General features: G+C 49.0%; 7 protein-coding genes and 1 long non-coding RNA gene across 14 annotated transcripts; 5 read left to right on the top strand and 3 right to left on the bottom strand.

Annotated features, from left to right (window-relative positions):
• The first annotated feature begins 357 nt into the window (after window positions 1-357).
• On the top strand, window positions 358-19,157 carry GALR3 (galanin receptor 3). 2 transcript variants are annotated; one of them, XM_075937150.1, is made up of 3 exons: window positions 358-511; window positions 7,402-7,771; window positions 8,618-19,157. In XM_075937150.1, the coding sequence occupies exons 2-3, from the start codon at window positions 7,422-7,424 to the stop codon at window positions 9,513-9,515; spliced, it is 1,248 nt and encodes a 415-aa protein (XP_075793265.1). In that variant the 5' UTR covers window positions 358-511; window positions 7,402-7,421; the 3' UTR covers window positions 9,516-19,157. The 2 variants fall into 2 exon arrangements, with proteins under 2 accessions (XP_075793265.1, XP_075793266.1); XM_075937151.1 differs by lacking the exon at window positions 358-511 and adding an exon at window positions 592-731.
• Window positions 19,158-20,377: 1,220 nt separating this feature from the next.
• LOC142830708 (uncharacterized) lies at window positions 20,378-29,910 on the top strand. Its single transcript, XR_012906151.1, has 3 exons — window positions 20,378-20,497; window positions 26,127-26,270; window positions 28,648-29,910. It is a non-coding gene; the product is annotated as an uncharacterized LOC142830708 (long non-coding RNA).
• Window positions 29,911-31,178: 1,268 nt separating this feature from the next.
• Window positions 31,179-39,296, bottom strand: ANKRD54 (ankyrin repeat domain 54). Its single transcript, XM_075937149.1, has 8 exons — window positions 38,954-39,296; window positions 36,725-36,772; window positions 35,582-35,680; window positions 34,944-35,015; window positions 34,479-34,526; window positions 34,242-34,366; window positions 33,278-33,385; window positions 31,179-32,915 (listed from the first exon to the last, which is right to left on the bottom strand). The coding sequence occupies exons 1-8, from the start codon at window positions 39,276-39,278 to the stop codon at window positions 32,841-32,843; spliced, it is 900 nt and encodes a 299-aa protein (XP_075793264.1). The 5' UTR covers window positions 39,279-39,296; the 3' UTR covers window positions 31,179-32,840.
• A 1,135-nt stretch (window positions 39,297-40,431) lies between these two features.
• On the top strand, window positions 40,432-59,329 carry EIF3L (eukaryotic translation initiation factor 3 subunit L). 2 transcript variants are annotated; one of them, XM_075937140.1, is made up of 13 exons: window positions 40,432-40,580; window positions 40,742-40,790; window positions 44,009-44,219; window positions 46,896-46,975; window positions 47,914-47,975; window positions 50,814-50,883; window positions 51,739-51,812; window positions 52,831-53,002; window positions 53,921-54,075; window positions 55,179-55,349; window positions 56,107-56,604; window positions 58,100-58,180; window positions 59,102-59,329. In XM_075937140.1, the coding sequence occupies exons 1-13, from the start codon at window positions 40,548-40,550 to the stop codon at window positions 59,138-59,140; spliced, it is 1,695 nt and encodes a 564-aa protein (XP_075793255.1). In that variant the 5' UTR covers window positions 40,432-40,547; the 3' UTR covers window positions 59,141-59,329. The 2 variants fall into 2 exon arrangements, with proteins under 2 accessions (XP_075793255.1, XP_075793260.1); XM_075937145.1 differs by lacking the exons at window positions 40,432-40,580; window positions 40,742-40,790; window positions 46,896-46,975.
• Window positions 59,330-67,667: 8,338 nt separating this feature from the next.
• On the top strand, window positions 67,668-97,625 carry MICALL1 (MICAL like 1). The gene is made up of 16 exons (XM_025182550.2): window positions 67,668-68,311; window positions 76,463-76,511; window positions 79,206-79,347; window positions 80,476-80,579; window positions 80,788-80,924; window positions 82,491-83,074; window positions 83,858-83,921; window positions 84,531-84,901; window positions 86,048-86,523; window positions 89,200-89,334; window positions 90,133-90,259; window positions 93,013-93,103; window positions 93,615-93,688; window positions 94,086-94,200; window positions 95,103-95,149; window positions 95,779-97,625. The coding sequence occupies exons 1-16, from the start codon at window positions 68,166-68,168 to the stop codon at window positions 95,892-95,894; spliced, it is 2,778 nt and encodes a 925-aa protein (XP_025038335.2). The 5' UTR covers window positions 67,668-68,165; the 3' UTR covers window positions 95,895-97,625.
• A 1,033-nt stretch (window positions 97,626-98,658) lies between these two features.
• Window positions 98,659-110,103, bottom strand: C1H22orf23 (chromosome 1 C22orf23 homolog). 4 transcript variants are annotated; one of them, XM_075937125.1, is made up of 7 exons: window positions 109,965-110,103; window positions 106,798-106,918; window positions 105,223-105,285; window positions 104,224-104,412; window positions 100,390-100,593; window positions 99,269-99,369; window positions 98,659-98,953 (listed from the first exon to the last, which is right to left on the bottom strand). In XM_075937125.1, exons 2-7 carry the CDS (start codon window positions 106,907-106,909, stop codon window positions 98,846-98,848), a joined length of 777 nt encoding a protein of 258 aa, XP_075793240.1. In that variant the 5' UTR covers window positions 106,910-106,918; window positions 109,965-110,103; the 3' UTR covers window positions 98,659-98,845. The 4 variants fall into 4 exon arrangements, with proteins under 4 accessions (XP_075793240.1, XP_025038348.2, XP_075793241.1 ...); XM_025182563.2 differs by lacking the exon at window positions 109,965-110,103 and adding an exon at window positions 109,805-109,913 and having other exon boundaries at window positions 100,459-100,593; XM_075937126.1 differs by lacking the exon at window positions 109,965-110,103 and adding an exon at window positions 109,590-109,775.
• On the top strand, window positions 110,033-118,171 carry POLR2F (RNA polymerase II, I and III subunit F). Of its 2 annotated transcripts, none has more exons than XM_075937131.1 (5): window positions 110,033-110,166; window positions 111,710-111,779; window positions 112,710-112,840; window positions 115,858-115,929; window positions 117,994-118,171. In XM_075937131.1, exons 1-5 carry the CDS (start codon window positions 110,147-110,149, stop codon window positions 118,082-118,084), a joined length of 384 nt encoding a protein of 127 aa, XP_075793246.1. In that variant the 5' UTR covers window positions 110,033-110,146; the 3' UTR covers window positions 118,085-118,171. The 2 variants fall into 2 exon arrangements, with proteins under 2 accessions (XP_075793246.1, XP_075793247.1); XM_075937132.1 differs by lacking the exon at window positions 117,994-118,171 and adding an exon at window positions 116,086-117,983.
• A 2,967-nt stretch (window positions 118,172-121,138) lies between these two features.
• SOX10 (SRY-box transcription factor 10) lies at window positions 121,139-134,203 on the bottom strand. The gene is made up of 4 exons (XM_006118939.4): window positions 134,015-134,203; window positions 132,570-133,029; window positions 124,076-124,341; window positions 121,139-123,598 (listed from the first exon to the last, which is right to left on the bottom strand). The coding sequence occupies exons 2-4, from the start codon at window positions 132,977-132,979 to the stop codon at window positions 122,883-122,885; spliced, it is 1,392 nt and encodes a 463-aa protein (XP_006119001.1). The 5' UTR covers window positions 132,980-133,029; window positions 134,015-134,203; the 3' UTR covers window positions 121,139-122,882.
• Between the last annotated feature and the right edge of the window lie 4,527 nt (window positions 134,204-138,730).

Raw genomic sequence — 138,730 nt, 5'->3', positions numbered from 1 at the left:
CCCATGCCCACAGGGGCTACCAGGCACCGGTTCTGTGAGCTGTAGCCCAGGTGAGAGATGCTGCAGAGGGAGCACGGGGAGGGCCCTGCGGCTCTCTCCTGCCCAGGAGCCCTGGGGCCGCAGGGGTGGGAAGCTGGCCAGGTTAATACTGCACGTGGGCGCTCAGTCCCCGTACGCCGGCTGTGGGGCCGATGGGCTGGGCCGGGCCGGGCCCCCCTTATTCCCCACGCGGGCTGCTGGGCTCGCCAGGTCCCTGGGCCTGCGCAGAGCTGCGGGCACGTTGTGCCCTGGGCCGAGGCCGCCTCCGGCCTTTGCACACGGCGGGGAAGAGGGTGGGGGGCGCTGGCGAGGCCGGGCGCGGAGGGGTTAACGCCGGAGCCAGCCTCCCGGAGCGGGGCGAAGCGCGGCGGGCGGGAGTCACAGGGTCCCGGCGCCACGTGCGAGAGGCGCTGCTCGGGCAAAGTCCGGCTCCCAGCGCCCGGCCGGCGGGCGCCCCCGGAGCGCGGCGCAGGTGAGCGGGCCGGGCCGGGCGGGGCGCAGAGGGAGGCAGCGGGGCGCTCGCTCTCCCGGACCCTGGCTCCTGCCTGCCCCGTCCGCGGGGCCCGGGGCCGGGACCCGCCAGCGAGAGAGCGAGCGCCCCGCTGCCACAGCCAGGGGACTCGACGGGGAGAGCTGCAGCGCCCGGCCGCTGCGCCGTGCGACTCCCCTCCCAGAGAGCCGGCGGGACAGGGGTCCGTGTGGGGCACAGCAGATGCTGGGGGAAGGAATGTGGGGACAGGTGTCCGTGTGGGGCAGAGGGGATGATGTGGGGGGGAGGGAGGGATGTGGGGACAGGTGTCCGTGTGGGGCAGAGGGGATGATGTGAGGGGGGAGGGAGGGATGTGGGGACAGGTGTCCGTGTGGGGCAGAGGGGATGATGTGAGGGGGGAGGGAGGGATGTGGGGACAGGTGTCCGTGTGGGGCAGAGGGGATGATGTGAGGGGGGAGGGAGGGATGTGGGGACAGGTGTCCGTGTGGGGCAGAGGGGATGATGTGAGGGGGGAGGGAGGGATGTGGGGACAGGTGTCCGTGTGGGGCAGAGGGGATGATGTGGGGGGGGAGGGAGGGATGTGGGGACAGGTGTCCGTGTGGGGCAGAGGAGATGCTGGGGAAGAGGGATGTAGGGACAGGTGTCCATGTGGGGCAGAGGAGATGCTGGGGAAGAGGGATGTAGGGACAGGTGTCCGTGTGGGGCAGAGGAGATGCTGGGGAAGAGGGATGTAGGGACAGGTGTCCGTGTGGGGCAGAGGAGATGCTGTGGTGAGGATTGTGGGGACAGGTGTCTGGGGCAGAGGAGATGCTGGGGAAGAGGGATGTAGGGACAGGTGTCCGTGTGGGGCAGAGGAGATGCTGGGGAAGAGGGATGTAGGGACAGGTGTCCGTGTGGGGCAGAGGAGATGCTGTGGTGAGGATTGTGGGGACAGGTGTCTGGGGCAGAGGAGATGCCACCAGGGAGAGCTGTGTGGATAGATGTCCGTGTGAGGCAGAGGGAATGCTGGGGGGAGGGCAATGGGGACAGGTGTCTGGGGCAGAGGAGATGCCGCCAGGGAGAGCTGTGTGGATAGATGTCCGTGTGAGGCAGAGGGAATGCTGGGGGGAAGGCAGTGGGGACAGGTGTCTGGGGCAGAGGAGATGCCGCCAGGGTGGGTTGTGTGGATAGGCGTCTATGTGGGGCAGAGGGAATGCTGGGGGAGGGCAATGGGGACAGGTGTCCATGTGGGGCAAAGAAAATGTGCGGGGGACAGGATTCTGTGTGGGACAAGGGCCAGATGAAATTAAGCAACAGATTATATTCAGTGCCCAGGCAGAAGGTTCCCTACCCCTGATCTATAAGGACAGTTCTCACTGTATAGGCCAGAGGGGACTCTGGGAGCAAAAGCTGACAGATGGCACCATGTGGGGCAGAGGGGATTCTAGAGAGGAAGACTTATGGGGACAGGGCTCTCTATGTGGAGTAGAGGGGACACTATGGGGAGAGCTATGAGGACAGCATTCTCTGTGCGGGGCTGAGGGCACTCAGAGCGGGGGGAGATCTGTGGGCATAGGAGATAAGAGGGGATTCTGAAGTGCTATGCAGACAGTCCTTTCTAAGTGGGGCAGAGAAGATGCTTTGGAGAGTGATGTGTGGGGACAGGTCTCTCCATGTAGGGCAAAGTTTACTCAGAAGTGAGAGCTAAGCAGAGGGGCAGAAGAGATTCTGGGGAGGAAGACCTACAGGGACTGGTCTCTCCATGTGGGGAAGAGAGGATGTGCTGTGGGAGAGCTATGGGAATAGGCATCCATGTGGGGCAGAGGGTATTGTGGTGGGGGAGAATTGTGAGGACTAGCTTTCCCCCATGTGAGCCAGAGGTACAGAGCTAGTCACTCAATAGCCAGGAGTGCAGCGATAACCTGCTGGAGAGAGAGGGTTTTACGAAAGAAAGGGAAAGCCCGAGTCACTGTAGGAGTAAGACAAAAGAGGCTCTCGGGGACTCTGGCACCCGTAAAAAGTTGATCAGCTATTACTAGGTAACAGTGTCCTTCCCTCATGATTACTGATCCACCAATGACAATTTGTTCTGTTGCGGTAATAATAAGATCATCTAATATGGGATATGATGCTTGTGCCTCACGGGTTACATGCGCTGTCACTCAATACTCTGCTTGAGGCTGTTGAGCATGCAAAGTCCTGGAATTAATCAGAATACAGGCAGTCCCCGAGTTACGCGGATCCGACTTATGTCGGAACCGCAGTTACGAACGGGGCCCTCTCCCTGGTCTCCAGCAGACCAGGGAGAGGAAGCAAAGCGGAGGAGCACGGGGGCAGCGGACAGCCCAGACGCGTCTGGGCTGTCCGCTGCCCGCGTGTTCCGCCGCTTTGCTCTGCTTTGCTCCCCGTCCCCCTGGTCTGCAGACCAGAAGGACGGGGAGCAAAGCGGCGGAACACGCGGGCAGCAGACAGCCCAGACGCGTCTGGGCTGTCAGCTCCCCGCGTGTTCAGCCGCTTTGCTCTGCTTTGCTCCCCGTCCTCCTGGTCTGCAGACTAGGGGGACGGGGAGCAAAGCAGAGCAAAGCCGCGGAGTCCGAGGGCAGCAGGACAGCCACGGCGCATCTGGGCTGTCCCGCTGCCCCCTTGCTCCGCGGCTTTGCTCCAGACGCCTGTGGTACAGCAGCTGGGGCGCTGCCGGTTGGTCCTGTAGCGCCGCTCTGGGCGCTACTGGACCAACCCGGCAGCACCCCAGCTGCCCTGCCTCAGGCGTCCTGATTCAGCCGCTGCTGGTCAGTTTCAGCAGCAGCTGAATCAGAACGCCTGGGGCAGAGCAGCTTGGGTGCTGCTGGGTTGGTCCAGTAGCGCCGAGGAGCGGCGGTGCTACTGGACCAACCCAGCAGCACCCCAACTGCTCTGCCCCAGGCATCCCCAAGTCAGCCGCTGCTGAAACTGACCAGTGGCTGACTACAGGAAGCCCCTGCCCCGGGCTTCCTGGAATCAGCCGCTGATCAGTTTCAGCAGCAGCTGACTTGGGGATGCCTGGGGTTCTTAAGTTGAATCTGTATGTAAGTCAGAACTGGCATCCAGATTCAGCCGCTGTTGAAACTGATCAGTTTCAGCAGCGGCTGAATCTGGACGCCAGTTCCGACTTACATACAGATTCAACTTAAGAACAAACCTACAGTCCCTATCTTGTACGTAACCTGGGGACTGCCTGTACTTCAGTTCCCTGCTTGTGTATAGTTAAACTGAGCTTCTTTATTATTATTACTTTAATTTATGGTAGTGCTTGAGTAGGGATGCAAAATCCCAATTAATCAGTTAACCGGTTAAATGTTAGGATAACCTAATGTTTAACTGGTTAACCGACTAAGTGGGATCTCAGGTGGGGGACAGCTCCAGCCATGCAGGGTGGGTTGCCAGCTGGCAACCCTGTGCGGGGGCCTGGTGGGGCTGGAGCAGTCCTCTGTCTGCAACAGGCCGTGCGTGGGGGGCTGCTCTCACAGAGCCTATTAACTATTACTCAGTAAGCATCACCTGGTAAGCTAAGGGGGCTATAAGGGTGTGGAAGTGTAACTGTGTAAACAATTAAACAGTGAGGCTAGGCTCATTGGTTAACATTGACAGTTACATGCAGGTTCCCAGTACGCATGGGGAGCTGTCTTAAAAGTCGTCTTTAGGCATGCACTGGCTTCCAGGGATCTGCCTGCTGCCCTGCATGTAACTGCTTGAAATTTTCAATGGTTACACCATTCCTTAATTACACACATTTTCACATCCTTGCTATATAAACACACAGAGAGACAGTCTCTGCTCCAGAGAGCTCACAATCTAGATTGACAAGCCAGACAAAGGGTGGAAGGATGGGAAATGGGCACAGAGAGGGCACTGATTTGCTCAAGGTCAAGAGACAAGAATATGCTGAGGTCTGGGCTTTGTCCATGGGACAAAACTAGTAGTTTTACTGATTCATCCCTGGACCTCTTATTTCTTCAAACATTGGCAAGAGGCAGCCATTCCCTGGTGTGGGACATTGAGTGATTGCTAAGAGCTGGCCCCTCTCCTGTATGGAACAACTGGGACACTGGGTTGAAAGACAGAGCGCTAGCCCCTTTCTGGTGTGGGACAGAGTAGAGGGAGTGGGCTGGAGAACACCGGGGCCATGTATGCTGGTTTACTCTTGTAAGGCAGGGCTGACTCTGTCCCTCCTAACTTAGATGGTAGAATCAATCCTTCAGCCTAGGAGATCTACATAAACATAAGAATATAAGAACGGCCGTACTGGGTCAGACCAAAGGTCCATCTAGCCCAGTATCCTGTCTGCCGACAGTGGCCAGCACCAGGTGCCCCAGAGAGGGTGGACCGAAGACAATGATCAAGCGATTTGTCTCCTGCCATCCCTCTCCAGCCTCTGAAAAACAGAGTCCAAGGACACCATTTTATCCCCTGGCTAATAGCCTTTTATGGGCCTAACCTCCATGAAATTATCTAGTTTCTCTTTTAAACTCTATTATAGTCCCAGCCTTCACAGCCTCCTCTGGCAAGGAGTTCCACAGGTTGACTACACGCTGTGTGAAGAACTTTCTTTTATTAGTTTTAAACCTGCTACCCATTAATTTCATTTGGTGTCCTCTAGTTCTTCTATTTAGGGAACTAATAAATAACTTTTCTTTATAGGCCCTCTCCACACCACTCATGATTTTATATACCTCTATCATATCCCCCCTCAGTCTCCTCTTTTCTAAATTGAAAAGTCCCAGTCGCTTTAACCTCTCCTCATATGGGACCCGTTTCAAACCCCTAATCATTTTAGTTGCCCTTTTCGGAACCCTTTCCAAGGCCAAAATATCTTTTCTGGGGTGAGGAGATCACATCTGTACCCTGCTATCAGACCTGGTTAGGTGATGCTGTGGAGATAGAAGGTGCAGAGTTCCTCCCTCTACTCCTAAGGGTTGCCTCCTCCCTCATTGGGGGCCTCTGCTGAGCCCTGTCAAAGGAAAGCTGAGATTAAAACTTCAAGAAATCCCAAGAGGTTTAGCAGCTTTGGGAATGTAATGGAGTAAAGAGAGTCAAGTGGTGCCTGGCAGAGGGGAGTGCCAACGCTGGTACTTGCACCCATGCAGCGTTGGCTGGTGGAGTAGGATGTGTTGGATTCAGTACAGCTAAGGTCCCTGTGGGGACCAAAAGCCAAGCAAATCCTGACAGGCTGATCCTAATAGAGGTTCAGCCAATTACATCACAGTGGATGAAGGGACTTTACATCTCTTGATTTCATCATTAAATCAGCTTATTGCATGCTGACGTATCGCAGGAGATCGGATATCAGGGCCTACAAGGGCATCAGCAAAAGATCTTGTTCGTAGTTGAGCATGGAGTCAAAGGTTATGACCCACTGCGTTGTTCTGATGTGATAGCAGGGCTGGAGTTCGATTCTTAGTGGCCAGCAAATGTACTGCAGCCTCACTTCAAACACTATTGCACCCCAGACACCTCACTGGGGTTTCACTGGACAAGTGTTCGTTCACACCAGAGCTGGCCCTTGGTTTTGGGGAGCTCTGTGTGAAGTGACAGCTTTTGCCCCACTCAGGTTCAAGCCCCCAGCTCCCTGTACCCACAGCACCCCACCAGACACCTCTTCCTGCTTATGACCCCTCAGGCTGTGGCAAATCCCTCTCACCTCTGAGTGAGGTTTCTGGGGACTCTCACTTGTAGGGCCCAGGAGATGGAGCCAAAATGCAGTTTTCCGAGCTCTGGTAGGAAGACTGTTAGGAAGTTCACCCCCTGCGAGAGCCTTTGGGTGCCAGACTCAAACAGGACCACGGACAGGGGACCATGGATGCAGCCTGGGATGATGGGTCAGTGCGAGTGAGAAGTGGGACCCCCTGGAAGGGCAGGAATCTATGCTGTTGCATAGACCTAAAGCCACCATGGCTCCTTTACACACCAGCACACGGAACCTCTCACTGACACACCCATGGGTTCACCTTGCTGGCACATCACAAGGGGCGTTCTCTCCAGGTAGGCCGGGGTGGGCAAAAGGGCCTCTGCAGGCCAGATCTGGTACGCCAAGCAAGTTGATCCAGCCCATGGAGGCCCTGCTGCTCCCCTGCCCCCAGGCCAATTGGCCTGGAGGCAGGGGTTGGTGTGCAAAGTCCCCTCCCACCCTGTGAAGGGTGCAGCACTTCTAAGCACCGCATGCTCCTTGCAGGATGGGGACAGGGTGGGAGAAGACTTCGCACGCTCCCCCTGTTCCCAGGGCCAATCAGGGCTTGGGGCGAGGGGAGCACATGAAGTCTCCTCCCACCTTGCCAAGGGGTTCGGCACTTAAAGTCAACCGCCAGCAGCTGCTGAGCTGGCAGTTGACTCTAAGCGGGGCGCTTCCTTGCAGGGTAGGAGCAGGGAGCGAGAGACTTCACGTGCTCCCCCTCCCCAGGTCCTGACTGACCTCGGGGCACCAGTGGGGAGCAGGCAAAGTCTCCTCCCATTGCCAGGGGCACAGGTATGTAGAAGGAACTGCCAGCTGTTCAGAACAGCTGGCAATTCTCTGGGGGTGGGGGACGACAAAGACTTTGCGCACTCCCCCACCCCCAGACCAATCAGGATCTGAGAGTGGGGAAGCACAGAAATGTCCTGGCCCCGCCCCCTTCTGCCTGAGGCCCCGTCTCTTCGGGGTAGCCTGGGGTCATTTCAAAAATTTCTGAAGTGGCCCCTGGTCAAACATTATCTAACTCCCCCCCCCCCCCCCCCCCCCAACTAGGCAGAGTGAATAGGAGCTGTATGGACAGCAGTTGCTGTAGTCTCCACTGAGAGGTGCTCTTGGGCCTCTTGACCCAAGGAACACACTGGAGATGCACAGAGGACCTACTGTTCTTCTCTCTTCCCTCCCTTTCCAGGCCCACTGTCGGATGGAGAGATGCCAGAGAGCTGGAACGCCTCCTCCAACAGCCTGGAGGTGCGTGCTGCAGGCATCATCGTGCCCGTCGTCTTCTCTCTCATCTTCCTCCTGGGCACAGTGGGGAATGGGCTGGTGCTGGCCGTGCTGCTGCGCAACGGACAGGTGAAGTACAACACCACCAACCTGTTCATCCTCAACCTGGCCATGGCAGACCTGTGCTTCATCATTTGCTGCGTCCCCTTCCAGGCCACCATCTACACGCTGGACGGGTGGCTCTTCGGCCGCTTCGCCTGCAAGGCCGTGCACTTCCTCATCTATCTCACCATGTACGCCAGCAGCTTCACCCTGGCAGCTGTCTCTGTCGACAGGTGAGCCTCCCCCACCCCTTTCACGCTCACGCTTTGGGGCTCTCGCCTCAGGTCAAGAGACTTGATTGGCGTGGTGAGGTAAGGGTAGGAGAGAGGTAGACCCCGGGCACAACTCACACAGGACTGGATCACTCACTGTCTGGGGTTTGATCCTCCAGGGCCACTTGTCTCTGCTGTCCATTTTTGACCCACTGGCCGGTTGTTGCACAGGGCCATGCATGTGCTTTTACCCTCAACCACATCCACCCCAGATCCATCCTGTCCCATTCCATGGGGATCCCTCACCTTCCTTCTCCATCTCCTCTCTTGACTTGTTCTTCAAGACTCTCTGCCAACCCACTGAACTCCCCTCCCAGCTCTCCCTTCCCCCCATAGACCTCTCTTGTTAACCCTCATCCCCATTTCCCTGGCCTCTCTCCCTCCCTTCTCTGTTGCTCCTCACTTCCTACTCCTCTGTCAGCATCCGAAACAAGCTCCCCCACAAGCTGTGTACCCAACCTTTGCTCTTCCATCAGTCCCCCAGAGCAGCAGGGTGCTAGTGAGGAAACCAGACGCTCTGCAGTAGCTGGCTGAGGAGTTTCACAGTGTCCATTGCATGGAGGCGGGCCTGGGAAGAACAGTGTTTGGGTTGGGTAGCGGAAGAAAAAAGGATCAAGTTGCCTAGGTGGGTTCTGCTTAACACTCCCTCCCAAGAGGTGGAGGAGGGAAGGTGAGAGGCCTTACTGGTGACAACACCTGGGAGGGGGCTGCCTGGAACAGCAGGACAGTGACAGTGAGTTCCTTTGCTGACTCATTTGTTTTGCCTTTTGATTTTTCTTTAAACTCTGCCCTACCCCCACCCTGCAGGTACCTGGCCATTCGCTACCCGCTGAAATCTCGGGATCTCCGGACCTCCCGGAACGCAGCTGTCGCCATCATAGTGATCTGGACCCTATCACTGCTCTTTGCAGGGCCCTACCTCAGCTACTACCAGATTGTCCACTACCACGGGGTGCCCATCTGCATCCCCATTTGGGAGGACCAACGCCGGAAGATCCTGGACATCCTCACTTTTGTGTTTGGATACCTCCTGCCCGTGGTTGTTGTGAGCTTGGCTTATGCCAGGACCATCAAGTTCCTGTGGACCTCCGTAGACCCCATCGAGAGAATCTCAGAGTCCCGTAAAGCCAAGCGCAAGGTCACCAAGATGATTGTGGCTGTGGCTATACTCTTTTGCCTCTGCTGGTTGCCTCACCACTTGGTCATCCTATGTTTCTGGTTTGGTCACTTCCCATTCAACCGAGCCACCTATGCCTGTCGCCTGGCCTCCCATTGCCTGTCGTATGCCAATTCCTGCCTCAACCCCATCGTCTATGCCCTCATTTCTAAGCATTTCCGCAAGAAGTTCAAGCAGGTCTTCACTTGCCTCCTCTTCCAGAACAGGAGCAGGAAGAAGAGAGCGGGCAATAAAATCCATGTGACCAATGTGGCCAGCGGCTTAATCAACAATGCTGCAGGTGTGTATGGAGGGAACACTGAGGTCACCCAGGTCCAGGAAGAGAATGCCAAGTGCGGCCAGGTCCCACTGCGGAAAGATGCTGACGACACCCATCTTCCCGAGGTATGGGCACATCAGCTACAGGACGCCACTATCTCTGCTCAGACAGGACTGCTGGCTGAAGAAAGTTCTGTAACAACTGGCAACCCACTGGCTATGACCTCACCAGGAAGATCTCAGGGCCTGCTGACTGTCCACTGCAGATAATATAAACCAAGAGGAGAAACTCTTAATGAGGGAGCCACCCTTCCGCCCCTGCATCTGCGAGCTGATGGAACGCTGTAGCCACTAGGAAACTGCACTGCAGCGATGGCTCACCTTAACAGTGTCAGCCGTGGCTTCTTTCTGATCATTCCCTTCTCAGGCACTTACCTGAGTCATTCTTGTGGGAGCAGCGGAATCCACCAATGGAAATTCAGAAAGTAGGAGCATGCAAATGTAAAAATAAGAGAAATAGGAGAACCAGATGCTGCATTATCACTGGGAAAAGGACTGGATTCCCACTGCTCTGGGCACTGTATTGAAAGGATGTGGCAAGGAAAAGAGGAAGGAGTTTTATCACCGTGTACAGTATGATACCACACCATTCACTATGTGATCTAGTGTAAGGCACTGCCCACATATTGGGGTGCAAGGATCTGAACTTCCCTCTTGAGATTAACCAGAGTGTCAGGTCACCCTACCCTTTGATAAGCTCTCTGCATATGTCTGTGGTTTGCAATCTGCCAGGAAATATTTCCCCTCACATGTAAGCCTACATTTTCAACTCTAGGCTTAATTGTGTAGGGGGAGTACCCTCTGGGTGACTATGTGGGTGGCAATTCATTTTGCATCGCTGCTTCTACTGGAAAATTGAGATAAACAACATTAACATACCCCATTTGAAAACACAGGCTGTAGCCTAGGTACAGACTCCGTGGGTGCTCCAGGGCCGGAGCACTCACAGGGAAAAATTAGCAGGTGCTCATCACCCACTGGCAGCCTAACACCCCCTCCCTCCAGTGCATCTCACTGGCCAGCAGCCTCACTGACCAACTCTTCCTGCTCCCAGCGCCTCCTGAACAGCTGTTTTGCCGTGTTCTTGGTGTTCTGGGGAGGGAGAGGGGGGAGGAGCAGGGACACAGCTAACTGAGGGAAGGAGGAAGGATGGGGGTGGGAAGAGGTGGGACATGGGGTTGGGGGAAGAGGTGGAATTGGAGCAGGGGTGGGAAGAGGTGCGGTGAGAGCTTGGGAGAAAGGGTAGAGTGAGGGCGGAGAGGGGGTTGAGTACCCCCTGGCTAGAGGGGAAGTCGGCACCTATGGGAAGGGCATTATCTCAGTCTCCACACTCCCCTAGGGGCAGCCCTGGCTGTGTGCAAAGAGAGTTAGTGATTTAATTTGGGCTAGGTATGGGAATACTTTGTGTGTGTGTGTGTGCACACACAAACCCTCCATCCCTGGAAAAACTGGGGCAATGTGTCTGATGTTACAAGCAGTGAAATTTCTTCCCTGCCTGTGTATCTTCTCTATTCTAGTGATAGAAATGTAGCCGTGTTAGTCTGGTGTAGCTGAAACAAAATACAGGACTATGTAGCACTTTAAAGACTAATAAACCATCCTGTTAGTCTTTAAAGTGCTACATAGTCCTGTATTTTGTTTCTCTATTCTAGTAATTCCCAGCAGGTGTTGTAGGCCATGCTCCAGTGCTAATCCTCCTTCCCCAGCAATGGCATTCTGTAACAGAGAGGCCTTGTTTGCAGTTCCAGCCCAAAACCCCAACTGCAAGGAAGCCAGCAGTGCACATCAGTAATTTATTTATATTAATTCTATCACAGTCACTATTATTAAAATGATTTATTTTATATCCAGTAAAAAAATGGAAAACTAGGTTTTATTACGTCTCAGTGTCCCCTCCCACACATGCTGCTAGACTTATAGAAGTTTGAGATGGAAAAGCTCTGTTGATTTATTAAATCATTCTCTTCCCTCCACAAGGACCAAACACGGTTATTACCCACAGGACACTTCCTAAGGCTTTGTCCAGTCGAATTTTACACATCCCAAGCAATGGAGCTTCCACCTCTTCTCCTGGGACTCTTACTAAGGCTAGTACATCTTACCATCAGTGTTTCCTGATATGCGTCCTTGGTTCCTTTCTAAATTCATCCCATCATTCCTAGCAACAACTCTTTGTTCCACCCTAAATAATTCCTCTGATTCTTTGGTGTTTACACCATACAAATAGCTAAGAGTCTATTGAGTTTTCCTTCCCTTGATTGCTGTTTAGCTAGATGTAATTCCCTCCAGGCCTTCTCTGACCTGCATCCAATTTGTCAGTATTTCAGGGGCACTTTGATTCCCAGAATTCAGTGCAGTGTTCCTCGTTTGATCTTGCCACTGTGAGCCACAAAAGCCATTGTCTCATCCCTCCCTCATGATCTGATGCTGAAAGATCTATTGAGGGGTGGTGTCCACTCCCCACAGCCAGCCAGAGCAAAGGGCTGCATGGGTCCTACTTCCTACCTTGCCCTGTTGTGTGCTTACACTGCTCTCTTTGCAAGCACATTAGATGCTCTGTGGAGTGACTTCTGGCATAAAGGTGAAGCACCTGTCACTCAGTGATGTTATAGACTTGTCTGGGGGGGGGGGGTCTTGTTTTTCCAGAGGCTCTACTGGTCAGCCATTCTAACATATCCCAAGCTGCTCCTTGCCCCTTGTGCACAATGGGAGGAGTAGTCAACACTGGAGGACTGAAGGAGGCTGCAAAGTTTGCTGGCAAGATGAGGCTATAGGCAAGAAAGGGTGACTTGGTCCTGATCAGGCTGTGGGGAGAAGACAGCAAGCAACTGCACCCGTGCCAGCAAAGCAGGCTTAGTTTAATCATTACTCCCTGTTACTGTCCTAATCCTCCTTTGTCTTCGTGGAAATCTCGAGTGGCTGCAAGGTGCGTGTGGGAACTAGACTGGCTAGTGGGATGGAATGATGAGGGAGATCTGCCTTAAGAAATGGGCCTCTCTGATACCGTATTTTCCGGCGTATAAGACGACTGGGTGTATAAGACGACCCCCTAATTTTCCAGTTAAAACATAGGTTTTGGCCTATACTCGCCGGATAAGACTACCCCCCCTTCTGAGGCAACACCATTTAATAAGATCAGATTTGATTTAAATAATTTTAATTAAAATGGTTTTGACTTGCAGGTGCTTAAAATCCTTCAAAATCCTCATCATGTTCATCCTCTGACATCATAAGTTCATCAATGACATCTTGTGGTACATTTGTAAGACAGTCATCATATGGATCTAATTCCGAATCAGATGGTGTGGCTTCAGCTTTGGCTTCCCCTTCATCTTGCCACAAGAAGTCGTCCTCCATACCATCCAAAGAATTTGATATGCCACGCTTCTTGAAAGACTTGATTACTGTTTCTGCACCAATATCATTCCAGGCTTTTATGACAAAGTTACACAAAACATCCAATTGTGGCGCATGCATGTTTCCTCCTTTTGTGAATGACTTTTCGCCGCTAACCTTCCACTCATTCCACTGTTCTCGAATGCGATCTTTAAATGACTTGTTTAGGCACACATCCAGTGGCTGTACCAATGATGTCAATCCTGCAGGAATAACTGCCGCATCTGTGTTTATTCTTGCCAGCCTTTTCTTTGTGCTGGTAGTTAAATGAGCCCTGAACATATCCCACACCAGTAGGCTACGTTCTTGACGAAGTCCACCTGGTCGCCTACTCCATACATTATCAAGCCATAGCTTTACCCCTTCTTCATCCATCCAGCCTTTTTCATTCACATGTACAAAAACTCCAACAGGGAACTTGATTTTCGGCATTGTTTTTCTTTTAAAAATAATCATTGGCCGTAGTTTGGCGCCATCAGCTGTACATGCTAGTACCACTGTAAAACTGGACTTCTCATGTCCTGTTGTTTTAATTAACACTGTTTTTGCACCTTTTGGATTAACAGTTTTATTTCCAACCATATCAAAATTCATAGGAGTTTCATCCATATTTCCGATCTGACTTAATGCATAGCCATGTTTCTTGCGCTGTTGTATTACATGTCGATGGAAAAGACTTACTTTTCCGTCGAGATCTGCAGGTAATTTTTGTGCAATTTTGGTCTTTTGCCTCAGTACCAGATTATGCCTTTCCATGAACCTAGTACACCAGGATACAGTGGCCTTAAATCCTTTGCTGAGATCTGGGTTAGATTTGCCCCACTGAAGTGCAAACATATGTATTTTGTTTCGTGTCACTACATAACCATTTTGACGATGCTCATGCACCATGTCTGCTACGTGCTTTTCAAGTTCTGACCAATGTGGGGTGCCTCTTCTTAATGCACACTTACTACTTGGCATACTCTTTAATGCATCTTCATTTGCTTTCCAGTCTCGGACCATCTTTTCTGTTACTCCATATTGACTTGCAGCAGCACAGTTATTATGTTCCTTGGCAAACTTTACAACTTTCAGCTTGAAACTGGCTTCAAATTTCCTTCTTCTTGTTGGAGCCATGATGGGGTCTTTTCTACCACCCACTTACAGAACGTGGCTGTCCCCCTGCCGGGCGCCAGGGGGCGTGGCCGTTCGCCCGCCAGGCGCCAGGGGGCGGGGACACTTGCACGCCCGGGGGCGGCCCCCCCCATAGCCACGCGCCTAGGGCCGGTGCCCCCTCCAAGGGCTGCGCACCCGGGGCCGGCGCTCCCCAGCCAAGCGCCGCGCGCCCGGGGCCGGCGCTCCCCCCCGCTAGCGCTCACTGTGCGCCATGTGCCCGGGGCCAGCCCCAAGCACCGTGTTGGGGACCAGTATCAGCACAGGTACGTTCTATGCCCGGCGTATAAGACGACCCCCGATTTTTGGGGGATGTTTTTTAGTGTAAAAAGTCGTGTTATACGCCAGAAAATACGGTAACTACTGGCACCGTATCCATTGTTAAGGTGCTGTTCTGTCGCCCGCGCCCCCTGGCCGCCGTGCAGTCACATTGCAGCCTTCCCTTGTTCCTGCAGCTGCACCTACTCCCACCCAGCTGCCATCCCAAGGGCATGTTTCACTGCCTACCCCCTGACGAGAGAGTGGCTGAACATCCCCTAGTGCTGGCCCCAGGCGGGAGCACACTGGGGACGAGATGTAACCTGCAGGGTTTGGGTCAAAGGGGATTATTGCCTATGAGGAGCTGCTGGGATTTCTCTCCTTGTGAGGTTAATAAACCTTGGAGAGTTTGCCTGGTCTGTGTTCTTCCTTATTCTCCATGCTGCACAGTCACTGAACACAGTGGGGGTTATCCCCTGTTTGAGACAGGGGAGGGAGCAATCAGGGATTGTATGAACACTCTGACCTTTTTTCTGATGAGACTGGATTGATTACTAATTGGGGTGAAAAATTGACCCAACACATGCTGCATAATATTATGTAGGGGGTAAGTCTGAATGTTTCAGGAAGGGGAAATTCCCCGCGATATTTATTGACTGACATCTAGTCACCCCTTAACTTTCTCTTTGTTACGATAAATAGATGGACTAATGGAGCTCGGTCAAAAGTTTTCTAATCCTTTAATCATTTTCCTGGCTCTTTCCTGAGCCCTCTCCAGTGATCAACATCCTTGAATGGTGGACCCAGATCTGGACACAGTATTCCAGCAGCAGTCACATCTGTGCCAAATATAGAGGTAAAAAAACCTTTCTATTCTAGCTTGATATTCCCCTGTTGATACCTCCCAGGATGGCATTAGCTCTCTTGGCCACAACATCAAACTGAGAGCTCACATTCAGCTGATTATCTACCACAACTCCCAAATCTTGTTCAGTCACTGCTTCCTATGATAAAGCCCCCCATACTCTCTCAGTATGGCCTGCATTCTTTGTTCCTAGTTTTATGCATGTGCATTTAACTGTATTAAAACATATTGTTTGCTTGCACCCAGATTCAAGAGGAGAAAACGAGAGGCAAGGGCTTGATGGAGGGGGGAGGAAGGATGAAATAAATAATGTGATGCAGTTCCTGGGCAAAACAACAAAGAGACTAGAGGATGTGGGAAGTTTGCTTTATTCACACTGACAGGCGAGGAGATGCACTGAGAGAGAGGAAGCAGAGCCAGCGAGGGAGCGGAGGAGAAAGTCAGAGTTAGGAAAAACCCTGTACGCAGAATGCTGTACATTCTGACAGAAGTCTTTAGCCCACCCACTCCCCTTCATATGGTGTTATGCTCTTGCAAAGATCCTTTGAATGACTAAGGCCCCAGGATGTCCTACTTTAGCTTGCTCTGGTTTCAGGCCCCACATCAGCACAACGGGCATTCTTGATCAGTACAGACCTTGCAAACTTCCCAAAGCAAGAGAGCCTTTGAACAGAGGCCTGAGAGTGAGATCAGTGAACACTTGCATCTAACAGCAGAGAACACCTGCCCCTGGGTTGCAGCTGGAAGGCACAGGGAAGGAATTGCAACAAAGATTACACTCAACCCTCATACCACAGCCATGCCTGATTTCTACAGGGTCTGACCTCCAAGGATCCCAAAGCACTCTCCTGGCTTGATAGGCTACTGATCCACTTTGTAACTCAGAAAGGCAGCCATTTCTGGGGCAAAGGCTGTTCCAGAGCCTACAGGAACATTACCCAACAGTGCAGGAAGAGGGGGAAGCCAACACACAATTGAAAATGAAATGTTATGGGCAGAATGTAATGAACAGAATCAAAACTTGGCAAAAGACCCTAGGGCCAGAGAGATATGGGGGTATGTTTAGGGTTGCCAGGTGTCCGGTTTTGAACTGGACAGTCCAATATTTGAGCTTCCTGTTCGGGAAACAAATTGAGAAAATATAAATGTCCGGTATTTTCTAAATAAGATGGAACGTAGATTGTGATGTAATGTCAAGCGTGTCCGGTATTTTTGTTGAAACCATCTGGCAAACCTAGGCATGTTGGCAAGGAATGCTAGGAAGTGGGCCAGCTAAGCTCCTTAGCTATCCTTGGCACCTCCCTGGGGCTAATGCCTTGAAGCTCCCCTGATTCTAAGGCTATGTCTACACTGCAGTTAAAAACCTATGGCTGGCCTATGCCAATGAGAGCCGGAGGAGGGCGTGGGGGGTGGAGTAAGGGGCTGTTTAACTGAAGTGTAGAAGGCTGGGCTTGGCCTGCAGCCTGGGCCCTGAGTGGGAAAGTCTGCACTTCCGTGAAACAGTATTGCAGCCTGAACCTCTTGAGTCTGAGTCAGCTGGCATGGGCAAAGCACAGCAACAGGTATCTACTGCAATGCAGCCAGGCTCTCATAGGAGCACTTAGAACCAGGGAAATGTCTGGGTTAAGGTTTTTGTCTGGACCTCTTGTTTGGCCTTCTGTTTGTCCAGATGGGTGTGTGCATTCTGGCTTTGCTGCGGGCTACACACACCAACAACAGGGAAATGGCAGCAACAGCTGCATTCTCACAGCATAAGGTAAGCCAATTGTTAAGAGTATGCAAAGCATCGGGCTGCAGGAACTTAGCTGGGCGTTAGCACTGCTCCCCAATCCCCTCCACACTGCTGTCTTCCCCAACAAAATGCTCATTTACAAGTAAGTATTCCATGGCTGCTTTAGAGGGGAACAAAGCCCTAAGAAAGGAACTCTGAGGACTCCGTGTGGATGAAATCTCTTTGACTTCAGTGGGGTTGCACCAGAAATGAATTTGGCCCAGGCAGAGAGCATGAAGAAGTAAAGAATATTGTAGAAAGAAGGAGAAGTGGAGTCTGTATAATAATAAAGCTGCAGAACTCCAAGAAAGCATTAATGTTAAATCTGGGTTCAGGTGCAGCTCTCCCACACGTTTTCTGTGTGATCTTGAGTAAGGTACATTCCCCCCTCCCCCCCCCCCCCCCCCCCGTGTGTCTATTCCCCACCTCCTTTCCCACTCTCCTTCTTGTCCATTTAGAGCCCAATCCTGTGAACACTAAAGCCAGTGCTCAGTTTTGCGAACTCAGTGGGATTACTTAAGCATGTGAAGACAAGCACATGTTTGCAGGATTGGGATCATAAATGCTAAACTCTTAATATGTATTTAGCTAGGTCCTGGTACAATGGGCTTGAGCTCAATTGGAGCCTCTGGGCTTTATTGTAATAAAAATCCTTTTAAAAAAAACCAACACACCCAGCAGTCCCTTCAGAGATCGAGGGGAGCTGTGCGCACAGAAACGTGCTCAGGCCCCAGAGTTATTTTTCAAACTCGCTCAACTTGTCCCCCAACAACTCTAGAGAGAGCTCTCTGTTCACACCTCTCCTGTGGGAAATAACCCACGGTCTGAGCCAGCACTAGACCCAAGCTTGTATGCTCTGTAACCAATGTGTCCTAGATTCTGTAGCCAGCCCCCTGCATTCTGTGGCAATCCCATGCAACAGAGTGGTAGGGTTTGCCAGATACTTTCACAAAAAATACCAAACATGGTGGGGAAAAAATTGGTCAAGTAACGGCACCTTTAAAACTCCTCGCAGCCCCTGCCCCCAGCAGACCCGGCAGGGGAGGAATGTCCCAAGCGGCCTTCCATCTGAGAAAAACAGGAAATACTGGATATTTTATATATCCGGTATCTTCTGGGTTTTTTTTACCGGACAGAGGCCACAAATACAGGACTGCCCAGGACAATACCAGACACCTGGCAATCCTACAGATTGGAGAGATTCTGTTGCAGCTTGATACGTGTTTATATTGAAGTGAATGTAAAAATGATAATTACTCACAGCACGGAAGTCTCTCCCTTGTTTAATTAGCTATTAAACTTAATTAACTTTACACTGCCCTGAAATGTTTAATTTTCAGCATGCTGCAGATTTTTGTACTGGTAAAGTATAAAGCAATCCTAGATGTTCTCAGGTTGGAAGCAGGAAGTTCTGGCCTCTTGGCAGGGGGCATTTAGGACTGCAGGCTCCCAGGAAGACCTGGGGAGCGGTTGGATCATGCAGGATAAAGATCTCACCTAGGTGTTTTTGCTGATCCATTGATTGCTTTTGTCTCGGACTGTCTGCAGCAAATGCTGCCCTGCTTTACACGCAGTACATGTTTGGCTGACTTTCTTTCCTCCCATAAGGCCTGGAGATTGAATCTGTTTGAAACAAAGGCCTAAATCCTGGAGTAAGGAGTGGATTCCACAGCTGCAGAATTGCAGAATATAGAGAGCCTTGCAGAGAGTACACAGTGTCTTCTCTCATTCAGTCAACATGACCCCAGAGCACAGGAGAGCACACAGGTAAACAAACAGGCCAGGTCTGTCATGCAAAGCAGTGTGGGATAGCTGGCCATCTAGTGCGGAAAGGGCAGTGTGTTCACATGAGCCCAGTATGTGATGAGCTTAATATGCTGTCATTGTCAAAGTGGTTATAGATTAGGTGGGACCTGGCCAGTTAGCACACACTCCGAAGTGAGGCGTGATGCATCAGGTGGATGAAGGTCATTTGATTGCTTACTGAGTCAAGTTAATGTGGATGAAACCTTCTATTTAGACATTTAAATAAAACACTAATGGGTTAGTTCATTAGTGCTGATGAGCACCTTTCCAGGGAGAAAAGCATTAGCATCAGGCACATAGGGATAGATGCTGGAGAGGCAGATATCTGTGGTCTAGGAAACAGAATGCTGGACTAGGAGACAGGGGAGAGACCTCTTATTCCAAGCCCTGCATTGGATCCCCTTGAGCTTTCTGTGCCTCTGATTCCCCATCTATAAAAGGGGACTTCCCCGTGTAGCCAAAATGTAGAATGTGAGTGTTAGTATAAGAATAATAAGTATCATAATGGCAATAAGCCATATATAATGATTTACTAATGAATTCTGTATGCTTTTGTTTGACTCTGCCAGCTACTCTTCATGATTAAACAGTGTTTGCTGTACGTACTTGCGTCTTGTTAGTGTTGCAAATTAAATTGTTCCTCTTGTCTGCATTGCAAATTAAGCTATATCTGCTTCTTTTGGTCATGTCTCTAGTAACTATATAATCCTTTCTAGAATGTAAGCCTGTCTGAAATGCTCTGCAAAATTGTTCTCTGTAAATTGTTTGCTGTGAGTGGAGGATGTGTGTGTAGTTAAGGATAAGTGTGAAAGCCATCACAAATGCCCAGGTGGTCAAAAAGAAGTGAGAATCTTGAAGACAACCAGGAAGCAGCATCCTTTGTGCTCCAGGCTAGAATTAAATTAGCAGAACTGAAGAACCTTGGAGACAGGCAGCCCCCTTCCCCCTCCAGAGTGAGAATACAAACAAAAGATAATGAGGGGAAGCCTAAGAATGACCCTCAGAGGATAACTGTGGAAAACTCTGAGATTAACACCATTTAAGGGTTAATGATTGCAGCATGTCATTGCAAAACCTATAGACTCAAATGGAAAACTTACAAGGATAAAAAAGTGCTTTTGCCCAGGCTCTCTAGGTTCAGTCCTATAAGTCTGGGAGCATCAAATTGCAATGGACAAGCCCAGCTCCTCACTTATGTTCAATATAACCAACCATTAGATTGACTTGAGCCACCACAGACAAGTTTATAAGAACATCTGCAGAACCTGTGTGTGTGTGTTGTGAATGCATATGCTGCCTTTCATGTTGCATTTTCAATAAACGTGGCATACCACCTTTGCCCCTGAAAACACCCACCTGTGTGAAGCCCTTTAAGGAAGAGAAGCAATTGTCAAATGCCGAATATTATTAGTATTAACCGTGGCTGGGAGCGAGCAAGAGGCAGACGGACACAGAGATGAATGATGTCAGAAAGAAAAGAGCAAGAAAAGCAAATGAGACAAACTGGATGCCACCAGCTTGGGGATTGTTCCACCTCATGCCATCCTTGTGGGTCTGTGTGTACAAGCAAAGAAGGGAGATAAAAAGAGGTTCCCTGGAGCAGGGCTGGGGAGAGTGGTTCTCTGGGCAGAATGTTACCAACAGCAGCTGTATGAGAGAATCATCAGCTGCAGGCCAAAGAGGAATCAGGGTGGGGCTGGAATGAGCCTTCCCAGGCTGGGTGTCACTCTCCTGCTGTCCCACCCCCCCACCTCACTGAGCCAGGTGCAGGATCTTAAGTGTGAGGAGTGGCATGCAAGTAAATGCTGAGGTGTGCACTGTCTTTGAGTTACCAACAGCCAGCCACATCCTAGATGGGGTGTGTTTAGGTGCTAGCTCTGGTAAGGCTGGGCTGCAGGCTAAGCCTGTTCACGGTGAGCATGGAATCCCCAGAGGTTGCAGGTAGGGTTACCAGGTAGACCCCACAAAAAAAAGGACACAATTGATCGTGGGTGGGGAGGGACTGGCTGGGCAGGGTAGGAAGCAGAGCTGGCGGGGGGTCCAGGGGCTGTGGGGCTAGCTGGGAAGAAGGGGGGGATGGAAAGCAGGGGGGGCTGCAAGGAAGGGGGGCCGGGAAACAAAGCTGGCGGCAGGGGGAGGGTTGCAGCCACTGACCGCAGCTGGAGTCCAAGGGGCCATGCCCACAGCAGGCACTATCTTGAGTTGCTACTGGAAGCTGGGTGGGAGGAGGGGCCACTCCCCCCGCCTGGCTTCTGCAAAAACGGCTTTGCAGGGTGCTAAGTATAAAAGGTAGGTACCATTATGCTGTAATAAGTTGGAATGTTATAATTTGATCCCCCACGTGGTCATCTAGCTACTCAGCCTGGATCTTACACAGAATTCATTCAATGTACTTTGAAGATCATTGTGACCTCATGCACTGATGACTGGTGAAGGAGTCCTGAATGAAGGATAATGGAAATAAATAGCAAACTGGAGGTGATTTGAAACTGGGTCCCATCTCTGTTAGTGAGCTGAGGGAGGGTAGAAGCAGTGCATCAAGGACATTTACAGATGCTACATTCAGATGAAAGGCAGACACCAGTGAGTACAGAGGAATGATAGCAAAGGGGCATTGAGAGAACTGAAACAGAGGCATTAATTCACAGGGACTCAACTTGGAAGGGTGCAAGATAAAACATCTGTGTGAAAAAAATAATCCCAGACACAGACATTTAGTTGTCTGAAAGCAAGGGGAAGAGCTTCCTAAGACAGTTCTACTAGGCTGTGGAAGGGCCTGCAAGGGGTTACAAATGCCTCCTCATTTGGGAGTTTAAGATCAGGCAGACATGCTGTCAGAACAAGGATGCACATGTCTGAGGTGATGGGTGGACTGCATTGCCCAGGGCTCTCCTTTTTAGCTTTGCCCTGACAGCTCTGTTTGTTAATAGAGACTGGGCTAGTCCTTCTCCCCCTGGGTAACTACAGGACTGACCATATGCTCTTCAAATCCCCCTCCATCAACTTAGGTGTGAGCAGCAGGAATGCCGGCAGCTGTGCCAAGTCATCAATTCTCCTCCTTTCTCCTGGAAGCAGAGCCATCCCTAAGAGATGCAGGGCTCAGGGCAACCCCCCACGCTGCAGGTGCCACCCCCGCTCTATTCCTGTACTCCTGCCCCCTTGCCCAAAGCCCCTCCCCTGAGTGATGCAAACTAGTGGATTATCTGGGGGCCTGGTGTGAGGTGGTAACAGGGGGCAGTCTCCCTTTCCTCCTGCACCCACTGTGGCAGTAGAAGCTGGAGCAACACCTGCTGCCATCCACCACCAGGCCCCCAAGTAATGCCCAGGGCCTCCCTAGGCCCCATCCAGAAGACCGTTGAGATGGCCACTGCAGGGCTCCCCAAAGCATGGGGTCTGAGGTGGCTGCCCCAAACCATCCTATGGGTGGTACCTAAATGGTACCCCAGTATATTCCACCCGCAATGACTTCCCACCACTCCCTCCTGACTTTAATGGAGTTTTAGCTTGACAGGGGAGAACCATAGAACAGCTCTGTTCTCAGCTCCGTTGGGACTGGCGAGGCAGCAGGAAAAGATTCCCTGCTCTCTGCTAGCTGGTGAGCTCTTCCCTGTGTGCGAAGCTGTGTCCAGGGAGAGTACAGTGGAGGTGGCTGCAGTGGGAGGGAGCCTTTCACACAGCCCAGGTGTGACGTAGTGGGGGTACCTGGCTGGTTTCTATGCTGCTGGCTCTGGGGTAACCCCCACTGGCTGCCGTGGGTACCACGACCCAGCAAAACAGGATGAGTCACTATGCAAACCAGTGGCCAGACACCCCCCATGGAGAGGAACAAAGGAAGGTGGAATGCTGCCCTGGCTGGGGGGCAGGGCTGGAAGAGAGTTAGTGAGTTCCTGTCTGGAAAGCAGGGGAGAAGGAGCTGGGGAGGGAGGCTGGGACTCCCCTATCTCAAGGGGAGCACTGAGGCCTCTTAGCCCCAGTTCCTGTAACCAGATTACATCTGTGCTATGCTGTATCCTGGAGGAGCAATAAACCACCCTCAATTCCACTGGCTGGTGGAGTCTGTTTGTGCCATTTCGGGGTGCAGGAGACGGGGGACCCCCAACGCGCCGTCACAGCAGGTCATTTAGGAACTGTATGGGACCTCTCTCACACAGATGGTGGAACTGTACAGTCTAGTGATCACAGCAAGTAACTGGGAATGGTTTTGTAGATTTTATTCCCAACTCTGCCACATTATTATCTTCATTATGGTAACACCTACAACAGTGGTTTTCAACCAGGGGTATGTGTATCCCTGGGGTATGCAGAGGACTTCCAGGGTACATCAACTCATCTAGATATTTGCCTAATTGTACAACTGGCTAGCTAAATAGCACTAGCAATGTCAGTACAAACTAAAATTTCATACAATGACTTATTTTTACTGCTCTATAAACCATACTCTGAAATGTTAGTGCAATATTTATATTCCATTTGATTATAATTAGATGGTAAAAATGAGGAAGCAAGCAATAGCATACTGTAACCCTTTGGTATTAGGGTCTGATTTTCTAAGCAAGTAGTTTGTAAGTGGTATGAGACATAGGGGTGCACAAGACAAATCAGGCTCCTGAAAGGGAAACAATAGTCTGGAAAGGCTGAGCAGAACCCCAGATGAGATCTGCACCCCATTAATTTCTACAGCAGGGCCTGTGTAAGTGGCTTGAGGTCAGTGCTCTTACACTCTAAAGTAGACAAGATGAAAGAGAGAGACCCATTTTTACTGCTGGGGAGCTAAGACACAGAATAGCAGTACCTTGTTCTGGGTTACACAAGAAGGCTGTGTCTACACTGGCCGCTTATTCCGGAAAAGCGGCCGTTTTTCTGGAATAACTTGCCAGCTGTCTACACTGGCCGCTTGCTTTTCCGGAAAAGCAATGACGATCTAATGTAAAATCGTCTTTGTTTTTCCGGAAAAACTATGCTGCTCCCGTTCGGGCAAAAGTCCTTTTCTGGAAAAACTGTTCCGGAAAAGGGCCAGTGTAGACAGCCCAGTAGTCTTTTCCGCAAAAAAGCCCCAATTGCAAAAATGACGATCGGGGCTTTTTTGCGGAAAAGCGCGTCTACATTGGCACGGACGCTTTTCCGGGAAAAGTGCTTTTCCGGAAAAGCATCCTGCCAATGTAGATGCTCTTTTTCCGGAAATACTTATAACGGAAAACTGTTCCGTTTTAAGCATTTCTGGAAAAGGGTGCCAATGTAGACGTAGCCGATGTGGGTGAGCTGAACTCAGATCTTCTATGATTTAGCTCAGCATTTTAATCACACCACCAACCTTTCTAATAGCAATTCCTTTTGACTACTACTGATTTACTGTGACTGGAGGCAAGCCATGCTCTGTCTATACCTCAACATAATGTCTATCAATGGGGGTAGCACTGCCCTGCGGGGTGTGGCGCTTATTTCAGTAGGGACTGTAAAGTGCTTTGCTGTTCCTGGCGGGAAAGCACTATAGAAATTCAGTATTGCCAGTTTGGCAGAAGGGGAGCCTCATCTGCAGGCAAAAGTTGTACCACACTAGAAAAGGGGTGGATTGAAACCAGTGCAGTACTGGTATCACTTCCACTGGGAACACTCAGGCCAACGTGTGCCTTTTATGGCTTTCTGCCAAGAATGTATGGCGTTCCCCTGCCTCTTGACAGAGCAAAGGTGAGATTTCTTGTGGGGCTGTAATTAAGATGGTTGGCCTGTTAATAAATAGATAAGAGCAACACAGCTGCTGCCCACTAACTGGGAGGGAGACAGTGACCTATCTCCAGGTTCCCATTGTTGTGCTCAGCTGCAGTTGATCACAAGAACACACTAGTTGTTGTCAGGTACAGTTTAATTCTGCACACTGCAGAACTACATGGTGCTAGCCCCTTCTTGTCGTTGTACAAGTGCTCAGGCCTTTGCATAAATTGCAGGCCTTGAAAACTGTCCAAGATGGGGGGGCTAGCATAAATATCTGCAGCTAGTCAAAAAGAACAAGCAAAGGAGAAGTTTAAGAGTGATCTGGCCTCTGCAAGGTAAAGGCCATCTCAAAGGTTTGTCTGAGGTGGACTGTAATGTTCATGAAAGGAAAGGAAAGGACAATAGTTATGGGCTAGAACCAGTCGTAAGGCAAGTTTAACTCTGCTCATGCCCCTCAGTTCTGTTCTGTACCTCCCTGTGCACTCCCCTCCCCAATTTAATGTAGCTATTCACAACCCTAGTTCTATTTCCCTGCTAGCTTCCCGTTAATTTAGACCCTGGCAATGTGTGTGAATAGGCCCAATTGCTTTATGCTGAGTAGCATGCCTTTGCACTTGTTTACACTATGCATAATCTGCTGTCACATAGCTCTGTTGGGACCTTGAGCTTGAGGTCCTCAGTATTCTCTAGCCTTGCCTAACCTAATTAACTTTGTGTCCTCTGCAAATGTTGCCCCTTCACCTTTTCTGAGCAACAAGTAGACCTGTCACACCTTAGAGACTAACAAAAATATACATATAGGCTACATCTACACTGCAGGCTTCTTGCACAAGAACTGTTTTGCACAGAGTCCTTGTGCAAAAGGTCTTCCACAAGAGTGCATCCACACTGTCATGTGCTTTTGTGCAAGAGATGAGCTTTTATGCAAGAGCATCCATGTCAGTGTGGACGCTCTCTTGCGCAAGAAAGCTCTGATGGCCATTTTAGCCATAGGGCTTTCTTGCACAAGAAATTCATGTTATCTGTCTACACTCCCTTCTTGTGGAAGAGCTCTAGCGCAAGAGGGCTTATTCCTCGTGGGGAGAGGAATAACTCTTCTGGAAGAAGCCCTGTTTTCTGACGCTGTACTATAAATTTACTTGCACAAGAACACGCGTGCAGTGTAGAGGCTCTGGAAGTTTTTGCTCAAGAACAAGTGTTCTTGCGCAAAAAGCCTGCAGTGTAGACATAGCCATATAGTGTCATGAGCGTTCCTCATCTGAGGTACTACTCGTTTTTTAAAGTTACAGACTAACACACCAACCCCCCTGAGACCTTTTCTGAGATAAATATATTTAAAAAACTTAAACAACAATGGTCATGTAGCACCTTAGAGACTAATTGTTGGTTAGTCTCTAAGGCAGTGGTCCCCAACCTTTCAAGGTTGTCGGGCGCCAGGGGGCGGGGACACTTGCGCCCCGGGGGCAGCCTCCCCCCATAGCCGCGCGCCCGGGGCCGGCGCTCCCCCTGCCAAGCGCCGCGCGCCCGGGGCCGGCGCTCCCCCTGCCAAGCGCCGCGCGCCCGGGGCCGGCGCTCCCCCTGCCAAGCGCCGCGCGCCCGGGGCCGGCGCTCCCCCTGCCAAGCGCCGCGCGCCCGGGGCCGGCGCTCCCCCCGCCATGCGCCCGGTGCCAGGCCAGCCCCGAGCACCTGGCGGGCGCATGGAAATGCCCCCGCGGGCGCCATGGCACCCGTGGGCACCGTGTTGGGGACCATGGCTCTAAGGTGCTACAGGACCATTGTTGTTTTTTAATTTTTTTTTTTTTAGTTCCAGACTTACACAGCTACTCCTCTGAGACTGATAAATATATTGTTATGCTTATAGGTGAGAATTGCTGTCAGCAGGGATCCCAAGACCCATTCATAGGCTTCATTAAAACAATGCCAAGCATTTAGTCAGATTCCACAGAAGCAGCAGCAAAGTCCTTTCATGTATGTGATGGATAGGAGGAGAGCTGGCCAGCACTTGGTAAGTAAAGGGTTAAACTCAGGTCACTAGCAGGGGGGTTGGCAGGAGGCCAGAAGAACCAATGGGATACAGTGCTGAAATTTGAATTGTATACAGATACCTGGTCTGCTCTTTTTTGTGTGTGTCTTCTCATTAAGGGCTGGAGGGAGCAACAGACAGTAATCAGAATTACCGTCCCTACAAGGAATATTGGGCATAGGAGTAGACTGGCCTGAGAAGGAATTGTGAATAAATAAGGGGAGAAAAAGTATATTTAGTCACGATCAAGATATTTGTCTTTGTTTTGGTTGTTTGGTTACATTTCTCTGTGCAAAATCTATGTGCTGTCTTCCTCCCTCCCCCATTTACTAGCTCAGCTGTACCTAGAAAGACTACATACTCTGTGTTTTTAATTTGTTTTTCTCAGTTCTGTAACACCTAGCAACCAAGTCTGCTTTATTAAGTATATCTTTTTGTTAACACCCTTTTTAAAGCAATGACTTGACTCGTGTCCTGGAAGGTAACCAGTCTGTGTGTATATGCCTGCTAGCCTGAAAGGTCAGCTGTCAGAGAAACAGTTTGTTTTTATGGGTTTTTTTCCCCAAGCTCTCTTATGGCAAAAGAGCTTGGGGTTCCCCTGGTGAAGGAATTCAACTGTTTCTTCCTGTTTTTCGGGGTTTAAATCCCTTGATGTTGGCAGCTACCTCCCAAAGTCATTGAATCTATGACTCTGGGGAGTTTTCGTAAGCAGAATCTATAGAGGCAAGGTATTTAAAGTCTCTTGTGAGCCCCCATTTTCTGCACTTGGAGTGCTCAAGTGGAGAATAGCCCTGACAATGTATTAAATACAACTGGAGGCTTTGGGGGTACCACTTTGGGCCCTAGACTGCATGGCAAGTCAGAGCTAAGTTCATGGCCTGAGGGATGGCCCTGGTAGAAAATGCAGGGACTAGAATATTGGTTGCAGGCTGCGAGCCTTGAGGGCCAAATGTTGGGAGAAGCTGATATGAACATGTATCTGAGAGGAAGCAGGAAGACAAGGCTTCTTGGGCACAGAGCTAGTTGGAGTGTTAGATTTGGGGATTTCTGAGCAATGAAATTGTCTGTTGTTGCTGTTTGATTCCACTTAGTTCAGGGAAACAGGACTTTGTGTATCTATTTTTGTAACTGAGAATATAACTGAGGGCTACGTCTAGACTGGCATAATTTTCCGCAAATGCTTTTAATGGAAAAATTTTTCCGTTAAAAGCATTTGTGGAAAAGAGCGTCTAGATTGGCACAGATGCTTTTCTGCAAAAGCACTTTTTGCGGAAAAGCATCCGTGCCAATCTAGACGCAGTTTTGCGCAAGAAAGCCCCGATCGCCATTTTCGCCATCAGGGCTTTTTTGCACAAAATAGTTTTTAGCTGTCTACGCTGGCCCTCTTGCGCAAATACATTTCTGGAAAAGGGCTTTTCCCTGAATGGGAACGTCAAAGCATTTGCGCAAGAAGCACTGATTTGAGACAATAGAACGTCAGCGCTTTTGCGCAAAATCAAGCGGCCAGTGTAGACAGCTGGCAAGTTTTTGCGCAAAAGCACCTGCTTTTGCGGAAAAACTCGCCAGTCTAGACGCAGCCAAGGGGTCTATTGGCCCCTTACTAAAACTCAGTGAGGGGGTGGGGTTTGGTTGGTTAGCTCAGAGTGTCAGAAGGAAGGGGAAGGGTTTTTGAGAAATTACGATCCTGAGACTGACAGGCCCCAGCAACAATGGGAAGAGGCTAATGCTCCAGGACAGCCTGATTGACAGAGTGGGCAGGCCAATGAGAGAGTGAGGAGACTGGGGGAGAGTCCTGTAATCCGTGCTCTGTGGTTGAGTTGGGTTTTCCTGGGTCACAGAGTGGCTCTATTGCTAAGGAGAGAGCAGGGCCCTAAGCTGAGTTGGGGAGGAATCATGGCAGCCAGAGACCCAGCCCAGCAGCTAATCCATGCTGAGAGCAGGGCTGCTGCCATGGAGCCAGAGGAGCAGCCCAGGAGCTGGAGGCAGCGCAGCAGAAAGTGGAGCTGGGACTGGAGCTGGGTGTGGTGAGCAGCAGGGAGGACCCTGGGTTGGGGTCCAGCACAGGGGGGACTCTACCAGCCATGCTTTACTTCTATAAGAATTAGGAACACTATTCCTGTCTGTTAATTTCTAAATTATTAAATGCAAAAAACCCAGGAGTTTTCAGGTGCCTAAGTAATCTCTGGAATGGAATCATGGTTAAAACTGCCCCTCGCCCCATCTGAAATGGCATCCCTGTCGCTTGGGCCAGCAATATTTAAATACTGAAGCTTTGTGACACCCTATTATTAAATGTTAGCCACAAAATTGGCCATAAATTCCTACCCTTTATTTTCAATCTCTTATTTTCCTCATCCAGGATCATCTCAACTGTCTACTGTATCATCTTAATAACTACGCGTTATGAACTCTCTCAGAAGCTTTCAGACAAATCTAAGTCAACTCTATCTGCCAGTTCTCCTTTAGCTGCTTGCTAATCAAATTCTGGCTACGCACACTTGATTCATCAGTGGGCTCAGAGCTCCCAGGGGCTGCTCTCCCAGGCTGCCCCAGCTCTATGAAGGAAAAATACTTGTTGTGCATGGATCTTCTGGTAGAAAAAAAATCAGACACACGTACTGAGTGACCAGACAGAGGCAGATGAAAGGTCAGAGACGGACTACTGAACATGCTTCATGGAGATTTTTGGAAACAAAGATAATTACTTGGATTTGGAGATCAGTAGGAAGGTAGTGAAGGGAGATGGAGGATGGGAGTAATGTAGTTTTCTCTCCTGAAGAGATAGTTGTATTAAAGCCCTAGAGTTTAATTATTTCAGCAGCTGAAGAGGGAGAGGTATTACTGCGTGGGCATGTACCAGCACATGCTGGAGTGTGTTTCACATTCATTTGTAATCATACATGGGGAATAGCTGCTTTGGAGTAAATCCTTTTGTTCGTTGGCATCTTTATAATTTCTCCATAGTATCTGTACGTAGTCACAGATGGGCTCCTGCATCTTGGTGAAATGCAGCCATATGTTGCATCTGTACACCAGATGTGCTTTGATAAACCCATCCCTCAAACTGAGTGGCACTGGCTGAGAGGTCATATGGCTTGTCCTATACACATGGGCCTGGCTTTAAGTGCTCAGGTCAGTCCCAAAGGCTGGGCGCTGCATGTTCAGTTAATGTGGAATTCGCTCCTTACTGCTGAATTCCAGCTGACATGTAAAAGTGTCTCAGATCTCTTGCTTGTGAGAAAAGCTTAAAAATGGGAATTGTGTGGAACATGGGGCCTCAGGCAGCCTAGTCCAGTAGCTCTGAATGGTGCCAATTGTGCTATTCGTTTGAGTTAATTCTGAAATCTGATGAACATTTGTGTGAGAACATTGTAAAGCTGAATTCCGTAACAAACAACACGGGAGCAGTTGTATTGACAGGGTTATTCATGTTCAGCTCTTATTCAGGAAAAACTTATATTTGTAAGATGTGCCTGAAGCTGCCACTGAAGAGTTCTACGAAAACTAGGGATGCACACTAGGGCTACAGCTACATTGTAGCCTTCTTCTGGAAAAACTTATGTAAATGAAGCGTGGCATGGAATATCGCGTGCTTCATTTGCATAATTAATTAGCAGCTGCTTTTGTGCAAAAGGAGCTGTGCAAAACCCCCCTCTTGCGCACAAGCTGTTCTTCCTAATTTTTTCAGGAAGAACGGCTATTGCGCAAGAGGGGTTTTTTGCGCAAAAAGAGCTGTCTACACAGCTCCTTTTTGCGCAAAAGCGGCCCCTAATTAATTATGCAAATGAAACATGCAGTATTCAACGCCGCATTTCATTTGCATAAGCTTTTCCGGAAGAAGGCTACAGTGTAGCCGTAGCCTAAGGTTTTCCACCAAGGGAAAGCACTGGGATCCTATTAAGTGATTCATAAAAGGCAACGTAGGCAGGACAGCTAAAGGAAATGAGGTCCTGCTGACACAGTAAAGCATGATAAAGATATAATTTCTACATTCATAGCCACTCCTTCTAATTGTTCTAGCTTACTATAAAGGATCTGCGTCAGATGAGGACTGACAGACTGAGCAGGATGATAGGTTGACTCTTTCCAGCCCTGGACTGTGCATGGTTGGATGACAGAAATGTAAGTGTTGCTCTCAGGCCAGGGAAACAGCCATGAAGAATGTCACTTGTGAGCTCTGGTGCCAGCTTGGCCTTTGGGGATCTGTCATCTGCTTGGACTGTAGTAGAAAAGCAGACTGTGAAGGGCAACTTGTACCACGTGACTGGTCTGCTCCCCATTTAAAAGGGTTTAATTCCTCTAAAACATTTTATCAGCAAGAGCACTTGATTGCAAACCAATCTAGTGGCAAGCCCCTCCCCCCCAACATCCCATCTAGCTGCACCTCCCTTGATTCCCTACTTCACTCTTCAGCTTTTTCCCCTGTGATCTTTAGTATGTGGCCATCAATGTCAGTCTTCACTGCAGCATGGGGTATCATTTTTCATTTGGCACAGTTTGGTGACTTAACCATGTTTTCTCCCTTCCTTCTGCATGCCAGTGCTAACTCAAATCAGGAGTGACCCAAGAGCAGTGTTTTTCTCTCTCCAGAGTGCAAGATAGCCTCGGCATGGAGCCCTACAACACACTGGAATTTTTGTAGGACCTACAGCAAATCCCTATATTTGGACTCCCCAGCAATGGGATTTAAGACCAGGTGAATCAGCAGCAGGGTCCAGTGGTCAGCAAATAGGCCCACATTTGTGCTCACGGCAACTCCACACTGTCATCTTTAATTCCAACACAGCTTTTTAAGAGAAGTTGTTACTGAGTCCAGTGTCAGGCCCCAGGCACAGGAGATGGAGGGAGGCAGGGATGGGAATCCTTGAGAAGAGAGAACTGGTGACAGACTCCAAAAAAGCTGACAGTTTTTTATTGAATGTAAAATGTAAGAGTTCAGTTTGTCGTCCACCCCCTGTGTGTCTCTTCTAGCCAGCATGTGGGAACAATGTTTTAACATTCACAGTGACAGCTCCAGCAAAATCAGAACACAGTCAATCCCAAACTTCCCTCCCCAGCAGGGGCATACAGACTGCTCTAAGTTTCATGTGTCGGGACGAAAGCCACGCTTTGGATATACACATCTAGTTAATCTCATCTCAGACTGAGAAGCACCTGTTACTAAATAGGATCTGATCCTGTTGTCCTCCAGATCTAAACCACATCTTGGAATGTTCATGATTCAGGGAAAGAACTAGCTGCACAGAATCCATGCAGCTCTTATAAATGACCACACCCCAACAAGTGTCAAAGAACATGCTATCCTGTGGCTACTCCCTGCGTCCTTTTCATGCTCCCCATTTTGGGCCTTTTGTGGGCATCACAGTTCATCCAGCACATTAAACTCAGTTAAGATCCCTTCCCCTCAAATGAACTGAGCCCTGATGAAATGTGTCTGTTTGGTAGACCTTCACACTAGCATCTAATTTAGTCCAAGGCTTAGAGAAACAACATGGGCAGCAACAACGTACATTTGTCCTTGTCTTAGCAATCTGGCTTAGGTCTCAGATACTCGTCAGCTGTTTGAGGTGGAAAGGTGCGTTATGCTAATGGCTCAAATCAAGGCCTGATCTCCTCCTGGCTCAGACTGCTGATAAAAGGGAAGCCTGAAGCCAGCCATGGTGCTGTTTTGTAGGGTATAAATATTTTCCGCCTAGAACTGAACTAGGAGTGTTCTTCTTGACCTCTCCTCCCCAAACTCTGTAAACTGGACAGTAATAATCTGGTGGTAATTTTTTTTTTAACAAACCCATTGGTGTGATCTCTGGTCAGAAATTTTCAGTAATTTGAGCAGGGATCAGACAGGAAGCCGCAATCTAGCGGCGGATAGCTTTATATCCCTGTCTCACATCGAAAAACTCCTTTTTTGATAGACACCTGTGGGAGTTGAAGATGAAGACCCCAGATGATTTTTTTTTCCTGATTCCACCTATTCCAACCAAATGCTCAGTGAACTCTGCTGAATTTCCTCATTTCTGGTGAGTACAGGAAGTCATAGTCTCCCAACGTATGAACAAACCTACTCAGCTTATGCAACTAATTATGGTAATTATGTCCCATGGTGCCTAGTAAAGTCAGATCTGTGCGCAAAGGCACATCTGAAAGATGGAACTGCCTGAATGCACCTTGGTGTGGCTGGTGACCAGGGGCACTCTGAGTGCCAACCACTCTGAGCTTGGGATGCTGTGAGGAAGGCAGAATGCACAAAAGAGGGACATGCCACGCAAACCAGCATGTTCATTAAATCATCTGATCGAGAACAGGATGATAGGAAAGAGGGGCCCATTGCTCCAAAAGTCAGGAGCTCCAGCATTCAACTGTCCTTCTAGGAACCTCAGGAGGTGGTGATGTTGGCAGCACTGGAGGGGATAGTCTGAGAGTTGAGTGCTACACCGGGGAAGGATCCAGCAGGAGCAAGGTATCCGGCAGCAATGTCCATAATCTTGGCAATGAGCTCCAGCTGCCCATCCCCAGGTCATCTCCTGTTGACCAGGGGAACGATCTGAAAGCCCATTACCTCTTCTCCATCTTCTGCATCTGTAGACTGAGTGAGGTGAAGTTGGCCAGGAGGTCAGTGACCTCATCCACCTGCGGGAGATACAGTGCAAATTGTTATCACAGGACAAGCAGGGACTGAAAAGGAAGACTGAGAATAATGCTGGCTGTATTGCTTCCTTGCCTGGAAGTACCCATCTGCGTAGATGAGTGGTGAAATTTAGTCTTCTCAGCCCATCTGATCTCTGACCTCTCTGTTGAGGCTGCCGTTAAGGGTACCATGGATCTTTCTATCATTACTTCTGGGCTCTAATATGGACCAGTGGCATGGAGAGGAATGTGCCTGTATCCTGTTCCCAGTCTTGGATGTTACCCTACTGAAGCTGTCTATTTCCTCTTAGATGTATATGTGAAGCCAACAATGCAATATGGGAGTCACTGTTGCTGCCTCTCACCTGCTCCTTAGTACTGGTCATCTGTAACCTGGAGCAAAGATCATCCAGCTGCTCCCGCTGCTCATGCTGCCCAAGGTGCTCTAGGTATTCCCGCAACATCTGGATAATCTGAAAGAGGCAGCACAGTGAGATGCATGCACAGGAGAGCTGTAATCAGGGCAGGACACTGGTGGCACAAGGGACAGAGGGGCACCTGCAGCAGACAGGCAGGCTATTAGCTGTCCTGCCACAAGCAGTTCTGAGGTCTAGGGGTAGGCATCCCCAAAGGAGATCAGAGCTAAGCTCCAAGCTAAGCTGCACAGTGCCATTTCTATAAGCACAGTCCAGTGCGTCACCAGAAGGTAAGCTGCATATTACCCAGATGCTGAGCTTTTCTAAACAGGCTGGTCATTCAATCCATGGCTATTACAACATAATGGTGCGACAGAACCAAAATCCCTAGGAGGTTCGCTGGGTAAGAAATTTTTGCTGCTTTCTCCCAGATCTCCTCCTTTTCCTCTCCTCTGATGACCGAGTTGTGAACTTGGACAAATGGGGGTTCAGGGTCTGCCTTCCAATGCTCCAGGAAAGTGCACTATTGTTCCTATTAACCAGCTAGCCTCATATGGGAGAACATAAGGGATTTCTAAGAGGTCCCTCCTACAGCCAGATATCTCCATTTCTTAGTTTTCACTAGCTGCCATTTAGTGCATTCTAGGGCCCACAAGCCATGGAGAGATCCTGCAACAATTCTAAGTGGTATTGAGGTAGATGCTCTCCAGAGGCAAGGAGAGGTGGATTGTCAGAGCATGGGAGGGAGAAGATCAGAAGCCCTGGAATTATCAGCATGCTGGAGTGGCTAAGGTACTCAAGCGATGCACTTGAGGCAGTTACTAAAACCCACTTGTCCCACAGAGCGCACCGAAGAAAGTCAGTGCTTGGAGTGCTAATGCACATGGTATCAGAGAGCACAAATGCTTCTCACCTGCTTCACTTCAAGGCGCACGGCCTCCAGGCTCTGAGAGAGCCCTTCTTGCAGGATGTTCAGCTTGGACTTGGCGAGGTGCAGCGGGGTCCGCCCAGCTCGATCCAGGGCATCAACTCTGGCTCCTGAAAGGTGCACATGTATGGGGGGAGAGAGGGTGCTTTAAAAGAGTGGTATCCCTGGGAGAAGGTCAAAGAGGTGGAGGTAGCTTTATAAATTGTAAAGAGGAAGCATTACCTCCACGCAGCAGCAGGGTGATGACGGGAACATGGTTTGTGCAGGCAGCTGGGAAGGGAAAACACGAGACACGCTACTCAGAGCAGAGCTACAGTTCAGGGAAGGGGATCCTATCAAATACTAAGCCTGCTGGGCACAACAGCACAGGCAATTCTCTGTTAGGGGGTAAGGCAGCACTCCCCCTTTGAAGCCTGCTCAATGATCAGGCTTTACAGAGTCTGCCAGCATGCTGGATAGTCTCTGAAACAGGCCTGCAGGAGGAAGGAGATGCACTTCCCTCAGCTCTGCCCCTTAAGCTTTCAATTAAAGAACAAAGCTGATGGAAGCCAAAGAATCCAGCACAGGGATTTGTTGCCACAATATAGAGGAGGAAAGAAAGGAAGAAAACTAACAGGGTTCTTTACAACTCTGGGCACAAAGATCATCAGGTTACAGAAGCCCCCATTTCAAGCTCCTGACACTTACCCAAGTGCAATGCAGTGTTCCCCAGTCCATCTCTCTGGTTTGGGTCTGCCCCATGATCCAAAAGCAACTGCACTAGAAACAAAGAAACGGACCCATTTCAGTCTCTTCCCTGTGCCCAGCAGGTCTGAGGCTAAGTCTACACTATGAGCCTCTTGCGGAAGAGCAAATGCAAATGGGGTGCTCATTTGCATATGTCCTGCTCTCATTTGCATTTCCTCTTTCCCTTTTGCACAAGAGGCTTTTGCGCAAAAAAGAGCTGTGTAGATGGCTCCTTTTTGTGCAAAAATCCCCTTTTGTGCAAAAAGGAGCTGTCTACACAGTGTTTTTTGTGTGTGCAAAAACCTCTTGCACAAAAGGGATCTGAGAAGAAAATGCAAATGAGTGTGACATATGCAAATGAGTGCTCCATTTTCATTTCCTCTTGTGGAAGAGGCTCGTAGCGTAGACATAGTTTAAGAAGGAAGAGTCAGCCTTCCTCACACTAAGCAGTAAAGGTGATCTTCAGAGGCAGCACATGCCTATGTAAGAGACTAAAGGGGAAACACTGCTTTTAGGCAGGTACACAAAGAAATGCATAGATTCCTTCAAAACCCCTCCCACAAGGAAGTCAGGTCATGGAACGGTTCCTTCCCACTCACCGATGCGATCATTGCCATTGCAGGAGGCAAAGTGCAGGGCTGTACGGCCTTTGTCATCTGCAGCACAGGGGTCAACCCCGTCTTCTAAGAGTTGCTGCACTGACATCGCCGAAAAGGAGAAAAGGAGAGAGAGTGTTAATTGGGAGGGAAAGCTGATCAGTAGGGTAGCTATGAGACATGCAACCAGATGAGTGCTAGAGCATAGATATGGGAATAAGACTGATGATGGAAAAGGATCCCCTTTTCCTATCCATCCAATTATCTCTTCAATGCTAATGGAAGGGTGACCCTTGTGCAACTTAGACTGCCTCTGTTCCTCAGCTGAGAAGGGAATATTTCTTTATGTGGAGGAGTAATGAGTACAACGTGCAGCCATGGGATATTATTGAAGCAATCAGAATCTTAGATTGCAAGGTCCAAAGGGATCACTGTGGTCATTTATTCTGATCTCCTGTATAGCACAGGCTATAGGGTATATTTAAAAAAAAATCAACCCTCAATTTAAAAATAGTTAGTGATGGAAAATCCACCATGAGCCTTGGTAAATTGTTCCAGTGGTTAAACTGTTTTTGGGCAAGGATCATCTTTTTGTTCTCTGTTTGTATAGCACCTAGCACCATGGGATCCTAGTCTGTTACTGGAATAGTTAGGTGATAAGGTCATACAAATAACCGTAGCAGAGGCAGGAACAGAATCTGTGTTGTCTGAGTTTTGGTCCCCTCTCTGTATGCCATTTTGGTTCATAACAGACTGTTTGTGCAACGCAACATCACTTGTCTTTCTTCCAAGAAGAACTTTGCTCTCCTGTCACTCTCCATAGGACATGCTACTATTGTTGATACCGTCTCAGAAGTCTCTATCAAATATATTTTTTAAAAGTTGGAATAAAAAAAGCTAGTCTAGCTTAAGACACTCTGCAACAACTGGCACTATGACCTGAAGAGGGTAGAAATGCTAGATGGGGCATACTGTGAATTTTACACCCAGCCTGGCTCTACCAGGAGAATGAAACATGGGAGTTAAACTAATTATGCATGTGCAAGGTCAGAACTGCAGGTTCGACAAACTAATTCCATTTATCTTCTACAAAGCCTATTGCTTCCAGGAAAAAGTTCTGAGTAGACCTGGCTGGTGCAGTCTCACCTGTTTCTAAATCGTTAGCATTGGCAGATTTTCTCAGTCTTTTCAGAGCTGCAGAAAAGAGAAAGGGTTATGGCAAAGAGCACGGAGAACAAGGGTAGTTCCATTATTAGAACACTCTAAAAAAGTCAAGTCCCAAATTCAGGAGTTAAATCACACTGGAAGGATTGACTTATTCCTAGAGGAAAGGATGTATAAGATCAAAGCCCCACAAAGAAGGACACCTCATATTTTTCTTCTAAAAGGCAGTTGCTTGCCTCTCCTGCCAGACAGCACACCCCAAGGAAGCCTCTTTGTAGCTTAAATCTGAAAGTAAACAAGAGCCTTTTCCCATGTACCCTGTGTAGCTAATCTTAGATTCAATCTCCTCCTCTCTATTCCACCAACAAAGGATGTATGCATGGCAACAAAACATCTTTACTGGCATGGTACTGATGGTAGGTTCTACAAGGACTTCTGACTAACTTGGCTATGTGTCTGTACTCGGTTATTCATCTCATATCCCATTACCAGTATTATTTCCATGGCAGGTTGTTGCACAGTGTCATACTATTCCTGCCATTCTTTTTCCTTCCCAAAGCTTTTCAGTGTTTCTTCCTCCCATATTAATGGAAAGTATTGCACTCCTTTGCATTCTTAGCACAGTGGGAAATGTCTCTGCATGGGGTTGACTGGCAGCAACTGAGCAACCTGTATTTCTCTTTGATGGTTGCCGTCTTGTGCACCAATATGTCTCTTATCCAGCGGTCTCCATCCTTTTCAAATTAAGTGCAATCCAGGAGCTACCTCAAACCCAAACACGCTTGCCCCGCCTCCTTTGTGCCCCTTCTCCATTGCCCGACCCCCACTCACTCCATCCTCCCTCCCTCCTCTAGCCTCACTCATATTTATCAGGCTGGGGGCAAAGGGTTGGGGTGGGGATGCAGACACTGATCTTGGGCTAAAGGATTTGGAGTGGGAGAGGCTCTTGAGTTAAGCTTGGGGCAAGGAGTTGAAGTGCAGGAGAAGGTTTATGGTGCAGGCTCTGAGAGGGAGTTTGGATGCAGAGGGACTCAGGGCTAGGGCAGGTGTTTGGGATGCAGGAGGGGATTCGGGACTGGGGCCAGGGTTGGGAATGCTGGCTCTAGCTGGGCACCGCTTACCACAGCTGGCTTCTGGGCGTTGGTGCAGGAAGCTAAGGCAGGCTCACCCCTACCTTGGCCCTGCACCACTCCTGAAAGCAGCCAGCAAACTCTCTCCATCCCTGCCCCACCTCTGCTCTGTGGGGATGGGGTACTGGGTGAGCGGAGGGGTACCCCTACATTAGCACCCTCCTCCTCTTCTTCTGTGCTCTGTACAGCAAGCATGGAGCTGCCAGGGGTGGGAACACCTACAAGGTAGAGGGCAGGAACAGCAGGCAGTGCTGAGAGGGGCAGATGAAGTGCCAGAACTTGATAGCCTACTTGCCAAACTGGTCAGGATCATCTTTCAGAGGTTCCAAGATCTACCAGTAGATCCAGATCTAGTGGTTAGTGACCACTGCTCTAACCCATATGGTTGCAAAGGGCACACTGCAAATGAAATGTATACCAGTACATCTGTCAAATCCTACAACCAGCTTGACCTAGCAGCTTGGCAGGGTTTTAGCTCTCTCAAGACTTGTGATATGACTTAGGTTACAATGTAGAAAAGCTTTAGAGGGGTAGCTGAGTGAGTCTGTAGCAGGAAAAACTTAAAAAACAACAAATAGTCTAGTAGCACCTTAAGGAGTAACAAACCACGTAGATGATATCATGAGCTTTCGCGGGCGCAACCCACTTCTTCATCTGTCATCTGAAGAAGTGGGTTGTGCCCGCAAAAGCTCATGATATCACCTACGTGTTTTGTTAGTTTTGAAGGTGTTACTGTATTGTTTGTTACAATGTAAGTTGTTTATTTCATTGCTCATTAATTACGTGTAGAGCTGCTGGATTCTCTGAATGGGCTCTCGTGTTAAAAGACAGAGCGGGGGCTGGTTGCAAAACAATAAATCGCGGATTCTCCTCCAATCAGACGTTTGCTCTCCAGAAGGCCAGGGGGCCCCAGGCTCAGGCTGGAGCTGAGTCCTTGACTGCGTTTCCGGATCCCCTGTCGCAGCAGGACCCAGCACATCCCCTCCAAGCGAGGGCAGGTCACCGAGCGGGGCCTCCGCCGTCTCCCTGGCCAGCCCATGCCCGGGAAAGGCCCAGCCCCCCCGCCCCGCGCGCCCCTCACCGTGGAGCTCTTTGCCCGCGGGCCCCAGAGCGCTGTGCAGCCGGGCGGACCTGCGATGGCGGCGGGCGGGGATCTTGCCCGCCGCGGGCTCCCGCTGCCACCGAACGTGCAAGTAGCCGAGCGAGGCGGGGCCCGGGGCCTCTGGGGGGCCCCGCAGCGCGGCCCCGAACTCCGGCAGCGCGAACCCGCTCCCCGGGGGCCTCGGCTCCTTGTCCGCCCCGGGCCCGCCAGCGCCGCCGCCGCCGTCCATGCCCGCCGCCCCCGCGCGGCCTCCCAGCTTCGGGCCCGGGCGCGCTGACAGGGGGCGGGCCGAACCAGTAACCATGGTAACGAGGGCGGGCCGCCAGAGGCGGGACCAATTTCTCCAGTCACAGACTCCAGCACCAGGCCACCAATCACAACGGGGCGGGGAGAGGGGAGGAGTAAGGCGGGAGGGAAACACATACACGACAGCCAAAGGCCTCGTCCAAATAGAGGAGCGTCACCACGCAGCAGCCAATCGCAGACAGCCTGAGGATGACAGGCATTTATTTCACCCAATGAAAGAACTGGCCAATGCGAGCCAGCCGTCCCTCAGGGAAGTGGGGCTCTCGGAGAAGTAAATGAGGTTTGATCGGGGTTTAGAGAGAGGAAGGGGGGGGGGGCAACTCCCCAAACAGTCACCGCCCCCCCGCCCGGTCTCCCCAACATGCCCTGTCACCCCAGCTACACCCGCCCGCCCTGTCACCTTCACGTCTCCGTCGTCCCCCGCTACACCCGCCCACCCCGTCACCCCAACATGCCCCGTCACTCCCGGCTACACCCTCCCGCCCCAACACCCCACCTACACCCACCTGCCCGTCACTCCAATCTGGACCGTCACCCCAGTTATATCCTCCTGCCCCGTCACTCCCAGCTACACTCGCCTGTCTGTCACTCCAACCTGGACCGTTACCCCAGATGCATCCTTCCTCCGTCACCCCAGTAACACCCGCCCACCCTGTCACTCCCAGGTACACCCTCCCCCCCAAACTCCAGTTACATCCGCCCATCACCCCAACATGCCCCGTCACCGCCAGCGACACCCCCCAGCCCGTTACCCCAGTTATACCCTTCCGACCGCACCCCAACATGACCCGTCACTCCCGGCTACACCCTCCCGCCCCAACACCCCAGCTACATCCGCTCATCACCCCGTCACCCCAGCTACACCTACCTGCCCGTCACCCCAAACTGGCCCGTCGTCCCAATTATACCCGCCCGCCCCGTCACCCCAACATGCCCCGTCACTCCAGCTACACCCGCCCCGTTTCCCCAACATGCTCTGTGATTCCCAGGTACACCTGCCTGTCACCCCAAGCTGGACTGTTACCCCAGATACGTCCTTCCGCCCCGGCTACACCCGCCCGTCACCCCAACATGCTTCGTCGCCCCAGCCCCACTCGCCCGCCCAGCCGAACGCTCCCCCTGCAGCCTTAGCCAAGCCCTGAGCCCGCCTCCCGCCGCAGAAGCCCCGCCCCTCCGCCTGGTGCGGCCGCTGCTGCTTCCGGCTCGCTACCGGAAGAAGCTGCCTTCCCGGCCTGAGCCTTTCCCCTGCCGCGTGCCGAGCCCCGCCATGGCCTACCCGGCCGAGGATTACGACACCGAGGTACCCGGCTCCCCCACCCCACCCCCACCCCGGGACGTGGTGGCCCGACCGGCAGCACCCGCCGCCGGCTGCTGAGTGAGGGACCCGGGCGGGGGGAGGGCCCGTCGCGTAGCTGAGCTCTCGGGTGACGCCCCCCCCTCTGCGTCTGTTTCTCCCCCCAGGCCTCCTACGACCCCTACACGTACCCGGGTGACTATGACATGCACACAGGTGAGTCCTGCGGCGCGGCCGGGCCAGGGCGCCGCGTTTTCCCTCCCTTGCCCCAGACCCCCCCGGCCAGACCCCTTCCAGCCCGCGTGTCCCTGAGCTAGAACTAGCCAAAGAGAGGACTGTCACGTGACTGCCTATCCAGCTTGTGGGAAGGTCTCGCTCCACCCCACCTCCCCGGTTGTTTCTCTGCCTTCTTGTGTGGGGTTTGTTGGTCGGAGGCCTGGCTCTCAACCTTTCCAGAGACCTGTGTCCCTTTCAGGAGTCTGATTTGTTTTGTGCACTCCCAACAAAGGGTGTTAAATGGCAGTTGTTTGGCTAATCGTTAGTCGATACAGTTTGTATCGATTACGTGATTCGTCGATAGGGACCATTCTGCAGAACCACAGAGGGAGTAGTTAAAAGAGCTGGCCTGAGACAGGACTGAGCAGTTCTGGCTTGTGCCAGCTGTGGGAACCACCTGCACCACAGCTCTGCATTTTAAATGTAGTAAGAGCCACCAGGACTGCTTGGCCCTGGCTCGTGTTGAGTCCAGCAGCCCCTGTTCGCAGCGGCCAGCCTTCTCCACTGAGAATGGGCTGGTGGCAGAGCAGCCTCTTTTCATGGCAGACAGGGCTGGCTGCAGCCACGGGCTGCTGCCAGAGCAGCCCCTGCATGCACCCAGGCCACTGCAAACGGGCTGCTTGGTGGCAGCAGTCTCTGTCCGCAGAGGAGCCCAACTCCCCACTGGAACCCTGTGGACAAAGGCTGCTGCTGGAGCAGCCTCTGCCTGCAGTGAGCTTCATTTCCCCCCTCCCGCTGCCACTGCCTCTGATGGAGTGGGAGGCAAATGGGGTGGGGGGCAAATAGCACTGCAGAGACAGTGCTGGGGAGAATCAGCTCTTAAACTGGCTCTCCCCATTCCTGTCCCCCTGCTTTGGTGCCTCTAATAGAGGCAGCAGGGGGAGGGCGAGTAGCCGATACTCCAGGAGGGAATTTGGGTGAAGGAGGTGGTTGTAAGGATGTAAGCGACTAATTTACTATCTGATAAGCAAAAACTTATCGGATAGTTGATACATTAGTCGATTAGTCGCTCTCCCCACCCTCCCCCCTTGCTCCCTCTATCACAAAGAGGCAGCAGGCGGGAAGGGGGGAGAGGAGGAGGAGCTGTCTTAAAAGCCGGTTCCCCCCAGCTCCGTGGGTGAGGGCAGGGGCATAGTGGTGGTGTTCCAACTTTGAAATGTGCAAGAGTCCCTTCTGGGGCTCTTGTACATTTCAAAGATTGAAACACTGCGTGGAGCCTGGGACCAGTGGGGAGTCCCCCACTGACTCTGGGCTCCATGTGGGTACTTCCGCTACCCGCTAGGGCTCTTGTACATTTCAAAGTGGAGGTGCCTGCATGGAGCCCAGGGTCAGTAGGGGACTCCCAGCTGGCCCCGGGCTCCAGGTAACATTTCAATCTTTGAAATGCACAAGAGCCTCTACATTTCAAAGGTGGGTCGCTACACTAGTCCTTATCGACTAATCAAATAGTCAATGGAAATCCTATTAACTATTTGATTAGTTAATTAATCAAAATTTAACATCCGTAAGTGGCTGACCTAAGGGGGGGACTGGAGTGCATGGGTTTGGGATGTGACATAGGTTAGAAGGGGATTGTGATCTAGGGCAGGAGATTGGGGTGCCAGATCTGGGAGTGGGTATGGGTGCAGGAGGAGAGCAAAGGATTTGGGACTGTTGATTGGGGGAGCAGAGGGTTGGGGAATAAGGGGCTGGAGTGCCAGAGGCAGGCGCTGGCCAGAAGACTTACCAGCTAGTAGCCAAACCAGTCTGCCTTCCTGCAGAGCTAAGGCTTGCAGATGTTAAAACTTTTTCTGGCCAGCCACTGTGTGCCTGGCCATGTGCTTGTATGAATAACTGAGCTGAGGAGAGGGGTCATAGTTTTTCTTGGCGGGCTGTTGTTCAATAGGCGGCTCCCATTGACAAGTTTGTGGCTAGAAACCGGTCAATGTGATTGTTCTGGGGCTGAGGGCAACTCCTGAAGCTTTCCCTCCTCCACTTCAGTTTTGAAACAGAAATGGGACCCAGCGTTTCTCAGTGGTAAGCAGGGGAGCCTGCCTGGGGCTTCCCCACTGTCTCCCTGGGCCAGATCCAGTGTGGCCATATTTTGCCCAGGCTTGATCTAATGGTTAAGCAGCTAAGTGAAGTCTGGGAGGGGGACTGTTCCTGCCTGGCTGGAGCAAACCCCAGCCTGTGGGCTCCTACTTCCAGCCCTGCACTGGTGCTCGCTGCCAGCTCCTAGCCCCAACAGCCTCCAGTGGAGCAGCCCCTTCCTGTAGGGTGCTTGGTTCCCAATGAACAGAGGTTGCTCCAGATGCTGGAGCAGCCCCTGTACACAGCGAGCCCTCTGTGGGCTCGAGCAGCTCCCTTACCTGAAGCTGGTGGGGAGCTGCTCCAGACCCACTGGTTAAACGGTTAACCTTTCGCATCTCTAAAGCAGTGTTTCCCTAATGGTGTTCTACGGAACCCTGGGGTTCCTCCACAGAGTGAAAATAAAGGTTCCATTACAATAACGTTTTATGATTAAAACATTTTTTGTACACATTAAGCGTGATTTTTGTTTTTAAATATGTGCAATTAAACTAAATGTTAATTTAGCATTTGTTTATTATTATCCTTACTTATTTGTGGTCTACTTTTTGAGCTCCATATATTAGACTGTTATTAGGGGTTCCGCAAAAATTTTTCGAGTTTAAAAGGGTTCTGTGGCCAAATAGCATTGGGAAACTCTGCCCTAGAGGATACCTTTGGATAGAAAGTGGACATCCTCAGATTTGCAGGGCTCTAAATACAAAATTTGTATCCATATCTACAAAAATGAATGGTGGATATGCACATCCCCATCTACAGATGCAGATACCTGTGGATATAAAGTATGTTTGCAGGGCCCTATAGGTGAGTTTGTGACTCCTGGTGGAGAACTACTACTGTAAGGGGTGGGAATTCCAAGGGAAGGACCCTGACAAAGCAAGGTACTTCTTGAAATGTCACTCAGCTGTATTCTGCTGTCTTGGTATTGAAGAGGTGCCTTCATCTCGCTTTGTGGTTTGCTGGTTTGGGTCCCAGGTGCAGCTTGGTTATGATGTCTCTGGGCATGTCTCCAGGTTTTCTGATATTTTATTAAATTCAAGAAAGATATAGAGTTATGCTCATAAAACAGATGTTTCTCTTTTCTTGCTCAGGAGACCCCAAACAGGATCTAGCCTATGAACGCCAGTATGAGCAACAGACCTACCAGGTGATCCCTGAAGTGATCAAAAACTTCATCCAGTATTTTCATAAAACTGTCTCAGATCTGATTGATCAAAAGGTGTATGAGCTTCAGGCCAGCCGGGTCTCCAGTGATGTCATTGACCAGAAGGTGTATGAGATCCAAGATATCTATGAGAACAGGTATAAAATTATCCCTCACGGGGTGGGAATTGCTGTTGTAATTGCGCCTATGTTTTTTATATTTTTTTATTAAAGGGAGCATGGATCAGTTGCTTTGATCCAAATTTGGATTTTATTTAAAACGTAAACTGGTGGTATATTGGCTGAGAAGGAAGAAATCTTTTCACTTCCAGATTACTGGTTTGACTTAGGGATGGTTAAATATCAGTTAATTGAATAGTCGATTAACCTCGTGAATTCTTATCTGTTATTCACCTATTCTATAGTTCCCGGAGGTGGGACCGGCAGACAGTGTGCTCTGGCCCCACTCCTGAGAAGCCATCTCCCACTGCGCTGCTGCCTCTATCAGAGGTAGCAGCGCAGGGTGCCAGGCAGGAGCTGGTCCACAATGGGAGCCAGTTTAAAAAACAGCTCCCCTTGCAGACCGGCTGCCTTGTCACTCCATACTGCTGCCTCTGATACAGATACAGCATCGTGGGGTGCAAGCAGTCCCTGTGCAGGAGGGGAGGGCTGAGCTTTTGGATCTCATGTGAGCTGAAACTGAGCCAGGCTGCCTGCCTGCCTGACTCCTAGTGCACTTTAAATGCAGAGATGTAGTGGGGGTAGTTCCGGGCTTGGCATGAGCCAGGACTGAGTCAGGCTGCTGGCCAGCCTGCTAAAAAATGTACTGGCGGGGGTGACAGGGGAATGCATGTAGTCTATAGCATTAACCAATAAGCTTTTACTTATCGGTTAATAGACTACACTATTACATCCCTAGTTTGACTCATGCCCAGGTCAGTAATAAAATTCATACCAAATGAATTTCAGTTCAGTTCATAATGTACAGATCACAAAGAAGAGCCCCCATTGGCACTAATTAATCCCCCTTGCTAATAAAATCAGCCCATGCCAAGGATCAAAGTGTAGCAATGGGTAACCTAGGCTAGTGAGTGGACCACATGAAGCTATCCTTCATCTCAGTAGGCTGCAAGATTGCCGTAACCAAGGTGGTGTCCCAGGCTAGGGTAACTTAGCTAATTGTACTTGCATATCTAGAATTTGCAGGTTGTGCTGATCGAAATTTAGCAGTGCTTTAATTGGATGCAGAGGGAGTGCACAGTCAGTTGTGTGCAATCAACGTGCTTCTGCTTTACATGCATTTCACTGTAGTAATACAGTACGAAAAAAACCTACATGAATGGAAACCAGTGGAAACTGGCAACCCTGTGTGTGAGCAACAGTAAACAAAATGTCTCATGGGCCACATGCAGAGCCCCGATGGGCTGAGGTTGCCCACTGCTTTCATAGAGTCTGACTTTTTTCTAGAAATGGTCCCTCCAGCTCATGGCTTGATCACACTGGCACAGATAATATATCAAACAAGTCTGCACAGCTTCTGTGTGTTAAGGATAAAAGAGAACTTCAGTTTCTACATTGGTTGAACTGGTCCCTCTCATGTGCATTAGATTAATGTAGAAATCTGTGTGTGGAAATAGTTTTGATCTAACAAGACACGTTTTCATGATTGGCAGTCTTTAACCCCATCCCTCTTTCACTGATAAATTAATAGTTTAATTTGTGTAGTCCCTTTACTAAAGATGCCTCTGACTTTTTCTGGGAGGATCCTGTGTGCTGCAATCTAGCCCTAGAGACTACAACTCCCATGAGCCCTTCAGAAAACTAGGGAAACAGGGCTTGTCCAGTCATGTTGAGAGAGGGGCTCGGCAGTCTGGGGCTCTCCATTTTGGGAGAGGGAAGCCAGGCTGCTGTGGAGGAACCTTATCCAGTCCAGGAGCTGTTGTGTTGCAGCTACAGTCTAGGACTGAGAGCCTGCGGGGCTTGGATCTAGCAGGCTGCTTCAAGGGCTGCTGATTATCCTAGAGGAGAGAAACTCTGACTGCCTTTAGCTGCGAAGGGCTGTGCACACAGAAGGAGGCTGTAAGTAAATGGGCTCTTTGGGAAAGTGCTGCCTGGGACAGATGTCAGAGCTATAGACTAATTCTGGGTCCAGAGAGGCAGAGTGTCCAGCCCAGTGTACCAGAGCTGTTGGCATTTGTTGGAGCCTGCTCCAGTGGCTGAGGGATTTTGTAGCTGGATGCTCAGCTTGGACTAACACACACAGAACCTACATAGAACCTCCATTCCAGCTGTAGACCTTTCAAACGTGCCCACGCAAGCATCTGGGACTCTGAGTCCAGAGGAGTGCACACTCTGGGGTGGGATAAATGATGGCAGTGCAAATGTCAGATAGATAAGTTCCTATTATTTTCTGTGTACTTAATTTTATTCACTGTTAATCTGTTAAACCCTGTTTCTTTAAGTTGTTAAGTAAACGTGTTAATTTTAATGTAATCAATTAGATGTGTATTATTTATAATTTATAATTGTTTTCCTGGAGTTAGATCCAGATTATTGTTGGAATAATTTTATTCCTGGAGGCTCCCAAGGCACACCATTAAGTGTGTACAGGGCCAGCCAGGTGGAGGCATCGCCATCGTATATTCTTTGAGCCAGGGACTGCAGCAAGGGGGTGGATAGGAAATCCCCCAAAACATCACCACCACTGGGGTACTCAGGATCTCCTTTTATGTTAAAATCATTAGGTGCCCAGGCACACCTGTGAGCGTGACTTGCTCCTGAGTGACCCAGGGAGGAAAAAGGGGTTTATATTTATAATCTCTGTTTTTTTTACAGCTGGACCAAACTGACTGAAAGGTTCTTTAAGAACACCCCTTGGCCAGAGGCAGAGGCCATTGCACCACAGGTTGGAAACGGTAGGTACTTTGTTTATTGGAGAAAAACAAACTACTTTTCTGTAGAAGTAGACCCAGCTGATATTTCTGTCCTGTTTCTTTATTACACACCCACCCACTAGCTGTAACTGACCTGTTTGGCACTCTTGAAAGCTGACAGGCCAAGAACTGAATGAGATCTAGGGATGTTAGTGTGTAGTCGTGATGCTTACCGATTCTGGTTAACTGGTGGGGGCTGAAGCAACTCCCCGCCTGCCATGGGCAGGGGGTGCTCCAGCCTTGCTGGACCTGTTGCAGAAAGGATCTGCTCCAGTTGTCTGGAGAACACTTTGCCTGCAGCTGGAGTGGGGAGGGAGCTGCTTAGCTCAGTGGCTGGCAGCGGGGAAGGCTGGTCCAGCCCAACCAGGCTGGAGCACCCCCACCAATCACCCCTTTACTCAGTTAACCAGTTAAACAATAAATTTAACCTGTTAACCAATTACATGGGATTTTACATCCCTAGTTGGGCACTGCTGGCTTTGCAGGGTTGAGATATATGCATTGGAGCTGAATTCTGTGGTGAAGGCAAATCCACAAATCTTCAGGAGTTACAGGCTTGGGGAGCTGCACACAGTTCCTGTGGCCATATGTTTCTGGAGCAGCCAAAGAAAAATGGTGGGAAAGTGGCTTTCAAAGAATTTTCCATTGCTTTATCCACAACAGCTTGTCTATAATTGACAGTGGGAGTGAATCCAAGGCCATGCAGCTTTCCCTATGCTCTCTGCTCCTTTCTTCTGTCCAGTGTCCCCAAAGGTGGGGAGCATGAGTTCTTAAACGTTTTCCCAACTCAAGCCCCAGAGGCAGCCCCCTTGCTCCACTTTCCCTTATTGCAGTAGGGGGAAGTCCACCTTTGTACCTGAAATGTCTTGCTATGTTGACCACTCGGGCAAAGATATATCCAGTTCTGCCATTTCTTCCAGATGCTGTCTTCCTGATTCTGTACAAGGAGCTGTACTACAGACACATCTATGCCAAAGTCAGTGTAAGTATTTGCCTATGCGGTTCAGCTGATTACATGCTGGCTTTCCTGTGGCTGTTTTCTGTAAAACGTGGTCTCTCTTCCCTGGACTACCTTGTCTGTGATTGAAATAACTCCTGCAGAATGAATCTGTTCATGCTTCTGATATGCCGTCATGTGGTCCTGATGGGATCTTGAGAAACTGGGACAGGTTTATGACTGGTAACACCTCTTTTGAGCTCTGATATTTTAAGTCTTGATCAACTATCCCCGTCAAGGTTTGTAATCTAGCTCTACTTCTTGCTAGCAATTACTTGCACAAAATTAATCATAATTTGTTCATATAAGAAGACAAGGTCTTCTCTGAGAAGTTTGATATACATTAGGGAATATACCTTGGTCAGGCACAGGGTCAGTCTCTTTGTTTTGTAGCTTCCGTGGGTAGCCGAGTTAGTCTGTTACAGAAAAAAACAACAGGTGGTCTGGTAGCACTTTATAGACTAACAAAACATGTAGATGATATCTTGAGCTTTCGTGGGCACAGCCCACTTCTTCAGATGACTGGAGTTATGAGTTTGGGATATGAAAACTTGAAATAAATAGGAAAGGGGAAGGGGAGGAGGGAAAGAAAGAAAAAGGGAGGGAGGTGGGAGACAGAGCATCATTTAGTATCTGGAGAAGGGGTACTTAAACCTAAGCAGATAAAAATCAAAGTCAATAAATAGATTCCCAAGACAGGAAGGATACCACTCAGAGAGGTGTTTTGTGTTTGTGCATGGCGTAGTTCCTAGGTGCTGTGTTCATACAAATGACATGTGATTATTGTGGTGGGTGAATTGAGGAAACAAGAGACAATTGGATTCTATCCTTGACAGAGCTGTAATTCCAAGAGAAGTGTACAAGCAGTCCCCGAGTTACGCGGATCCGACTTACGTTGGATCCGCACTTACGAATGGGGCTTTTCTCACCCCGGAACTCGCGAGCGGCGGGACCACCCAGACGCGCAGTGGTCCCGCCACCACGTCCTCCGGGGCAAGAAAAGCTGCTCCGGGTGTCCCTGGTCTGCTGGGGGGGTCCCCAGCAGACCAGGGACACCCCGAGCAAAGCCGCAGAGGTGGCGGGGTCCTGCGCCTCCAAGGCTTTGCTCCGGAGCAAAGCCGCAGAGGTGGCGGGGTCCTGCGCCTCCAAGACTTTGCTCCGGAGCAAAGCCGCAGAGGTGGCGGGGTCCTGCGCCTCCAAGGCTTTGCTCCGGAGCAAAGCCGCAGAGGCGCGGGACCCCGCCACCTCTGCGGCTTTGCTCCAGGTGTCCCTGGTCTGCTCAGGGTGTCCCTGGTCTCGGGGTGTCCCTGGTCTCGGGGTGTCTGCAGGCTTTACTCCGGGTCTCCCTGGTCTGCTGGGTGGGGGGGGGGGGGAGCACAGCTAGTGCGCCCTCCCCTTCCTCCCCGCAGCAGACCAGGCTTTTGTTGTGGACGCCTGGGGTAGAGCAGCTGGGGTGCTGCCGGGTTGGTCCTGGGGGGACCTACCCGGCAGCGCCCCAGCTGTTCTGTCCCAGGCTCCAGATTCAGCCGCTGTTGAAACTGATCAGTGGCTGATTCCAGGAAGCTGGGGGCAGAGCAATTCTGCCTCCAGCTTCCTGTAGTCAGCCCCTGGTCAGTTTCAGCAGCAGCGGCTGAATCTGGAGCCAGTTCCGAGTTACGTACAAATTCAACTTAAGAACAAACCTATAGTCCCTATCTTGTACATAAACGGGGACTGCCTGTAGTTTGTGTTGTGTTTTTTATCCCACAGGCGGGGCTGCTGCAACACACCACCACTAGTCTCCACTACAGTGCTTCTTATACCCCTGCCTGCGGGATCCCAGTTAACTGGTTAAATGTACTGTTTAACTGGTTAACTTTTTAAATAGGATTTTACATCTCTAGAGGTAGATTGTGCAGGGGAGCAGATTTTTACTGGAGTAGCAGAATGAATCTCAAACTACGGCCTGTGGCATTCTTCAGAAAGAAACAGAGAGGGATCAGAGTGTTGGAAAGGGGGTGCTTCCCTGACACACTTGCTCATTTTACAGAGTTGTCAAAAATGAACCCCCTGACCTACTGTGGAAAGGAAGAATTTACAGATTTTTTTTCAAGATTTTGCATGTGAGGGGAGAAGGACAGAGAGCTCTTGAAGTTAATCTGAATATCTTGAGTCTAGTGGTGATAGAGGAGGGTGTGTTAGGAGAAAAGGTGAGAAGTTCCATTTGTGAGATCTTTAGTTGGGAAAACGGCAGACCATCTCAGAGGGGCTAATTGCACATGAGTCAAGGCCTCAGGCAGACTTGCTGGGCCCCTGGGCAAGGTGTGTGTGTAAGTGGGGAGTGAGGCCTCTGTTCCTGGAAGGGGTAGGGCATCAGGTGGAAGGGGTGAGGCTGGGGGGCTGGCCTCCTGCCTGTTGAGCACCGCTTGGGGCTCCAGTGGCAATTTTAAAGAGTCCAAGGCTCCCAATGTTACTGCCACAGTGGCTGTGGCAGCTGGGAGCCCTGGGACTTTTTAAATAGCTGATCCCCCGGCCAGCTGCCCCTTTCACTCCTCCCCTCAGCAGGCCTTACATGAGAAGTCAGGCTGATTCCACTTTCTGACAGTGGTATGCTGTGCGGTGGTTGTGGAGCATATAATTGTCTTTGTTGAGTATAAAGATATTGGTCGCTCTACCATCAGTGAAAGTGCGCCTCAGCTTCTATAAATTTTGACTGCCCAAAAGGCATGATAGTGGCCCTGAACCCATTCCTGCCACCTGTGGAACCATGGGCAGTTTACAGGTGAGTGAAGCTAAGCAGATTGTACTGACTTCTCTATTCTCTCTCTCCCTTTTTCATTAAAGGGTGGCCCCTCTTTGGAGCAGAGATTTGAGTCTTATTACAACTACTGCAATCTCTTCAACTACATCCTCAGTGAGTTATTACGATCCTCTTATCGGTGTGAATTTTTGTGGGGAGGGGAAAAGCAGAAGCTCTGTTGATTGATTGTAGAGGAATTCCATGGTCTTATCTAAGGTAAGAAATTGTGGAACTGGTAGCACTTCACGTCTATCCATCTGAAAATACAAACAATTCCAAATCCTGTCCGAACTGCTCTGAGCAAAAGTAAACAATTGGCCACCTTGAGGTCTGCAAATGATAGGTGAGTTATTGGAGGTGTCTTCTCCTCTTGCTGTATAGGGGAAAAAAATTAAAACTAAACCAAACCTCACTGAGGCTGTGAGCAAAGAGGGTGAAAGATAGAAAGTCACCCATTTGTGAGAGCCTCTTGCACTTATTACTCTATAGTAAGTGTATCAATAACAGTGCTATGCCTGTTTATCCATTTGGGGTTTGAGAGGCTGCTAGAGAGTACTTGACCTTGAACGGGAATAATCTGGGATAGGAGAGTGAGATTTTTTTTTGCATTACATTGTATTAAGTTTTCAGTGTCTTACAACCCTCTGTTTTGTCACCGACTAGATGGAGTGCCAGAGCTTGCCAGTTGAGAAACAATGCTGTAGTAGAATATTTAGTAATCAGATACCAAAAGCTGGTCTTTTAAGTCATGAATCCCTTAGCTGCATTTTCCTCAGACAAGGAAGCAGGGGATGCTGCCAGAGCTATTGCATCATCTCTTTTTGTTGGGAGCCTTTCTCAACTGGAGAGTTCTGCTCTGTCTCCACCCTTGAAGGGGAAGGTTACCATGATGCCCATATTTTCACTGCAGCTTTGTCTCGCTGTCATCCTTTCCCTTGCTTGTGGGTGATCACCAGTGTTCTCCTACAGATGCTGATGGCCCTGCCCCCCTGGAACTGCCCAATCAGTGGCTTTGGGATATCATTGATGAATTCATCTACCAGGTATGTAGCCTATTGCCAGGCCTTTACATAGCTTCATTGCTTAAGGCTGTTCAATTCTCTGTCATTCCCTCTTCTATCCCCCATAGTTCCTGTAGCTGATATCTCATATGTGGCATATCCAAAGGTGTGCTCAGATCTGAGGTCCAGAGGAAGGAAAGATCTTAACCTTTTCTCAAGTTATAACAATTCCTTCACATTATTACAGGCTATTTGGGGAACATTGGCATTTTTGCTCACATTTCCATTTGAAGTTCCTGCATCTTAGCTTCTTTCTCTAAAGTGCACCTGCCCCCGACCCAACCTCTCCCCCATCTAGATTATGGGAAGCTGCCTGGCTAAAATCATCTAGAGTTACAAAGAACTTGTTGGCATGTTCAGCTACTCTAGCCAACCAGTGCAGGGTTTTCCTATATATTGTATGTTTCCCACTTTTACGTTTCTATCGATGGTGTTTGTACCACTTCTAGTTAGAAAAATCTCCAAGTTCACCCATACAGAACAATATAACTGGTCCACAGTGTGAAAACTTGTCAGGAAACATTTTCTGATACCATCTGAAATATCCCTTATTATCCCCCTTCTTTCAGTCCATCAGTCTGTCCTCCCAGATCTTAAATTACTTTTGTTTCTCTGAATTCCCTTGTTTGATTTTTTGGTGTGAAGATGCCTGGCATTGATCATGTTATCTTGTCAAGTTCATGTGGAAAGGGACTGTCACCTCCTTGCTGTAAGCCTCTTTCTCACTTCCACTTCAGTCATGTCTCATTGGGTCTTTAGTGATGCTGATTTCTAGATTCTCGCTTATGCTCAGTATCTGGGCTTTGCATTGTTCTTGCCCTAGGTGCATTGTGTTTGTGTAACTTGTCATCTTGACCTGCTAAGTAATAGTTCAGATTAAGTTGCCTTTGTAACCTGTGGCTTCCTGAACTTCATATGATAGAACCATAGAGCTGGGCTTTAGATGAGAATTTCTATGCTAGTTCCTCATCTGCTTGGGTGTCTTTTCCTTTTCCCATAGTTCCAGTCATTCAGCCAGTACCGCTGCAAAACTGCTAAGAAGTCTGAAGAAGAAATTGATTTCCTTCGGTCGAACCCCAAGATCTGGAATGTCCACAGTGTCCTCAATGTGCTGCACTCCCTGGTGGATAAGTCCAACATCAACCGACAGCTAGAGGTCTACACCAGTGGAGGTGAGTGGTCAGGGTTCCCAAGTATGCTGCCTAAGCCAAGGGCAGTGGTCAAAAGGAAAGGGACCTTAGGAATGGGTAACAAAGTCTTTCTTCTGGAAAGTACTGGGTCTGGTCTGAGAGTGGCTGGGGGCTATTCTGTGAAATGAGCTGAGATGTCTCAATGGTACTTACAAGAAAACCCCCCAATCTTCCACAAGCAACAGTAATTGGCCCTATTCTTGGCAGCTTCAGCTTCAAGGCCCAGGATTGAGTGGGCCTGAGATACCACTTGCTTCTCATCCAAGCATAAGTGGCAGGTCTGTATATGCTTACACTGCTGCTGATTGTGCTGAGAGGAGAGTGCTGTCTGTCCTGCACTTCTCATCAGCACCAAACTCATGCTAAAAATAGCAACAAGCAAGTGCTGTCTGGACTTCTCATGTTGAGCTGTCTGTGTCCCAAGTACAGATCAGAGAAGGCAAATGTACATTGCAGTGCTGCTCTTTGCTGCATGGATGAGATTACAACATATTAAAAATCAGGATAAATCCTTGTTTGTGCCCCTTGGTTTCCTATTGGTTTCAGTGACCGGTTAATTAAACCCTTAGTTTTGGCAAGTATTACTATGGGAAGAGATAATTATTTGATGTTGATTGGGAAGCAGCACGGAAAGAATGCTGAAGGCTGCATCTTCTGACTTGCCTACTCCTGTGTTGTCCAGGGGGCCAAAATAAATGAGGGGTGAGGAGAGCCTATTCCTTCTCAGGGGAGTCAACAGCCTCCCTGGGGTCCCTGGCAAGGTGTGGGTAGTGGTGTGGCCTTAGGTGGAAAGGGTGGGAACAGGACAGCCAGCCCTTAGAGAGCTCTCCCCATTCCATCCCCGTCATGTCAGCGGGTCTGTTCCTCCTGTAGGCAGTGTGAGACTTCCTTTCTTTCTAGGTGATCCTGAGAGTGTGGCTGGAGAGTATGGTCGTCACTCGCTCTATAAGATGTTGGGCTACTTCAGTCTTGTGGGGCTGCTGCGCCTCCATTCTCTGCTGGGGGATTACTACCAGGCCATAAAGGTTCTGGAGAACATTGAACTCAACAAGAAGGTATTAAGACACCGACTGTAAATGCTCCCTTCTGGGTTTAGAGTGCCTGTATTTGAAAGGACAGCAAATGCTATCTAAAGGAGTCATCACAACGAGCTGCCCAGCTACGGAGCTAGTCATTCCTGCTCTGAATATTGGGTGGGGTTGTTTGCTTTCACAGACATTTGGAGCCAAAATCAGTGTAATGCAGCACTTAGTGCAAATCCTACACACAAAGGTGTCCCTTCATGGCTGCTGTGGCTGTTCTAGCAGGCATACGTGTTGTTGGGTGTTTGCTTTCTGAAGTCTAGTTTGTGGTTTCATGCTGAGGGGAATGTTGATTGCAGCACTATAAACCAAAGTGATGTTGCATTTCTAGTTGAGCTGGATAGCATCTGTTTTCAACACTATGGCATCCTGGTCAGATATTGAGTGGTTGCTGCTTCCCTGCTGGTATCAACCATTCTACCCCACATATCTAATGTTTACTTTAGGCTCGTGCACCCCCTGTGATAGTTGTGGCTAAGGCAGCCTAGCTGCACCATCAGGATGATCACTGGATTGGTCTGGAGTACTGCATGGTATCCATCAGTGTGCTTGTACTGCAGGGTGTGGAATGGGCTACTTAAACAGCTTGCTACGAGGGACTGCGCACACTTTACAGTGTATGGAATTCTAGTGACTGAGCCCGAGGCATATTACTGGTAGGAAGGTGTTCATGTAGGATGTGTTTAGTGTGCTACACAGGTAAAACTAGCATATATGGGATGAAACGAAGCTGAATCCAGTGATGTTTGTTAACCTGTAAATAATCTGTCCAGGCAAGGGAGAGAACTTCTGAACATTAGTGTAGACAAGGAGAGATCAATATAGGGCTGGCAACCATACTCCATTGCCAGGGAGATGGAAATGAGCTGTTAGATCATCCCATCTGTCTTCTGTGATAGATTTCTCACTCCCCTACATGGGAAACAGAGGGCAGCAGATCAACCTTCTTCTTCCTCTATGGTAGGACTGGTTTGCAGACTGATGTAGATGGGTCACCTGAAGGAAAGAGGTGGTTAAAGGATGTTGGGGAGATGTCTGTTGTAGCTTTACATGTCTGGGTGTGTCTTCCTCCCCAGAGCATGTATTCCCGGGTGCCAGAGTGCCAGGTCACTACCTATTACTATGTGGGCTTTGCATACCTTATGATGCGGCGTTACCAGGATGCCATCCGGGTCTTCGCCAACATTCTCCTTTACATCCAGAGGACAAAGAGCATGTTCCAGAGGACTACCTACAAGTATGAGATGGTAAGTTAGGAAGGGAGGCCAATGCACTATTCTTCTCTTATCATCCTTGCCCTCGCTGCTGCTGCTGCTAGTGTTGATCACTTTGCCCTTAACCTTCTGTCTTCCCTTGGCTTGTGTGGTAATGTTCTTTCTGCGTCTCCATGGTTGAATCATTGACCTTCCCAGACCCACAGAATTCAATCTACAGAACCCCTTCTTCTCTGTCTACATGCTATCTCTGGGCAACTTTATCCACTTAAATATTTTTAGTGCCATCTTCTTGCTGACAGTTCACCAGTCTGCATTGCCATTTCTGACCTGTCTCTTTCCATCCAATCCTGCATTTCAGCCTTTCTCAGTTCTTGGATATCTCGCTGTTGAACCCAGGCATTTCCCTTTTGTCTTAATTCCTACTCTCCTGTTCTTTCACTGTTGACAACCCTAGGTTCTGCATCCTGATAGATCAATCATTTGACTTCTCCCTCTCACTCCTCATGTATCCAGATTCTACTGTTCTGGCCTTGGCTTCATGTGGCGCTGCCGCTTTAAAGCACCCTCTCCTCTTCCTCCCCCGCCCCTTGCTGCCTCTTTCTGATAGAGGTGGGGGGGAGAAGAGGGAGAAGTGACTAGTCATTCACATCCCTACTCACCACATTGTGTCTTGGATTATAAACACTTTTGGGAAAGGGCATGTGTCTGTACTATGTGGCACCCATGTCTCTTCTGGGTGCTGTAAAATAACAGAGGGATGGCATCTAATGACTCTTCTCTGTCTCAGATCAACAAGCAGAATGAGCAGATGCATGCCCTTCTGGCCATTGCCCTCACCATGTACCCCATGCGAATAGATGAGAGCATCCACCTACAGCTAAGGGAGAAGTATGGGGACAAGATGCTGCGCATGCAGAAGGGTGACCCACAGGTGTATGAGGAACTCTTCAGCTACGCCTGCCCCAAATTCCTCTCCCCTGTGGTTCCCAACTATGACAATGTGCATCCTAACTACCACAAGGAGCCTTTCCTGCAGCAGTTGAAAGTATTTGCCGATGAGGTACAGCAGCAGGCCCAGCTGTCCACCATCCGCAGCTTCCTGAAGCTCTACACCACCATGCCTGTGGCCAAGCTTGCTGGCTTCCTGGACCTCACAGAGCAGGAGTTTCGCATACAGCTGCTAGTCTTCAAGCATAAGATGAAGAACCTGGTTTGGACCAGCGGCATCTCAGCCTTGGATGGGGAGTTCCAGTCAGCCTCTGAGGTTGATTTCTACATTGACAAGGTCGGTCTCTGTCTTTTTTCCTTTGCCCCAGACCTGTGAAACTGTGATCAAAATTCATATCCGTCTATGGGATACATGACTTCTCTCATTTCATATTCGTAATTATGATCTCATTCTCAGACTGGGTTCAGAGTGCTGTGTGAAGCCAGAGTTTGCTGCTCAACAGTGTCATTAATGGAGAGGTGGCTGTGTGCCTGGGCAAGCTCTTTGCCTTCCTTTGGCCCATGCCACTAGAAACACATCAGATCTCTTTGCCTGAGTAAATAGATCCCCAATATTCCTGTTCCAGAGTGGGGGAGCCCTCTCCCTCTCGCTGATCCTGGACAGGAAATGTTTCAATAATAGCTCAAGACTTCAACTTAAATGCAGTGTCTGGAATTGGCCAGCTTTCAGTGCCTGCCCTGCCTATCTCATTTCACCAACAGTGGAAGTCATGCTTGGCCATGCTCTGTTACAAAATAAGCCGTTAGCTAAGAACTGAGGGTGGGTAGAGCTAGCACATGCTGTGTTGGAAATCTGGACCAAAAAAGGATCCAACTGCAGCTTTTTCTCTGAAGCTCAAGGCTAGCAGGTGCCCACAGGAAGAGAAAAAAGTCCTTCCTACTGTTGAAGCAAAAGCCTCACTCAGTTTACGCGGCTAAACAGACAGTTTTATTGGCCAATAAAAGCAAAGTGAGCTAAACGTGGTCCCAGCAAAGCCGGGCCCAGTGAAGCTGCTTAATACAATCAATCCTAGTATCTTTATATCCTTGACCAAACAGCCTGACGTCAGGGAATCCAATTACAGAAGTCATCAATTAAGCTAGGAAAAATAAAGCCTTGTCAACAAGATGGCGGACAGGTACGAGGGAGTACCTCTGCTATCTAAACCAGCCCAATTAACACATTCCAATAGCACATCTGTCTTGGCCTGGCACATGGGGTGATAGAAAGGTCACTCTAGTCTACCTGCAAAGGCAAAAAACTGAAATGGTTTCTGTTATACAAGATGGCTTCTAGCTAAACATAAAAATGGTTTCTACACTACTATGTGGTGAGGGCCTCCAGGTCCATTACCATTTGGCTCATTAAAGAAGATTCCCTCTTCCCTGCCTGAATCTTGTCACGGAGCCTAGTGGGTAGAAAGGAATAAGGATTGTCACTTCTAGCCTCTTGGACCTTGAGTTAGCCTTCTCCCTGCCAGATCTGGTTCTTGCCTTGTGTGGCCTACCCACCCCAACCAGTAGAACTGCCATTTGTCTCCCTAGGATTAAAGAAGCATTAACAGGAGCCCTGCTCCTTAGCTGCTGCAAGTGGGAGGCAGAGTGTGAACCAGCTCTTGCAGGGAAAGGCTACTTTGAAAGGCCTGATTGCTGTGACTTAGTTCTAAGGGCAGTGGAGGGGTATCTCTGACATGGATCTTGAGCCTTGGTGGATCCTTTTCCCCCAGTACTGCTGCTGTGTACCCCACCATTAACTCTGCCCATTTCCTGACTGCTCCATGTTCTCTCGGCAGGACATGATCCACATTGCGGACACAAAGGTCGCTCGGCGCTATGGGGACTTCTTCATCCGCCAAATCCACAAGTTTGAGGAGGTGAGCTCTGGGTAGCTAGGGCAGGGGACTCGGATCAATTCCTGATGGGAAGTCAGGGGAAGGTTTAGGACTCTTTGGAGAGTGGGGCAGATGTCAGTGCAGAGAAGGGAGGTTTCTGTGCGATGACCCAACAGCTGAAATGTTTCCATTCAGTGACTCACCAAAGCTATTAGGAAGACTGCAGGAACCTCCCTTAGAGCTTAACAAAGCCTGTATTCTAAACAGCCAGATGGTGACCTTTGAGGGAAGGACGTACTCCTCTGTTGTGTCCCAGCATGATCACTGTCTTGGCTGCAAAATGGGAGGGGAAGGAATTAAGTCAAGTCATTTAGTGGCGCCACTAGAGAGAGCAGGAATTATCTGCTCTGACCGGTAAAGAGACCATTTCAAGCTATTTATTCCCCGTTGTGGTGTTCTCCCACATTGTTCTGCTATGTTTTTCTGCCACCTCATGGGGGCTCAAATTCAACAGAGGAGACAGCTAACAGATTTCCATTAGGAATGCCAGTGGGAATCCATTATGTTCCCCATCCTCTGTAGGGCAGGAAGGGCCCTTCTGAAGGCCTGGAGCCTGCTGCTGGAGCAGCTTTATAGCAAGGACCAGAACATGCAGTTTCTGCCCCATTCTACCAGCAGGGGCCACTGCAGGACCAGTCATATCCAAGTGCTCATTGCAGAGAGAATGTCAACTGTAATAGAAGCAGGTCACCCCATTCCTTGCCCCGTCCTTTATACCTTCTCATCCTGGCTCTCCCCCGTTACAGCATGGGGAGGTTTTTACTATTTCCCCTCCTTACTGTTAACAAACACTTACTGCTGGCTCAGGGCATTTGCGCATTTGGATGTGGGAGTGCTTGGAAAGGTGTGTTCCCCCCTCCCCCCAACTCCCCTCTCTGGAACAGGCTGTTTCTTTTCTTTCAGCTGAATCGAACTCTGAAGAAGATGGGCCAGAGACCCTGAAATGTCTACTCACTGTCACCAGGCCGACCGGCAATGAGGAGGGAAAATTATTGTATTTGCTGCAGGGTGGGAGATTAAGAATTCTGGCATTTTTGGACTCTCTTGTAGTGCTGAAGTGTCCTCTAGGCAAGCTGCTCAGCTCACAATACCACAAAGGACTGAGATTAACTAATAAACAATTGAGTTCTTCCCCTGTGTTTTCAGTACCAGAGACAAACTGCTCTTTAGGAAGAGGGATGGCTGAATTCTTGGGCTGCTATCAATGTGTTCCCTTTCTCACAGCCTTCCCTCTAGGCAACAAGGGTAGGGGACAGGCCACTTCCCTGCTTTCTAAAACTCCTATGAACACCAAGAATCCAGAATACTGTAGGATTAGTAGATAGACAGGGGTACGCTGATCAGACATCCTGATTTTTCCGGGACAGTCCTGAATTTAAATATTCTGTCCCAGTGTCCCCATCAAGTAGTGAAGTGTCCTGGAAAGCCCTGCCTGACATTTCACTACTTGATGGGGACATCGGCTTGTGGGAAGAAGTGATGGATCTCAGCAGCTTCCTCCCTTCACCACTGCCCCAGGAGGGCACGTAGGCAGCTCCATTGGATCTTTGCTGGTGGGCAGCCAGGCAGGCTTCCGGTAGCATGCGACCCCTCTCTCCCTCCCCAGCCCCCTTCCCTGAAGGGACCGCCTATGCCACGCAGGGTCCTGGTCTGGCGGCACCACCTCCTCCTCCTCCTCTGGGCCACTTGTTAGTACAGTGGCTGCTGCTGCCACTGCTGTGGGGCTGGGTGGAGCCACTCCTGGGCCTCTGTGCCTTGTAGCCGTGCAGAGCCCGGCTGGAGTGCTGCAGGGCGGGGTGTGCTCGGGCTTGGCAGGTGCCAGAACTGCAGCAGGCGGCTGCATGCGGTGCTATTTTTAGTACTGCAGGCGGCCCCCGCTCCAGCTGGAATCAAGCAGCAAATAGGGGGGCGTTCCAGCCGGGGAAGCCTTACCAGAAGGGGCCTTGTGTGGCTGTCACATGACTCCTGCTGGAGCTGGGCAGCCCATGGGGACCTGGACCGTGGAACTAAAAATAGAATCACGGGTGGCCTCTGTTCGAGTCCCAACACACAGTCCCTTTCTGGGAGCCGTTGGGGCCAGGCTAATATACTAAAAATAGTACCATTGCCCCGCCACTGGCCCCCACAAACTGCTTTCCATGTCGAAGGTAAAATGTGAGGGAAGGGGCAGGGGGAGAACTAAAGTTGGAAGTAGGCATTAGAGAGAAAGGGTCTTGGGCTGAAAGGAGTGGGGGCAGGGCAGGAGAAGAAAGGGGAAGGTATCAAGGGCCAGGGTAGAGGAGAGACAAATGCCAGGGTGTCAGAAGAGACAATGAGGAAAGGTAGGAGAGGAGGGAAGGTGTCAGTGGGGGTGGAAGAAGGTAGGGGACAGGGTGCTGCTGGGAGAGGGGAGCAGTGGATGCCAGGAGATGAGGGGTTGAAAGGAGGGGTGGGCGTGAGGAAGATGGGATGGAGCAAGTCATGTGTTAGGGCACAGAGAGGCGTGAGGGGAACTGGGGCAGAGGGTGGGCACCAGGGAGAAGGAGGGCAAGGGCAGTGAGGGCAGGTGCTGGTTTGAAGCACCAGGAAGTGTAGGGGTAAGGGAAGGTGCATGTGCCAGGGGTAATGTGGGGGTGAAGCAGAAGGGTAGACACATGGAGGGGTGGGACTGGCGACAGGAGAGAGGCAGGGCAGGTGGGTAGAGGGAGGTGTTAGGAGAGGGGATGGGGAGAGAGAGCTACAGATGATCAGAGTGGGGCTAGAGGAAGAGTGGATACAGGGGGAAGAAAGGTCCCCAAAGGGCTGAGGGGAGTGAGATGGGCAGGAGTCAGGACAGCAGAGGAGGATGAGAGTAGGGGGGGCAGCAGGCACCAGGGGGGCAGATGGGGTGAGGGAAGGGTAGGAGACATGGCATCAGAGTGAAAAGGGAGAGGTTTATAAGATATTTATTAACTCAGGTGCCACAGTGGTATACATCTGAACAAGCGCACATGAACTCAATACTGGTGCACAAGACAAAATTCACTCCTCATGAGAGGAAAATCTTGAGGGGACACTTCCCCCAGCCTCTCCTCCTGAGTTAATGCAATGCAAGTTGGGTTAATACAATTGCAGAATAGTAGCTTACGGGGGGGGGGGGTTCTGTGGGAGCCAAACCCATCCCTATTGGTTGGAGTTCTTAGATGAGTCCCATGACACCCTTTACTTCAGTTTGTGTCCATCTTGACCCTGGGAGTACTCTTAAGGGTACGTCTAGACTACATGCCTCTGTCGCCAGAGGCATGTAGATTAGGCTACCAGACATAGGAAATTGAAGATGCGATTTAAATAATCGCCGCTTCATTTACATTTACGTGGCTGCCGCGCTGAGCTGACAAACAGCTGATCAGCTGTTTGTCTGCTCAGCGCGGCAGCCATGTAAACTTAAATGAAGCGGCGATTATTTAAATCACCGCTTCATTTTACTATGTCTGGTAGCCTAATCTACATGCCTCTGGCGACAGAGGTATGTAGTCTAGACGTACCCTAAGGGTGGGACTGCATGGCAGGGGGTGTGGCTAATGTGTCCCCAAGTTTGTTTCAGTATGGGTACCATAGGCAGGGGCTACTAGTCATGTGGCCTGGGGCTGGAGGAGTTTATATATCTAATTGATCATCCATTCTCTCGCCTATGCTCCTATCTGCAATTTAAACAGCCAATGACTGTTTTTTTTTGCTGGTTTGAGGTAAAAGGGCCTGATGACTTACTAAGAGGGTGGTGTGTGTGTGTTGTGTGGTGTTTTTTTTTTTTTTTTTTTTTTTAAAGGAAGTGGATTCTGTTTGTTTTTACCTCAGGAATGTTAAGTCTGTTCTGATTGGATTTGGGTTTTCTGGAGACTCAGCTGGTGGTCTTGCAGACAGCATGGTATATGAGATCCTCTTTCCCACACATTCACTGGGGGCTGGGGAAATGTTTTGCCAATACCAATTGATAGAGAAGGAAATTTAAAGTAAATCTATGTTTTGACCTGTGCTAATTTCTCTAGTTCTCCAGTCACCAGCTCCTCTCCAAGGCTAGCCAAGATTTGCATATCTGATAGTTCTGCTTTTAAAAAAAAAAAAAAAAATCTTGGGCATTACTTGAATAGGCTAATGAAGCAAAAAAGAGCCAGCCCTATTTTTTTCTGCTTGCAGACAATCTTTAAATAGTTTGAATGAAGCAACAGGTGCAAGGGAAGGACCTTTGGGTGAAGAGAAAGCATGTGCCATATGAACAATTGTTAGTATCCATTCCTGTCTAAGAGGGTCTTTGCAATCAGCTGTTGGTTATTTAACATACTATTTTCTGTTTAGTGTTCTGCAAGAATTAGATTTCATTTTTTCCCCTTATTTGACCGATGGGTGTGTCTAATACAAGGCACTGTCCAAACATAAAATATATTTCCTACCCCCCAAAGAGGTCAGACTCTGAGAAAACAGGCAACCTGGCAAGAGTGGAAGGGGAGAGGGCATCAATCATTTGTACTGATCTTCCTCCTAGCTGCTATTAGTTGGCATTTTCTTGTAGATATCACACTACAAGTGGGTCTTGAGGGATTCAAAGAGGAGATGGTATAGCCCTCATGCCCCAGTATAGGGAGGGTGTACGAATGCATCTGCTGGCTGTGGGGAAAGAGCCAGATGCAGGTACATGAGGCTGGCATTGCTGGACCATGGAACATCTGCCACTAGTAGCAGAGTAAGTAATTATGGCAGTGCACAGTGCCCCTTCTGTGACCATTTGTGCAGAGCATCCAACACTAACATCTTTCTCAAAATGGGCTGAGGTAGAACTGTGGAGTTACTGAGCTACTCTTATTTTTCCAAAAAGTGTAGTGGGAATCTCAATTTCCCTTGGGCCAGCAGCCAACTTCAGTGGACAGCAGCATATTTGTTTCACCATCTCTTCTGCAGAGAGACATCCACCACGGCAGTACCTCTGTTTAGAGTAGCAAACAAATGCAATACCCGTTTTCTGTAAAGCAAGAACTGCCAGTGGCACCCTGCCTACTCCTAATCTGTCACTGGTATGTTAGGATTATAGACACTCTAATTGTACATGTGCTCTTAAACCTTAAATAATTAGTCATATGCATTGTTTTCAGATAGTCAAATATGCCACTTCCTCAGCTTGCATCTGTCAAAAGATTTGCTCATGATGCACATAATGTATCTGTTACTCACTTGCAACCAGTGTGACTGGTTCTGTGCCCTCAGAGAGGAGGCTGCAAAAGGTTAAATGATGGGGGCTGGCTTTGTGGAAACAAGCCAAAGGAACTGCAGTCCTAGCATAACGTGGAAAGATGGACTCAGCCAGACATGGTGCCTGGCACTGTCTGAAACTGGAGAAATGCAGGGCATTCAGCAGCAGAGTCAAACTGTTGGAATGTCACTAATGCTGTTCTGGAAGCGAAGGGGGAGATGGCTTTGTTATAATCCCTACCTTCAGCCTCATTTGACTCTAGCCCACGGTGGCAGTACTGGCCAAAAATCAATAGGCCATCAGCACAGGATCACAGACGGAATACTGGGATAGATCAGTGTTTCTCAACCAGTGGTACGAATACCCTTAGGGGTACTCGAAAGAAGACTGGGGAGGTACATCAACACCACTGAAATTTGGAGAAAATGGAATTTTTGTTTTAAGTTTTACAGCACTTTATTATTTTTGTATTTTTTACACCCAAAAATCGCCCACCCGGCTATGATTAAGTTGTTTAAACAAATGTGTTGCAATGGTAGAAAAAAATGTGTCTGAAAAGTGTAAAAGGTCCTGGGGGTACTTATAATTTTTTTTAAAGTGGTACTTTATTTAAAAAAAAAAAAAAAGTCGAGAAACACTGGGCTAGATGGACCTTTGGCCTGACCCAGCATGGTTGTTTTTATGTTCATTTTTGGCTAATTTATTATTTGCCAAAAAGAACTGGGCAGACTCCATAGAGCTCAGGAACAAGGACTGCAGGCAATTGCTCTGCTTCTCAGCAGTAATAACTGCCTGCAGCAAGAGGTGTCTCAAACTTCACCACCTTCCGCTCCAAGTGTGGAGTCCTCTTTTTTTGATCTGACGTTTACCAATCTAAATATATAATACAGTGTATGTATGCATTTAAAATATCTTCACACCATTTCCTCTTGAGTTGCGGACAAGAGACAGGAAGAGCCATATTTACAAGCTATTAGTCATGTTGCTTAATGCACTACTGGAAGATGTTCATATACCACAGTGATGAAGGCTGTACTAGAGCCAGGACAGAACATCAGGAATCACTTACTAACAGTGTGGTCTATTACACTGTGGAATAGCATCACCAGAAAAGCAAAGGAAGCTTCACTATTTGGTAACATAAAAGGCTTTGGAGAGTTTACTTCAGTTAACTACCTTGCTGGGCTGTGTGGGGGTGATGGAGATGATGTGGTCCAATATGCAGCCCTATGCTCTGAGTATCCCTAGTCTCTGTTTGCCATGCCAGAAACTGGGTGTGGACTACAGGGGAGGGATCATGTGATAATTGCCTGTTCTGTTCATTCCCTCTGAAGTACCTAGCACTGGTGGAAAGTCAGGATACTAGGTAGATGGACCATTGACCTGATCCAGTATGGCTGTTCTTATGTTTATTCCCATCTCGTACTACTTGGCTATGTCTACACTCGCAGCTTCTTGTGCAAGTATGGCCGTTCTTGCGCAAGAACCCGCAGAGCGTCCAAACTGCCTGCCTGCTCTTGCGCAAGGAAATTTACAGTACGGCGTGGTATGAGAGAGCTTCTTGCGCAAGAGCTATGCTCTTTTTTTATCAGGTGTAAGCCCTCTTGCGTAGGAGCTCTTGTGCAAGAGGGCAGTGTGGACACTCAGCAGGGATTTCTTGCACAAGAAAGCCCTATGGCTAAAATGGCCATCAGACCTTTCTTACGCAAGAGAACGTCCACGCTGCCATGGGTGCTCTTGTGCAAAAGCACAGCTTGCACATGGCAGTGTGGACCTTTTCTTGTGCAAGACTTCTTGCACAAGAACTCTTGCGCAAGATGTTCTTGCGCAAGAAGACGCCAGTGTAGACATAGCCGTTGAATGCTGTGGATTAGACAAAATGACAAAAAGCTCATAGCTCCTCATTCCTGAGATTGGTGTGGGCTATACTGAAGGGTTAAGACAGTATAGAGGATGGCCAAGCAACAAAATACTCCTCCTAGCCCCAAAGACTTAAACTGTCTGTCCTCTCACGTTGATGTTTTGAAGGTCAGGAGCCATGTTTAAAGTTTGTTTGGGATCTGTTGGCATTGCTTTGAGGCTGTGTCTACATTGGTATGATCTTGCGCAAATACTCTTTAACGCAAGAGTTCTTGCATTAAAGTATTTGTGCAAGAGAGCGTCTACACTGGCATGTGCCTTTGCGCAAGAGATGTGCTTTTGTGCAAGAGCATCCGTGCCAGTGTAGACGCTCTCTTATGCAAGAAAGCTCCGATGGCCATTTTAGCCATCAGGCTTTCTTGCACAAGAAATTCATGTTGCCTGTCTACACTGGCCTCCTGCGCAAGAACAGTTGCGCAAGAGGGCTTATTCCTGAGTGGGAGCGTCATAGTTCTTGCACAAGAAGCACTGATTTAACACATTAGAACGTCAGTGTTCTTGCGCAAGGACTCCCCGCCAGTGTAGACAGGAAGCATGTTTTTGTGCAAAAGTGGCCACTTTGTCACAAGATCATGCCAATGTAGACACAGCCTGAGTCTGAGGGTTGCATGGCATTCCTTTGATAGAATCCCCAGGCACCTAAAACATCTACCCCAGTCCATGATTGCAAATAAGTTCTGAAACCTCATTGCAGGATCCATAAATTGTCTCCACCAAAGGTAGGGGGTATCCTATACAGTGTGCAGAGGTAGGAATATTACACCTATTCTGTCGTAAGATTTTCCATTGTCAGTCAATGAGTATCCAAGACACCCTATTGGAACTCAGGAGACCTGAGGATGCATTGCCAGCTCTGCCGTTGATCTGCACTGTGACTGTAGGTAAGTCACATCATTTCTCTGAGCCTCCATTTCCCCATCTGTAAAACAAATTACAATACTCACCCTCCTTTGTGAAGTGCTTTCAAATGTTGGGGGAGAAGTACTACAAAAAACCAACCTACTATTAAACTCTGCCCCAAGTACTTTGTTCACATCCTGCCTGTAGGGTATGGGCAATGAAATATTTTCAGCACACCAGAAAGCAGTGGAGGAAGTGCACAGAGCAGGCGCCAATAGATTGCAAAAGGAATTGTGGCTTGCAGTGGTATGCTTTATTAATACTAGGTTGAGAGCAAACCATGCTCAATCAGGACATTCCATTCTGAGGTAGCAAATGCCTAGAGAACTGGAAGAACAGGCCCGAAGCATGGAGGAGGCAGGGCTGGTAGTTGTCTAGGGCAGCAAAATGTTTAATAGCTGGCTGGCTGCAGTCCAGTAAGACTGTGGGAGTTCAGGAGAGTTAGTAGTTTGCTTATGGCAGCAGAATGACTCAGGCTCTGTAGATGTGGGGGAAAGGAGAGACATACTGTATATCCTAGATTTCCAAGCTACCCATTCTCCTCTCCCTCCTTCGGCTCCAAATGCACCACAATATCCCTATTGTTTAGACAGGGTGCCTGTTACGCACAATCCTGCTGTTCTCTCCAGCTGCCTGAGGGAAGGAGCTCAAATTAGGCCATCCATGCCAGACTACTGACTTTGGATGCAAGGTATTGCCCATTTTTCTCCACTGGACTAGTAAGGAGGAAGGGAGAGGGATCTCCAAAACAGCACCAACAAAACACATGCCCTATCACACCCAGTCTGAGTCATACCCTGCTCCGGTCTCTGATTTGGTTGCAGGGTTTCCCCATACTAGACATACATCTCCCCTGCTATCAGATGCCCTCATGTGTGGTTTTAAGTGAGACTGTAAACGCCCTGTGACCGTGACTTTACTGTGTGGTAAGCACCTTGCACCCCATCTGGGGCTGTATACACAATGTAAATAAAATATCCTTATCCGTAACCTGCAGAAGCCTTTCAAACTATGACCGTGAGAGTGCAACTTCATAACTCTGCTAAACACTATCCAATCCGTGGACTGACTGAACAGACACAGTGTATTTAGGATTTATTACAATTTGAAAGCACTAGCCCCCCCTTTTTTCCCCTAGGCCTGTGAGAGGTGTTAGTGGACACCCTACCCTGAATGGTTTCTCACTAGTGCTCACTATTTAACGTCGTTCCACGTGGCTGGGACTAGCTTTCCCAGCCCTCAAGAGCGCCCTACAGGTCCAAAGCGTCCCTCTCTCACCAACAAAAGAGGGGCCAATAAAAGCTATTACCTCGCCCACCTTGTGGCTCTCGTTATTCCTAGTGTCAGACGCGCTGACCCCCCCCCCCCCCCCCCCGTGGCATCTCCATGCGCTAGCTAATACCAGGCAGGGAGCCCCCGTGGCACATACCCTACCTCCCTGGCCGTGCGCGCTGCGAGACTACGGGCGGGCCCAGTCACGGTACCTGCCCTGGGCCAGCTGGACACGAGGCAGCGGGTGGCAATGCGGGCCACTCCTCCTTGCCCCCGGGCACGCCGAGCGCCCATGCGCTGCTCCAGGGCCCCTGACCCGTGCCTGGCTGGGGCCCTCCCCGCCGCGGCTCGGGCTGGGGAAGAGCCGAGCCGGGCTGGGCGGAGGAGCGGCGGGGACAGGTCTGAGCAGAGCCCGGCGCGGGGAGGGAGGCGCAGCCGGCGCCCGCAGGGGTAGGAGGGAGCAGCGAGCCGCGGCGGGGCACGGAGCGCAGCGGAGCCCCGAGATCCCCGCCCTGCAGGCGGAGCCCCCTGCCCGCTGGGGCAGCGCGCCGGGGACAGGAGCCCGCAGGCCGCTGCCGGAACCCGCCCAGGCTCGGGCCGGAGAGCGCGGAGCCCGGCCCGCCTCCCCATGCGGCTCCCCCCGGCGGCGGCGGCCTGAGCCCCGGATCCGCCCCGATGTCGGGTCCCCGAGGCGCCCTGCAGGCCTGGTGCCGCCGCCAGTGCGAGGGCTACCCCGGCGTGGAGATCCGCGACCTCAGCAGCTCCTTCCGCGACGGCCTGGCCTTCTGCGCCATCCTGCACCGGCACCGGCCCGACCTGCTGTGAGTACCAGGCCTGGCCGCGCCGGGCTCGCCTCAGCCCCCACCCGGCCACCGCCGGGGCCGCTCGGGGACTCCGCCCCGGCTCCTTCACGGGGGGCGGAGGCCACACCGGGAGCCTAGGGGACTGGGGGGACCCTGGGAAACGCCCTGGGACAGCGCGCCCAGCTCCTTGGGACAGAGGGAGAGACGCCGGGAGCCCGTCCTCATACCCGCGCTGTAGGGAGGTGCCCCCGAGACCCAGAGTGTAGGGGAGGGAGCCGTGGTGCATCCCTGGGATATAGGAAAGGCGAGGCCACGCGCCTGGGAGCTGGTGCAAGGAGCTCTGGGACCCCTCCTGCCCGTAAAGGGCGTTAAGAAAGTGGGTTTGTTTGTCCTGGGATTTAAGGAGACTGAAGGGCAGCGGGAGACATTAGGTGGGGAGAATAACTAACGAGGAGTGAGGTGGGGTGCTGGGCGACCGGCTCCTGGGCGCACCTCAATCATTTCCTAGGCTGTAAGGGGGGGTTCTTTCACACTTACTGCGTCCGACCAACCCTGTCCCTTGGAATTTAATAGTAACTACACGTTACATGTGACTAGGAACTCTGAGACATGGATCTGAAAACACTTTATCATCCTTATGAGTTAAGCTTCAGAGTCTCCATTAATTATTACTCTGGCTTTGCTGAGGCACAGAGAGATTATTTGACTTGCCCACATTATTCCGTTTGTGGCAGAGTTTGGGAACAGAACCCAGAATTTTTTTGTTCCCAGTCCCCCTGCTAATCATGAGACAAACCACTCTCACATTTGAAAAAAATAAATAGTGAAGGAAAAGTGAGGCTTCGGGAAGGTGCCATAATGCCTTTCTCTGGAACCGTCTCTATCAAATTGTAGAGCAGGGTGTGGAATCTGTTTTGGGTCAGGGGCCACTGACCTACAGAAAAATCAGTAAAGTGCTGCAGCACACAAGTGAAAAGAAAAGCCCAATCTCACTAGTGTGGGCTCCCCAATGCTGGGAGGAGCCCTGAGCCTTAGGGACTGGATCCAGGCAAGCTGGGAGCTGCATCCAGTCCCCAAAGTCTTAGAGGATCGTCTATGGCATTTTTGCATTTATTTTGAAATTTTCCAGAACTGTCTCAGTCAATAAGATTCTTCCTTTAAAAACTTCCAACCGTAGTTTTTAAATGTAGCATATATGGAGCAAAGCACTGGAGAATATGATGTAGGGAACAGTCCTGCACTGGTCACAAATGATAGCCGGACAAAAGTTACCTAATGGGGGGAGGGACAGCTCAGTAGTTTGAGCATTGGCCTGCTAAACCCGGCGTTGTGAGGCTATTTAGGGATTTGGGGCAAAAATTGTCAGGGATGGTACTTGGTCCTGCTGTGAAGGCAGGGGACTGGATTCAATGACCTTCAAGGTCCCTTCCAGTTCTAGGAGATAGGCAATCTCCATTTATTTAAAATTTAAATTTAATTTAGGTGTCCTTTGTAGGTTATTGTGATTCTGTATATTTCAGTGGAAGAGGGTTGTGTTCTGTTTCAGCTTCTTCCTGACCTAATTAAATGCCAGGGAGTAGGGCATACTACTTCAGCAGGGGACTTTTTGATCTTGGGCTAGGGGAAGCTGAACTAGTACAATGCTGTGCTGAATGACAGAAATTAATTAAGAGGACAGAGGAAAATAGCCACTAGGGCTTCCTACCGTGCTAACAGCTTGGAATTTAGTATCCTCTGCACTCCTTTCGCAGAGGGCTCTTGGGTAGAGGGGGGTGGATTAAGAGACAGGTTAATGAGAGGGATGGAAACAGGTGAGTTTGGGAGTGGGCTTGCTGGGGGTGATGATCTTCTCCCAGAGAAACCATATAGGCAGGTGAGATGATTCCTCCTCCTCCCCCCGTAAGCTGCATGCTGTGTACACCTGTCTGTTACAGTCTTTGCTGTGACTAGTGAACTGATGCTCTCCCCTTGTGGTTAGTACATACAGTTCTTCTCACTGTAGACAAGTGTCTGAAATCTGACATATGGCTCTCCATGTTCCTTCCATAACCAAAGCACTTATCTTACCACCCCAGCTGAGGTTGCTTCCCACAATAGGCCAGGAATGTTAACTTGTTTATTTTTGTGAACGTGTAACAGCTGACTTTTTTAGTGGCTACACTTTTACATGCAGGGGGGACAGGTGAGAGCCAGTGTTTTGATAGAGAGGCAGCAGCGTGGTGGGGCACATGGCTCTGCAGGTGCTGGCACACACATGAGCCAGCTTGATACAGAGGCAGCAAGGGGTGTGTGTGTGCCTGTAACTGTTAGGATTATCAGTTAATCATGTCCCAACAAAGATTGGTACCCAATCAGTGTTCCCTCTAATTTTTTCCATTCATGTGCAGAATAAAATTTGTTATGTGCACCAAGGCATGTGAGAATGTGCACTCCTGGTAGAAACATATGCTGCTAGTTGTGGGCACTTTGCTAATCAGCTGGGCGGCATGTGAATCTTTCCTGGGTGGCTACCCAAGCACACAGCTAACAGAGAACACTGTATGCAATTAATAGGAGAAACTGTTTTAATTTTAATGCAGCTGAGGAGCTGCTGCACCCATCCTATTACAGAATGGGCATGTATAGTTAGGAGAAGGTGCTATCTGAACAGAGACCAGCCCTATTGCCTGCATATTTCAGGAGTCAGCTGCACAATGCTCAGAAAACTAAAGAGGCAAACTAAAACAGGGACAAGCATCAGAGGGGTTGCTGTGTTCGTTTGTACCCAACAAGGAGTCCTGTAGCACCTTAAGGACTAAAATTTATTTGGGCATAAGATGTTGGGGGCAAAAGTGGTGCTGATGAAGAGGGTTTTTGCCCACTAAAGCTTATGCCCAAATAAATGTGTTGGTTTTTAAGGTGCCGCAGGGACGAGCAGCAATTCTTACCGTGGTCTGTGCGCGTGTGTTTGGTGTGGGTTTTTTTTTTTTTTTAATCTCAGCTATTGGGGGGCTCAAAAGCAAACCAACTGGGCCAGCATGAAAGTGGGAAACAGTAGGGTTTTGGGTAGCACTGCTAAATCATCAGAAGGTTTCTCATTAAATGGAATTACTATCCCTCTTAAGTATCAGCGAGCTCAAATCTGTTGCCTGGCAGATGTCCTAACTAAGAGCATCTCAGTTAACTGGAGTGAATGGTATTGTAAAGACAAGCCTAGGACCTTACAAGGACATAGCGTGTTAAGGAAGGATTTTTCAAGGGGTAGCCAATGGGCATGCCATCTCAGCTGATTTAAGCCACTTCACCATGTCCTGATTTGGAAACTCAATAATATGGAGCAATAAATCTCTCCGACAGCTGAGAAAAAGCATTCCCCCTGTTCTTTTAAATTGTATTTATAAAGCACCTTCAATCTTTTAGTAATAGGATCTGGCTAGTAATTGTAAATAGCCTTCTGCTGCATGGGCTTCCAGCGTGATGGGCCATTCCAGCTGCTTTCCTTCAACTGTGCTGCTGCACATGCCGATTGCAATAGTATGAACCCAAGAGACCCTGACGTTTTGCCTACACATGCATTCATGTGCTCTCATGTTCCAGCTCCATCAGGGTGTGAAACAGCATATCCATGCAGGTGCTGTGCTCAGGTGGATGGCACTCAGTCATGGAACTCACTCCTTTGTAATAATGCTCCGCCAGCTCTCTGCTCCTCAGGATTTCTTCTCGGTTTGTGTCTATCTCTCTATCCAGTCTATGTAAAACCCCATGGCTATCTATTATCTCTGGACGCTCTTGCTGCATGAGTGTTCAGCCCAAAACAGCTGCTGTGGCAGCAGGTGACATTTACTTGTATTGATAAGTTCTTGTTTGAGAAGAGGGGTGTGATACCTTTTCATGACATTGTGGAGAGACCATACCCCGTCTCTTACCATTGTTGAAATTAAAGCTACTTCCGCTCTTGTTCCACGCTTGAACTCTCCTCAATCCACTCATACCGGCCCCATTCATTTGAAATTGTGCAGATGGAATTTTAATGCTGGGCATAAATACACTATCCTGGAAAGCTTCAGGCAAATGGGCCCAGGCTTTTGGAAGCTCTGAGTGTCTAAAAAAAGTAGTGAGAGCTGCAAGTGCTTAGCCACTCTGCAATTTGGCCTAAGGTAGCTCAAGTTGGGAACCCAAACTCAGTGGCCACTGTTAAAATAGGAACCTGAGCAATTTGCTCCTGGGTACTGTCGTAGATGGGGTTGGGCACAGGAGTGGCAGTCTGGAGATGTGGCTTCTAATCCTGCCTTTGACTCCCACTGGCTTTGTGACCTTGGGGAAGTTGCTCAATTTCTCTGTGCCTTTTCCCTCCATCGGTAAAATGGCAGCAAAGGAAGCAGTTTTGTGGCAGAGTTCTGGACTGAGATTCAGGAGAGGTAGGTTCAATTTGTGGCTTTGCCAGAGACTGTGTGTGACCTTGGGAAAGGCACTTAACTCCCCCCCCCCACCCCATCTGTAAGACTGGACTATAATATATCCAGGCATATTTCACATGGGGGCTGGGAGGATTAATTAGCTGATGCTTAGACTATGTTTTGAAAATCTAAAGCACAAAATGGGTACGTCTAGACTACATGCCTCTGTCGCCAGAGGCATGTAGATTAGGCTACCAGACATAGGAAAATGAAACGGCGATTTAAATAATCGCCGCTTCATTTAAATTTACATGGCTGCCGCGCTGAGCCCACAAACAGCTGATCAGCTGTTTGTCGGCTCAGCGCGATAGTCTGGACACGCGGGTGTCGACATCAAGGTAAGCCTCCTGGGATGAGGTTTACCTGGGTGGTCGACAAATACCTTTGGTGTTGACACCCGCGCGTCCAGACTACAGCGCTGAGCCGACAAACAGCTGATCAGCTGTTTGTCGGCTCAGCGCGGCAGCCATGTAAATTTAAATGAAGCGGCGATTATTTAAATCGCCGTTTCATTTTCCTATGTCTGGTAGCCTAATCTACATGCCTCTGGCGACAGAGGCATGTAGTCTAGACGTACCCTATAAGTACAGTAGACTTCCGATAACCCGGGACCTATGGGACTTAGGTGGTGCTGGAATATCAGATATCCCGGACTAGCAGGAGGTACTATAAGCAGGTTATATATATACTGTATACATTATATACTGTATATAAAGTGTTCTTAACCCTTTTTATTGTACATACTGTATACAGTATACTGTAATGTTTTAGTTTTTTTTAAGCCTTTTTTACCCTTTTTGCTCAGTTCAGCTGCTGCCGCTGTTACCTTGTGACTCATTTTTTGCCGAAGCTCACTCACTAGGCTCTTGCCATTTTGATGCCAGACTATCAGGAGTGCCGGACTATTGGATGTTAGACTATTGGAGTTTTACTGTATTAGTAGGCTCCCCTTGCAGCTATACATGTGGGAGAATGAACATCTCTTCCCCTACCTTGTACTGCTGTCTTGCACAGAGCCTGTGACAGGAGACTTTCAAAGTATAGACACCAAAAGAATAAGATAATGTCTGGCCATGGTATTCTCAGTGGAGAGAGAGAAGCAGACGTGCTGAAAATGAGAGGGAAAGGAGGGACACACCATAGCAACATGATAGCTGACATATTTAGGCTGCCTGGAATCATCAGTTCAAATCCCAGCAGGCTCAACTCCACTATTCTTCTATGAGCGAGGTAGATTTCCATTCTGTTTGCTGTGTGGATTTGTCAGGGAGGGACTTAAAAGCTGAAAGTCTTCCTGCTATGAGTGGCCATTAAGGAGCCCACAACATATTTTGGAAAAAATATTGACAGTTGCTCTAGTGTTTGCTGTATTAAATGCCCCCTGCCTTCCAGTATTTTGTGGGCTTGTTGGCTGCTGCCCTAAGCCACAGAGGCTCCTGCTGCTGCTGTATCTACATAATTGGCAAAGCACTTTGGGCTGAAAGATGCTAGATGCTTGGAAATTATGACTCTTAAGTGTGTTCTGCTTTGTTGGGACTTGCTGAATCAGGGCAACCATTCTACTGGGAAGTCTTCCAGGAAACTGAGGACTGGTAATACAGATGCTTCATTAGGACTTTGTTCCCAAGAATCAGATATCACGGGACTCATTAGGCTGATGCCAAAGTGGTGATACATTTTTAGCCAGGTGCCAGATGCTTGTGAAATTCGAAATTCTGGTATTTCAAATCCAGGAATTGCCAAATAAAGATCAAAGGGTGTGTTTTCCTGGGGGCTTACTGAACCACAGTACCCAAAAGCTCTGCAAGGTCTCATCCCAATCTGTGTTAGTTATTCCCTCCCTGAGTGCTGTTGTGTGCCCCAAGGAGCAGAAGTTGGGCTCCTCAGGGCCCGGTGCCATATTGTGGAGCAGCAAAAGAAGGCATGTGCTGAAACCTACCCACCAGTTGTGTGCTACATTCTCACCATGTAGATCTGAGTGACGAGACCAGGTGGAGCATAGTGTTGGTAGAATTTATTCTCTCTAATCGAAGTTGAGACTCTTCTACGCCTGCCTTACTAGCACAGAAACCAGCACTCCCACTCATTTGGTCACACTCATCATAATCTTTTTTCCACATGCACATCGCAATGCCCTAAGCAGAATGGGCCTGTCTAAATGAAATGGTTTTAGGTTGGCAGAAGAGATTAGGGCTTGGGGTGAAGATATATTTTGTCTGGTTTTGGGTGCTCCTCATTGGCCAGTTCGATGGTTGTTACAAACTCCACCAAAACCAGAGTTCAATTTCCAAGCCAATCATGAACTCAAGGAAAGCTAGGAAATTCAAAGTTAAGGTTATGGTGGAAAGAAAAAAAAAAGCCAAATATAGAAACAGAGTTAAGATGCATCAAATAACCTTAACTCAGACCTTGTATTCACACATACGCCCATTACATGGTGCAAAGCTCAGCATACAGATGTGTCCACATCCCCCTTCTCCCTACCCCATACCCCGGTTACTGCTACCTGCTTGACCAGAGTCTAGCCTCTATCTCCATTAGTCTTTGGTGAGAACACATGTTTTGCCTCGGAACAGAGGAAGTGTATCCTTGCAGTGTGAGAGACTGACCAAGATTTGTTTCCGTTTCTGTCCGACTTCCTGGGCAACCTTGTGAAAAGTCACTGAAGGACTTTCTTCCTTTTTTCATCACACTAAGGAGTCTCTTGTTCTGGAAGTAGTCTTACTGCCTGGCTTTACACTAAGCTTTGTAGCAAAATTAAACTGGAGGTAGGCAGGATGAGGACATTTTGTTTAGTGTAAACACAACCATTAAGAAGACTCCTGGGTTAAAGTACTAAATGTAAATAAGATTGGCCTTTAATTCCTGGGCTTGTGTACTCCTCTGTAAAATGGGGATGATACTTATCTACCTCACAGGTAGACTGTGCTGCTGAGTTCATGGTTTAGTATAAAATGCTGAGGTCAACAGCTGGACATCTGTAACAAGCACAAAGTGATGCTGCCATTACACTTCATCTGCACATCACAGACGTAGCCAGCTCCTATCCTGTATTTCCCTCACATCAGGTACTGCAAATCTTATAACCATTTTAAGCCTTTACTCTCCATGCTAGTTGGGCCTCCTCTGGCACAGGATATTTTAAACCCTTGCAAATAGGCTAAATATATGTTCCTCTGGATACGATTTCAGTTGTCTGCAGCAGTGTGACAATGATGCCTAACTTCTAGCCTGAGTCAGCAAGGCATCCAGCCTTTAACATTTCATTTAGCTGTGATACTATAATATTTGATTGAACATCGGCCTTCGGTAGGGGCTTATTGTGTTAGGGAGATGAGGGCAGAGTTGGAGTTGGGGCAGTTTTTCTGTATTTCTCTACATTTGGGATGTTTTTGATGTGTAATCTTAAATCTTCTACTCTGAGATTGGGGCCTTGAATACTGGTTGGCACCTTTAGGTGCTATTGGAGTACAGATAATTATGTTAAAGTCTGAATTTCCTGGCTTACCTGGCCTTTTGTGGGTTTTTTTCAAATGATAAAATTCTCTTACGGTCTCTTTCCCTGTTTGCAGTTTTGAATCTGCTTGAACACAGGTTTTGGTCATCTGGGAGTTCTGCTTTTTATTATTGAAATGCTCTTGTAAGATTGGCTGCCCTGGGAACCTGTTTGTGGTGTCTTGCAGAGCCATTCCTCCCCTTTCTCATATCACTTCTCTGTGCTTTCTTGTTCCAGAGATTTTGATTTGCTCTCCAAGGACAATGTCTACGAGAACAACCAGCTGGTGAGTTCCCGGGAAAGAGGGAATCTTGGACATGGGAAATAACATGGTAAAGTTTGCAGTGTTGGCATAATGTGCACTCAAAGGCTGGGGGACATGGTGGCAGTCATCTGTACAAAGCTAGAAAAATCTATTCACCTTGGATAAGGAAGAAGCAGTGTGAGTGGGGGGGACTGATGTGTCTGCTTCCACACCTTATAATCTTGCATTAAAGAAAATATAAACTTCTAGATCATGTTGTTGTCAAGGTAACTTCCCAAGTGGGAAATGACTGAACCAATGTGCTCTGTTGTGCCTGCTGTTCTGAACTTTGTCAGACAGCTGAAGAATGAAGCTAACAAGAGTCCGGTTAGTTTCACAGCTGCTGTTGTCAGTGCAGCTGTCTAGATTCATGTCGGTTTCACAGTGCTCCTTGGAAAAGCTATCATCAGCAAGCACAGGAGTTATTGAGAGCAAAGGAGGGCCCCAAAATCAGAGGCTGTGAGTAGGTGTTGGTTGATTTAGAGACCTTTCTCCACAGCAGTCAGGAGGCTCTGGAGGAGAATGAAGAGAGAGAAAGCTCCCGTGTCTCAACAGCTAAAGGAATGGCAGAGCAGGAGCATCATGTCTATCAGACACTAGCCACAGGCTAGAGGCCATGAACATGGTCTAGGGACTGCACCCTGGTTGCAGTCCCAAGCACCCTCATCCTTCCCAGCAGCTGCTTGCAGGAGGACTGGGCTTCTCCCTAGGGTGGTGTTGCTGGTGGACTCTGATAGATGTTTTCAAGTTTTGTCTGATGGGATGCAGAGCAAATGAGCTTAGAACAAATCACAGCTGAAGCGGCCCACAGCAAAGTATCATGCTCAAGCAAGGAGTGGTTCCTGGGGACTGGTGGTCCAAAGGGCAGTATGATCCTAAGGACTGGGAATTCCTAAGGCCAGCACAGTTTCTGGTGAAGTGATGGTCCCAGAAGTGGTGTGGCTCTCTGTGAAGCCACGGCCTGGAGTGCAACTCTGAGAGAAGCCATGATCCCAGAAGTGCCGTCTGTCAAACAAGACTGGATATGATGTCCTGTGGACAATGCTGCTTCAGGGAAGCAGTATTCACTCACTGCCCTTCTGCCCAGCTCCATTACCTCTAGCAAGCCCCACTGTTTGGTGCTCACTGGAGTTGGAGAAATATGCTTATTGATTTCCCAAAACAAGAGCTAGATAAATTCATGGAGGCTAGGTCCATCAATGGCTATTAGCTGGGATGGGCAGGAATGGTGTCTCTAGCCTCTGTTTGTCAGAAGCTGGGAATGGGCCACAGGGGATGGATCACTTGATGGTTATCTGTTCTGTTCATTCCTTTGGGGTACCTGGCATTGGCTACTGTTGGAAGACGGGATACTGAACCGTTGGTCCAGTATGGCCATTCTTATGTTCTTTTGGCCTGGGGATTAGTGGTGGAATTTGCTTGGATCAATTTGTGGCTATGCGTGTAAGCAGTAATCCAGTGAAAGTGGAGTCATGAGGTCGCCTGAGAATATCCAACCAGCGGGAGAGCTGGAAAAAAAAGGAGCCGTGGAACGTAGGCCTCACCAGGGCTCATGAAAGACAGGTTCAAAAGAAAATAAGTCCCCAGAGGAGCAGCTGGGGATCCCAAGGATCCCCCAAAATAATCACACTCTCCTACCCAAAGGGAAACAAGCTACCTACAATATTTGGGGTTCATTCAGTCCGAGAGCTCCCCACACACGCTGCTCTGTGTTCCACAGTCATTCTGTTTAGACCCGTAGCTCTTCTGCTCTCTGGCTCTGCCTGTAGAGTATTTGTCTCAGGGTTTGTTTTGCCAACAGTGGTTGAGACACTTGAGTGGCAAAGTAGTAGGTGTCAGCAATGCTATGTCAGGGCTAATGTGTAGTTTGGGCTGGCTTGCCAGAGAAGCAACAGCAAGTGCAGACATTAACCTGCAGTGAAAGCAACACACCCCTCTGCTGGGCAAACTTCAGTGGTACTGCAGAGCCCACCCGGGTCCTGTGCATTGTGCCTCATTATTCCTGGCTGGCAGATGTCCTGTTTGACCATGAGAAGCCTATATGGATTTATCTGTCCATCTAGGTACTTTAAGTGCCTCCCCCCAGGAGTTTCTGAGCACCCTACAAACATTAATGGATATATCCCTACTGCTGTGAGGCAAGTTCCCATTTCACAGAGAGATTGTGGGGCTTGCCACAGGTCATACAGTCATTTGCAGACAGGGCCGGGAATTGAGCCAGTGTCTTAATCACAAGATCATTTTTCTCTGGAGATGAGATGGGGAATCTCACGACGGTTCCTAGTGGGGCAAATGCCCATCTGACTGAAACCACCCTCCCATGTAGTACTACTGGGCTGCGTTATTGCTGGAACGGTCTCTGGAGACTGACCTGGCTTTCTCCCCGCTCAGGCCATAACTATGAGGAGACTCCCTGGGAAGAGGAGGGAACATGGAAGAACAAGTGCACTAGGTGGTGTAGCAGAGGGGAGAGGAGAGGAAGGGGTCATAGCTTGAGGGTCACTGAGAACAAGGGCACCTCCATTACTAAGCATCCTTGCTTTTGGGTTCTTCGATGTGCAAGCTTTTCACCAGCCTCAGGCTCCCAGGTTCTACCAAACCAGTGTGTCCAAGGGCCTCCATTTTCCACTGGGCCTCGGTCTGAACTCCTTTCCTCCCTCTCTGGAACTCCCACAGGCCTTTGAGTTGGCAGAGCGGGAGCTGGGGATCCCCGCCCTGCTGGATCCCAACGATATGGTCTCCATGAAGGTCCCAGATTGCCTCAGCATCATGACCTACGTGTCTCAGTATTACAACCATTTCACCAATCCCAACCAAGGTGAGAGCTACCACCTATCCTTCCAGCTTCCACCCTGCCCTCTGTAGCCATGTTGGTGCAATCTCATCTGTCCCTCTCCACCCGGGTAGTGAGCTCATCACAGCTTCCTGTTTCCAATCCAGTACTTCCTCGTCTCCCTCTGTAATGCGCCACTGCAGGAAGTGATGCGGGAGGAGGCAGGGGGTGTGATATGGCCTCACTGAGTTAGCAGAAAGTGTTCTAGAGTTAATTACTAAACTCATAGCCCAGTGACAGCTGGGAAGGCAGGCTGGTCTCAAGGCCAGAAAGATAGCGGGAAGAGAGCACCCAGATTTTCCTTGTTTTCCTCTTCTTTTGGGGACAGGTGTCTCAGCGGTAGGTGCTGTTATACTTCATGGTGTCCTGGATCGTACCTGACTCTCACTGATCTCACTTGAAGACTGGATCTAGGGCTTTGGGAACTCGAGTGATGAGAAGCTTAGTGTCAGCTGCCCACAAGAGCATCTTTCCTGAAGGGAGCTGGGTTTCCCATTACTCTTTCCTAGCTCTACTCCCTTTATCTAACCCCCCATCTTACAGTCCACTGCAGCTTACAGAAAACCTCCTCCAGTGTAACTCACACACACCAGCCCCTCTCAAGAGAGACCCTGTGTCCATGCTGAAGACTTTGCTCAGGTGTTAACGGACAACAGGTGCTCCCCTCCCTCCACACATTAGTGTCAGCCCTGGCTGTGGTAGGGGTTTTGTGGTATCCTGTAGTCTACACTCAGGGGGCTTCCACGATACTTAGTACTTACCCAGTGCTTTGTGATCTGATGATCTAGCTCATCATCAGAACACTCTATAAGGTAGCTAAGTTGTGGTATCTCCATTTTACAGATGGGAAAACTGAGGTATAGAGAGGCGAATGATTTGCCCAGGGCCACAGGAAGGAGTCTTGTCAGAGCTAGGATTAGAATGCAGGGCTTCTTGGTTGTCAGCCTCATGGTTAGCCCATTAGCCTCTCACTTCTTCCTAGAATAGGAAGTGTAAAAAGTGGGGAGATTCCATCCTGGGTCATGAGGTCAGATGATTTTCCTGCACCACGTGCTTTGCATGAATCCTCCACTTCTGTCAGTGGCTGATTCCCCTTTACCTCTGTCTCTCCAGCAAGTGTCCCTCCGCCCATGAGGCACCCAGCTGCTGCCTCATCACCCCCTCTGCCAGCTCACAAGAAGCCTGTGCCTGCAGTGGAGAGCCCCCCAGCACCACAGGTACCTTGTCTTTTGTAGCAAAGTTAACCCCGTCTTTTAGCTTTCTGTGCACTGTGCTCATCACTGCAGCATCTGTGGGAGCATCTGGCACAATGGGAGGAGTTGTGCTGTGTGGACTGTCCCCTGCCCCAAAGAGCATCCTTTGGAAATACATTGTTTTGTTGATTGCTGCCCCTCCAGTCTGCTCTTTCCTTGTGTCCTGCGATAGGATGATGTTGCCGAAGGCCTAGCAGAGCGATCCCAGCGCAATACGCTCAGCAGCACTTGTGCAGCCTGCCACAAGCACGTCCACCTGGTTCAGCGCTACCTTGCTGAGGGCAAGCTGTACCACCGCCAGTGCTTCAGGTAAACCACCCCCAGGCCCAGAGCAACCTCCCACCTCACTCTCCAACACTGCAGGCAAATGGTACCACTGTCAGTGCATCAGGTAAATCACCCCCAGACCCTCCCTGCCTGAACTGACCTGTAGCCACAGCCAAGTATTACCACCAGATGGATATTGTATGAGTGTGTCAGAACACTGACACTGAGGTGTTGAAACAGGCCAACAGGTCAGTCCAAGAGCCTGTCTGCAACTTATCGTATGTCACAGAGCATTTACAGGAAGGCAAAATAATGTCTAATACATGTCCATGTGCAATACTGTATGATGGTAGGAAGAAGGTTTCTACCTGTTGCCATCTTATGCCCTGAAGACTGGAGATTGAGACCTTGGTAACTTTACTCTACAGGTTGTATCTCCAAATATTCTATTTAGCAACTTCTCATTCTTTTGATTGTTTTGAATGATGTGCCTCAGTAATATCCTGCAGCAGTGAGTTCCATGGGTTAACTGAGGTAATTAATTTTTTTTTTAAAAAGCCCCTTTTCTCCATGTTAAAACATTGAATCCTCCCACAGCCTGTGCTTATTTCTGTAGATTTCAGTGTAAACAATGGTAAATCAAATGCTGCTGCAAGGGCCTTGAGTGCCTTCACACCTAATAAATCTTACAGCCACCAGCTGCATTGAAATAAACAAGAATCAACCACCTCAGGTCTCCTGGGAGTGAGTGCTTGAGTTGAGTTCTCTGTGCGGCTTTCATTGTACCTGGCTCCGCTGTGGAGTAAGAACGTACCAGCCTGTGCAGGGTTAACTTCCTTATTCTTGATTTGTATTACAGTGGTGCCGAGAGGGCTCAGACGTGTAGTGAGACAGGCTCCACTATATGCACCGAGGAGCATATAGTCTAAATAGAGATGGCAAAGGGTGAAAGAAAGGCAGGATTATTATGCCCATTTTCTAGACTAAAGACCCAGATAAAGAGAGATTAAGTGACTTGCCCTGGGAGTCTGCGGCAGAATTGGGAACTGAGGGTATGTCTACACTACCCTCCTAGTTCGAAATAGGAGGGTAATGTAGGCATACCGCAATTGCAAATGAAGCCCGGGATTTGAATTTCCCGGGCTTCATTTGCATAAGCGGGGCGCCGCCATTTTTAAATCCCCGCTCGTTCGAACCCCGTGCCACGCGGCTACACGGGGCACGAACTAGGTAGTTCGAACTAGGCTTCCTAGTTCGAACTACCGTTACTCCTAGGCTTCCTAGTTCGAACTACCTAGTTCGTGCCCCGTGTAGCCGCGCTGCACGGGGTTCGAACGAGCGGGGATTTAAAAATGGCGGCGCCCCGCTTATGCAAATGAAGCCCGGGAAATTCAAATCCCGGGCTTCATTTGCAATTGCGGTATGCCTACATTACCCTCCTATTTCGAATTAGGAGGGTAGTGTAGACATACCCTGAGCCCCCCTTTCCTGAGTCGCAGTCTAGTGCACTAATCATATGACCATTCTTCCTCTCTCAGCCTTCTAAATCTCCCCTCCTGTAGAAGGCCCTTTTCCCACCGTCTCAGGGAGTTTGCTTGTCTCTGGCAGGTGTAAGGAATGTTCCAGCACACTGCTCCCTGGATCTTACAAGCCTGGAGCAGAGTCAGGCACTTTCGTGTGCACTCAGCACTGGGGCAAACTGGGCCTGAGTGGGAGGACAGGGGGCAGGCCCAGCCCTGACCTGGAGCACCTGAGCAAGAGGATTGAGGCTCGGGCAGCCACTGTGGGCGAGGATGTATCCTCCTCGGAGGCAGAGGAGAGGAAAGAGGACCATGTTCAAACACCCCAGGCAATTGCATCAGAAAGCCACCCACCCGAAGAGGAGGAGAAGGGCCGTGCACCCAATGGAGCAGAGATGGCAGCATCCTCTGTCCGTGCAGAGAACAAAACGCCCTGTTCTGAGCCTTGCTCCCAAACGCCACCCAGGCCTCCTCTCCCCAGCAAACCACTCATGCTCAGCCAGGACAAAGCCAGCCCGCTGGACGGACGGCTCAAGGACACTCGTCCCACCCCTGCCCCGAGGAGGAGCACAGACGCAGCAGCGCCATCACCGCCAAGCTCCAACCCCGTTCCTCGGCCTAGATCCAGCGTGCAGAGTGAAGCCTCTGAGCCAGGGCTGGGCCTAGTGAATGGTAAGAAGGTGCAAGGATGGTGTGTGGGGTGGTCCCATTTCCCTGTTGCAGTGCAACTTACGCTCTGTCCCCGACAGAGCTCAGAGATGCCCTTTTCCAGCCCCTCTTAAACTGACATCCCATATCTCTGACTGATCCTGGGTCTTGATCACTGAGCCTCAATCTGCCAGGTGTCCCCAGAAGGGAAGAGTAGCACAGATGGGTCTGGTGCCCTAGTGCTATGCTGTATCTGTGCCTGGCAGAGTGTCTCAGTGGGAGTCGCTCACCCTCCGTGGGGAGCACAGCAGCCATTCCCCCCAGTGTTGCTCCAGTGGCATAGCCAGAAGGCCCTGCTTGGGTGGACTCTGACTTCGGGTGGCTGGGCAAGAATGGGCATGGGGAGGAGCAGGACAGGAGGGATGGGGTGGGGAAGCCCTGACCTCACTCCCAGGCTGGAGCACCAGGGCAGAGCAGGGTAAGCCCCGGTGCGGGGGGCCTGGATGTGAAGTGGGTGGGCCACCTGTGGCTACGCCCCTGCGCTGTTTCCCAGCGTGCAGGAAGTGGGGCGTGCGGGCGGCTGCGGGGAGGGGTCTTCTGATTGTCAAGATCGCCCAGATTGGCGTCTGGCCTGTGTGCTGGAGCTCACACCCCTGCGCCATGGGGGGAAATGCTGTTGCTGTGGGATCTGCAGAGAGCAGGAGCAGCCAGCAGACAACAGGAAGATCCAGAGAGCTTTTCATCTGCTTCCTAATGGCCTTTTGCTTTTATGACCATGTGTCCTGGTTTTTTCCAATGCCTGTCTAGGGCGGGTACCTGATCCTGGCCCCCCGGTTCCCAAGCCGAGAGGAAGACCCACGTCCTCAGATCGGTAGGTCCTTTGGCTTGCCCTGAAACCATATAGGGGTTTATGGGTGCGGTTAACTCAGGAATTCTCCTTCCAGTTCCACCCCAGTCTGGCTATCAGCTGGCAGTGGGGAGGGAGGGCCTTGTGGCTAAGGCTTGGGGAGAGGCCTCACGAGATCCCAGTTCTGTTCCAGATTAGTACTTCCCAGGCACTTTCCTAAGCTCACCCACCAATTCTATTTGGTTGATTTTGAGGGGAGGGAGAGGGGGAAGAATCCTAGACCAGTGTCCTTTGCTTCTTCCTTGCCCTGCTGAGAGGGCACCAGCCACCCTCAGCTGTTCTCTTTGCCCTGGCACCATGACCCTAATTCCAGCCCAGTGTGGAGAGGAGATCTTGCTTGGAGAACATCCCAGCCCATCCACCCACCATTGGTGGCTTTTGTCCCATGTGGCTGAGCCTAGCTTCCTACCCCAGGTGTTGCGATTGCAGCATTGCCCTATTTTGACAGAGGCTCAGTTGGGGAAAACCTGAGTGGTGCTGAGACTCCTGGTGGGTTGCAATGTCTGGAGTGGGAGGCTGGCCCCACCCTATAGGACAGGAGCTGCTGCTGACCCCACTCTTCTCTTCAATTAGATCCGGAGCTGCTGTGAGACCAAAGGACCCTCCGTGGATTGCGTTGGTCCAAGCAGAGCCCAAGAGGAAGCCGGCTCCTCCCGCCCCCGGCAGTGGCCTGGGCACCCCGACCAAGGCTTCGGAGGAAGAGGAGGAGGGAAAAGAGAGGGAAGGGGATAGTGGATCCGTCAGCAGTGAGTCCAAACTCTACAACCCCTTTGAAGAGGAGGAGGAGGAAGAGGATGAAGGTGCAGCCTCAAAGAACACACCAAAGCAGGACCAGAGTGAGAGCACAACAAAACCCATTCATCCCTGGTATGGCATCACCCCCACCAGCAGTCCGAAGACAAAGAAGCGGCCAGCTCCACGAGCCCCCAGTGCCTCCCCGCTTGGTGAGTCCCTCCCACACCCTTCTGTGCCCAACCATCCTACACAAAACTCCCACCTCTGTCCTCCTTGGACAACAGGGAGAGGCAGCCCCGTAGCTTTCACTTCTCCACAGGCAGGTCAAGTCCTAATGTCAAAGTCACTGGGCTCTGTGCCACCAGATCCTGCTTCCCACCCAGCCTTACAGGGTGGAGGTCCAAGGTGTCTGGTGTGAAGAGTCTTGTATATCGAGTTACGACAAGCAGGACCTGTGGGTCAGTCCTGCTCACTACCTCCCAATGATTGCCTTGCTTAAACCTATATTTATGCTAGGCTTGACTTGGTCGCCCATGACTATGACTAAACACTCAGGCTGTGTCTAGACTGGCAAGTTTTTCTGCAAAAGCAGCTGCTTTTGTGGAAAAACTTGCCAACTGTCTACACTGGCTGCTTGAATTTCCGCAAGAACATTGACTTCCTACTGTAAGAAATCAGTGCTTCTTGCAGAAATACTATGCTGCTCCCATTTGGGCAAAGCCCTTTTGCGCAAAGCTTTTGCGCAAAAGGGCCAGTGTAGACAGCTCAGATTTGTTTTGCGCCAATGGCGATCGGGGCTTTTTTGTGCAAAAGCGCGTCTAGATTGGCACGGACGCTTTTGCACAAAAGTGCTTTTGTGGAAAAGCGTCCGTGCCAATCTAGACACTCTTTTCTGCAAATGCTTTTAATGGAAAACTTTTCCGTTAAAAGCATTTGCGGAAAATCATGCCAGTCTAGACGAAGCCTCATTGTATAGAACTACGTTATTTTTTTTATTCTTTAACCTCAACTACGCTACTGATCGACTTACCCGTCTCTATTTCCGCTACGTGTGTAACTTGTTAACTTCTTTGTGGCTAAGGGTTTTAGGACTGCCAGGCTGGGTCTTACACATCTGCTGGAAAGTTCTGATCTAGTTTATCGTGTTTGCTCACTGTGGTCACTCTCTGCCTGTCTCCCGTAAGCCCAGGAAGCCATGTTCTCATATGCTTGCTTCAGGCCTTGCCTGCGTGCATGCATTGCACCAGCCTTTGTCCAGGCCTACGCTTACCTGATCACATGACTGTACTTCAGTCAAGTCAGGGCTCTGCTGGCTTCTCCACAGTTCCTGTCTGACCTCTCTCTTTCCTTTGTAGTTCACCACCCCATCTCCAGGCTCTCGCACTCAGAGCCATCCTCCTCCGCCCCATCGCCTGCCCTCAGCCTCGAGAGCATCAACTCTGAGTGTTCAGCCAAGGCTGCTGGTGACTTGGATGAGGCTTCAGTGCCCAAGAGCTCCTCCGAACCTATGGTCCATGTGCCAGCTGCGTCCAAGATCTCCTGCACAGACACTCCGCTTGCCAGCGTCTCCTCCAGTGAGAGCCCTGCGGCCCCAGCCAGCCTGTCCACCAACTCCTCCTCTTCCTCCAGCGAGTTGGTCAGCTCCAGTGGGGAGGCACAGTGGGGGACTCAACAGGCCAGCAAGAGCTTCTCTTCCAGCAATTTAAAGACCAGCCCCAGCCGACTGCTCCCCAAGCCGCCTGCTGGTGCTAGTCCCACACCCCTCCTGTTGGCCTCAGACATGGGTGAAGGAAGCCCCAAGGATTCCCCATCACCCAAGCCACATCTGAAGGTAGGCTGGTGCACTTCTTCTGATCCCACTTTTTCTCCTCCCTCTTGTCATAACAATCCTCCTCCCCCTTCCCCAGGAGGCCTGGATGAGATGCCTTTCAGTGCCCTGTGGGAGGGAAAACCCACCCCAGCCAATAGGCCTTTGGCCTAGAGCTGCTTGTGTCTTAAGGTGGAATAAAAACAGCTTCACCCTGGAGCTGAGGGTCACGCTACCAGTTTCCAACACTGCTAGCATATGGTGGCGTCCATCCACCGTGCAGTAGTTTTGGCTCCATCATGTGGTGAGATTCTGTACTGCGGCTTTCAGTAGTAACATGCTCTCAACACATTTGTGCCTCATTTTGGGCCAAAATATCACCACCTGTCAGAGCCGGAGCTAAGATTTGGGATGGTAGTCATAAGAACAGAAGAACGGCCATACTGTGTCAGACTGAAGGTCCATCTAGCCCAGTATCCTGTCTGCTGACAGTGGCCAATACCAGATACCCCAGAGGGAGGGATCACAACCGGTAATCCTCATGTGATCCCTCCTCTGTCACCCGTTTCCAGACAAACTTGATCATTTTCCAGCCTCTTCTCCTGACCAGAACAGAGAATCTCTATTAATAGACCCTCCTCTAAGAGATGTCTCTGTGTGATCCATGTGCTTCTCTGCACCCGTTGGCTTTTCCCCAGCCCTTAGTTTACAAATTGCTCTATGACCTCTTTAGTATTCAGTGTCAGCAGTCTGGTTCCATTTTGGTTTAAGTGGAACCCATCCTTCCTGTACAGACTCCCCCTTTCCCAAAAGTTTCCGCGGTTCTTAATAAATCTAATCCCCTCCTCTCTACACCATCGTCTCATCCATGCATTGAGACTCTGAAGCTCCACCTGCGTACTTGTCCCTGCGCATAGAACTGGAAGCATTTCAGAGAACGCTACCATAGAAGTCCTGGATTTCCTTTCCTAGCAGCCTAAATTTGAGCTCCAGAACCTTTCTCCTACCCTTCCCTATGTCATTGTACCTACATGACCACCGGCTCCTCCCTAGAACTACGCATAAGTCTATCTAGATGTCTCAAGAGATCCACAACCTTCGCACCAGGCAGGCAAGTCACCATATGGTTCTCCCGGTCATCACAAACCTAACTATCTATGTTTCTAATGATCGAATCCCCCATTACTAACACCTGCCTTTTCCTAATGACTGGAGTTCCCTCCCTCAGAGAGGTATCCTCAGTGCGAAAGGATACTGCAACATCATCTGGAAGGAGGGTCCCAACGATGGGATCATTTCCTTCTGCTTCAGTTGAGTGTTCTCCTTCCCTGAGCCTTTCATCCTCCTTGACAGCACAGGGGCTGTCTGACTGGAGGTGGGACAGTTTTACAGTGTCCCAGAAAGCCGCATCTACGTACCTCTCTGCCTCCCTTAGCTCCTCCAATTCAGCCACCCTGGCTTCCAAAGACTGTATGGGCCAGGAGCTCCTTGCACCGAATGTACACATATGCCACCTGTCCATAGGGCAGGTATCATACATGCTACTTTGGGTACAATAAACAGGATAGCCCCCACTCTGCTGCTGGGCTTCTGCCTGCATTCTCTCCTACAGAGAATTAGATTCTTGTCAGGGTTTTTATTTAAATCAGGTAGATTTTAGTTTAGTTTAGTTGAAAAGTTTTAAAGAATGTCACGTGTACCTAACCCCCTTCCAAATCTCTCACAAAATGCCCTGTTAGCTGCCCCTGTTCGCAAAGCTCCCTGGTTGCTTTCTAGCAGGCTTTAGAAAGCCCTGGCCTTCCTGATAGTCTTGCCTCCTGGCTAAGGCTTGACCAATGAACAGAGGTTTCTAGATTTTGAATCCTCGTAAAGAAGTGTACAGCTTCCAACTGCCAGCCTCAGCACACTGTCCTTCAAACAAACAGCTCAGCACATGAATCAACAAACAGACAAACACAAGATGCTCTTACGAACACAATCATGCTCTTATTCAGCCTGTCTCCTGGTACAAATGAGGACAAATGAAAATGCTGTTCAAAGCAAAATAGCATTTCATGCTGTTTATGGGTAAGCTATGGAACTCACTGCCCCCATGACATTACTGATGCAAATAACTTAGGGGAGAAAAGGGTTAGATAGTGATACAGGTAAGAACAGTATCTGCAGTTACATTGGCTGGGATAAAATGACCATGCTGTAAATCCTTCTGCCTCGAGGCATGCTAACCACTGGCTTTTCAGGAAGACACATCTCCCATGGTGCAGTGAGGTGCCTTCTGTGGGTTTATACCTCCCAAGGCTGTCTACTGTCATAGTCGCGATACCAGAGTATCCAAAGAGCTATCTACACACACACATTTTGTAGCTACAGGTCCCCACGAATGCAACTCCAGCAGTAGAAGCAATAGTAGAAAGTGTGATGTAGAAGGGCTCGGGTTCTTTTAGCCCTCTGGTATCAAACCAAGCTCTGGAGCCGCTCTGGTGGGGAATTACAGCTGAAGAGATTGTTCATGTAGATAAGAGTTGGGTAGACCAGGCTGTCCTGCGGCAGAAGCAGTAATAGAAGCTTAGCCAGACCATTGCTGTGCTCCATTTTGGCAGTTCCTACACAAAGGTGTTTGCTCAGTGGTCGCACCCTGCCTGGGACATGTTTTCTTGCTCTCTCCTGGGCACCAAATTATCTCCTTGGTTTTTTTCCTAGTCTTCATGCAAAGAGAATCCCTTTAACCGGAAGTCATCGCCTGTCACCTCCCCCTCTGCACAGAAAACTCCCAAAGGATCCAAGCCAGCACGCCCCCCTGCACCAGGACACGGCTTCCCGCTGATCAAGCGCAAGGTGAAGGAGGCAGAGTAGCAGAGGTGCCAATATCACCTCCGCCCTGTCTACCGGGTCTGCAGCTCTACTTGCTGAGCCCCCATTTGCCTCTCTAGCATCTAGCCTGGGGCTCCCTTCCCTTAGTGGGTCGCTGTGGAGGGATTTGGGGGATGGGTCGAGAGCCCCATTGTGTGCACACTCCCTAGAGTGCTCTTCAGAGGAGTGTACATTGACTTATGTCACTAGCAGCTCCCTTTGGGACCTGCAGATTGGCCAGACTGCCTAGCACCAGCCACCCAAAGTTTCACTTTGGCTCCCGCTCTCTTCTCCCCACTGCTTGGGAAATGAAATGGTCCCTCCAGATTCTGCCCCAGGCATGTCCTGATTCACCTTATGGCACAGCAGTTGCCAGACCTCAAACGGGAGTTGTCTGGGCAAAAAGGGTGTGCTGATAGAGGGGGGCACAGGGTATCAGCACCATTCCCCTAAGATAATTGGGGCCCAGTTTGAGCTGTCAGTGGAGGGAGATTTTAATGCATGTGCAGCAAGGGCATCTTCCTTCAGCAGTGCCATTAGTCTGCGTGATGGAGCAGGGTCGTTTCCCCCAGGACTTGTATGGTTGCATCTGGTGGGAAAGAGTTGGTCATTCTCATTGCTCTCCTTCCTCCACAGCAGCATGCTGGTCATCCCTGCTCCTTCCACTGCCTGTCAGGGAGTGCTTTGGGTCCCCAGGGCGGTGCTAGAGCAGATGGACCCAGGGTTGCCTAGGGAAAGCAGCTGCCCATGACAATGGGTGTTCCTGCTTGTGTGGTTTGGTAGGTCCAGGCGGATCAGTACGTCCCAGTGGAGGATATTTACGGAGAGATGGACACTATTGAGCAGCAGCTGGATGAACTAGAGCATCGAGGAGTAGAACTGGAGGAGAAACTCCGCAGTGTTGAGAATGGTAATGTGGTTTATACTGAGGAGGCTGGGTGTGGATGGGGAGAGGGTGTAACATAGCAAGGTTTACTGGAGCACCACTGAGAGGGTCAAATTAGGGTGAATTACTTAAAGGCAGGGCTCTTTACAGCCCAAGTCTGGGGGTCCTTCACTATAAGACACCAGCCAGTCACAAAGAGCACTTCTGTTTGCCTCACTGGCCAGCAAGAAGTCACACAAGCAGTCCCCTTAGACACTCCAGCTTCTCCTGTGCCACCACCAGCACCACTTATGCAGATGAGAGGTTATGGAAACCAGTCCACCAAATCTGTACAAGTTCTTCTAATCCAGGGCTGGGCAAAATACAGCCCAGGGGCTGGATCTGGCCCACCAGGCCACCGGATCCTCCGGCCTGTAGACCACCCTGCTGGGACCCTCAGGCATGCAGCTGCCATGATTTAAAGTGCAGCCAATAGGAACTGATCCCAGCCAATCTCTCAGTCCCTATTGGCTGGAAACAACCAGCCAATAGGAGCGGAGAGATTGGGCTGGGAGTGCAACGCAAGTCTTTTCCTTCTCCTGGAGCTGAGAGCCACCTGGAGGGAACAGCTTGCAGTTTAAAGCCATCTGGGGCTGCAGCAGGCAAGGAGCCCCAGCCTGCCTGGGAGCACTGCACGGCTGCTGGCCAAGAGACACTTAGGTAACCACCTCCTAGCCAGAGCCTGCCTCTGGCACCCCTGCCTCTCCTGCACCCCAACTCCCTACCCAGGTCACCATCCAAACCCTTTGCAACCCTTTGCCCCAGGTCACAACTCCTTCCCAGATCCTGTACCCTTCCAACACCCTCCCCCAGGACAGAATCTTCTCCTGCACCCAAACACTCTCCCAGATTCTGCACCCCAATCCCCTGCCCCAGGTCACCACCCAAACCCTCTGCAGTCTGCACCCCCTTTTTCCCTTCTCTCAGGTCACAATTTCCTCCCAGACTTTGCACCTCCTCCGAGAGCCCCTTCCCCAGGCCAGAATCCTCTCTTGCACCTATACTCCCTCCCTGATCCTACATTCCAATACCCTGACCTAGGTCACAACTACCTCCTTCACCCAAACTCCCTCTCAGACCTCACACCGTCTCCTGCACCCCAGTCCCTTACCCCATGCGCCTTTCTGTGCCCAGCCTCCATCCTAGACCCTCCATTTCCTCCACAGAAAAGTGTGGCTCTTGTCCACTTTCCAAAATCTTGGAGTGGCCCCCCATCAAAAATTATTGCCCACCCCGTTCTAATCCCAAAGGATCAGCCACATTCCCAGGTCAATTTATATCTCAGATTTTACCCAAAAGAGCATGCTGTGCCAATATTTTAGAATCTAAAATCTAAAGGTTTATTAATTAAAAAAAAAAAAAGAAAAAGAAAAGGCTGAGAGTAAAATTGTTAAAGGAAACAAATTACATACACCAATTGCAAAGCTTTTGGTGCAGCCTTGTAGCAGAGGTGGAATAATCTGCTGTTTTATAAATCTCTGGAATACATCCTTTGTTAGGATGAGTAATCAGACCTCTCATAGCAATTCATTGCTCAATTCATAGCAAAAATGCTCCTGAAGTGATAGGCTGGAATGAAGACAAAAATGGAGGAATCCCTAAGGCCCTTTTTATACCCTTGCCCAGGAGGGAGGGAATTCCATTGTTCTCCTTGTGTGAAAGTAAGCCCCAGATGGAGTTGTCAAATGAGCAAGTCACCTGTCCATGCATGGCTCCATAGCAGCCATTGCTTACATGCTGGTCTGAATGTTCACAGCAAAGTTTTAAGATGTGGATTGACACTACGTGGGGTGCGTTGTCAGTGAAGTACTGCTATTCACTGGACTAGCAGTCCTTTCAAAATAGGTTGGCCAGTCCTCCTGCTGAGATCTCCCAGAAGCAAACATTTGAAATACAAGTACATAGTCAATACTCATAACTTCAAATATAAAATTGATACATGCATATGAGCAGTAGAAACAGAATCAGTGAACCGTAGGCTTTCTGTAGACATCTCACTTGGCCCACTTTGCACAAGATTTGGTGCAAATGTATAAGTGTGATTGCAACAATGTTTTGCATGTTCATATCCAAATCCAGTAACATCACAGAGGGGAAGAAGAGATGTTGTGTCACAGAGGATGTAAGGGCTGTACTACCCCTGTTATGGAGGAAATGAGAAAGAAGAAGTAGTAATAATATGCTCTCTGCTGAACGTTAGGGTGTTGAGTGTTAAGGTAAAGGGAATTGAGTGGGGAAAGGGTGGGTTCATGCCAGCTGGCTTGGGGTATGAAGAAATTGGACTTGTACCACCACTTTTCTATGGGAGGCTGAGAACTGTTTGGTTCACTCCACCTCCCCATGTGTTCAGGCATGGGATGAGGTCAGATTGATTATAAATGTCTCCTCCTCCTCCCCTGCCCTGGCCTGCTGTGTTGTGTGGGCAGAAAGCACTGGGGAGTGTCTCTAAATTCTCTGAAGCAAAATGCAGGACAATGTAGCACTTTAAAGACTAACAAGATGGTATATTAGATGATGAGCTTTCGTGGGCCAGACCCACTTCCTCAGATCAAAAAAGTTTTTGATCTGAGGAAGTGGGTCTGGCCCACGAAAGCTCATCATCTAATATACCATCTTGTTAGTCTTTAAAGTGCTACATAGTCCTGCATTTTGCTTCAGCTACCCCAGACTAACACGGCTACATTTCTATCTCTAAATTCTCTCCCTCTCTCTCTCTCTCTCTCTGATTTGACTGGCAGACACTCCTGAGGACAGCCTGCTGGTGGACTGGTTCAAACTCATCCATGAGAAACACATGCTGGTGCGCCGTGAGTCTGAGCTTATCTACATGTGAGTAGGGGGAACACACTGAAACAACTGCCTCCAAAGCTGGGGAGGATGGAAGAGCCTCCCTATTCCCACCTGAAATGCTTTACCAGAAGGCTCTGGTAGGCTTCCTGTTTATGGGTGTGGTTAGAGACCTATGAAGATATGGACATTTTGTCCACATGTACTTGGAACTGACTCTGACACTTGGGCTACAAGAGCTATGGGCTTCCCCATAGGCAGTGATCCTGCAGCATTCCCCACAGCACCTCTGCCTGGAAAAGGCTGTGAGCATCTTGTAGCCCCCACGCCTATGTCAGTCTTGACTGGATGAGGTTGGGACTAGCATTGCTGGGAATATGGCCACGGCTCCTGCTCTTTCACGGCAAGTCTCCTGGGGGGCAAGGCTAAGGTCACAGTTGTTACTTTCAACCCTGACCCCTCTGGAGATGACTTCCCAGAGAGGATACCTGCTTTCCAAAGGGTTCCCTGAGCCTTGCAGTGGGTTTGTGATGATGCTTTTCTTTCCTCGCAGTTTTAAGCAGCAGAACTTGGAGCAACGTCAGGCTGATGTGGAGTACGAACTGCGGTGTCTTCTCAATAAGCCTGGTAAATCTCTCTGTACTAGTGAAATACCACCCTGGGCAGGTTCTCGATCTCCCCAGTATCATCATGCCTTCAGTCGTAGCTGGTTCCTGGGCAAAAGGGTCTAGATGGAACATGCCTTCGATGTATGTTAACACTTCTCCTTAACTGGCTGCAGGATGGCTATTTGGTAACATGAGACAGTCTCTGCCTAGCACCAGTTCTGGTATAGACTGCACTCCCAGCCCCCGTATGGAGTAGCCATCATTCTAACTAGCGTGGAGGTGCAGAGAGCCGTTTGCTAGGCTCAGAATAGTAATTAAATCCAGGTCTCTTGTATGGAACTGTGGACCCGAGTCTGGGGCTCCTTGCCGAAGGGAAATGTAATCATTTAACTCCCTGTCTTTTCTGGGGTGTGTAGCTAAGGACTGGACCGCTGACGACCGAGAGAGGGACAAGGTGCTGATGCAGGAGCTGGTCACCATTATTGAACAACGTAATGCCATTGTCAACTGCCTGGATGAGGACCGGCAGAGGTAACATGGCAGAAAGGGGGAGATCTGGCCAAAACCCAACTGCCTGTTGGAGTGACACAATAGAGACGGTGCAGGCCAGGTGTACGGGGTGAACATGTACTATGTGGCACAACACCACACTGCTACTGTTACTGACAGACCTTCCTGAGGGTCCCCCGATCCTTGTTTTTGTAAATGGATGCTATTGACTTGTGGGGATGGGGTATGTGTGTTTCTCTGGATGATGTCTGGTGTGGTTCGGGATCTTAGTGTATATATGTTTAAATGATTAACCGATAAGCCTGGTCTTATCAGTTAATCTAAATGACTACATGCAGCAACCCCTTCCCTTGCTGCCTCTGTATCAGAGGCAGCAAAGGGGGGCAGGCAGGAGCTGGCTTAAAAGTCAGCTCCTTACGAGTACCGGCTCCGTGGAGCCGCCTCCCCCCCTCCCCATGCTACAGCCTCTGTATCAGAGGCAGCAGCGCAGGTTGGGGACAGAGGCTGCTCCATGGGATGCAAGAGTGGCAGGGGGGCTCCCCGGGAGTGGGGCCAGGAGTGCACTGGCTGCCAGTCTGCCCCTGGGGAATATTACAATTACTAAAGAGCATGATATCTAATATCCTTAGTCCTGGTGCATGCATAGGGGGAATATGTCATAATTGTAGTAAGGGATTGTGGGATCCCAATGACCAGGGCTTGACAAACCACAGCGAAATCCATTTGCCAGTCCCGCACCGCGCATGCACCAGACCCGCGCTGCGCATACGCGTGCCGCTGGTGAATGGGGCGACCGGCTGAAATCTACTCACCACAGGCCCTGCCAATGACCATGTCAGTCCTGAGCAGTAGGGAGCATGTCTCTCTCAACAGTGACATGTCCTCTGACTGGAACCACTCAACAGTTTCTCACTTTCTTTCAGAGAGGAAGAGGAGGATAAAATGTTGGAAGCCATGATTAAAAAGAAAGGTAAGAAAGTGAATGGGAGGGGAGCCACATTCCAGTAGTGCTAGACTTCAGAATCCTGGCTTTTCAATCCTGCTCCCAAGGAGAAAGCAGAAGAACAAAGGGAATTAGTATAAATGCATGTGAACGTGGTCCGTCTGTCCGGGGATTTATTGTTTTATATAGGTTCTTATGTCACACCTATCACCTCAGTATCTTCCGCAAATGCTTTATGCCATCTGACTAACCCTGTCACGTTTTCTCCTCTCCTCCTGTCCCCAGGGGGAAAGTACATGCAGGGGAGCGTTTTAAAATGTATAGGTCATATACACACACCTTGCTATGTGTTTATGGGAGAGAAGTCAGGTCAAAGGAATGTGTTTTGCTCTTGGAGCAGAAGGTGGTGAGGTTTGTGAGGACCAGTTCTTGAGAAAGCTCTGTCTCCTGTGTCTAGCCACAGTGGTCCACATGAAAGTGTGTGTGTGTGTGTGTTTGTTCAGGCACTGCTGACTCACACAGATGTGTACATTCAATAGCTTTGCCCCAGTCTGCAGGCATCACACCTGTCTCTTGTGAATAGGCATTAGTCTGTGTACATCACCCATGGACTGTCTTCTTTAGCAAATAACCTTCCCTTGCAACTTTTCCTGCAGAATTTCACAAGGATTCTGAGGGCAAGAAGAAAGGAAAGTTCAAGCCCATGAAGGTGCTGAAGTTGCTTGGCAATAAACATGAATCGAAAAGCAAGTCACCCAAGGAAAAAAGCTAGAGCAGGAGAAAGCTAGAAGCAAGGATGGATGTACTGTTGTATGACTGCATCAGCCCTTCCCGTGGCTGGGTGGACACCTGCCACTGGGGCTTCTGCCTTCCACTCCTCTCCAGCAGCTGTACCTCCCCTCTCATCACCCCCCACATGCCAACGCTGACTCCTTCAGGGGAGCTCAGCTTTCAACCAGAGTCGTGGAGCCGCCCAAAAAAGAGGAGACATGGCAAGTCTGATCAACAATGCTTCCCCTTTCTAAGGCTGTGGGGAGCCTGATCAAAGGAGAAAAGCCACTATCCATAAGCCTTGGGGAGTAGGTGAAATAGCTTTAGGAGACATTATCCAGTTGTGTTGTTATTGTTATCTGTCTGAGTAAGTAAAGAATTTTGGTGTTTGTGGGAAACTTGCACTAATTGCCCCGTCCCTCACTCTAACTGTGATAGTCACACGTGCCTCGTACCCTCTCCCTTGGAGGACTGTACACAGTTGTCCCAACCCAACCTCCAGCTCTCTCCCTTACAGTCTAAATTCCCACTCTTAACTTTTATAAAAGACTCAGGGGCTTTTATTGGCACTAATGAAAACTAAAAGAACCCCCCAACTTTCCATGCCTCAAGTTCCTAAAAAAAAAAGTAACCTCTCTCCTGCTTGTGGAGGACACATGCCCCATGAGCTTTAGGGCTGGGTAGGAATGACAGGGCCAGAAGGAAAAAGGATTATGGTGAGTCCAATTGGACATAGCCAAGATATCCTACCTAGGACATCTAACCCTCGCTGCTGCTGCTAAATAGACCCACTCTGAAGCTATTGAGGGGCAGGGAGGAAGAAACATTGTTTTTCCAGGGGAGGGGAAAAAAGTGCAAGACTTTATTCAGTGTCAGCAAGGTTGTCCTGTTACCTTGCTCACTAGTGCTGCTCTCTGCCAGCCTGGGGAGTGGGAAGGGGGGAAAACTCAGCTGGCCCTTCTCCAGCTTTGTCTGTATTTATATTTTTAAAGAGTGCAAAAGGGGGGATTGGGGTTTTCGATAGCTTCATTACTAGATGGATTCAACCCCACCCTGCTTTTTAAACCCATGTTTTATTTGTTGTGTGCGTGTGTTGGGAGGATGAGGAGAACATTCTTCCCTCCTTCCTTTTTTCTGCCTTCTCCATGGTTAGGAGCTATTTATTGAGCCGTTTGACTGGTCCGAGTTAGACACTGAGTTTTGTGGGTGTTGGTTGGTCAGCTGTTTATTTTGCCTTCTTATTAGTAGAGTAACTACCAGCCCAGAACAAACTGCTGCATTCTTTTTATAAAAATACTGCGGGTTTGACCCAAACTACTCTTGCTTCCAGCAGTGTCTTGGACTGTTGCTGGAGAATATATAGAAAGGGAACCCTGTTTACAAAACCATTGAGAAAGCTGAGTTTATCATTTTGCTCTCAGGGGCCACCGGTACTGGTTGGAGCAGTGTACTCAGCCTCTAGCTCACATTCTTGCAACCTTCAACTGGCTGACCAAGGAGCAGTGTCCAGCTTTCCATAGTCATCCATGGGGCGGGGGGATTCCATAGCAAAGCAATCCATTGGGTCTTGTCGCATGCGGACGAGCCACTGTTAAAGGCTGTTAGGATTGCTGCAGTCTGACACCCCCAATCCTGCTCTCTTCAGTATTTTGATTTGTAAACTGTTACACTGTACTAACTCTGGCATTGCCATTTATCTGCAGAAAAATAAAACCAGTGGAGTTAAAACATCTACTGCCACTCTGTGTCGCCTATCCTTGTGTGTGCTGGAGTCATCTTAGGTACCTTGCTAGTTCAGTTGCTAGCATATACATCTCTTAATCTCCAGGCTATGGATTTGAGCCCAATGTTGAGTACTTGCCTGATTTGGTGGAGTACTGTTGACAATATTTCAGTCTCTGAACCTAAAAAAGGCGGAAAGTGAGGATTCCAGGATCTACCAGCAGCCCCTTCATTCAATACTACAGTAACTGGGTGAAATTCTTTACCCTGTGTTATGGAAGTTAGAAAAGATGATGTAATGATCCCTTCTGGCTTTAAAATCTATTAATACCTTGGCCACGCTACCTTTAGCCATGTCAATCATCAAGGTGCTCCCAAGGAACACAAAGTGAAGGCTCCTGGAACAGTCTCTCCTGCACCATGAACCCCAAGGTGAACTCGTCCCCTTGCCCAACCCGGGATAGAAGCATGTTTCAGTGTATGAGCAAGAGACAAGTTCCTGAACACAAGCGTGTGCACACACTCTCACCAAGAAGCAGTCAGATTAAAATCCAGGCTAATATTTATGTAAGGCAGTGTGGTTACTCCTCCCGCTCCAGCTCCACAACAGCAGCTGAGAGTTTACAAAGACTATGCTGATATGAGTGGCGATACAGATTCAGCAATGAGGAAATAAAGAACCCCATTAATGTTCAGTTTCCACCAGAAGTAACCAGAACCCCCCAGAGCTTGGGCCATATGGAAAAGAGACAAAGATTTTTCTTCCCGGACTTCGTTGCGCAGGTCAGCTTTGTTCTGACACCGTAAGGCATATGCCATAGGTAGAAGGAGACCTTGCTTCACCATGTCTCAGGGCCACTGGAGGATGCTGAGGTCTTTTCATCTCCTCCTGGCCCCCCTCTAAAGGGAGGGAATCAGGCTAATTCTCTGATTTGGTTCACCCAGCCATAAAACCACTGCCTATAAAATCCACCCCTGAAGAAGGGAGACTAGTAAGTGTTGGTAAGATTTTGCAAAGACTTTCTTCTGGTCTATATCATGCATAAATAGTTACTGTCCTCTTGGGTTTATGCAACAAGTGCTACTGACATTGCTCTGAAAAGATCTGTCTTAGATGGACAGGCATAGATAGATCAAGTTCTGTGACCCTTCTATGGTAAAAGCCCAGCCCTGTTGGAAGGGCAAGGAAAGAAAGGGTGGGAATGGTCTGCTCTGGTGTCTGGTTTTGGTCTAGCTATTGAGATTAGATTTATTCCCACCAGGGACGAGGATTGTTGCCATTGCCTCTCTCATGTCTTTACTCCTCTTCTTATCGATAATCTCCATCTCCCGCAGTTTCTGCAAATAGCAAAGGTGAAGGGGTGAGAATGCCAGAAGCTCCTATTTCCTGTCAAACTTGAGACTGAAGGATCCTCTTCACCGGTGAAATTACATACAGAAATGATAGAGGGGCTGAGACCTCTCCCCCCTCCTTCCAAATCTCTTAAATTAATTCCTCTTTTTCTACCTCACCCCCTGAGAGAAAATGCTGAGCTCTCCTCTCAAATCTAGGCCACCTCTACATATTGGATAGAAACCTTGGAATCAGATTCTCCAACACCAAAGTTCCCTCAATCTAACCTGCTGGAGAGGTCAGATGGGTTCCCAAGGTACCTGTGAGATTTCAGTGAGGACAATCCCTCGATACTGCTTGCCCTGGCCCAGAGTCTCCATCTCTGCCAAGAATTCCTTCCTCTCCTGAATTTCATTCACCACTGAGCACAAAAGAAAGAGACATGGACAGAACCGGTCGAAGTGGGGATGCACCATCATTGCCTCAACTTTGAGGGGAGGAGGTAATATCAAGAACGACAATGACTTTGCCGCCCTCACCATAGAATCATAGCACCTCCCCCCTCATACACTTACAGATAGAAATAATCATCTCTATTCCTTTCTCCTCTGGCCTAAAGGAAATACAGCTGGATTCGGGGCTGGGGAGTGTTTGTAAAAGCTCATTTAGTGCAGTAGGATGTTGAGAATCACCTGAGGATTCTACATGCCAAACACAGCAGAGGTCCACTAAGGCCCAGTCTACATTAAAAGTTTTGCCAATTACGTTAGTTCGAAGTGTGAATAAACACCTTCCAAACTGATATAGCTGTGAGCAGTTATACTAGCCAAAAACTGTTTTTGCCAGTGTAGCTAATTTTATTTGGGGAATTGGTGCCAAAAGCACTTTTCTACTAGTATGAGCTGCATCTCCACTAGAGGGCTGTGTCTAAGCTGGCCAGTTTTTCTGGAAAATCAGCCACTTTTCCGGAAAAACTTGCCAGCTGTCTACATTGTCCGCTTGAATTTCTGCAAAAGCGCACTGAATTCCTACTGTAAGAAATCAGTGCTTTTTGCGGAAATACTATGTTGCTCCCGTTCGAGCAAAAGTCCCTTTTGCGCAAAACTTTTGCTCAAAAGGGCCAGTGTAGACAGCTCAGATTTGTTTCGTGCAAAAGCGCGTCTAGATTGGCCACGGCCGCTTTTTTGCAAAAAATGCTTTTGCGGAAAAGCGTCTGTACCAATCTAGATGCTCTTTTCTGCAAATGCTTTTAACGGAAAACTTTTCCGTTAAAAGCATTTCCGGAAAAACATGCCAATCTAGACTTAGCCGAAGAGTTTGCTGGCATAGCTATGGTACTGTACTACTGATATACCTACATAGACAAACCATTTGTGTCTAGATAATGTGTAATCCACCACCTGCCATGACAAATTTCAGTTCGCTAGTGCATGAAGCTCACCACCCTGCCTTTTGTCAGGGGCCAGTATGTAAGGCTTTCCTTTGGGCTTGGGCCTGTTTTCATACATACGTTCTTCAAACCGGTCAGGTTCAGGAATTTCCTTTTCCTCTGTGGGCACTGGCTTCTGCTGTGTCTTGTGTTCCACCATGTCCTTTCCAGTTGCTAAGATATTCTGGAGCCTTTCCTTCTCCCTCTCTAAGTCACCTATAGAAGATGAAGAAAACCAATTTTTGGTAGACTGAGACAGAAGTACAATCCCCTGGCCAAGGTCCTGCTGAGAGCTGTGCCTGGACGTACACAGCTGGAGAGTCTATAGAAGTAATTGCACAGGAAGTACAGGGCTTTAGAGGTGACAGACCAATAAGTCTAACATCGGTACCAGGCAAATTAGTTGAAACTATAGTTAAGAACAGAATTGTCAGACACACATGAACGTAATTTGTTGGGGGAAAGTCAATGTGATTTTTGTAAAAAGAAATCCTCCTCACCAATCCACTAGAGTTCTTTGAGGGGGTCCAGTGGTTATAGTGTACTTAGATTTCCAGAAAGCCTTTGACAGAGTCCCTCACTAAAGGCTCTTAAGTAAGGAAACAAAGGGTAATGGTCAGTTGTGAGACTGGAGAACAGGAACTATTGGTGTCCCCCAAGCATCTATATTGGGACCAATCCTATTTACCATTTTCTCCAGATCATTTGTAAACAGTGAGATGGCAAAATTTGCAGATGATGCTAAACTGTTCAAGATAGTTAAGACCAAAGCAGACTGTGAAGAATTTCAAAAGGATCTCACAAAACTTGGTGACCGGGCAACAGAATGGCAAGTGTATTTTAATGTTGATAAATGCAAAGTTCAGTAATTCCCCATTTAACATGTGCCCGCTTAACATGTTTTCGTGATAGCATGATTTTTTTTTTAGGGAACGTTTTTTGAGTTACACAACCGTCCCCAGAATAACACGATTTCCCCAGCTGTCCCATCGCCGGCAGCTGTGCAGGACTTCCCCTGCCTCCCTGCAAAGCAGCAGAGGGTTCGCTGCTCGCTGCACTGTTCCCTGGTAACCCCCCCTCGCCTGACACAGTGCAGGTCCCAGCAGACTCATCACAGGGGCATACTCCCAACCCAATCCCTCTCCTTTCTCCTCCCCTTCCCTTTCCCAGAGCCAAACACCTCTCCTCCCTGCTGTAACCCAGTCCCCTTTTTCCCCCACCCTTTTGTCCTGGTCCCAACAGTCGCCACCGCTTGAAACGCAACCCCCACCTTTTCCATTATTTTCAATGGGAAAATTGACCCCACATAACACGTTTTCACTTAACATGATCGTTTTCTGAAACATATCTATAGTGTTAAATGAGGAATTACTGTAATGCACATTGGAATAAATAATCCCAACTATACATACAAAATGATGGGGACTAATTTATCTATAATCAGTCGAGAGAGTTCTTGGAGTCATTGTGAATAGTTCTCTGAAAACATTTACTCAATGTGCAGCGGCAGTCAAAAAAGCAAACAGACTGTTAGGAATAATTTTAAAAGGTTAGAGAATAAGTTGGAAAATATCTTATTGCTTCTATATAAATCCATGGTATGCTCACATCTTGACTGCATACAGATGTGGTTGCCTCATCTCAAAAAAGATATACTGGCACTGGAAAAGGTTCAGAAAAGGACAACAAAAATGATTAAGGATTTGGAATGGGTGTCATATGAAGAGAGATTAAAAAAAGACTGGGACTTTTCAGCTTAGAAAAGAGGAGACTAAGGGGGGATATGCTAGAAGTCTATAAAATCATGCCTGGTATGGAAAAAGTGAATAAGGAAAAGTTATTTACTTGTTTCCATCACATAAGAATTAGGGGTTTCCAAATGAAATTAATATGCAGGTTTAAAACAAACAAAAGGAAGTTCTTCTTCACCTAGAGCACAGTCAACCTGTGGAATTCCTTGCCAGAGGATGCTGTGAAAAACCAAGACTTTAACAGGGTACAAAAAAAGAATGAGATAAATTCATGGAGGTTAGATCCATCAATACTTATTAGCTAGGATGAGTAGGAATGGTATCCCCAGCCTCTGTTTGTCAGGAGTTGGAAATGGATGACAGGAGAGGGATATCTTGATGATTACTTGTTCTGTTCACTCCTCCTGGGGCATTTGACATTGGCCACTGTTGGCAGACAGGATACTGGGCTAGATAGACCTTTGCTCTGACCCAGTATGGTGTTCTTAAATATCTATTATGGTACATACATCTCCATTCCCATCTTATCTACAGCACAAGCACTATTGTAGGGGTTGGCAATCTTTTCAAACCAAAGAGCCAAACTACATCAAAATTCAGATTGTTTTGGTCAACAAAGAGCCAGTATAAGAATAAACATTTGCATGATTGAAAATATACAACTTAATATTATAGATAATTGACATGGTTAATAATAGCATAAATGAAACAGTGTACAGGCAGTCCCCGAGTTACGCGGATCCGACTTAAGTCGGATCCGCAGTTACGAATGGGGTTTGCTCCGCGTCTCCCTGGTCTGTTGGTCTCCAGCAGACCAGGGAGATGGGGAGCAAAGCCTCTGAGGACGCCGGCAGTGGGACAGCTGCGGCGCGTCTGGGCTGTCCCGCTGCCCGCGTGCTCCGCGGCTTTGCTCCGCGTCTCCCTGGTCTGCTGGTCTCTGCAGAGTTGCTCTGCTCCGGGCTTCCTGGAATCAGCCGCTGATCAGTTTCAGCAGCAGCAGCTGACTTGGGGACGCCTGGGGTTCTTAAGTTGAATCTGTATGTAAGTCAGAACTGGTGTCCAGATTCAGCCTGTTGAAACTGATCAGCGGCTGATTCCAGGAAGCCCGGGGCAGAGCAACTCTGCGTTGGGCTTCCTGGAGTCAGCCGCTGGTCAGTTTCAGCAGCGGCTGAATCTGGACGCCAGTTCCGACTTACATACAGATTCAACTTAAGAACAAACCTACAGTCCCTATCTTGTACGTAACCCGGGGCCTGCCTGTACTCACAGATTTTATTTAATAGGACTTCTGCTAGGTGGTGGGAAGGTGCAGAAGCAGGCTGGGGCAGGTGTCTGGCCTTGGGGAGAGGGGGTAGGAGCAGGGTGGGGGTGCAGGGTCTTGGGACAGGGGGTTGGGGAATGCAGGGTCTGGACAGCACTTACTTGCTTTTGTGCCCCATACTGCTCTCCGGCTCCCAGTCCCAGACATGGCTTCTTACTAACCAATGGAGCAGCAGGAAAAGCCTCCAGGCAGCATGTCTGTGCGCTGCTGTTCCCCCAGCTGGGGGAGGGGGAATGTGCACACATGGAGTTGTTTGTGGCTCTGTTTCTTCCCTGATCGTGTAATGAGGCTCAAGGCTTTCTCTACCCCTCCCCTGGCAGAAAGCTGGCACTGGCTCCAATCTTGTAGGGGGCACAAGGCTGGAGCATAAGCTCCTTGTTGGGAGGCGAGGGGGGAGCAAGGAGGGACTGAGCTTGAGCTGCGAGCCACATCTGGCTCACAAGCCATAGGTTGCTGACCCCTGCACTACTGATACTGTAGTGGCAGCAAAAGTGCCAGCAACATTTACATCAGGGATCTGATACCATCTATAAGCCATAAAGTTATGTGATAATTGGTTTGAATACAGTAAAGTGACACCCTACTCTGCCACTGAGTCACCCAGCCAGCATGGTTGGGAGGTGATCATCAGTGAAGATAGGCACTGTCAAAAGTCTTCTCATAGCTGTGGCTTTTGTGCACCTGCCAGTGGATTAGCGAGAAGGAACAAGGAGGTTAGAAAGCAGAGAAAGAGAGGAGGCAAAACTGATCCCTTAGCAGAATTTGCTCACTTACGAGTGGCCCGAGGCTTGAATTTTTCTCGGCTGTAGGCATCGCCTGCTCGGCAGATCTCGGCAGGTCGGAGATGAGGTCTGGCCAACAGACTGACCGAAAGACAAGGCTTTGGTGGAGAAGATGCAGGCTCTGCAAACTGTGGGTCTTTGCTGGATGTGGGGTTGCAGCGAGTGGGGAGGGAAACACCTCCTGGAAAGAAAGGGAGAACAATGGCAAGTTAGGAACAGCAGAGTCTATGGCCTGGGCCACATAATGCAGTTCCAGTATAACAGGTCTCATTCCCTGGACAATTATGTGGGGGGAAACCCCATCCAGTCCTTCTAAAGAAAGTTAATAGCTACCAAATTTTGCCTTAAATTATGGTGATTAGATGGGGGGTTCAAAAGAGAAAGACTGCACTCCATGGGTACGTCTACACAGCAGCGCTATTTCGGAATAACTGTAGTTATTCCAAAATAACAAAGAACACGTCTACACTACAAGCCTTTATTTTGAAATAATGTTGAGCTGGAGGACTTCTTACTCCGACCCATGTAACCTTCATTTTACGAGAAGTAAGGGAAGTCGAAAGAAGACTGTTCTTCCTTTGACTTCCTGCTGTGTAGACAGCGCCTAATGCCAAGTTAAGCTATTTCGACTTAAGCTATGCCATTGACATAGCTGAAGTTGCATAGCTTAACTCAACTTATAGCCCTGCCATGTAAATGTACCCCGTGAGAGTAGCCTCTATTGTTGTGGAATGATGAAAGAGATGAGAACAGCTGTGGTAAACCAAATGTTGAAAAGAAGGGAATTGTTAGCCCACCCTCATTTCTTGCCTTTTGGTTTCTTCCCCTTCCACCAGTCTATAGGTAAAAATCCTCTGTAAAAAGAATGATCTGTGTATCTGGGTCACATGAATGCTTCATCGGGTTAGGAGCAGGAGATCAATATGCAGTAAGCAGAAGGCAGCATGTGTGTGTGTTGGTTGCAGGTGGACAAAGCTGAGGCATCACTCACGTTTCATGCAGTCTGTGAGGTGGCGTTTCTGGAAATTGGTAAGTTTGGATTCCTCCATCATCACTGAAATGAAAAAAAAAATCTTTAAAGACCCCAGCCTGAGAACTCAGCAGAAACAGCACGAGGAACTACCTGTCTACTTTAGACAACCAATACAGAAGAAGGGAATGACTTTGGCAGAAATTCCATATTTGTAATAAAAATCCTTTGATTCATGATTTGTAAAGTATTTAGGCTGCGAATTTCAGATGTAAGTGCCTAAAGTTAGTTTACTAAATCCATGTTATGCACCTAAATAAGTGCCTAATTTACAAAAGTACTGGTGTTCACCTTCATAAAAAAGGAAACACTGTCTTTGAAAATGATGTGTAAAGGCAGTGGTAGAGGTAGAACCGTTCTCCCAAACTTGAAAGCAAATGAGAACAGCATTTGCAGTAACTCTGTCTAGCAAGGGAACTAGTTAAACAAGCTATGGAGCCTAATCCTTTAGCTGATCATCAATTAGGGGATCAGGATGGCATTACCCATGTGGCATAGTCATGTGGAATTAGTACAACAAAGGGATTTTATGTTATCTACTTTGGTTACAGTTGGAGGAGGGATACAGAACTAGGTTGTTATTTAGTATGTTGTAACACCCCTAAGTGTGCTTGAGTATCATGTAAAAATCCAGAGAGACAGATAGATTGGATAAGATAGGCACTTTATAGGAAATATATACAAGACAGGTTCCTGTCCTGAAAAGCTTATATACTAAATACTGGATAGGAGATGTAAGAATGTATCAGAGAGCAAGAAAGGGAAGGGTGATGAATGGCATGGGTTATGGTAATAGAATAATACTTTCAGTCAGTTTAGGCAGATACACATTCTAAACCACTGAACTGTATATATGGGGGAAAGGATACTGCCAAGGGGGCAGAAAGACTTGCCGGGCCTCTAGGCAAGGTGTGTGTCAGGCGCTCCAGAAAGGGCAGGGCTGGCATCAGCCAGTCCTTAGCAGTATATAGACTGTGCCACCCCTCCATCCCACCAGCCCTCAGAGCTATCAAGAGAGTGCTGTGCAGGACTCTGGCCACCATCACTGCTGTGAGCCCTGGGCCCTTTGGAATTGCCAGGCCCTGGGGGCAGTTGCTCTCTTTGCCCTCCTTGTCAGCAGGCCTGGGTGCTGCAGGAGTCTTTAGGAGTTAGTGAATGAGGTAAGGAAGAAGGAGAGAATGGATTTAGGAAGCGCATTCCAAGCATCAGGAGCAACATGAGTTACTAATGTTTTTTCTATTCTAGGTAAGTTCTTTTACCATCCTAATCACTGTAGTACCTGGGCACCTTCCAGTAGTGCATCAAATGATGTGACTAACATCTGTTAGATGTGGTTCATTCTCTCTTTCATCTTCTTCACAGGTGGAGGAGGAGGGGAATTGTGTGAGCAGTAGAGTTTTTTGGATTGTTTTTTAAAATGTGCAAACTGCTGCTATAAATGGAACAATGATCCAGTGAAGCGGGAAGCATGATACAAATTTAAGGAGGTGTGTGTCAAAGACCTGTTCACTGTTCTCCATTCAATCTTCCTTTTACCTTTCAACAGCTCTTTTGTTTCTTGTCCATACTGAGTTATCCCAGGAGAATGCCAGAAACCGGCTCCTTTTGGGACAGCTGGCACTTTTCTTCTTCCCTCCTGGGAAGACATTGTGAAGCCCTGTAAATGACAGTGAGGCCAGGAGTCAGTAAATCATATTCAACTTCTAATGAGTCAACTCAAAAGAACATTCTCTGTTCATGGCCCTCGATCATTCTAGAATCCCATTACTCAGTCTCTATTAATTCAAAGTCAACCTTAATACTTACTTAGATATAGCTAATCTATTGAAGCCTTGACCCCTGAAAAGTTACTGAGGGAATCTCCCATGCCCTCTTTTTATTTTCCTCTGTTGTGATGACAAAATTACTTCAAATTAAGAAAGGTGGTAAACCCCAGGAACGTACCAGTCATATTAACCACTACGTAGACTGGAATACCTTGACAACACAAATTAATGTGCTGTAATTTTAGCACAGATAGACATACCCAGACAAGTTTTAATCTACTGAGAGCAGGCAACAATGGTAGTGAAGCTGTGGGAGCATGGATTTTAGCATGGTTTGCAATCCAAGCATATACCAAGGGTTCCCTGCAGCCAATTAGTGCTAGGATTGTTAGCCTGCACTGCAGCCCATGCCACCATATTTTCACTGTTATGGTTACCCTGTAAGGTCAATTAAAGCTAGTGTGGGTATGCTTACCCGCACTGCAATTACACCTTTCTTTGCAGTGAAGCCATACACTGGGATGCATGAGCTCAACACATTTACATGCTTGATCTCAGAACATGACACTTCCTCTTCAGAGGGAATAACAGATTTGATGCCTGTCCTCAACCTGCTCCAGCACCCTACTTCCTGCCCAGACTCCATACCCCCACTTGCCTCTGCACACTACCACGTACCCAGACCCTGCACCCCACCCTACTCCCTAGCAGGCGTCTCCTGCACAATAATCCCCTCATTTTTAGCCCCACCTCAAAGCCTAGGGGCCCCCACAAAATCTACTAGCCCCAGACCCCCAGAAGAGTTAATCCAGTCCTGGGGGAGAGCCCTGAGCCTTGCCCCTTCCACAGGGCTGGAGTTTGAGAGGAACCCTGGTGCCCTGAGTTGCATGAGTGAAGGAAGTGTAAATTTTTTCTGCTGCTCAATTGAGGGCCACATCAGTTGGGGGGGGGGGGGGGAGTTGGCTTCTCACTTGTGTGTTGGTCCTTGACTTATTTTTCTGTGGGTCATTGGCCCCTGACCCAAAAAAGGTTCCCCACTCCTGCCATATATATCTTAATTTATGCTGATTTGGGCTGTAATCTTCAAGGACCTTAGCACTGTCACACATACAAACACATGGGCTGCGTCTAGACTGGCATGATTTTGCGGAAATACTTCTAACAGAAAAGTTTTTCCATTAAAAGTATTTCCGCAAAAGCACATCTAGATTGGTACAGATGCTTTTGTGCAAAAAGTGCTTTTGCGCAAAAGCATCCGTGGCCAGTCTAGATGTGATTTTGCGCAAGAAAGCCCCGATTGCCATTTTAGCCATCGGGGCTTTTTTGTGCAAAACAGTTCTTCCCTGTCTACACTGGCCCTCTTGTGCAAGTATTCTTGCGCAAGAGGGCTCTTTCCTGAGCAGGAGCGTGAAAGTATTTGCGCAAGAAGCACTGATTTTGTACATTACAAAGTCAGTGCTCTTGCGCAAATTCACACGGCCAGTGTAGACAGCTGGCAAGTTTCTGCGCAAAATCTTGCTAGTCTAGATGCACCAATGTACTTTCCCACTAGTCAACTCATCACCACAGGCTGATGGGGAAATATCCTTCTCCCTCCCCATGGGGTGCAGCAATGTAAGTTTATTTCACATCTGTGATACCACAGATGACATCACTATCCAGTTACATAGAGAAGATACCCTGCTCCACACACAGTGCAGTGCCCCAGTGGGATACTCCTCACACCTTGGCACAATGCAACAGGAAGCTGTCCTACCACCCCCACACTGCATTGCCACAGAACAGTTTTCAAACTATGAGTTGTGACTCAGTACTGGGTCATAGAATATCAGGCACTGGGTCTTGCTGCAGGGGGATCAGGTGATCAGTGGAGGAGCTAAGGCCTGCCCTTGCTCCTCCACTGCAGATTGCACTGTGCCCCAGAAGCAGCCGGCAGCAGGCCTGGCTCCTACGTGGGGGATGGGTGGCGGGAGGGCACACAGGGCTCTGTGAATTGCCCCTGCCCTGAGCACTAGCTCCGCACTCCCACTGGCTGGGAACCTGCTGCTGGCTGCTTCTGTGGCATGGCATGGTCTGTGGTTCCATGAGAGGCAGGAAGCTTGGTTTGGCACCCCCACTGTACTGCTAACTGAAAGGAGCTCAAAGTAAGCCTCTCCTGCTCCAGCCCTGACCCACCCCCAAAGCCTGGGCCGCCTCCTATACCCCAAAGCGCTCATCCTCAGTGCCACCCTGGAGGCCATACCGTACTCAAACTATGCTGGGTCGCAGGCATCAACAATTTTCTTCAACTGGTTCATGACAAAAAAAGTGTGAAAACCACTGACATAGATGACTGGTGCCAGTCGGGGGAGGGGTTGCAAGGAGGGCCTCCCAGAGGAACAGAGAGCGGGTATGGGGGGCACCCCATTTAGCAATTACAATTTTGACAGGAGCACCCCATGACTGCTACCGTGAGTCACCTATGATGCAATGCCATGAAACAACACCTACCCAGCCCATTGCGTAATGCAGTAGGATGATGCCCAGGCCCCCCAGAGCGATGCAATGCAGCAACACACTAACCCAACAAGGCCAGGCCCAGGACCTCCCTGTGAGGATGCCTCGTCATGGCCCCACTCACGCCCAAGGGTGCCAGGCTGTTAGGGGCACAGGCCCTCTCCCACAGAGGGGGTGCCCAGGCAGAGTCAGCGCCTGGCAGTGTAATGCCCCCTTCACGGGGGTCTCGCCACCCAGCGCCCAATGGGAGAGGACGCCTATAATACGGTGACGTCACACACGAAGCTGTGATGCAACTGATGGTTAGAATGAGGCGCCAACGTCATCTTCCAGTCTCCATGGAAACCCGTGCTGGTCCCTGATTGGCGGGCGGCCTGGGCCCAACCCGGAAGCGCGGAGATTCGGGAGTTCGCAGCGATTCAGTCGCTTCAGCCTACTCACCCGAATTAGCGCCTCCCGTTGCCATGGAGATCCGCTCCGCCACCCGCTTCCGCTTCCGCTATCCCTGACCCCGGAAGTCGCTGCTCGGAGAGCTCATCGGCCGCTCTCGTGGGTTGCCTGCTCCGTCGTCACCTGGCGGGTCTGCGGTTGGTGTCGCGAGAGTCTCGCGCCGGGCCGGAAGCATGTCTGACAACGAGGACAAGTGAGAAGGAGGCGCCGTGGCTGGGGAGGCGGGTCCGGCCCCGGCGGTGAAGGGCCAGGCCGCAGGCGGGTCCCGGCCGGGCAGGAGGCGGCCCAGGGAAATGGGGTGGAAGGGGATTCCGGGGCGGCGCGTGACAAAGCGGGGGGAGGGGCAGCGGGCCGGGAGGGGGGGGGCGTGGAGCCCTGCAGGGGAGGGGCAGCGGGCCGGGAGGGGGGGGGGGGCGTGGAGCCCTGCAGGGGAGGGGCAGCGGGCCGGGAGGGGGGGGGGGGCGTGGAGCCCTGCAGGGGAGGGGCAGCGGGCCGGGAGGGGGGGGGGGCGTGGAGCCCTGCAGGGGAGGGGCAGCGGGCCGGGAGGGGGGGGGCGTGGAGCCCTGCAGGGGAGGGGCAGCGGGCCGGGAGGGGGGGGGGGCGTGGAGCCCTGCAGGGGAGGGGCAGCGGGCCGGGAGGGGGGGGGGCGTGGAGCCCTGCAGGGGAGGGGCAGCGGGCCGGGAGGGGGGGGGGGGGCGTGGAGCCCTGCAGGGGAGGGGCAGCGGGCCGGGAGGGGGGGGGGGCGTGGAGCCCTGCAGGGGAGGGGCAGCGGGCCGGGAGGGGGGGGGCGTGGAGCCCTGCGGGGGAGGGGCAGCGGGCCGGGAGGGGGGGGGGCGTGGAGCCCTGCAGGGGAGGAGCAGCGGGCCGCGGGGGTGGGGAGGCAGCAAGGCTGCATTGGAATCTCCACAGTGGGGGTGTCTAGGCTAGGGGGTTTTGTCGACAAAACTCTACCTGCGTCTGTGCTGCTGCTGAGTTCTGGCCACGTAACGTTTGTCGAACTCAGCAGTTTTGTCGGTGGCTGTAAACCCCATTCTACGAGGAATAAGGCCTTTTGTCAACAGAGTTCTGTCGACAGAAGGCGTTATTGCAGCTACGCTGTCCTTTGCGTCTACACTGTCATGTCGACAAAGAGGTTTGCTTTGTTGACAGAACTGGATGTAGTCTAGACGCTCTGGGTACGTCTAGACTACACGCCTCTGGCGACAGAGGCATCTAGATTAGGCTACCCGGCATAGGAAGATGAAGCGGTGATTAAATAATCGCCACTTCATTTAAATTTAAATGGCTGCCACGCTGAGCTGATCAGCTGTTTGTCGGCTCAGTGCGGTAGTCTGGACACTCCGCGCTCGACATCAAAGGCATTTGTCGACCTCCCAGGTATGCCTCATGGGATGAGGTTTACCTGGGAGGTCAACAAATGCCTTTGATGTCGACCGTGAGCGTCCAGACTACCACACTGGGCCGACAAACAGCTGATCAGCTCAGCGTGGCAGCCATTTAAATGTAAATGAAGTGGCGATTATTTAATCACCGCTTCATCTTCCTATGCCGGGTAGCCTAATCTACATGCCTCTGTTGCCAGAGGCGTGTAGTCTAGACCTGCCCTCTTTGTTGACAGCATCTGTCAACAAAACTTCTGCCAACAAAAGCCTGTAGTCTAGACATACCTTGGGTGGCGGCAGCAAGTAGGTTGGGCTCTGGCTGTAGAGTGAAAAGTGACCTTCTGTCACCTGCAGCTTTGATGGTGATGACTTTGATGATGTGGAGGAAGATGAAGGGCTGGATGATTTGGAGAATGCAGAGGAGGTTAGTGCTCAAACCCTTCCTCCCCAACAGCTCTCTGCTTAGCCCCTGTATGGTTCACAATGCCTCCTTTTTTATACAGCATTTTCATTTTCCCCAAACCACTCTGAGTTCCTGTCCTGCTGGGAGCTAGTTACTGGGAATGGCAGTTGTCCCTATGATGGCACTGCAGGGTGCGGGCTCTTAGAGCACTTGTCTGCCATAAAAAATATGGAGAAAAGTTGTTCTTTCTTCCACAGAGGAAAGGACCAGAGGCAGTGGGTTCACAGTACAGTATAGCAGATTTAGATTAAGGAAAAACTTCCAAACAGTAAGAACAGCAGGGCAATAGAACAGACTGACTGGGGAGGTTGTGGAAGCTCCATCACTGGGCGTAACTGTCAGTCTTGGATGGTTTAGAACAGGGGTAGGGGACCTAAGGCCCCAGGGTTGGATGTGGCCTCCAGGTTGCCTGGATCTGGCCCCCAAAGCCCAGGGCTCTCCCCCAGCATTGGGGAGCCCTCGCTGATGCTCCAAAATCTAGCCTGGAACCCCATAGACTCTGGTGTGCAAGGGGAACGTGGGTCAGCGGCCCTCAACCCTAAAAAGGTCTTCCACTCCTGGTTTAGATACAACAAATCCTGCATCTTATCAGGGGTTAGACTAAATGACGCTGGTGGTCCCTTCTAACTCTGTGATTCTATGATCTTGATCGCATTGCACTCTACAGAGTGAGACACTAGGAATGGGAATAGAATCCAGGTCTTGGTAACCTAATATTAATCAGATAAATGCACTTCCCAATTGGATGTTTGGTTGTTCTTTACTCAAAGTACTTTTTTGGAATTCTGTGTAGACTTTTTAAACTTTGATTCCAAAGTCTGAGAAAATCTATTAAGGACGCCCAGCTCCTTCAGTATGCTTACAATAGCTTATATTCCTTTATTTCTTCAGGAGGGTCAAGAGAATGTAGAAATCCTTCCATCTGGAGAGAGACAACAGGCAAATCAGAAGCGGATCACGACTCCATATATGACCAAATATGAGAGAGCCAGAGTCCTGGGCACTCGTGCGCTCCAGATAGCGTAAGTACACTTGTTCCACCCCCAGCCTTGGCATAGGCATCTCATGGCATTTCAAAATGTTTTTTCCGTGTTTAAATTACTTTCTTACTATTCGTGATCTTCCATAGCTTTGTGGATTCTCCACCTGCCCTGCGAGGTGAGGTTCTGTATGACATCTGCAAAATGGAAATGGAAACTTGAGTCTCTGCAGCCTACTAGAGCATTATACCCAGGATAATGCTACTGATGGCATAGCCTTCATTTCACCTATCTTGGTTGTTTAAAAGTGGGAGGCATTTCTCATCTGTAATCAGAGCTTTCTGCTAAAGGCCAGGGAAGGGTGGGAGTAGTGTTCTAGGCGTGTCTCCTTCCTTTCCCAAGGGGAATCCAAACTGTGCTGAAAAGCTCAGGATGTTTACAAAAGCCAAGACCCAGAGGAATTTCTATGATATTTGTTGATGAAGTTCTCGGATTGTAGAAAGTATGAACAGAAAACATATACCTAATTTTTTAGACTGCAATTATTTTGGGGGCAGGGACTGTCATTTACTGGCTTGGGCAGCAGTTGGAACAATGGTGCCCAGCATAATTAGCTGCCCAGCATTATCACAGTCTAAATGTTGCTTATGTACCATCCCACCTGCTATCTGCTTTTTTTAGTTCTCTGTAGAGTAGGTTTGTTTAGTTCTCTGCCTAGGCTTACCGGGTAGAGTCACTACTTGGATTGTTGCTCCTCCCCTTGCGGCCTCTGTATCAGAGGCAGCAAGGGGAAGAGAGCAGGAGCCGGTGCTTGGGGGAGCCAACTTAAGAGCTGTGGGGCTCTTACTTACAGTTAAAAGGCAGAGGTGCAGGATAGCAAATGCCCCACCCCCTTTATTGACTAATCAGGTAGTTGATGGAAATTCCATCAACTACTCAATTAGCTGATTAATTGAAATTTAACACTCCTGCTGTCTAGTCCCATTTTAAATTATGCAGGTCAAGGATCTTTCATTTCTTGGGAGACTGTACCTCAATGTTGGGAAAGTTTATATCCATCTGAAATCATGCCATTGCTTGTTTTCATCCTGTTACTCCTGCTTATACTCTTTCAGATCACTCAAAACAATTCTTCTCCCTTACACTTTACAGATAATTGCAGGTGCCTATTGAATCTCTCCTTAGTCATTGCTTCACACAGCTACTATTTGCCTAGCCATTGCTTAGCAAAGCCATTCTTTGCATGTTTTTTTAATTTGCTGAAAGGCAAAAACAAAAAAACCCCCAAATCTGCTGCCTGTTGCTATATTATCTACTCCTAAATAATGGAGTCTTTAATTCCAATTCTAGGCCAGCAGCATCCCCCAGTGGCCAAGTCCACATGTACAGTTGAACCTCAGAGTTGAAAACACCTCGGGAATGGGTTTTTCATAACTCCAAATTGTTCGTAGCTCACCTTATCAAATTTTATGGTTCTTCTTCAAAAGTTTACAGCTGAATATTGATTTAATATAGCTTTGAATCTTTAGCGTGCTGAAGAAAAATGCTGCTTTTCCCATTATTAAACATATAAGCCATTAATAATAAAGCACTGCACTATTTACTTTTTCAATTTTTTTGGTCTTTTCATACTTCTACAAGTTGAATCTCTCTAGTTCAGCACTCCCTGGTCCAGCAATATCTGTTGTCTGGCATGATTATAATTAGCCAGATGTCCACTTATGGGTGTGGTCAAGTTTCCTGTAGTCCCACAAAGTTTGTTTATAGCCACCAGTCCTGGCTCTCTGAGTTCTGTGCTGTTGTTTAATTTACACTTAAATTACTTCTGAGAGCCTGGTAGGCAATGGAAGTGTTGGTAATGCTGCTAGACACTATTGACCTTCCATGGTCTGGCAAATTCTCTGGTTCAGCACCGGTCAGGTCCTGAGGGTGCCAGACTAGAGAGGTTCAACCTGTAGTTCCAAATGAGGTATGTGGTTGACTGGTTACTTTGTAAGTCTGAGATTCTTTGCAGTGGTGCACAGCCTGTAGGGAGACATTTTGTTTACTTTTCCTCACATGGAGGGTTGCCAGATTATACTGGTTTCCATGTGCATAGTTTTTTTTCCTATTGGTATTATTAAAGCAACACACATGATGTGAGGTGCATGCTGCTTGCACACAGCATTGACTGTAAGAGCTGCATACTCCCTCTGCATCCAGTCAAAGTTTTGCTATGGTTTAGTCAGCAAATTCTAGATACACAAGCGCAGTTAGCAAAACTAACCTATCTCAGGAGACTATCTTGGTTATGACAACCTTGCAGCTCACTGAGATGAAAAGCTACTCATGTGGCCCACTCACTAGCTTAGGTTGCCCATCACTGTCCTGCTGTAATCGCACATGCTTCCTTTGCTGCCATCTCTTAAAAGGAGACATCAGGATAATCCCCATCTTTTATGCTCTGCTCCCACAACCCCTCCAAAGAGATGTTAAATTTTCAGTAATAAAATTTTGGGGTTAAAAAAAATGAGCCCCTCTCTTCCCCCAAAACAGGATCTGCAAGATATTGAGCATCTCAGCCAAACAACAAATCCAGGGGGTTTGGAGGTGGGGGGATGATTTCAGTGTGCCTTTTATTGACTAATTAATGGTATGTATTACTGGGTTAATTTTGGAGTCGCTGTTTCCTGTCCTCACATTGAAATATGCCAGGAAGTGACCTCTCAAGGGCTGTGGGCTTCATTGTGAATCTCAAATCCCAGACTGTGAGCAAAGATTGAGGGACGGGCCATGAAACGCATTCATCTCTAAACTTGCACCCTGTCACTAACTGCCAGACATGCTCCTGCCACAATAGGAGAGGGTCTTGGCATAAGAGAAATTGCTGAGGAGCTTTGGTCTCCAAGCCAAAGGAGACTTTACAAATCAGAATTGGATCTGTCATTCTATCCTTCACACACTGCTGGACTTTATCTGGGTAACAGACATGTTTGTGAAACAAGTATGCCCACAGGCTTTACCGTATTTCTCCCACTCCTTTCCATCCCCTTCGTGATTGTGGATATTCTTCTTCTTAGGATGTGTGCTCCAGTTATGGTAGAGTTGGAAGGAGAGACAGACCCTCTTCTGATTGCAATGAAAGAACTCAAGTAAGTCCTGGGGATTTTGACAATAAAGTGTGTCTTAGAGTGACATTCCCCTCCTCAACACCCGAATGATAAGGGTTTATTTCCATTAGTTCCTGAGCTACAGTTTGCGCACTCGCTTGATGACAATGAACAAATACAATCTCCATGTTCATGCAGGCAGTCTGTGTTACTCTGAAAAAGGTTTGTGGCTAGACTGGAATTCCTGGCCTGGGAATATGAATCCCCTTCCTCTTTCCAGTTCGGAACCTGTTCCCCGCTTGCAGGTAGCTTGGCTGTCTGTATTCTGCAGTCCTACAAGCATCTCCGAAGTTCTCCTGGTTAGCAACATTTTCCTGGTTTGGTTTTAATTCACTTTTTTTTCTTGAATGGGATTCTAAGGGCCCCATTGTGAACTTGTTGGGATTGGATAAATTCTTGATTGGAACTGATTCACATGTAGCCATTTGGATACATTCATATTTGCATGCATTTCATCTGAAAAAATGTTAATAGATGAAAATGACTACAAACACATGGTGGCCACATTAAGAAATCCCTGACTCCCTTCATCATTTTTTTTTTTCCCTGCATTCTGTTTCTTCCTCTCACCCAATTTCTTATGCCATAACTTCTGAGGCATAAGAGAGAAACATGAATACACACCTAGTAGCTGCCTAGCCGGATGCCCGCCTCCTTTCTCATAATGGAGCCTTTCATTGGTATCTGGATACTGACACATCATTTGAATTTCAGCATACTCCATAGAAGTGGATTTATCTCATCCCTTTTCATCATCTTTCTGTATATCATCTCATATCTGTCTATGTGAAGGTTATGGATGGAGGCTGTTGAAAGTGATGGGTCATAGCTCACCTTCATGCAGAACTTCTGCTAACCCAGAGTTCCTAGCATACTGGGCCATCAAATAGCAAAGGGTACCCCACTTGTTCGTCATGCATTGTTTTTTTTTTTTTAAATAGAATTTTTATGCTTTAATTCATTGTAGTTTGTCCTGCAAACTTTACATCCTCAAGAGAGAGCCTTATCTTAGCTGCATTCCTTCCCCTTTATAAGCATCCAGTACCACCTCAGCTTATGCTCATGTCAGAACTCCTGAAACAACCAGAGTTGGTTCTGGTCAGTGCTAGTGTGCAAGACCTGGAAAGGAATCAAAGGTGTTGTAGGAAGTAGTGACTGTTTCTCAATAGGGGGTGCTCTACCCTCAGTCAGTACCAAGTCAATGCCTTAGCACAGTACTAATTGAATGCTTTGCTAACATAGAGGCTATCTTTTGGATGAGGCTTAAAACCATTATTCTGAGTGTGTGTGATCATTAAAGGTCCCATGTTACTTTTCACAAACTGTAACATTGTGAACCTCGGGTCCTGGCCCAATTCCAGTCTGGTTAATTATATTCGGCTGACTTAAAAATCCCTCATGAAATTGAATTCAGTGTTTTCTAACTTAAATTGTGATGCACACTGTTGCTGGGCATTAGCAGCAGCTGTATTCTGACTTAGGTACCCATTTTTGGTGGTGGTGGTAGTGGTGGTAGAAAGGATCTCTATTCTCTACATGCTTAAAATATATCAAGAGCTTTGAATAAAGAACATTAACCCAGTGTCTGTTATTTATGACATTCTTCATAACTCTCATTGGGTTATCTGAAGTGGTTTGTGGAGAACTCATCACTGTGGGTTTCCCATCAAAACAGTAGATTCATTTTTCAGTTCCATTGACTCTCCCACATGCCTCTTGGGATGCGCAGTCTCTTACCATTGTGACGTTCAATGGCTTTAGATTGCAGTGCTGAATTCCTACAATGGAAACAAAGTGCTGGGCTTCCTCAATTTTTTTGTTACTTTGAGCTTGCTCAGCGCCTTGTAAGATCTGACCTTTCAAGGGAAAGAGCTTTCACTCTAATACTAAATCATGAGCACACAACTGGTACACCTGAAATCTGCTAATGAAACAAAACCAGTGAGTTACCAACTCTCACCACATGGTACATCTGAACTTCTGGAACTTGCTGAGGGTGTAATTAAAGTGCTGGCATTTCCATTTACCTCTCTGTCCTTCCTTCAGAGCTCGGAAGATCCCCATAATCATCCGCAGGTACCTGCCAGATGGAAGCTATGAAGACTGGGGTGTGGATGAGCTAATTATCACAGACTGATCTGCATCCTGTAAATGTCCCCGGTTTCTTCTCCTGCAGATGCTTTTATTTTTGTGTATATTTGTGTAAATAAATAATAAAACCCCATTTTATAGTAAATTGTGGGTTTTTCCCCCTTCAGTCTGCTATGCCTGGGAGGAGATGATTTCTTCCTGTTTTCCATCAATTTAGATCTGTAGCTATTTCTTCGCTCTGTCTCAGTCTGCCCGGTCTTCTCTCTTCAGAAGCATCGTGTCTGTCGGCATGCTGTTAGGCTCAGTGAGCAGTGTGAGGTGCCTTTCCGTCAGTGCTTCTGCCTCAGAAGCCCTATGCCTATAAGCTACTGTAAAGATGGAGGGGAGCAGCTCGTCCCCCTGTTTAGTTGCTCCTTGTCATATTAAATCTTTGCTCTATAAAAATGATCCTGCAGCTGTCTAGCTTTCCCTTGAAACAATTACCAGACCTCTGCCCACACCCCTTTTTACAACAGCCAGGGGTTGGAGTGGAGGAGACACCTTCAGTGCCTTCTAGTAGACAGCAGGGCCTTTGTGCCCTGGAGCAGGTTGCCGTGGAAACCCCCAATTTCCTCTGATCAAGGCTGGCTCTGGGGGCTTCTCAGGAGTATCGTAGAGCGGTTCTCATCAAATCCCCCATTGTTTCCCCACTCCTGCCCCCCACTTCTTATCAATCACCAGGATCCCCTTTCAGTGGCAATGCCCCTGCAGGAAGCACAGTTGCCGACCTGAATCGCCACCAACTGAGAACCTGTTCAACAACTAGGCGGAGTCTGTGCTTCTACTACATACACAGTTGTCCCCTCTCCCCATAAGTCTACAAATGCCATTAACAGTTTGAAGTTTTTTTAAACAGTCTCACTGGTTTAGGTGACCTTGTCCTTTAAGACAGCAGGAATTACGTTAACTTTCACTGTTGACGTGGTCACGGGGAGGAGCACAAATAGGGGCCCACTTCTCTGCTGCTAAGAGACACTGTTTCTTCATGGTAAAGTCCTCATGGGCCTAAAGACTGCTGCTGGCTCTAGATTTTGCTCTGAAGCCTTTGTGTGCAAGGACTTCAGCTCTAGAAGCGAAAAAGGCAACAGGAGGGTAAAACAGCGAGTGCCTCTCGTTGGGGCTGATTGTGTTATTAAAAATTGCCCTTGAGTTTAAAAAAACTAAACTACCTCCACCCTTTAGTTGTGAATGCTGCCCTCTGCTGTAGGAGTGTACCAGAAGCACAGGAGCTGCCTTGCGCTAGGATAGCATTTTAGAGCCTTTGCTCTTACAGCTAGTTAAGCTTTGTAAAATATATACACGCACACACTGCTTGGGAGTGTGTGCCCGCCCTTTGCTTGGGAGTTTATATCTTCTTGCCTATAGAATTATTATGTCCCTACAGTATACCAACTCCTTTATAGTATTCATGTAATCACTTAACAATTATACCAGTGCCAATTATCTCCCTTGTGTGGGGGGGGAGGGGACATGAGATGTAAATAAGGTGATGGCATCTGAGGCAAGTTTAAAAGAACTGAATAGGTCATTGGCCAAATGAGGTAAAGCGGGGAGCATACCCAGCTGCATTTAGGGGAAGGGTGTAAACTCCCAAGAGGCCACATATTTGCTGTCCATGCCATCCTTGCCAAGAATAGGTTAATCCACTGAGCGATGGCCTTCAGCCCTCTTCCCCCACCCCTCCATGGAATCCTTTAATCACGTTGGCGCGGTGAAATTTCAGTCATGAACGGTGCCTTTGTGCAATCGTTTTGGCGTCCGCAGTGGAGCGCAGGGGTCGTTTTCTCAGCCCTTTTTTTTTAAATGGCTTCTTTGTTTCATACCCGCCTTCTCCCTCCACCCCACCCCCCAGCATTGCATCTGTATCAGATACGATTAAAGGGATAGCAAAGGACTGGGCAAGCTCCTGCTAGGCTGCAAGGGGAGTGTTTAACCCTTTCATTCCCAGTGCAGCGCTATCGGTGAGATTGTTCTGGCTCCTGTGTCAGGTGTGGGTAGTAGCATAGTTGATAGTAGCCTTCCCCACTAGATGCTGATCAGGTGACAATCTCAGCCCCTTCCTTAAACTGGAGGTATGGGAAGAAATTTTTGTCATGTGAGTAGGAATTTTCTTTTTCCACTCCTCACCTACCCTTCACTTCCTGTGCTTAGCCCCTCCCCCAACCTCTTCCTCCCCACAGTCATGAGCTGTCCAGCAATACCATTGGTCATCTGCAGACCCTTGCCCTGGTCCGTGGTTTATATTGAGATTTCCCTGCTTTCCCCCTTTTAAAGACTTTGCCCGTGTTCCCTAGACTGAACAGAGTAGTTTATGAATTTAGGTCTGAGTCATTTCACTGATGGTGCTTGCGTGCTGCACACTTCTGGGGCACCTGAACTGAGGGGAACTCATAGATGAGCTTTTCCTAAGACTCCCATTAACTTCAATGTGCTTTGGCTCTGGTCTGTATTTCCAAACACATACATGCCCTAGTCACCCACTGTGCACTTTTCATACACAAACACACTGAACCAGTCTCATGGCTCTGCTCAGGAAATCTTGGATCTTTCTAGCTCCCAGGGTTCCCTTTTCTAGTTGTGCATCCCCTGGTTCTGTCTGGCTACCACTGCCTTTAGGAGACTATTCTGAAGTGGGTTGGGGTCTGTCATGTGTTATGCTCATTGAGGGAAGTCCATTGGTGTTCATGTGTGCAGGATCCATGTAGGTTGGCACTAGACTCTTCTTAGTAGGTACCAAATGTAATTTGTAGGTCAGATGAGGTTGATCATATTTTCATGAATATGTTTGGGAAGATAGGGTTTCTGGCAGGAAAGTATCATGATCTATTGCTTGGAGATGAGTCTCAAGATCAGGAGAAGAGAAACAAGGGGCTCCTGGTCCAGGCAACACTATTAAAACTCACTGACATCATCCTTTCAGTGATGGGCATAGAAGAAATGTGTGTACACACACACGGGGTCTGTGTGATGTAGACACACCCCACCCTCTTACTGAGGAGAAGGACAAGATGAGGCTGAAAAAGTAAAAAATATTAAAATTTAAAAAATAGACGCACACAAATGAAACCTTTAAGTTTATTATTCAATACATTTAATGCAGAGTTAATGATGCTAGAACAGCATATTTTGGGGACAGGGAGAGGGGCTTCTTGGGAGGGGAAAGTGTAATGGAATAAATAAGGGGAGGGGGCAGCACTGGGTTACATGCATACAGAGGAGCAAACATACTACATGTTCTTTTCAAACATGACAGAGAAGGAGTCAGCCAAAGTTAAGGGTGGAGAGAAGGGTGTATAAAGGTCATCCTGAGCAGTCTCAGTAGGAGAAGAGCACTGGAAGTGAGGATCACAGGCTATGCTTAAGTCAGTCCGTCCCATCTTCTCAGACCTACATATCAGCTGGGTATTCCATGGTGTGTTTTGGTGGCCCATTGGAGGGCATGATCTTCTCCCACCTTGAGTTATGACATCCTTCATGACAGCATGCTCTCTGGCACTGTGAAACCATGCTAGTCCTGAAGTTGTGGAATGAACAAGCACACCACCTGAGAGGGGCGAATGAAGATGAGGACAAGAATGGGGGGAACCAGCCTGACCACTGGGGACGGTTGCTTCCAGTTTGAAACCCAAAAGGGAAGGCAAGTTCATTATCTTTTTTACATGGACCAATTGTCTTTAATGCTCATCCAGCACTGAGTGCTTTCCTCACAATTGGTGCCACAACTTCCTCTTCTTGATGAGGGTAGGACTGTTGGAAAACTGGAACAAGCCATGAAGAGGCAGCAGGGGATGTGTTCTTTAGTTCATCTCTGCTTGGGGGCCCAACCTTGCAAGTATAAGTTGATTATTTTAGCAAACTGTGTTTGGGCAAGTGGGAGTCATGCTGATGCTTTTGGTTGCCACAGTATCTTCAGCTACTCTTCCCTCACATCCCATGCACGCACACACATACGGTCAGAAGGGCCGGCATTGCCCTGGCAGTGTATCTTTTGGAATATTAGAGGATAGGTGGAAGGATTTAGAAGGGAACAGGACATGTTTCCTAGTCATACAAAATAATCATAAGAAAGTAGGTTTCCCTCCCTGTTGCCTCTAGGGTCCATGATGTTGCTCCCACACATGTATATTGTGACATGAATAATGCTAGAACCATTGATGTGGTTCATAAGTCCACTGTAGTCAAGTCTTCAGATTACCATACAATAAAGTGAGGGTGGATTGAGGGGAGGATAGGATGCGGATGTGGAAGTCAATAGGAAAGCAAGCATAGGGATCAAGATTCATGCATGCGTGAATCTTAGGAACATTGCAGAGCACAGGGAAGTTGACTGTACTGCCCTACCTCTCCTCCCACAGCATGTCCACCATGGTACTCAGCCAGCTACTCTTCACCCACAAGTGACAATGAGTTGGCCATGTGGCCTATCCAAAATACTTGCTAAATCACTGAAGCAGTTGGAGGGCAGTTAAGGTTGGGGGTTATCTCTTATGTTACAGTCCAAGGTGTGCACAATGAAACCCACTGTGACCAGTCACTCCATGCCTAGAATCATCCTCATCTAGAAGGCCAAAAGGGTTGTGCAAGTCAATTAGGTTGGCATACATTGAATTGGGAGGGGCAAAGGAGTAAAACCTTCCTCTAGGCGGTGAGCCAGCGATAACCGGGGTCAAGATAGACATGTCTGGATACTCAGTGGGTTCTGATGGCTGGGTTACACTGAATGACCTCGGAGTTTGCAGACCCTTCTGCCTGTGCTGATTCTTTAGAGCCTTTCGGTTGCTGCTTTGGTCATTGTTCCCCATTTCCTATGGCCTGGAGAGAGTTGTATACACAGGCTGTTCCCAATGTGTGGGACTGTGGGACTGTGGCACAGAGGGTGCAGGGTCAGAGATGGCAGTGTATAGGGGACGTTGCGAGGGTCCCATATACGAGAAGGCAGAGTAGAGGCCAGAGGCTTGGCTGGAGTGGCTATAGTAGGGTCCTGAGGGCTGGTGGTCGGGGTAGTCAAACTGGGGCCTGGAGATGGAGGGGAAAGCCGAGCCATAGTGGGGCAGGCTCAGGGACGTGTACGCTATCTGGGAAGTGGAAGGCTGATCAGTGTAATGGCCTCCAGGGGCAGAACCTTCTGTTTTCACCTGTGCTTTGGAGTCCACCACTGATGATGTACCAGCAGACAAGGAGACTCCATGCTGCTTGGAGATCCAGGCAGAGTGTCCACTGGCTGCAGCCAGGGCACTCCCAAGGCCGTAGCCAGCGGCCGCTGCTGCTGCATAGCCCCCAACGTGGCCCGGATGGCCAGCGTGTCCATTGGGTGGCAGGTACTGGTCGAATTCATTGACGTCAAAGGTCTCCATGTTGGACATCACTTCATGGCTGATCTCTCCAATATCCACGTTGCCAAAGTCAATGTGAGGCTTGCCACCTTCTCCAAGGGAGCGCCCTTCCCGCTTGGAGTCAGCTTTGCCTGCCTGGAGTTCTGTCTTTGGAGTTGTTGGTGGAGTGGGGGGTCCATGGCTCTGACCTGTGAATTGAAAACCATTTGGAAGGAAAGAGAAAGCAAATCTGTTACCAATTCATAGTAGAGCCCTGGCTCATAAGGCAATAAAACAGCTCAGCCCAGCTGTAGGCAGCAACTCTGCACCTCCTACTGCGCAGAGCCGGTACTGCCAGACATCCCTGGGAACCTCATTACAGAGGGACAAGAAGGGAGGAGGTGGCCAGCCATGACCAAAATGGCAACTGTGCATATGAACCCTGTGGGGGATGATTTCCCACCCTGTCTAAAGAGATGGAAACACCTATGCTCTCCAGGTGTCCCCAATGCTGGTGGCAGCACCAAGCATGTAGGGGTCATGTCCAACTACTGTGTCCAACCAGGGGGAAAGGATTCAGCTTACAAGTTGGTGCCCTAAGACTTCAGAGAGTCCTCCATTCTCCAGCTGGACTGGAGGACTCTTCTTGGAGGAGGATGAGCTGCTGGTGCAGACATGGAACTAACCTGAGGTGTGCTCGGGGTGCCCGTCAGACATGGGGGATCCTTCCCCAGGATGTCTGTGATCCAAGTGGGCGCTTTTATAATGGGCCTGGATAGCTGCAGCCCCGCCTGCTTCTCCCTCGGCTTGGCCCTCACCCTCGCCCTGGGAGGCCTTGCCATTTTTCCGCCGGCGCGGCTGATACTTGTAATCGGGATGGTCCTTCTTGTGCTGCATCCTCAGCCGCTCTGCCTCTTCGATGAAGGGCCGCTTGTCACTTTCATTCAATAATCTACAGAGAAAGAAGAGATGGGCACAGGGGTGTTGAAATCCTACAGCAAAGTATCATGGGCACCAAAGAGCCACCCCATTTAGGACACTGACAAGCTGTCATAGAGATGGTAGAGAAGTATTTAAATAGAGTCTTCAAAAGCTTCACCCTCTTTTTTATTGTTACTAATTAACTGTGCTCAATGCTGCCCAGACCCAGAGAGTAAGCTAGACTGTGAGGATCTGTCGGAAAATACGATCCGCATTTTTCATATCTTTTTCCAATACTTTTGTCAGAAGAGGCTTTTCCGAAATTTGGCCCATCTACACTGGGCCAAATTTCGGAAAAAAACCCTCTTTCAAAAGCCCCCTTCTTCCTTGTGGAATGAGGAATACAGGGGCTTCCGAAAGAGCAAGTTTGCTCTTCCACAAAAAAAGCGAAAGAGCAAACACGTTCTCTGTAGATTGCAGAGTTTTTTGGGATACCTCCAGTATCCCAAAAACCCCCCGCAGTCTGGCTGTACCCAGAGGAATACATGGTCACTCCCCCAAATGGATTACCATCTATAACCCGTATAAATTCACCTCCTCCCATTCCATGTTTGTACTTGCCTTAGGGGACAAAGTAATAATGCTGTGATGACTGAAATCAGTGCACGGCTTTATAATTACCAGACAGACTGGACTAAAAGGACTTGCTCCAGATGTGAAAATTGTGATTATTGCTTGAATTATGGAAGGGTGGCAAATCTTTGTTACCCATAATGCTCTTTGTCACTGATCTCTAGCTCTCTCAAATCAACCTGCCTAGGTCACCTTCGCTTCAGGGTGTCTGTGTCCTGTTCTAACCTTCCATCCTTTGCCATTGTATAGGTTTTGTTCTGTCACCTTGAGTGTGAGTTCTCACTGGGCACAGAATGGCATTTCCCAGCAGTGGCTGCGCTGCTGGGTTCGGCCCCTTAAAGAACTCTGTGGTCCCCTAGGAGCAAGTTAGAAAAGATTCTGGAGGAAAACACGTTTGCTTTGCGTCTGCTGTGAGAATTCCTGATCTCACCGCTGCCATTTTCCATCCCGGATGTGGCTGACATGGTTCCTATGATAAGGATCTGAGAGTTGCAAATGCTGAGTCACAGCCAGGGTCGGGCCCTTAGTTTGGAAATCACCTAGATACCATGGTGCAGGGCAATGTAAAATAGGTTAAATTTGATCCTGTGGTGAAAGGCTCTATGGAAATGTAAAATCATTCTTCATACACCTATCAGAGCTATGGCTGCTCCAGTCAAAACACAATTACTGAGAAATTTATAAAATAGCACCACTGTGGATGGTGTTAGAAGAGATGAGACCCGTTTGATTAGTCATTTTCTTTTAATTTTGAAAATCTTTGGTTTAATTTTTATATCCTTTTCCTCCTTTTCATGGGGCTTCCAAAGCAATCTAGTTTCAGTCAGAATCCAGAACATGGAAAAAGGGGCAAGGTTGTTTTTATGGGTATTGCAACCTAGCTAAAACTGCGAGGCCGCAGAAATCTCAAAAGCAAAAACTTGTTCCTTTGTGAGATTTCCAGCCCTGATTTTTCTAGCTCAAAGTGAGTGGAGAAAGCTTTGGGCCATATTCAGCCAAATGTTGGAGAGGATTCTCTGAACCCCACTGAAGCTTTAGAGGCTCATCTTTTGTTAATTCCACAGATTAGATTTAACCCTTTGCAAAGCAGAAGATCAAAAAGCGTGAATCTGCCTTAGAAATTTAGGAGAATCAGCACATGGGGCTTGAGGGGCCTGCTGATAAAAAAAAGATGAGGAAAATCAATAGGATTACAAACAGATACTGACTGGCATCAAAGAACCTCAATTTTTCTCTTTATGTCCCCCCAGACAATGGCCAGAGGGTGTGATCTGGTTGGAGCCTCTTAAGGTGCTGACCTGGGTTCACACCAGGCAGCTCTGAGAAGGTCACAGCCGCACATTGCATTCCACTACTGCCTTAATCCAGGAGATTAAACAACTGAGCTGCCATGAGTCCGACACCAGGTTTCCTGTCTCCCTCCCGTCTCCATACACCATGCTCTCACATCCCAAAGAGGTCTAATCCCCTATCCGGCAGTGCTCCACACACAGCCTTCCATCACATGTAAGGGACATGCATATCCACACCCTAGGGAGACACCTGCATCAGGAGTTAACCATGTCCCTACATCTCCAGACTTCAGTGGCTTTGGAGGGGAAGCAAAAGACCAGCTGTGGGAATGGAACCAAGCTTTGTACCCTGACAGCACAAAGTGCTAACCATGAAGGAACAAGGCCCAGGCTCCTCAGCGACCCTAGCCACTGCTGTTGCACAGGAAACAAGACACCAAGACTGGGAACAGAACCCACATCACATGAGCCTAGCCTCTCAGTCTCTACTGCTTCCAAAGTGGGAGAAGCCATTACCCTTCACAGCCAGCCTGTGTATGGGGGAGGTACCAAGCATATAGGGCTACTGAAGCAGAACTGCCAAAGGAAACCTGCAATGGAGAGAGAAGTGGAGACCTCCGCATTCATCTCACTGATGACCTAATCCCCTACCCGGCTCTAGGAACTCTAGGGGATGAACCTTAGGAACTCTAGGGGATGAATCTGGGTTCACTGAGATGTGCAAGCCCTCCCCCTCTTCCTGTTGCCAGCATCCTGTGCCCTGCAGACAGCAGGATCACACACAGTCCATTCTCCCCATCTTCCTCTTCTCTCTCCCAGTCTCTGCTCCCTCCTCCCTCCCTGGGATCAGAGCTCAAATCGGCTTTAACAAAGTGAAACCGGTGTGAGCAGGCAGAGGCCAGGAGATTTGGGGGATTTAGATTTCACTTGTTTCCTGCCCCTGCATCCCCTAGTTTACAATGCCGTGGAATCTTGCAGAGACACAGAAGGCTGGGAATGGATCGCATAGCAAAGTCCACAGACTTAAGTGGCCCTGAGCCCCCTCCTCTCAGTGGAGAATGCTCAGTACAGAACTCATTTTAACACCCCTGTTTTGGTGGGAACAGAGAGATGAAAACTGCTTCCCTCTTTTGTTCTCTCCTTCACCACCATATCTCCACTTGCATGGGGCATTGTGCTGAATGCAAGCTCAGCTTCTTGCATGCTGGGCGACAGGAGCAGCCTGATGCATGGCCTTTCCCCATCACCCACTAGCGGCAGCTGCAGATGAGTCAGAGCGGCATAAGGGTCTCAGGCACGCCAAGCTGATGGAGCACATGTATGGGTGAGGGAAGGATTGAACAGGAGCTTAAAACATTGGATGGGGGGAGATCTCACACCCACAGAGGCCCCAATCTTCCAGGTATAGCTCGGCTCCCTGGGCCCACTGCCTAGCTAAAGTAGAGAAAGTTCCTGCTGCTGTCCAGATACAAAGAGCCCTTCACCCTGTAGTCAGCTCTTTACTGCCCCATTCGACTTGTGTCTCGTTTGTTTCCGGCCCCTGAAATGTGTTTCAGGACATTTGGACTAGTGTTTGTGTTGACCTTTTCAACAGTCCTTGCGTCCTACTCCCGTTGAGAACTGTCCCCTGCCCTGGAAGGAGCAGGAAGTGCCCCACCCAAGTGAGGAAAGCAGCCAAGGGAAGCCTTTGGGAAGGACATGTGAGGAAGCCTCCTTCTCCCTGCATCCTTAGGTAATTGTGTATCCTCGGGGTAGGAGGTCAGTCCTTCCTGTGATACTGTCCTGGCTACTGCTGGACAGGGGAATAGCTTCCCTCTGCATACCACCCATGGCAGATTCAGAACAATCAATGGATGTCTAAAGCCAGCTGTATCCATGAGAGAGCCATCACCCCACTGCCAGTATCACACATACATGTGCCAGTTATGCTGCAGAGGTTAATAGATTCTCATGGCCCTGCTGAGGCATGAACACCCACTGCTCTAGGCTGGGTCATCACCTTGCTAATGAAATTGGGCATTCAGGTCTGAGTTGAGAAAGGAAATCTTCATTTGGGGCCCCAGGGGATTCTGTACCCAGGCTAACACCCCTTCTGCCACTGTGCAGCTTTGTGCTGAAGTGTATCACTTTCCCAGCATGTTCCTAGGACTCCCACAGCTGTTCTGATGCACCTCTCTCCTGGCCTGCTCCATGCTCTGTTATCCTAATCTTGACCCTGTCCAACTCAGCCAGTGTGTCTTACTCCTGTCTTGAAGCAGTACCCATCCCATCATTCGGTTGATCAGTGATTTCCTCCCTGATCACCATGCACTGGCTGGAATCTGGTCCCTCAAGTGGTGCACCACTGTCATCAGCATCCTGTTTGCCTTTGCCTGACCAGCAGCTGCAAAAGCCTACATTCTCCCACATTGTCCTGGCAGTTTGTCTTTGTTGTTCCCCAAGGGGCGAGGCTCCTGAGTCTAACCCGCTTAGAAACAGATGAATTGGTGTGGCTGGGTGGGGCAGTCCCAACACCCCGCACGACCTCCCAAAAGAATGTTTGCCTACATAACACTGATACTGTCTGGCACAGCCATTTGCCTCCATGGCTCCCTCTGTCTCCCTATTTGCCTCCCTCCATCTCCTGTAGAATGGCATGTTTCTTATCCCAGCCCTTGGTCTGACCTCAGCAGCACACTGTCCTCATGAGCAAATGTGGCAGCTCTCCTTCATTCAAAGATCATTCACATAGAGCTAGACAAGGGGCTAGATTCCATTTTGTAGAGAGGATCATGTTGGATGGGACCCAGAGGTTGTTTCTCAATCTACTGGACTCCTTCCAAGAAGACACACAGGACTTTTAACTATCCCATAGGCAACATGTCCTTCCCCACCCACCAAAGATGGGCAGAAACAAACTCGGTTTAATGTTGATTTCAATTGATTTCTCTCTTTCCCTACTCACTAACAGTAGATTTTTCTCTGTCTTCCTGCCTTGGTATTTCTAATGCTCCTATTACCATAACATCTAGGCACTGACATAAAACCCACCTACGTGGAAGCCCAAATTTTTCAAAAGTGACTGGTGATTTTGGATGCTCAACATGACACCTGACAGGTTCTGGTTTTCAGACAATCAGGCCTCTCTTCAGGCATCTCAAGTTAGGTACCCAAAATGGCTAGTCAATTTTAAAAGTCTGGCTCATGCTACATATTGTGGAGTTTCTAAAGGGAGGAAACTGACACCAGAAAATTGTCTGGAGTTCTATTGAAGATCATAAGGGCTCTGATAGTGTAGTACATTTCCTATGGGACAGTCACACTTTTGGGTGACTCCCTCTGGCTTTTATGGTTCACTTTATTTTCCCACACCCAATGATGCCAACAAAGGCAGTGTGGATGCCGATCCTGTCTATACATGCACAGCTCCAACTTGCTCTGCTGCATTGCCCAACACAGACTGGTAAGAATATTTCTGAAAGCAGCAGGCTCCCTGCCAGTCCATTAGCAAAAACAACCCAAATAGCAGATATGTGGGGGTGTGGGGAGACTTTTCCAATCTAAAAAATGCCACAGTATTTGACAGTGACAGTCTGAGGGTCTGATCCTGCAAGCTACTCTGCACAACAGACCCCCTGCATCCACACAGTACCCCATTGACTTCAGCAGGGTTACGTGTGGGCTCTGCAGTCTGCCTGCAGGATCAGGAACACTACAGCTCTCAATAGTGTTAGGTCTCTCAATGCAGCACTGGTGGGGAGGGGACAGTCACGTACAATGCTGTCATGTATCTGCACAGTAGAGCACCCTGGTCTCTTTGGGCTGTTACCCAAGCATTTAAGAGCTCATATATGGCAGTCTTCTCACTTCAGGCCAGAACTGTCATATAATGCTTAAGAAGCCATTGCTACAAAATACAGCACTATCTTTGGAACAGTACAGGAGCGTTATTTTAATAATACTTTGGAAAATTAAAATGAGGGTCTTGCTTCTCCAGTAGAATAAAATGTTGAGGTGGTGGTGGGATGAGAAATCAGGAGGAAAACCAAAGGAATGGGTAGGAACGAAGTGTACAAGAGGTAATTGTTAGTAAAGGGCAGCCCAGTGACAGTGTAAGGAGAGAGGCAAATGGACAGCACATCAACTGCTTTCCAAAGTGGGAGAGAGTAAATGAGAGCCAGGATATATGCTCGGCACAGTCACTTTCCTACCGGAAAGGAGGCAACAGGGATGATTAGTGCAATGCAAATTAACTGGGATCATCATTCTGCATGGTATCCAAAGATGAGCATGAGATTGGAGAAATCATGGAAAAGGCAGAGGGAGATGGAAATGGGAAGGGTTAAAAACACCCAGGCATGGGAATCAGATTTGAGGCCCACCACAATTCCCTGCTGTCATTCTCCAAGGGAATCATATTGCTTGAGTTCCATGAAAGGCAGAGGGGTTTGGATAAACTTCTTGATGTGCTCAAGGGAGAAGCCAATGCCCAGGGGCTTAATGCTCCCACACAGGTGGAGCTGATGGACATCAGTGTGAGAATTGAGCCACAAGTGGCAATGGGATGGTCATGAGTTTGCTTCTATTCTGGAGAAATGTCTGGTCTCGCTGCTGCTGTTCTCAGGAGACATCTCCTGCCCCATTCAGCAGGTGAGCATCTCCTGTCAAGGGCAGTGCCAGGGAAGGGCAGGGTATGAAAGGGGGCCTATTCTATCTCTGTGGAATTCCAGGGCCATTCACATGAAGCTGATGGGGTCTTGATTTGGGATGGGAGGCACCAGGCAGAGAAATGATGGTGAGGGACGGGATGTATCTTGGACAATCGTGGTGAGAGTGGGGTGTTTATAATCATTTGCTGGAGTCATTCATGGAAACCATCATGCCTTGTGTCACATGAGTGATATGTGGTCCCTCCAGCCTCATCTCTTGGCAGAACCTATCAGTCCCAGAGGGGATGACTTAAGTAAGGATCCTGGGGGCAGGGAGGACAGGGAAAGGACCCACAATTAAAATGGCTTTCACAAACTGAAGGGTAGTGTGGGTACAAGGGATGAGCATGTAAGTGTGTAAAGTGCGAGTGGGAAGCTTGTGTCAGCCTGTGCCAACTCGCTACAGGAATGGCTACTGAGTTACTGTTATTCCTTATTTACTGCATGCCACAGGCCTGCACACAGGGGCAGAGTTGCAGCCCCTTCAGTCTGATAAGACACAAACAGTAATGTTCAGCCATAAAAAGCTGTGAATGGCAAGGCATACTCAGTACATCGGTGGGAGTCTTTTTCTAACTGCCCCTTCTCTCCACCATCCCTCACTGTTCTCTAGTTTTCACCACTTTCTGCTGGGATAGCCCATTCCTGCCCCTCTTGTGCAATCCATGTGTTGCTAATTTTAAATTGACATCTTGGCGGAATCTAGAACCAGCAGCTAGCTGAGTCTGTGAGTGGCTATCAGAGAAAGCATTCTTTGGGTGGGATGTGTGGTTGGGTATCACTGCCTGGCTACTTTGCTCTCTCTTGACTTTGTCATAAACAAGAGTCCAACCCACTAGATAGCGCTCTGGGTGTTAAGACCTTCCAGTCTGTTATCTCCAGGTAGCGTAAGTCAAAATAGCTTATTTTGAATTTGGGCGTGTCTACATAGCGCTTATTTCGAAATAGAACACTCTTCCACCGACTTCTCTTACTCCTACCATGAGGTTTACAGAAGTCGGAGTAAGAAGCCCGTTATTTTGAATTTATTTTGAAATAACGGGCTTGCTGAGTAGACGCACACTACGTTATTTCAGAATAACATCCATTATTCCGAAATAACCCTGCTGTGTAGACATGCCCTCCCAGACCTTGTTCCAATTGCCCTTAGGAAATCATGAGTGTAAAGAGGTTGGAGGGAGTCAGCCTAGTCAATCCTTGTAGACGGTGATTTCTCCTCTCTCTCTCTCTCTCTCTCTCTCTCTCTCTCTCTCTCTCTCTCTCTCTCTCTCTCTCACACACACACACACACACACACACACACACACTCAGGTACCTGAGCCTCAGGAGAGGCCTAGGACTGGAGTCACAAGGGGTTCGACAGGCCAGAATGAGGTATGCTGGGGGAGAGTGGTATAGCCAGGTGGGGGCTGCAGGTCAAGACTGAGCAGCATGGGCAGAGCTTTGCAGAGGAAGCTCGCCAAATAGCTGATGCTAAAAATCATTGCTGGTTCTTTGCTTTCCTGTACTTTTCCCTTACCCCTGTGATCTTCCCCCGTGTTGGGAATTTAATAGATGCCCTTTTAATCTCATTCTGTTCCCAGCATTCACCTTGACATGCAGCCTCTCTCTGATTGCATTTGCCCTCACCCTTCTGCCCTCCTTACCTCCAGAGCTTCCCGAGAGTCTTACTGAGCTCTGCATTGTGGAGGTGAGGATACTGGTCAGCCAGTTTCCGGCGGGCAGCCTGTGCCCACACCATGAAGGCATTCATGGGCCGTTTGACGTGGGGTTTGCTTTTGTTGCTCCCATTGACCCGCACAGGCATGGGCACCAGGGTCCAGTCGTAACCACTCAGCACCTGGCTCACTGCCTCCCGGATGCACACGGGGAACTTATCGTCGTCCGTCTCTGAGTCTTGCTGCTCCTTCTTGACCTTTCCCATCTCTCCGCTCCCAGAGCTGGTAAGATGAGAGGTGGTATCTGATGTCATGGAAGGTCCCGGTGAGAGGCAGTGATGTTCTTCAGAACCCACTGGGCTCATTTCTACCTCTGAAAGGTCTTGGTCATCTGTCATTATGTCTTTTGCCCTTGCTCTCTCTCCTGTCTCAATATCCCGTCTTCCCACTGGAAAGGAAAAAAAAAGAAAAAGGAAAAAAAAAAGAAAAACCAAACACCCAAACTAAAAAGATTTGAACCTCTCACAGTACTGGCCACAGGATGGGAACCACTTGATACAAGCAAATCAAAGGCGCTGCCATACGTGCAGCTCACAGGACCCATGAAACCCATGATCGAGTGGGGGCGGGGATCCTGATTAATTGGAAGCTCCCGATCTGTGCTCTTTTCTGGAGTTTAATGTGGGCATATGGAGGTGCCTGCTGCTAGCTGAGCACATTGGTGGCATAGAGTGGAAAAGGAAAGATCAAGGCAAAATACACCCCATTCTCTAAGAATAATCCTCCATAGGGCCCCCCAAAATTTGGCCCTTGGTGATGACACTTTCTATTTAAAACCTATATTGAAAGTCTGACCAGGAACAGAGATGGGGGGGAGGGAGGGGAAACCAGTGGCTTCTGTATTAATAAATCAAAATGAAGAGGTCTCAGAATGGCAGGAGAAAGTTTAGTGAGAATGGCTGAGTTAGAGGCAAATCCCAAGCGCACCCCTGAATTACCGGGTTAGGTAGCTGATGCGGACTGAGAAAGTCTGTGAGTGGAAACGCTAACACTTTATATACAGGTATATATTTCTTTTTAAGCCTCTCTGGCAAAGCCAAGTCTTTAATTTGCCAGTTTCACACATCTCCCCCACCCCATCTCTCTCTCTTGCTCTCTGCGGCCACCACCAAACATCTCTGCCACCATGCACCAGTCTCTCCACCTTAAGAAGGAAATGCTCAAAAAATAAAGTCCCCCCCCAAAAAAAAGTGGATAGAAAAATTTGTCTCCCCTGCTTTAGTAGCAAATGGATCCAATAGGGAGTAGGGTTATTAGCTGCCCGCTCCCCTAGTGAGGCAGGCAAGGATTTTTCCTGTAGAAAAAACTGAAAAAGTAATAGAAGGTAGAAAAAGAGAGTGAGCATGTGAGTGAGTTCAGGTAGGAAAACTTACGTTGGCTGGTCTGCCTGGCAAATCCTGAGAGGGCTGTAATTTGTATCCCAATAGCCCCTCTGTTCTCTCAGAGTGCTGGCAGTGAACAGGAGCCCTGCGTGGAGGAGACTCTCAGACGAGTGCCATTCCTAGAGGGAGACTTGGTTTTTACTAATCCTCTGGCTGGATGTCTCTCTGACTGGCTTGCTGCTTAGCACTGGGGGAGGGAAGGGCAGAAGGTGGAGCTAAGCACTCTTTATAACTGGAATACATTGATTTGATGCAGGCAGGGAGGGAACCTTAACAGCCCCCCCCCCAATCTCCAACTCAGCATATGCATGCTCCTCGCTTTCTTGAGTGCAGGCTTCTCCAGGAACGCTGCAGTCTACTTTTATTTTATTTTTTCCCCCTCCTGGGGAATTAAAATAGGATGTGGTTTATGCCATGGATAGTGAGGGGGTCTGTTCTGTTATCTAAGAAGACTGGGTTTAAGTTCCTTGCCTGGTCTCTCTTGCCCTCAGCCAACAGGTTTTTTTCTAGGGGCCAGGCCTGGTGACCTAGGAGTTAGCATGGAGTGGTAGGTTCTAGTCACAGCTGCCCAAGGACCAGCAGGACCTGTGTGCACTGCAGAGGACAGGTCTGGTATAATGTGGGTTATTGCTGTCCTATAAAGGAGGCCCAGATTCAAAATGCTCACTCCTGGTTTTTTATTCTATAAGGCTAGTGAGGGCTGGGAATAACCCAGGAGCTTCCTGGGGGTGATGTGTTCTAGATACATGACAAGGTTTGGGGGATTAATACTTTGTGACCATGCAGAAGACATGGGTTTGACTCCCTCACTTGTGCTCCTTTGCCCCTAAGATGGGACTGACCCAGCACTTACATGCCAATACGGTGTTAGGAGTGTTTTGTGGCAGACACCCCAGGTTCTGGTCACATAGGAAGCAGGACTGGACCACTTCTATGACTTGTCAACACAAGGATGGTGGTGAGGAAGGGGGATTCTCAGGAGTTGCAGAAAGAACTCTCTGACTCTCATTATCTGACCCTCCCCGCTCCCCCACGTGTGCATTGGATCACATAAGATATACATGGTAGCGTGGATTAGTATATTTTCCATTACACATTTTGTTTTCTCTCCTATTAACCTCCCAGAATACTTTGTTCTTTGGATTCCTAATATCACTTTCTGTCTCACCCATGTGGCTGAAAACCCAGTGACGTATCCATTCAGGATTCCCTCTGCAAAGATTTCAAGACTTGGAACCAGCCTTTCCATACCGTCTGGTGGTACCAACCAGCCCAGCCCAGAACGTTAGGCATGGAGTCTGAATAGTGTGTCAGCGTGGACGTGTTTCAGTGCTGGGCCAGGAATTACAGTGTGAAGAAAGGCCGAGTTGTGGTGAGACATGGACAGAATTCCATCAAAGGAGTTCTAAGGACATTATGAACCTCCGGAGCAGAGCTTGGCTCACTAGAAGACCCAGTGATGGAATGACTGAGTAAATAATGGCCACACGAAGAGACAGGGAAATAATACCACTGACAGGTGGTGAGCATTTGAGCTACAATATCCAACGTGGTGAGGGCCAGAACCAGAGTGGCACCAAGGACAGCTGCTTTAGAGCCCAAAGAAGAAGTCTATGTTGAAAGCTTAATGAAGCCAGGTTCACTGACAGCAAGTACTTGGCATGTGTGTAGTATTCAGATACTCCAAAGGGCAGCTCTCTGGGTGGGGTGTGGCACCAAATAACTCCCCACCAGGAGGCTGATTTTAACTCTTTCTCTCTCCTCTCCTCCACTACTGTTTGTCTGTCTGTGTGAAAAAAGCCCAAGCCAAGAATCTGGTGATTCTCTCCTACCTAAGTAACACGAGGACTTATGGCACCTTTCCTAGTACTGTCCCATCTTCTCTGGGAAGGTGAGGTGTGTAAGCCCCCCTTCCCCTCATATACACACTTCCCAGTTGAGATCCCAGGGGAGAAATCTCAGGCCCTGATTCCTAGATTAAAATGGTGCAGGTGCTGGTGAGGCGAGACCCAGGCATTTTCACACGGGTGCGCTCCCCTATTGGCAAGACACTCTACATGTGTATTCCCTGCAGACATTCTGGTGGGCTGTGAGGAGAAGTCCCATTGGTCTTACAAGAATTTTTTGGCATTTTTATCTTCTCTTCATTGGGATTTTCATGACCTGCTAAAACTGCCCCACTAAAGGAAAAAGAACCGGGGCAGGTGGCCTCTTCCCAAGAGCAATAATAATCATCAAGGCACCCTAGGTGCAGTGTTGCTGTATCACACAGACTTTGCTGAACTGAGCACCTCTTCTTTAGTCAGTATGGTTCATCATTAGGCTGACAAGAGCCTGTGTGAGGGATCCAGGAATCTCCATGGAGAAGAGGAACAGCCTGAGGGAGGAGGAGGGGATTGTCTCCTGGTCCCATGGGGAGGTAGCCACGGCTGAGAAACACTGGCCTAATTGTTCCCCTGTCTGCAGTTAATACCAACCTGGGATGGGGGAAGGGCAAAGCAGGATACAATAAGATGGGGCATTTGTTTCCCATCCCTCCAGGTGCAGGATCCTGCTGACCCCAGGAGACAGAGAGAATGGGGAAGAGATTTTTTTTCCCCCCAAGAATGGGATTACAAGGACCTGGTAGCAAAGCTGTAGGGAATAAGGCACTCGAGGATTGAAGCTCCTGCTCTAAGAGAACCCCACTTAAATCTAGGGGAGATGATGGGATTGGAGATCCCACCTCTTCAATGCTTATGTGTCCCTAGGGACTTGCGGGTGGGGAGCACACACTGACCCTTCCCAGTGCTGGGACAAAGAGACCAAATCTTTTGTGTTTTGGTTTTCCTTCACTTCTGCGTTTCAGATTCCCTCTCCCCTCCCCCAAAGTACCTCAAAGACTGGAGAGCAGCACAAGTATTTCAGCCTAATTTCCTGCCCTGCCAACTTTTCCTATTGCATCAAGGCAGCATGGTGGGAAGTATCAGGGTGGCTGAAGGTGTGGCATCATTTCTCTAACTGAGATGAGAGGATGCAGAGTGGGAGAAGACCAGCACCCATCTCTCTGCAAGGAATCATTGTGGGTGACACTTTTTTATCTTCAGATGAACGGGTTTGGCAGCTGCAAGGTGTAATTTCCAACTGGAGCAGAGATAGCCACTCTAACTCTCATTAAGCTATCGTACAAAGAATAGAAGCATAGCTGATACAGTGTGAGTAGCAGGATGGGCTGTCAGCCCCATATATGATACCTTCCGAGACCATACATACCTATTTGATTGACTAGTCCCTCTGACTTCTTACACTGCTGCAGCAACGCTTCTAGTTTTAGCACTCTAGCTTGATCAGAGCTAGCGTGGTTTTCTGTTCAGGATGGAAATGACACTTTTGAGCTCCTGTGTGGACATAGTGTATGGCCAAGACATCTCCTATCACATCTGGTAAATTTCAGCACTGATCTTTGTAAGGATAAGGATCCCCTGGGTTCTGCATAGAGTACCATAGCCAATAGGTACCCGGGCAGCAATCTCTTTAAGGTTTCCATCCCCGTTTCCAAGTTAAATGATGTTTTTTCATTATCTCTGTAAAGCTAAGATTTCTGGGTCTCAAACTTGTTTTAGTCTAGGGATCGTAGCCCAGCCGTTAGTCCACTGGCCTGGGACTCAGGGAACCCTGCTGTGTCACAGACTTCCAGTGTAACCTTGGGTAAGTGACTAAGTTGCTCCATGCCTCAATTTCCCATCTGCAAATGAGGATTATGGCACTTCCATGCCTCACAGAAGTATTGTGTGGATGAATATATTAAGACTGATGCACTCGGATACTATAGTAATAGGGGCCATATTGTTGTTTTTAGCCAAGCATTAAGGATCAAGACTAGAAGAATAGGTGAGCCATCTACAAGTCCAAAAGGAAGGTCTGAAGGCAGGCTCCAGGCTCAGTGGTCTGAGTAGTTACAATGCAGTAGTAAATGGATGAGATACCAAGAGACAAATTCATCCCTGGGACAACTCCATGGTAGTTGAAGTGTCTATCTGGTGGGTGACTAGGACAGGAAGAATAAGAGTTCTATTGGGATGTGACCCATGAAGGAGGAAGAGTGTGTCTGAAGTAGGGGGATGGAAAAGAAGTCTCCTTGCAGCAAGGAGGTGAGGGAAAGAAGAGCAAGAAGTCTGGGGATGCTGTTTCAAAGAAAGCTCTGGGTGCATAAGGGCTGCACTTCTTCTTAACCAACCTCTCCTTCAAGTTCCAGAGCAAGCTTGTGCCATGTGATCATATATGCACCACAAATACCTGAGCTGCTTCACTCCAGCAGCAATCCGGGTAAGTATGACAGCGGCTGTTTTTGTGCCATATCCCTTCTCAGGGGCACAGGACTGGTATTGTCCTGGGACTGCATGGGAAAATGGGAGGAGCTCACAGTGAAATCTTTCCATACAATAAAACAGCGTCAGAGTGGGGGGAACAGACACTGGAAAACACACACACACAATAGCCAAACAATAACGCCAGTGTGCTGAGGGAAAGGGAGACCCATGAATTGGGAGTTTGATAAGGGTTCTCTCTCTCTCTCAACAACCCCTTCAGTTTCCCTCTACACCCCCCTCCTTCCCTTGCCTGCTTTCTTGTTTGGGCTTTTAACAGTGCGCTGTCTTTGTTTGAGATACAGGTGAATGACAATCATGTGATTAACACACACACGCACACACACACACACACACACAA

This window comes from Pelodiscus sinensis, chromosome 1, assembly GCF_049634645.1.
Source record: "Pelodiscus sinensis isolate JC-2024 chromosome 1, ASM4963464v1, whole genome shotgun sequence".
Taxonomy (NCBI): Eukaryota; Metazoa; Chordata; order Testudines; family Trionychidae; genus Pelodiscus; species Pelodiscus sinensis.
The sequence above is the reverse complement of the archived record's forward strand: the minus strand, read 5'-3'. Positions and strand labels throughout refer to the sequence as shown.

Bases quoted from the DNA above. Each gene is read 5' to 3' on its own strand.
- GALR3 (XM_075937150.1), top strand. From the start codon at position 7,422: ATGCCAGAGAGCTGGAACGCCTCCTCCAACAGCCTGGAGGTGCGTGCT. The intron at 7,772-8,617 runs GTGAGCCTCCCC...CCCACCCTGCAG, and splicing joins GCAGCTGTCTCTGTCGACAG to GTACCTGGCCATTCGCTACC.
- ANKRD54 (XM_075937149.1), bottom strand. From the start codon at position 39,278: ATGGTTACTGGTTCGGCCCGCCCCCTGTCAGCGCGCCCGGGCCCGAAG. The intron at 35,681-36,724 runs GTGAGACTGCAC...CGGCGATGTCAG, and splicing joins TGCTAACGATTTAGAAACAG to TGCAGCAACTCTTAGAAGAC. The intron at 34,527-34,943 runs GTAAGTGTCAGG...TTCCCTTCCCAG, and splicing joins GAACACTGCATTGCACTTGG to CTGCCTGCACAAACCATGTT.
- EIF3L (XM_075937140.1), top strand. From the start codon at position 40,548: ATGGCCTACCCGGCCGAGGATTACGACACCGAG. The intron at 40,581-40,741 runs GTACCCGGCTCC...TTCTCCCCCCAG, and splicing joins CCGAGGATTACGACACCGAG to GCCTCCTACGACCCCTACAC. The intron at 58,181-59,101 runs GTGAGCTCTGGG...CTTTTCTTTCAG, and splicing joins AAATCCACAAGTTTGAGGAG to CTGAATCGAACTCTGAAGAA.
- MICALL1 (XM_025182550.2), top strand. From the start codon at position 68,166: ATGTCGGGTCCCCGAGGCGCCCTGCAGGCCTGGTGCCGCCGCCAGTGC. The intron at 80,580-80,787 runs GTACCTTGTCTT...GTCCTGCGATAG, and splicing joins AGAGCCCCCCAGCACCACAG to GATGATGTTGCCGAAGGCCT. The intron at 93,689-94,085 runs GTAAATCTCTCT...TGGGGTGTGTAG, and splicing joins GTGTCTTCTCAATAAGCCTG to CTAAGGACTGGACCGCTGAC.
- C1H22orf23 (XM_075937124.1), bottom strand. The intron at 104,413-105,222 runs GTGAGTGATGCC...CTTTCTTTCCAG, and splicing joins CCTCACAGACTGCATGAAAC to GAGGTGTTTCCCTCCCCACT. The intron at 100,594-104,223 runs GTAAGTGAGCAA...CATCTTCTATAG, and splicing joins ATTCAAGCCTCGGGCCACTC to GTGACTTAGAGAGGGAGAAG.
- POLR2F (XM_075937131.1), top strand. From the start codon at position 110,147: ATGTCTGACAACGAGGACAA. The intron at 111,780-112,709 runs GTTAGTGCTCAA...TTATTTCTTCAG, and splicing joins ATTTGGAGAATGCAGAGGAG to GAGGGTCAAGAGAATGTAGA. The intron at 115,930-117,993 runs GTAAGTCCTGGG...TCCTTCCTTCAG, and splicing joins ATTGCAATGAAAGAACTCAA to AGCTCGGAAGATCCCCATAA.
- SOX10 (XM_006118939.4), bottom strand. From the start codon at position 132,979: ATGACAGATGACCAAGACCTTTCAGAGGTAGAAATGAGCCCAGTGGGT. The intron at 124,342-132,569 runs GTAAGGAGGGCA...CTTTCTCTGTAG, and splicing joins ACTCTCGGGAAGCTCTGGAG to ATTATTGAATGAAAGTGACA. The intron at 123,599-124,075 runs GTTAGTTCCATG...TTCAATTCACAG, and splicing joins GCACCCCGAGCACACCTCAG to GTCAGAGCCATGGACCCCCC.